This window comes from Oryza sativa, chromosome 3, assembly GCF_034140825.1.
Source record: "Oryza sativa Japonica Group chromosome 3, ASM3414082v1".
Classification (NCBI taxonomy): domain Eukaryota; kingdom Viridiplantae; phylum Streptophyta; class Magnoliopsida; order Poales; family Poaceae; genus Oryza; species Oryza sativa.
Genome location: NC_089037.1, coordinates 12,576,163 through 12,695,238, shown reverse-complemented (window position 1 = coordinate 12,695,238; position 119,076 = coordinate 12,576,163). Strand labels below are relative to the sequence as shown.

The window sequence follows — 119,076 nt, the reverse complement described above, 5'->3', positions numbered from 1 at the left end:
AGTTTTAGTGGAGCTGAAATTGTTTGGCTGAGCTCCAGAGCTGCTGGAGCTGTGCCAAACAGGCCCTAAGTGCTATTATTATCTTTAAAGAAAAAACGTCGAAACCCATTCGTTCTGTAGGTGGAGCCTGCGAAAGCGCCGTTCCGCATCGGAGACAGCAAAACACCTCGCCCCGGATAGCCGGAGAACCACCAGTGCGGTCCGCTCCGGTCATCGGCATCGCCATGAAGCGGCTCCTCGTGCCTCCGAAGAGCCTCGTATGATCGTATCATACCTTTTCCAGCTGCTCCAGTGTACTCCGTCCCTCGTAGCACCGCGCGACGGCACACGACAGCGACCGCGCGCGCGCGGCTCAATATCTTCCCCTCCACGGAAACATCGGAGATTTTTCTTCTCCCACCCCGTTTAATTTCGTCCTTCCGAGGAGAAACGCCACAGCGCCCCCCGGTCGACCGCGACGCGCCCACCCCACCCCGCCACCAGCCGCACGCCCGCACCCGCGACGCGCGCATACGCCGATACGAAACGCCAAGCTGCAGCTGCAACTGCAAGCCGCTCGATCGCGTGCCCGCGCGCCCGCCCGTCGAGAGCAGCGTCGCTGTCGAGCTGAAAAAATCTCGGACGCCGAACGCTCACGCGCCCGCGGCCTGCCCGGGGTTAATTTGATGCGGACGTGTTACGTATGTGTATTGGGTTTACTCCCGTGTCACCGCGCGCGCTTTTTTTTATCGAACAATTCCCTTTCTTTTATACCACTAGATAATAGATAATAAAAGTGGATTATATCTTAACCGATGATCACACAGCCAATAAGTCTCATCTCAGAAGTAAAAAAAAATGTAACTTCCACTTATAAAAGAATCAACTGAAATAGTAACGTTTTTAAAATTACGTAGAATCTTGGCATGAAATTCTGCACGTACTACTCATCCAAACTATTCGGCGTACAGCTTTCGCCATCTTTTTCCCTTCTTTTCGTGGAGCCGTGGCAGGCAGAGGCACCGTACGTGCGTCACTCTGCAGCTCTGCTTATCGTGATCGCCTTCCTCCGTTTCGCGTGTCTATCGTCGTCCACGCCAACGGGATGGGCTATGGCTTATCTCGTCAGATCATCTCTATCCGTTCGGTGCACGCCCGTACAAAAATCAGCACTGCTTTTGTACAAGTACATACAGCATATTCTATCACGAGCATATAGGACTAGGAGTATATAGACTTTTTATTTTTGCGAGTTAAACTCGTTAATGATTGTTTCCTCGTATAAGTACGCTGATTGATCCGGCATGCCAGTACAGTTCTGAAAGGAACCGATCAATCGATTGGTTGATTAAGCTCTAGGCAACGAATTAAAGCTAGAGTTTTTGCTAGGTAACCAAGAAGCAGTTCCTTGATGGGAACATGTAATAGTATTGCTGATGCGGACTACTCGATGGCCCATGCTCACAGCAGACGCTTTAGCGTTTATTGTTGTCATGCAGTGGTGCGCAGATGCAGGAAGAAACTGGGGTGTGTGTGCTCTGTTGGAGCATTCATTGCCACGTCACTGGCCGCAGATATTTACAAAGTATCCCACTTTAATAGCTGCAGATATTTACGACGTGTCCCGCTTTAATAAAGAGACACCCAATTTATGTGGAACCGTACTTAAATATGATACAAATGCATACTATTATTGGTGAGAAACCTCAATACGAAATGTTTTATGGGACGAAGGAAGTACATTTATAATATGTGCATACTCACTCTATCAGCTAGGTTGATTACCAATGAAATAATAATTAGTTATAAATATGTATAGATGTTTTCAATAATCATCCCGTTCGACGTGAGTGTATTTATGATACGAATCTGCACATTCGATATACATAACAGTGTTTATAGAATATTTCATATACTTATATACTATATGTTTTTCCATGATGTTGGAAGAAATTACATTAGAAAAAAAATGAATAATCGAAGTATATATTTGACCAGACTAATCCTGTGACATTTTTCTTATATTGTCTGCATACTCTAAAATGTCCAAAGCAATATCGTCGTTGATATTTATGGGAATACTTTGATTTTTTTTCTTAAAAAAGATAAAGCTTCGTAGATCCTGACGAACAAATAGTTATGTTGTAAGTACATTTGACATATAAAAATACACGATAAAAATTGCTATAAGACACTTAAGACTTGTGTTATTTACTACAGGACGCCAATAACGTATTTCTGTTGGAGAATACTACAAAAAGTAGCAATCGAATGTTGGATATCCGCGATACTATTTTATTATGGATTATAGACGGATCCTTCACTATAGACAAGTTTGCATATGGATCAATTGCTTTTAACCCGAAATGGTTAGAGATTAGCTGTCATGTGTGTGGGTTATTCAGAGATGTGGATTTAACTGTAATCATTAACCGATGGAGACAAAGACAAATTCGTATTTTTACCACTATTTCTCTCTCCATTTCTTCCGGATATAGTAAAATAATACCGTGGATGTCCAATGGCTAATTGTCATTTCTTTTTGAGTTAATTTCACTTTAGGCCATGTTTTATTGCTAAAGTTTCACTTTAGACTACCCTTTGTACAATCTTTTCACTTTGGACTAGGCAATTTTACCTTTGTTGCACAATGAACCACCCCAAACTACATCTTCTGTTTTTCGATGACTTCAAGCAAATTGTTAACGACATGCCAGCAAATTTTCATACCTAAATGCTTGCCATACCTTTGTCAAAAGAGACGCTAGACATCACTAGCGAAAAGAGTTAGGGTGGTCTGTCGGTGACATGGGACCGGGAGTATCATGACTAGAGGCTTGGGCAGCCGCGATCACCCACGTGGCCCGACCCCCTCGGGGGGGTCGGGCCCGAGGGTGATGTGGCCGCCCCTCCCTTTGTCTCCCCGAGGGGTCGGACTGCTCCCGTTTCGACCCCGAGGGCCGGGGCGCCCCGACCCCCTGTGGGTTTGGCGCCACGTATATGGGTTAGGTGAGCACAGCGGGGCTCACCTAACCGCATTTATTGCGGGTTGGACGAGCGCGTCACGCCGCATGTAATGCAGCGCAGCGCGCTCGTTTATCCGGTCCGTGACCGGGCGCAGCGTGTGACCGGTCACAGACCGGTCAGATCGCGGGTTAGGTGGTGGCAGGTGGCCTGTTACACGCCTCGCCCCGTCCCGTCGGATTGATGAGAGCCTCCAGGCACTTGTCCCTAGCCGGAGACGGCGTGCCAGCTCCTGAAGATGGCACGTCGGTCCCGGTCAGATATATGCCAGGCTTCATCCCAACCATTGCAAGGAAGTCATTGTATGAAGAAGGGCAGACATGCAGCTTGCTAAACTGACGCGTGGTGGACGAGAGTGACCGGTCTGTGACTGGTCTGACGCCTGTCATGTCATCGGCAAACAACCGTGCTTCCACGTTGCACCTGCTTCCGACGGAGTGGAGGTTGGTATGACCCATCCCATCGGAGGGTCATTCAAACAGCAGCCATTGCAAATCTCCGCCCATTAATGAGGGAGGACAGGGCTATCCCGGTGTCAGGTAAAAGTACGAGCCAAATCTTGTTCAAAGTAGGATGGGTCCCCACCCAAAAGAAGGGTAGGTAGAAATGGTATATGTGGTATCCCCTTGAGATATAAAAGGAGGACCATGCCTACCAAGAAAAGGGAAGAAAAAAAGAGAAAGAAGGAGAGAGGGGAGCTCATAGAAAGGACGGGGAAAAAGAGTAGGGAGAGGGTCTCTAGAGTTGAAAGGCTCTTGCTCTTCAGCTCTTTGTAACTCCTTCAGAGACAGATCCGCCAGAACACAGGAGTAGGGTATTACGCTTCTCAGCGGCCCGAACCTGTCTACATCGCCCGTGTCTTGCGCGTTTGCTCTCTCGCGAACCATTCCACAGATCAAGGGCTTAGAACCTCACTTAGCGCCCCCGGCCGAACCGGCAAAGGGGGACCCGCGCGGTCTCCCGGTGAGGAGCCCCACGCTCCGTTCCATTATGCAACAAAGGTAAAGCTATCTAGTCTAAAGTGAAAAAAACGTGTACAGGGTGGTCCAAAGTGAAACTTTAGCGATAAAACATGGCCTAAAATGCAATTCACTCTTTTTTTCAAATGCTGAAACACGTCTTGAAGTCCTATCCAGCAAAAAAGGTAAACTTTGGATGTCCAATAGCATTTTTTGCCAAAATACTTTTACTAGATTTATATTTGAAATACGTTTTACGAGCAAATAATTGTTAAAATATAATCTTATGTTATATTTTAAACAAGTGATATCATTATTCAATCTATTTTTAAAAAGTTCATGTCGTTTAGAGTAACGAACAATGACCAACGTTTAGTTTGCCGAACGAATCTGATGGTATTGTACTTAACGATGGAGCTTGTTTCACAGTTATAGCATGCAAGATCTGAATATCTGATAGATTCAGCTTTCATTTGCGGCGGGCTGGAGGCACCACCCAAAAATATCCTGGAGCATTCTGCACAGCCGGCAGCAGCTAGTGGGCAGATCCATGAGCTGTTGCTGCAAATCCTCGCTATTCTTTCCGAAAGAACGGATATTGCAGGCAGCGCCACTAGAATAGTGGAAAATGGAACCAAACCCAAAGCAGGTTGAGGCCGTGTTTAGTTCCCCAAATTTCTAACTTTCCATCACATCGAAAATTTACCTATACACATAAAATACCAACTTTTTTTTCAAACTACTAACTTTCTCTCAACTTCGTAACTTTTCCACCATAAATACAGCCTGAATTGTTTATTTCGCCCGCACTGGACTGCACGCTAACTCTCTAGTTTGTTTGTCACTAGCCCGCCTGTTGTGGGGCCCACATGTCTGGTACACTGTGAGAGCAGTCTCGTTGGTGGCAAGATCCCATCGGCTCTCGGCGCCTATAAATTGCACCTCCTCGGCTGGAGAGCATCGTTTTTGGTGGCTCCTGATTCGTTTCCTCCGTCTCACTCCTACTCCTCGGCTGCCCCCATTCTTCTCTGGATATTTTTCTTTTTCATCTTCTTTGAGTTGGAGGGCTTGATTTTAGGGGGGACTGCTCGATCGGCAGGGTTAATTCCGATCTCTTTAACCTTCCCGGATCAGAGCCGGGATCAGGTACCGATTCTGCCACTCACATCCGAGTTCTTCTTCGTTTTGATCTGTTTCTTTTTTACTCGTATGAAGATGGAAGATTTACTACCCTAGGAAGAACTGTGGTTTAGTGAGCAGTTAATTAGGAATCTAATCCTTGGTCATGATGTAGAACACGGTTACACGGGTGTGCTCTGTTACTCTGTAGTAGCAGTTCTTTCTTAGACTTATTAAAAGGTTTAGTGGCATGGGTTCGTCAGTAACCTTTCTTTAGAGGGTTATTAAACATGTATTTTGCTTGTCCTTGGGCATATGATTTGAGGACTTTGTTGATTTCTATCTTCTGCCGGAGTGAGTGGTGTTTAGTTGGTCCCGTCATGATTCTGAACTGACCTAGCGCTAATATCCTTTCATTTCATTTATAGGATTGTTATACTGTTCCTTTTTAGAATTTTCTTAGGAAGAATTTCGTTGATTTTTTTTTTGTAGAATGTAGACATAGTGACTTTTGTAGAATCTGGCTAGCACCAGACGAAGAGAATCATACTATGTGGGACTCTGGAAGAATTTATCCAAATGTTTCCTTTTGCTTTGGAAGGAAACAGATTTGCTCTTTACATTCTCGTGAAAACAACAAAATATTAACATACATGGAAAGATTTCTTTTGTTAGTTATAATGCAGTACTATTAATTCACTATTCAGTAATGTGTACCTTACCATTTATTTCATTTTATTGGCAGTATTAGGCTTTTTGCTAGAAGCACAAAACAAAAGGAATGCTGGAAGATGTGCTTCTATGATAGAGAGCTACCTTGTGTGGGAATTGGAAAGGTAGCTCAAAATATTTATGCTTTGTGTGCTCTTGATGATAGTGAAGTACGGGTTTATGCACAGCAAGTGCTCCTTGTGCATTTGCACGATGGGGCTAGATGTGGCAGTTCAACCATCATGTTAGATTACCATCTTGTTGGGGACGGTTGAAATTATTTTTCATTTATTGCCTCTCTCATCTGATACTCCCTCATCAATCATCATCACTAAGTTACATGATTAGTGCTTTCTGAATACATAAGGCATTTGATAAGATGGTAGAACAAAAGGGGAATATTTTGATGAAGAGATATGAGATAGGAAAATTACTTGGGCAAGGAAGTTTCGCTAAAGTTTACCATGGCCGTAATATTAAGAATTCACAAAGTGTTGCAATCAAGGTGATTGACAAAGAAAAGATATTGAAATGTGAGCTTATGGATCAAATAAGAAGAGAGATTTCAGTGATGAACCTAGTAAGACATCCGTGCATTGTTCAATTGTATGAGGTGATGGCTACCAAAACTAAGATATATTTTATCCTAGAGTATGTGAAAGGGGGAGAGTTATTCAACAAGGTTCGACGTGGAAGACTAAAGGAAGAAGTTGCACGGAAGTACTTTCAGCAGTTAATTAGTGCTATTGACTTTTGTCATAGCAGAGGGGTTTATCATCGTGATCTAAAGCCAGAAAACCTTCTTCTTGATGAAAATCGAAATTTGAAAATCTCAGACTTTGGTTTGAGTGCACTTGCAGAATGTAAGAGACAAGATGGGTTGCTCCACACAACTTGTGGAACTCCTGCATATGTTGCTCCAGAAGTGATTAACAGAAAAGGATATGATGGTGCAAAGGCTGACGTATGGGCTTGTGGAGTGATTCTTTATGTACTATTGGCTGGTTATCTCCCATTTCAAGATAAAAATGTGATAAACATGTATAAGAAGATATGCAAAGCGGAATTCAAATGGCCAAGTTGGTTTTCTTCTGATATCCGAAAGCTTTTGCGACGTATTCTTGATCCAAACCCTGCGACACGGATCTCAGTTTCAGAAATTATGGAAGATCCTTGGTTTAGAGTAGGTCTTAATTCAGATCTACTTAACAAGACCATACCAACAGATAAAGTTGATAAAGTTGTGCATGTTGACATGGATTCAACATTTGGTAATTTAAGCAACAATATAAATGAAGGAAAACAAGAAGCAGAAAATCTTACTAGCTTGAATGCTTTTGATATTATTTCTCTTTCATCAGGATTTGATCTTTCTGCTATGTTTGAAGATGAAAACAGCAAAGAGGAATCAAAATTTACATCCACTAACACAGCTACGACAATCACCAAAAAGCTTGAGGATGTTGCGAAGAATTTACGATTAAAATTCTTGAAGAAAAATGGTGGTTTGTTAAAGATGGAAGGATCAAAACCTGGAAGGAAAGGTGTAATGTCCATCAATGCTGAAATATTTCAGATCACACCAGATTTTCATTTAGTGGAATTTACGAAGATAAATGGTGATACACTTGAGTATCAAAAGGTCAAACAAGAGATGAGACCAGCACTAAAGGATATTGTATGGGCTTGGCAAGGTGAGCAGCCACAACCACAATCATTGAACGAACAGTCTTAATGTTAAATATTTTGACAAGTGAAATGACAGTAGAGATTGTGGCAATGTGTTGATGTGTTGTATGTGCTATTAGTAATCAATAATGTACTTTTCTAAAAAAGTTTGTCATTTGATTTTTCATTATCATGTGTTCAGTATGAAACGATAATTGTATTGACCATTTAATTGAAAACATGTTTTATTCACTTTGCCATGTGTTCTAAAATAAGTATGGAAGTCACTAAAATAAAAGCTTGAGTATTTAGAGTTTGGGTTATATAGAAATCATAGGTGAACTTTTGTATCAGTACAAATTGTATTCTTTTTGTTTGAGTCTAATCTCTTTGCTACAATATTAGCTATAGCTGTAATGACACTGACAAATATCATAGTCCGTTCAGTAATCATATTTTGAGGAAATTTTTATAAATCTCCTTTGGATGGCTAAAGATGACCTATGGTTTTTTTTCCTTGGGATATTTCTTTTCCATTACTTACATTAGAATAAACCTAGACAGTATGTCTATATTCCAAATAATATATGTATGGGACAAGTTATTAACCTTGGTGCTGAAATAATTAGAATGGTGCTAAATTATTGATAATCCACATTTTGCTATGGTTGCTTTTAAATTCAAGCTGGCAAGCATAATTCATGCTGCAAATATATTTATCCCGAAATAGGTGATATAATATAATACTACACTACGCTATACACAAAATCTAGTTGTCAGATTGGACAATCACCAACATAACCAATGATTTGTATGTTTCATTTTGTTCCCCCTCTTTCAATCGATGTTGTGGCCAGCCGTTTGTTCCAATCTTACAAACTGATGCTGCATTTAACTATTGATTTCACTGAGCTAAACTGATGCAAGGCTAGACCCATAGGCAAGGAATGACTATTGAAATGTGATTGATTCATATGCAAGGTTGAAGCTTCATCGAAATGCCAAACAAATACTGAATGCCAAACAATGGGCGATTCAAGCAGTCTGATGTACTACCTCCGTCCTAAAATAAGTGCAGTCGTAGATATTTGTGCTCAACGTTTGACCGTCCGTCTTATTTAAAAAATTTGTGAAAAATTTGAAAATATTTAGTCACACATAAAGTACTATTCATGTTTTATCATCTAATAGCAATAAAAATACTAATTATAAAAAAAAATAAATAAGACGAACGGTCAAACGTTGAACGTGAATAGTGCAAAACTGTACTTATTTTGGGACGGAGGGAGTATTACGGTACACCATTTGTTTCAGCATTTCATTCTGCTAGCGACGAGGAACACTCTAGAAGTATCTAGAATTTTACAGCTTGCTGAAATTACAAGCTACTAATTCCTTCGAATCCCGGATCCATCTGTGTGTTACAGCCACTCGCCACCTTGATTAGTGGCGGGGGCAGAATGATTTGGGGGATTTAATGATATGCAAGTCAGCTGAAAATATCAAGCTTTTGATGGTGGTGGTTGCTGCTTAGCTAATTGACAATACATTTGTTGGTGCTCAAAAGTTGCAGCAAAAGCCAAGAAGAGGCATGTGTTGATGGGTGCTGCACTGGCCCAGGTCAGGTGAGCTACAGCAATCGGAAAATCCTCGGTTGCTGGCTGGAAAGATTTTTGTTGAGCTCGCCCTGTTGTCCATGGCTAAAAAGATGGTTGCAATTTCGGTTGGCTGGAGCAACTTGCTTCCTGATGTATGCCTCATAGTATAACCTTTGCTTCTCCGGTTTGTACCCAAAGATATTGTGTGCAGGCAAAAGCAAATGAGAGTAGCTGGTTAGAGTGTGTATGGTTTATCTTAACTGAATGGTCATTTTTCGTCGAGAAACTTAACCACTTGAAACCTTTCATTAACGAGACTGAACTCGACGTTTTCGGGCTTGACCGGGAATTGTCATGAGGTGGGAGAAAAAGGGGAAATTGAGAAAAAAAAAAGAACCCATAAAAATCTTGATTTATGAGATTGGACTCGATGGTTTCGGGATTGACCGGGCATTGGCATGAGGCGAAAAAAAAAATCGGGAAAAAGAAAAAACAACGTCGACAGCAGGGTTCGAACCTGCGCGGGCGTAGCCCAACAGATTTCAAGTCTGTCTCCTTAACTACTCGGACATATCGACAACTTGTATTTTTGCTAAGGACCACAAAATATAACCAATAGTAACTAGCACAAACCCAGTACACACACATCCTGAATGCCAATTTAATTTACACCATTGATTCCACGGAAAATTAGGTCAAGCTATAATACAGAAAGACATTAGAAAGGTTCTCAACATGGAAAGGTTTAAGAGGCACAGTGGAAATGATGGATAATTAAATCCATCGATTTAGATTACGAAATGATACAAGTACCACAACTAAAACTTGACTCTATAGTCCCTAATCAGCAGAGCGAACTGCAGCATAATACATCATACTAACCTAAACAGAACGTTGTACTACATAGGATTGAAAGGGGTCCGACAATTAGCTACTTGTCTGAACGGCAGATTGAACTGCAGCTAGCCAGCTACATAAATACAGCTAAAGTACAACTAAGATCGATCTCTTGTAGCAGATCAGAGGGATTCCCTCTTCTTCTTGTTCTTGGCTTGCTTCGCCAATAGAACTGAGAGCCCAGTCAATGCGAATTTCTTCCTCTTCCCTGAGACCCTCTTGCGAACAGCCGTCTCTTCTCTGGACAAAACTCTACCCCTGTTCAGAATCTGACCAAGGGAAACGTTCGGCATCTCGCTCGTTTTGTCGTCCCAGATGGTTTTGTCATACCCTTCAGGCCCCATCAGCTTCATGCTTAGTATCTGCCCAATTGACAACGTTTGCTTGCAGGAATTAGTTGAAGCATCAGAGATGATATCCATGCTGTGTGAATCTTTACGACGTTGAGCTGCATTCTTAAACTTTGGAGAGCCACCGATGGAGCGCCTCTTGTGCCCATTCTCAGATTTCCATCTGCGAAGAATCTCATCAACTGCAAGTTTCCCACGGTTTGCAGCTTCCACCCTCTTCAGGGCCTCTTGCAGTGCCCTCTTGCATTCCTCAACCTCTAATCGGGCATCATCTAACTTTTTAACTGAGTCAGTCTCTGAGCTGTTAGCTACATCTACCTGCAGCATGGCCTCTTCTACTTTCTTCCTCGAGTTTTCATCAGCCTCTTGAGCCTTCGAGCACAGTGTGAAATATTCTTCCGCTGAAAGAGTCACTCCATCACAAACAGAGCTGCCACATTCAGAAGAACTTTCACTGCTCAACAGAGCTTTGATCTCAGCAAGTGCAAGTGCTTCTGCTGCTCTAGCTGCTTCTTCCATCTTCTTGGCTGCAATGCATCTGATCTCTGCTGTGCCAATGCTAGCCTTCGTCTGCTCGATTTCTGCAGCCAGCATCATAGCCTCAGACTTTGAAGCATTAGCCATGCCCCTGAGCTGCTGTACCTCAGATGCCATTTTCTTGATCTCAATGAAAATGTCAGAGGGATCTTCACGTCTTGCCTGCAGATCTTTCAGGGTTTGCAACTTTTGTGTTGTCTGATCCAGCTCATCTTCCAAAGAAGAAGCCAGTGCAGTATTGGAAGAAAGCTTTTCCCGGCTTCTCTCAAGCAAAAGTTTCTCCTTTGCTATGCTATTGTGCAGTAATTCAATTGCAGCTCGTACTGCAGCCAGGTCACCTGTAGTTCTGTTTAGGTTTGCTTTTGCCTGCTCAAGTTCTAACAGTACTGAACCTGAAAGCGGTTGTGGATGTTCATCTAGGCCTTCCATATCCATATCAATGTTAACATTTTCAGGTTTCTGCTCTTCAGATTCTGTAATAGGAATTTCACTTTGGTCATCAGACTTCACAGCTGAAGGAGATGTTTCATTTGATTCCTTCTGTATTCTCTGTTTTAAGTCTGCTATGATTTTCTTGGTAGATTCCAATTCCTTTAACACATCAAGTGTCTCCTTTTCTTTGATGATAAGATCATGTTCTAGTTGTGCAGCCTGCTCTTTGATATCGACAGGCTGTTTACTTTCTTCAGATTGCTCCTGCAGGTGAGAATATATCGTCAATGGAAAGACAAATATTGAAGATTCAATAAGCTGCATACTACATCGGTCCCCAAATTACATGACACCAAGATAATAATAGAGGAATAAGTGTAACTAGAATCATATAAATGGGGAAAACAAATCTAACACTCAGGTTAAATTCTGACATGCCAAATGTGAACTCAAGTACTATAGTGTCACATAATTTGAAACTATTTCGAAGCAAAAACTACAGCTAGTTGATGTTTCTTTTTGCAACTTTTTATTTGTTCTCTCTGGACAATCGTTGCTGCTTTCAGCGCTTGCTTGCTTTACCAAAGCGGCTAGGCAGCTCTGAACTTTTACTTTGTCCAATTGTCCTACCATATGCTTCAAAGTTCAAAGTTACTAGGTTTAGCACGGATCAGTTTCGGTATGATGCAACATGCTTACCACTCAACCACTCATGCTTTGGCAAAGCAGGTGATAAAGACTCAATGCAAAGATCACTTTGAGCAGCCAGTTCGTAAGTGCTACTCCATTGGCTCCTTTACAAGAACAAAAACAGCAGCTATCCCAAACTATCCGTATCTACCATTTCAAATGAAACTAATTATCCAGTAATGAACCTATGAACATATTGACAAGATGATGCAAATGTACAGGCACGTGTATAGTAGAGCAGATCCATCATCCATGCTTGCCTTTAACTACTTGGGAGGCGTATAAATGGCAGGTGAGTTCAGGAGTAGCAATAATCAAGCAGCAATGCAGCTAGCATTAATCCAGCCATGAGCTATCCGCCTACCCTACCAATCCAGACACTGCTGCTGCTACTCAACTGTACGAAATTACGAATGCGAAGCTAAAATAGGGGTGGCAATCTACCAACATCCACCACCACCAACAACACTGCGGGCCACAGCGGAGCCATCAACGGGGACCATAGTCGCCATGGCTGGTCGAACGGAAGAAGAAGAAGAAGAAGAAGAAGAAAGAATGCGCGTGGTGACGTCACCTTGGGGTTGGGAGGGGCGAACATGCGCCTGATGAGGTGGGAGCTCCAGGCGGCGCTGCCGCCGAAGCGGTCGACGGCCTCCCGCACCGACTCGAACGGCGCCGACGTGTCGATCTCCGCCCTCCCGCCGCCGCCCACCGCCGCCGCGGCGCATTCCGCCTCGGCGCTCGCCATGGATGGAGGAGAGGGGAAGTGGGGGGGAATCCTCCGATCAAAAGACGGGGGATTTTTTCCCTGGGATTCTGCGCGGAGTGGAGTGGAGAGCGGAGAGTGTGGGTGTGGGTGGAGGCATGGGGACGAGGGAAAAAAAAAGAAGGCCGCGGCTTTAATAGCGAGGCGCGCGAGGGCGAGGCATTGACCCGTGGTCGGCTCATCAAGGAGCCGTTACATTTTGCAGTTCGCCGTTGAATCCTCACCCTTTTTTTTCCTTGGAAAAATACTGTAGTTTTGCAGTGCTTTATCAGAGTCTCACACTCTCTCGCAGTCTCGCTCCTTCCTACACATGCACATGTAGTACTCATGTTTCATCTGCATGACTGCATTACTACTTTCCTCCCAAAATAAATTTATTTTCCACATATCACAGCATGGATACAAAAATAAGGAGCCCATCGTTTGGCTTTTTTCGTAATAAGCCAAAACGGCTTATTAGAGAATAAAAATGAATTTATAGGTAAAACTTTTATATATGTGTTCTCGGTGACTTAAAAGCCAATGTTGAAAAAAAAAACTACGTTAAAAATATCTCAAAATCAATGTCAAATTTTAGTTTGAAAATTCAAAATTTGGCTTTTTCTTTAGCTGAATAGACCATCCGATGGGAGCCTAAAGTACTAAAATACCAATGTTGATAAAAAAATAAAATACTAGAATATCCTTTTGCTTTGTTTGTTTAATCTCTCTCACAATGGAGTTGAGAGGATTTACAACAATAGGTGTGTAATAAATCTTCTCCATTCCTCGTTTCTTGGAGATTAATCGAACAAGATCTTACTTTATCAAATCCTAATATAATTATTTATCATTTTATCTATTTCCAATATAATTAGCCTTTATTTTTACAAACTTAACTTTCATGTAACGATTACTTTTAAAATAAATTTATTTTAGGATGTATGGAAGAAGCTAAGAAAACTAAGGCCCTCTTTGTTTAGCCTTATAAGCCAACTTATAAGCAAAAAAGTTTAAGCCTAAACAAACAAACAGCTTTTTCGTTTGGCTTTTTTTGAAGCCATAAGTCACTCAAACACTATTAAGTCAAAAGCTAGGTTGGGGAAGTTTTTTTTGGCTTATATAAGATAGATGTATAACTCCACTATTAAACTTAGAACATTAAATCAATTAGCTTATAAATCATATAAGCGAATAAACTGACTTAAAAGTCTGAGCCAATAAGCCTAAAGTCCCATAAATATGAAACTCAAAATGGCTAACGGGCGGAGTGGGAAATTGCATCATCAACGGTCGAGGGAGGTTTGGTGGGGGCGGTGATGAGTGGCCGCAGTGACCGTGCGACGTTTCTGCTCCGCGAAGGCGCGCTGGGAAGGAATCCGAGAAAACGGCCGTTGCATTTGCGCAGCGCACGCACGAACGCACGCACGCAGGCGCGCGACACCCGCTGCAGAGGGCTGCGGGTGGAGCAAGCAAAGCGACCGGCTCCCATTATTATACGCGAATCACGAGGATCCAACCGGTCAGATCGATGGATGGCTGGATGCAGGCGCTGTTTGGTCCTGTCACTGTCTTTCTCCTCCCTTTGGCTGGCTATGCAGCGAGAGCGTACTACTACTACTACTGGATTACTGTCAGCGGCAGATGAGGTGAACGTTGCCGAGAGGAAGAGGACGGCGTGCTTGGTTGACACAGGTGGTGGGTGAGCGGGATAAAGAGCAATGTCGATCCCGAGGCTTTTTTTTTTTGTGTTGGATTTGATTAGCGTTGATGATGCTGTTGCAAACAAGGGATGGTCCAAACGCACAAGTGCTTCCTGAATCATGCTGAGGGTGTATTCTTCGCAACGGACAGAAGCAGGTTTTACGAGTAGCTACTGTGATTGTCTCCAAGCTAAATTTTAACCACCCTAGAAAAAATAAACTCCTCCAACAGCTTCTCTAACTAGTGGCCAAGCTATCCGATTGGCCAAAATACTCTCTCCCCTAGCCAAACTTTACCAGCCGAAGTTGCTGGCTAATAGTGGGCTCCACGTGCTTTTGCCACTACCTCTGCTTTCTTTCATGCTTCTCTCTCACGTATCCGCCGTCGCTGTTCGCTGCTGCTCGCCAGCCCGATGCCACTGCCGCCGCCATCGCCCGTATCCGCCGTCGTCATTCGTTGCTGCTCACCGGTCCGATGCCACTGCCGTTGTCGCCGTCCCTGCCAGCCATCGCCTCCCATGCCGACCGCCGTTGCCTTCCTTCTTCAGCGCAGCTCGACAACGAGGGCGACGGGGCGGCTCGACAATGTGGCGACGGCAAGGGAGGAGGGAAGGTGCCGCCAGCCGCCGTTGTGCGTCGTCGTCTGCAAGGGAGAGCCGGTGTGCACCATCGTCTGCGGGGGAGAGCCGGTGTGCGCATTCGATGGCGAGGAAGGAAGGGCACGATGGTGAGGGATGGAGGGCATGGCGGGGAGGGAGGAGCAAGGAAGGTCGACGATGAGCAAATCCCAACGTCGCCTCATGCTCCCATCATCATCGTCGTCTGGAGCTGGCCATCATCGCGTGAAACGGCGGCGCCGCCGCCGGCTCCCTATCCACGCGCCCCCTCGCCTCAAAGCCGCCGCCTCATCATCCACCGATTGGGAAGAGGGCCGCCGACGCCAAGTGGGTGGAGATGGGAAGGGGAAAGATGTGGACTGTAGAGGAAGAGAGGGAAGAAGGTAGAGAATGACGTGGGACCAATTGTTAGATTGGAGAAGATGATAGAGAAGCTGTTGGAGTGAAAGGCAAATTTGACTCTCCAACTTTTTTTTGTAAGATGGCTAAATGAGTATTTAGAGGGTGAGATTTGGAGATGCTCTTACTGATGATATGTTTGTAAAAGTTTCTTGCGGCTGTAGTTTTTACCAGAATCAAAAGTTTTCGAAACAGCTCAGTTTTTTTTATATTTTAAAAAATAGTAGTTGTAGAATTTAAATAATAAACTAGAAATAATAAACTAGAAGCTGAGAAAGTTCCTCCAAACAGTCATTTTTTAAAAATAAAAAACTCATGCATTTATTTAAAGATCAAAGATAGGACTATTACACGAGTGATTAGAGTGCTAAGAGCAAAGGAAACTAGAACACAACCAGTTTTACAGACAAGCCCCTCAAGACTGGACAAACTACACTTTTAGACCATTATTTTGCAGAAAGGAACTTAACAAAATGAGAAAACGCAATTGGGTCCTTCTGGTATGGTTGCTTGAGAAGTTAACGACGGTAGCATGTAACTGGGCTCCGGCAGAGGAAGAAACCATATGAGCTGCAACAGATTGAGACTGCGCGCAATCGCCAAAGGGTTTCGCACAGGAGGTCAGGGCGATGGCGTTGGATGCAAAACCACGACAACAATACAACATTTTCGCTAGAGGCAGAGAAACCAAAGAGGGAACCACACCATCCACGAAGATCTAAAGAAAATCATGATGAACTATGGATGAAAACCACGACAACAATACCCGAATGGAGCTCCAAGGGAGGTTGAAACCAACTTGGAAAATCTTAAAACCTTCATCTGCCCAAACATCGGAGGAACCAACACACCGGATCGAGACATGCTGGAGCCGATGACCACCTCGAGCATCCATCAACCAACTAAAGGGCATGCCCGACACAACAGAAGATCCCAGGAACGGGAAAACTGGAAACTAATTAAACTATACTCCTTTCGTACTCGTAAAGAAAGACGTTTAGTATAATGTTTAAGTCAAACCTTGGAAATATAAATCATGAATAACTCTCAAATTGTTGAGTTTAAAAATAGAAAAAATATATGAATAGATTTGTCTTGAAAAATACTTTCATGAAAGTATACATATATCACTTTTTAATAAATATTTTTATAGAAATAAAAAGTTAAAGTTGTGTTTTGAAGACCGTATCGTTGTCCAAAACGATTTCCTTTACAAATTACAAATACGGAGAGGAGTAGGGTCAGGGTGGGAAATTTACTGTAGCGTTCGCAAATGGGAGTTCCAGAAAAGCCCCAAAACTCGGGTTCGGAAAGATGGAAACAGTCCTGGGGTGATTGAGACTATGAAAATACAAGGGAAGGCCGAATTTACAGTGGTTATGGCAAGAGCCCATATACCGGCCCACATAGGCTAGCTAGAGCCCAAAGTGGCTATTATGTGGGCTTACAATATAATCAGGCCAATTGCTGCTGCTGTTGAGCCAGATACGAGATGATCAAGGCTGTCTCCAGTAGCCTCCTTTGGTTGAGTCAGCAACAGGACCGACACCAAAATATAAGCTTTTTTTTTCTTTATCAATATTCAAAAACTGTCAAGTTAAAATTACCATTTGATACATACTTCCTTCATCCATAAAAATCAATGATGTGACACATTTAGAATACCCATACTAGGTTTATTTTTTAAGACGAAGAGGGCACTTAATTAATTAAAGTTATAAATTGTTTTTTTAATGCCACACATTTATGTTCCTAAAAAAATGTCATGTATTTGTGAACTTCAGTAGCAGGGTGTATCAACAGGGTGAAAACCATGGGCAAACCACAACCAGCTAGAATCTGTAAGCTTGAAAATTAGTTCAACCACACCTCCAAATAAGAGCACCGGATAATTAATCAGTTGAGCTGCTCTGCATCACTGCATGCATCGGCACATGTTCGTTTCTTTATTATTTGAAAACAAACGATTCAAGACAATTCTGGAACACCAAATGAACAGAAATACTAATAGTAATATAGCTAGACGATGATGTGGTAGTACGGAAAACATATCTTCTTTAACAGCGCAGTACATCAACATCTAGCATGGTACCCATGGTACTTCCTTCGGTTTTTAATATATCACATCTCGATCATTCAACTCATTTGAAAACTTGGTGCAAGACATAAAAAAAATAAGTTATGTCCAAAATACATTTAATAAAACAAATCAAATAGATTATAATTATATAACTTTTTGATAAGATGAAAAATCATACATATATAAAAAAATCAAGTACGTTGTAAACTAAAAACCAAAAAAAGAGCACACTATTTAGCAATTCGGGAAATGTGCGCGTAAAAAACAGGTTGAGTTAGAAACTCACAATGCCAAACGCAGCCGTAAATATTTGCTCCACCTGCTTCCTGCTCACTGATTAATATATATATTGTATATATTACTGCTATAGTAAACACACCATTAGGATGTGAAACATCCAAAATTGTATCGGTTTGGCCAACTAGAAAATGCCTCAATCCAACGCAACGAAAAAACTAATTGAAATTTCGAAAAATTTCAAAATTTATCTGAAAATATATATCGATTTTTGGGGCATTTCAGTTTCCAGTACAACCTGCAGATTACTGCTTAACCGATACCAGTAAACTTTATAGTAAGACCTCGTTTGAATTGGAGATGATGTTTAAGTAAGAACATACAAAACGAGCGAGAAACCATTAACATATAATTAATTAAATTTTAATTATAATAGTTAGAAAAATAAATTCATTTGATAGTTTAGAGTAACTTCTATATAAAAAGTTTTTACACGAAACATAAGGGCATGTACAATAGTGTCTAATAACGGGCTCTCTTCGTTGTTCATGCAAGTAAATTTGGTGACGTGGAGGAAAGAGAGGGAAGAAATGAGAAACATCGTTGCTACGCATGACAATGGCTCAGAGTCAACTCTTAGCATTTATTAACGGAAAGTTTGTTGCATGAGGATATAGAAAAGGAAAGAAGTATAATAAAAAAATATTTAGTGCATTAATGGTTTAGAAATCTTATTGTCTCTACTATTATAGGAGGATAGTGTCTAGTGATATTAATTAATACATAGAGCTTATATTAGACTCTACCTTTTTACATGCACTTAGTAATTTGAAAACATGCTTACCAGTTTCAAACGGAAACCTAAGTAGTAAAACTAAATACTTAGTACAACACTACGCTGGGTAGGGCTACCTGTGACGGGCCCAAAGTGTCACCTCAGACGGATATAGCTCTAGTCAGAGATTAGTGGTCACTGATAACTCTCCTCACCTTTAACGGGTGTAGACCCGTCAGTGGTGAAGGCTACTTGTGACGGACCACATATAAAACCCGTCACAGGTGACTGTTATCTCAAACGACCCATTATTTTGTGGCCCGTCACTGATGTCTTTAACCCAGCAAAAAAAAAAAAGAAGCAGCGTGCAACCCGTCACTGGTGTGAAAAACAAACAAAAAAAAATGGTGCACGCTGCTGTGGTGGTGCTCGTTGTCACAGGCTCAGAGCTGCTTTGCTCACATTCATCATCACACAAAAAATTCAAACCGATAGATCTCATATAGAAGTATTCACACAAAGTGGATGGCAAGAATTTCTCAATGCACAGACAACAATATCATATCAATGCAAAAGTATAGGGGGCGAGAGGGGCACACCGCACACCGGCGACAGATCTGGCGACCGGCGGGCGAGGGATGGCAGCCATGGCGACCGACCACATCGGCGGGGAAGAAAGGGTGGAGGCGCTGGCGGCCGGGAGGTGGGGGAGGCGTCGATGGCCAGATCCGTGTCCTATAGGCCAGATCCATATCCCGGAGGCAGACTCGGTGGTTGTCGTCGGTGGTCATCGTCGTCGTCGCTCGAGCTTGGCGCCGGTGACCCCGAGCTTCTGGAGGCCGGCGGTCGGGGATGGAGATGGCCCCCGCCGGTCGGGGATGGAGGCCGCGGCGCCGCCGCCCACTTCCTCCTTGCCTCCGCACGCCGTCGAGCCCTCCTCACCGCTGCCACGCATCGCTGAGCCACACACCAGATCGGAAATAAGAGAAGGGGGAGGAGGGGAGAAAGAAGGGGGAGGAGGATGTGGGTACCGCCACCGCCGCTCGCCGCCTAGCGCCGCCGCCTCTCTCGGGGGCCGTCGGGTCCTCCGCCACCCCGCAAGAGCCTCCCCTCTTGTTTCTGTGAGTGTGGATAAGGGAGAGAGAGATCTTTTGTTTATGTGGATAAGAGAGTGTGTGAGAGACATAGTGGATAAGGGAGTACATATTAGTATACTCCGCCCCCCTCCCCACCTGTAACGGGCTCCAGTGATGGGTCCGTTTAAGGTGAGTTAACCTCACCTTTGACGGTTTATAAGGATGCAACCCGTTACTTGTACCTGTGACGGGCCGGATGTAGAAGCCGTCAGAGGTGAGATTTACCTCACCTTGACGGTTTCTACTGTGGGACCGTCACAGGTGACTAGTTAACTGTGACGGGTTGCAGAAGGATGCCTCACCGATGACGGCGTCCCGTAGGACCCGTCAAAGGTGACCCTCATTACTGACCAATACTAAAGCCCGTCACAGATATGCCGTCAAAGATGTAAGGATCTGGTGTAGTGCAAAGTACTGATAAAGAGCGCTCCAGCTGGCTAGGTTTGAGTTAGTTTGTGGTTGGTCACCGTCGTTTCAAGCTCGCTGAGCAAATCAGGGCGGCAGGTCGCGCGATAATTAGTTGCCCGCTTTCGTCATGCATTACATAGCAAACCACATCGATCCGTCGCTTTTAGCAGTTGTTAAAATCCCTTTCGTATAGCAAAAAGCCCCACCTCGATCACTCCAGGATCTCCATATGCATGCATATATCTATCGAATTCCACTTTGGTTTTCCTACCTACCATTTTGAAACCGTGATTAATTAACTGAACTAAATTCATCTCAATTGCTTTCTCTTACACTTTATGGCTTCACGTAGCCGAGTCGTCGAGTCAACTCGGTTGAGCTATATAAGCTCTCCATTTGCCTTGCTCTGCTTCCACGCACTCGATCGAGCTTAACTAATTAACCATCAGTAGCAAATTAAGCCTCGACCAGCTAATCAATTAATTGAGCTTGTGCTGTTAGCCGTGTCATCTATAGCTCGCTAGCTTGCCATGGTGTCCTCTGCTATGGCGGCGGTGGCGGTGGCGTTTGCTGTAGTGGTGGCCGCGACGATGAGCAGCGCGCAACTTGACCCGCACTTCTACGACGGCTTGTGCCCGGCGGCGCTGCCCACCATCAAGCGGATCGTCGAGGAGGCCGTCGCGGCGGAGCCCCGCATGGGCGCCTCGCTCCTGCGCCTGCACTTCCACGACTGCTTCGTCAACGTAAGTAAATCAAATCGGCATCGATCAGCATGGCATGAACACGTTAAGATCTTGTTGATTGTTTTCTTGATCGATCGATCTGTCGATATGCTTGTGATGATCGGTAATGGATGGACATATGCGTGATCAGGGTTGCGACGGGTCCATCCTGCTGGACGACACGCCATTCTTCACGGGGGAGAAGAACGCGGCGCCCAACATGAACTCCGTCCGCGGCTTCGACGTCATCGACCGCATCAAGGACGCCGTCAACGCCGCCTGCCGCCGCAACGTCGTCTCCTGCGCCGACATCGTCGCCGTCGCCGCGCGCGACTCCATCGTCACCGTGCGTACCATACCTGAAACCTAGCTTTGGCAATGGCATCGCTCACTGAACTGAATGCATTCATGCATGTGTGTGTGCGCGCGCAGCTGGGAGGGCCGTCGTACCACGTGCCGCTGGGCCGGAGGGACGCGCGGACGGCGAGCCAGGCGGCGGCGAACAGCAGCATCCCGGCGCCGACGCTCAACCTCGACGGCCTCGTCTCCAGCTTCGCCGCGCAGGGCCTCTCCGTGCAGGACCTCGTCCTCCTCTCCGGCGCCCACACGCTGGGCTTCTCCCGCTGCACCAACTTCCGCGACCGCCTCTACAACGAGACGGCCACGCTCGACGCCTCCCTCGCCGCGTCGCTCGGGGGGACCTGCCCGCGTACCGCCGGCGCCGGCGACGACAACCTCGCGCCGCTCGACCCGACGCCGGCGAGGTTCGACGCCGCGTACTACGCCTCGCTGCTGCGCGCCAGGGGGCTCCTGCACTCGGACCAGCAGCTGTTCGCCGGCGGCGGCCTCGGCGCCACCGACGGGCTCGTCAGGTTCTACGCCGCCAACCCGGACGCGTTCCGGCGAGACTTCGCCGAGTCCATGGTGAGGATGGCCAGCCTGAGCCCGCTCGTCGGGAGCCAAGGCGAGGTCCGCGTCAACTGCAGGAAGGTGAACTACTACTAGCAAGAACGCGAGATGGCCTAAATTAAATGAGTTCCGAATGAATTAATAGTGCTTAAGTATGTTAATTAATTACCTTCTCCTGTGGATGAGAGTTCTTCATTGTGGTTTAATTAGCTCATTTAATTCAGTTTGTGTGAGTGAAGTGAATATTGTTTAAACGTTCTGGTGTTCTTTGATTTTCATTTCCTCTTGTAATAGTGATGAGTTCAAAAGTTAAATGCACTGAGTTTTTGTACGCAGTCGCGGGCAGTTGACATTTCTGATGAAAGCCACTATTTGAGAGTGAAAACTCCGAGAAGATGTTAATTTGATCACCAAATCAACATTGATTTTCAGTGAGCACACAACCACTTCTTGGGAAAAATGACACCACTACACGTTCAGTTTTGCAGGCCCTTATCTTCTGCATTCTCATTCCGATCAGCAATGGATTATCAATGCCATTATGACCAAATAATGCATTTTCGTACTCCTACTTAGCAACAATAAGAATTTGTACATATTGTCTGCAGGTGTATTTGTCTTGTATATTGTTCTGTACTCCTATAAAACCATAAATAGGTGTTCTAACTCTGAAGGTGAGCTCCCCACAAAAAAAGGAATAAAAGAAAAAAAAGAAGAAAGAAAAAGAAAAAGAAACATCTGAAGGTGAGCAGAGCGTTTAGTAGGTGGACCTACTGATTAATTAGTAGTATTTGCTATCAGTATGTATGACTTTGATCCAGTAGCTGTAACTGATAGCCTGATACTCTTACTCCACTTTCATGTCTGATGACTTAAAAAGTTCAGGACTCAGAAAAAGAGTTCATACTCTGACAGTTTGACTTGATCAGAAAAAAGTTAATTAACCATGTTTATCAATTAATCACAAAGCATTCAACGAGATGCATATGGTTGGTCGGCGCTTCACTTGGTAGGCACAACTACACGAAGCCACAAAATGGCCAATATATGAACAGAAAGTCAGAGAGGAATTAAACCCTGCATATCTGAAGCTGAGAGGTGCACGATTTGTAGACTTACTGATATTATTTTTATTTTTATGAGACGAGATTTTTTAAAATGCCAAATTTTAGTAAGATGGCAATGACAAGAGTCTAGATTAATTTTGGTAGTGTTTAAATTTTTGAAAATACCAAATGATAGTAGGCAGCAATGACAAGAGTACGTTTATTCTACCAAAATTTAATAATAATATTAAAAGTCGATAGTGTTGAAAATGGCAATAAACCGGACAAGCCCTTACATAAATTCAATATCACGTTGCGCACTTATACATATCGCGATATCGCTAATCACTTATTAGCTTATTAATAGTCTAGTCTTATTCGATTCGATTCTATCCACGTAGGTACAGTAGATCGACGCATTTCGTAGAGATATACAGATCAGTTGACCCTGGAGCAGTTGAGCCTGATCTCGCCCTGCGTGCCGGTGAGCGGCCTGATGGCGCCCATGCGCACCATGGCGGCGGCGAAGTCGGCGTTGAAGCGGGCGGGGTTGGCGGCGTAGACGCGGACGAGGGCGTCGGTGCCGGAGCCGTCGCCGCGGTAGAGCTCCTGGTCGGAGTGGAGGAGGCCGCGGCCGGCGATGAGGTCGGTGAAGAAGGCGTTGTCGAAGGCGTTGGGGGTGGAGTCCAGCGGCGCCAGGTTGGTGTCGCCGCCGGCCTGCGGGCAGCTCGCCCGGAGCGACGCCGCGAACGGCGCGTTGATGTTGGACTCGCCGTAGAGCCGCGACCGGAAGTTGGTGCACTGCGCCACGCCCACCGTGTGCGCTCCTGCATGTGTAGTTACAGTAGTAGCCAGAAGATCCACTTAATTGTGTCAGACGTTTGCAGAAATGTTCCTTCATTAAAATCGTCGCAAGCTTTTTTATTGAAAAACTTTTAAATGTAACTATATAATATAATTTCACCATAATTATACTATAACACTATAATATTATAACTTGTATATATAAAATAAATACAGTCTTTTATACCTAAATTATATAGGAGGAATATCCGGTGAAAACCATCAAATAAATGAAAACCCGTGAAAACTATATCTAAAAGTTTGTGAATTCATGAAAAAATTATTAGAGATAGGTATAGGCATGAAATACATTCATACAAAATCTCAAGTCCAAACTCAACTTCATTTGAGAGAAAAAAAAAACAAATTTCGAGTGAATGAATAGTGTCCTGTTACTGTTCACCAGAAATTTGTCTTTTTGTTTCTCTCAAATGAAGTTGAGTTTGGACTGAGTTTTGGTATGAATGTATTTCATGCCTATACCTATCTCTAATAATTTTTTCATGAATTCACGAACTTTTAGATATAGTTTTTACGGGTTTTAACTTATTTGATGTTTTTCACCGGATATGTCCCCATTATATAGAAGTTATAATGTAGTTACGGTGTAGTAACTAACTGTAACTAACTTATATGTAAATAGTATAGCACGAATCTTAACACAACATCTTATGGCTGGAAATTCGAAAGCTAGAAAAAGTTCTTCTAGTAAATCCGTTAAAAAAAAGCTACTCCTACTAATTGATATGTTCGGGCATTGAAACATGACCATACCATTGAAAATAGGCTAGGGCATAAAATGTGAATCTAAGTATAAAACAAGATATTATTTATCCAACCGCTTTTCTTTTTCTTTTTCTTTTTCTTTTGGGTTTTTTTCAATTCTAGTGATTTTTTTAGCATGTAGCAACAGTTTGTATCTAGCGATTTTTTTTAATGCGCTACACGCGACTACGCGAGTGAGGGGAAAGGGATGAGGAGTGTTTTTAATAGTTGTAGAGAAGAGAAAAAAAACCATTTCCCCAGTGGTTTTATTAAAAACTGTGATAACTGAGTGGTTATTATCTAAAACCGGTCAAATTCCGATAAAAACATGCTTACACAATTGAATTTTAGTTTAATATTTCTTAAAAAAAACTTTAATTTACGGTTGTAAATAAATAGGAACCAACTCGATAAGGCCAATAATCGTATTTTAACACTACATGCACCGACATTTGATGAGGAGCAAAGGCGGTGGTTGACTTAAGCATATCCCAGTTTCGCACAGAAGATTAGCGATATGAGGGGATAATTGAGTGTAGGGTACCTGAGTTAGTTACTTGGTCACATTCAGTGAACAAATCCTATCAACGAAAAGGACTTATAAGAAACACTATGCAACGAATGCGTCACATTCTACAGGACATATATGTTGTTTTCTTGATTATGAAAGGGGACTGATTTATTTTTGAAAACCTATTTCTACTATACTTTAAATCAACCTTTTTTGGACTCACTTTAATCAATATTGATTCAACATCCAACATTTACACCTATATATAGTACTTCCAACCAACATTAACAAGTATCCATAAACACAGGAAAGTTTGACAAATCTAATTAAAAAATAATCACGTTTCCAACGTATAGACAATTACGTGGACAGTTTCAAGCAAAATTAGTTAATGATCTCCGTCATAGAAATCATCATCATAATATGAACGTAGAATGTTTATTCCCTCTGTCATTGTGCCACATATACAACATTATATTAGCCATTGGATTAAGGAAGGACGGCTTGGATTGATCAAAAGCTAAGAGGCACGAGAAGGATCCAGAAGAGTGTGATCGTTTCTCCAGTTCCCAACACATTTTCAGTGCACGAAAAACGGAGCAGTTTATTAGCACGTGATTAATTAAGTATTAATATTTTTTTAAAAAAAATGGATCAATATGATTTTTTAAACAACTTTCATATAGAAATTTTATAAAAGAACTCACCATTATGATTTTTTAAACAAATTTCATATAGAAATTTTATAAAAGAACTCACCATTTTGCAGTTTGAAAAGCGTGCGCGCGGAATACGAGGGAAACTAGGCAGAAGAGGTTGGGAATACAGAGCAATAGACACAGACACGTGACAACAATGTGGCGGTGGTACTCACCTGACCACCATCTCCAAGGAAGAAAGTGGCAGCCTCCTGCTGTTGCACTACTGCTGATTTATTTTTCCAACTAACGATAAAGAAAACCGTTGCTTTCACCAGCTAATTAACCAGTTTGATGTGGCATCTACACACGTATATTAAAGCTGAAACAACTCAAATTAACCCTTCGTAAATTGACCTTAGGTATAAATCGAATTTGACCTTACATATTTGTTTGTGAAGTGATATATTTTATTTTAAATTTTTTAATAACTATTTAGATTATATACAAGCAACGAGAGGATATCCCCTCGAGAGATAAAAATCCACGTCCTTTCTAATTTTAATTAGCTAGTATACGTTGGTCTAGCTGTTTGATATCGATCAGCTTGGATCTACTGAACACAAAAAAAAGCCGCTGCAGATAACCGTGGGCCGTAGCTATCTAATCCACGCAACAAGAGGCCTACTTATGTAGTAGGAGAGCTTATATACTACATCCTTCATTTTAAAATGTTTGACACCATTGATTTTTTAGCACATGTTTGATTGTTCGTCTTATTCAAAAACTTTTATGAAATATGTAAAATTATATGCCTACATAAAAATATATTTAACAATGAATCAAATGATAGGAAAAGAATTAATAATTACTTAATTTTTTTGAATAAGACGAATGGTCAAACATGTGCTAAAAAGTCAATGACGTCAAACATTTCGAAACGGAGGGAGTATATGTTACTGCAGATCGAATTCGCTATATATCTATCTCGTGTGAATTTTTTTTCCTTAAAAATCGCATGGTTCGTACCTCTGATTTTTCCTTAGATTTGATATTTCTTTAAAAAACCGATGAAGCTGTTAGGTTGGACCTAGTTTCATCGCTCACTCATCCACTACATTACGGTCAAGCTTCACATATGCATGGTTGGTTTTACTGTAAAAAAATAGTGATTACATTCGTGCGATTTTAAAAAAAGAACACTTGAGTGACATATAGCTTGCCCCATGCAGCTTAGTACTTAGGGTGCATTCGAATATGCTTATGAACTGAGCTTTTTAGCCTCACGCAAAACATAACAAGTTATTACCGTATAATTAATTAATTAATTAAGTATTAACTATTATAAATTTAAAAATAAAATTATTTGATTTCTTTTATTAAAATATGTATATATAATACTTACAAAATGTAGTTTAGGAAATCGTACTCAGGGAAACGAGTAAGTAATTAATTAACCAGAAATGGGAGCCTTAATTACCAGTGAGTACAACCAGGTCGGTGGGGCTGAGCCCTTTCCCGGCGAAGCTAGTGACGAAGTTACCCAGGTCGGTGGTCGGTGGATGGAGGTTGGTGTTCGCCATGGTTTGGTTCGTCGTCATCCCGTCCCTCCTCCCGAGCTCCACCGGGTACGATGGACCTCCTAGCTGCATCCATGTCGTACAATGTTAATGGCTGCTCTCTTCGTCTAAAAAAAATAAATCTACTATCTTATATCCAGATTCGTAGTATTAGAATGTGTCACATCTCATTTGAGATTTGTCTTTTACAGGACGGAGAGAGTTGTTGCGTTCAATTAATTTGAGACAAGCTAGCAAGCTTGGGATCGACGTACGGCGACGACGGAGTCGCGGGCGGCGACAGCAAGGATGTCGGCGCAGGAGACGGTCTGCCTGCAAGATGCCTCGAGTTGCATCTTAATGCTAGAGATGACCTCGAATCCCCTCAGCGAGTTGACATTAGGGAACGCACCCTGCTCCCCCCGGAAGGTGGCATTGTCGGCCAGCAGTATCGACGCGTCGCATCCCTATGAAATTGGTAAGAAAATTAAGTCTATGACATAAGAGACATGCTATTGAAAAAAATGTGAATAAGCCATAACGGTTACACTGAACAAAGTATAAAGTATATGTCTAATAAACTGTGACAACAAAAAAATGTGGTGTGGTAAAGTGTTATCGTGAACCAAACACCCTGGCCTGTAAATCACAACATCCTACCTAGCCAATTCATGTTAGTAGTATATCCCAATAGAATTTCACTGAGATCAAGAATATATCTCTTTAAGCGTGTGTTATGAGGACACATTCGTGGATATATAAGTATAGTGTTACGTGTGTAGTGGCATGTGTCTATCATGTAATCGGAAAAAAAATCATATAAAGCAATAGAGAATTAAGTAAAAAAATCATATAAAGCAATAGAGAATTAAGTATAGGGGCAGGAGTAATAATTAAGATTTTAAGACTAATGGATGAGACTTGCTTGGACAAAGCAGTCGTGGAAGTGGAGCCTGAGCAGGGAGGCGCCCATGCGGGGCTCCCTGGCCACCGCCGCGTTCACGGCGCTCCTGATCGTCGACAGCGCGGTCGGGCACGACGAGGCGTAGAACGTCGTCGACAGCTGGCCCGACGCCGCCGCCGCCAACGCCACCACCAAAACGCTCACCGCCACGGCGGCGGAAGAGTAGGAGTAACCCATATGGTCAAAATGAAATATCACAACTTCACAAGCTCTCTCTCGTTGCTGTGGCTTTGCTTAATTGGTGCTGTACTGCTTAATTACCTGCATTGGCAATGCACACCCACAGTCACGTATATATATAGCCACAGAGTCACTTGACAAAGCCCTCGAGAGCTCAGCTTATAGCTAGCTACTCCCTTCGTCCCTAAATGTTTAACGCTGTTGACTTTTTTAAACATGTTTGACCGTTCGTCTTATTAAAAAAATTAAATAATTATTAATGATTTTTTTATCATTTAATTCATTGTTAAAAGTATATATACATATAGTTTTATATATTTCGTAAAAGTTTTTAAATAAGACGAACAGTAAAACATATTTAAAAAAGTTAACGCCGTCAAACATTTAAGATGGAGGTAGTATTAAGCACTTGTCTTTACATGCTAATTATTGTACGGCTCGTGAACAGAAAACCCCAAGGCTCTGTGGCCCTCGGGCTCTGTGGCAGCAACTGGTTAGTTAGCTTGTCCTGCTGCATGCATGCATGTTCTCCTTCTGCAGTGCAGTGCTGAGGGACTGGAATTCTGGAAAGATGTAGTATATATACGGAACGACATCAATATTACTATCGTGGTCTCAATCAATGACGACCTGTAATAACTAATCATGCACGCACGTATGTTTCCATAACAACACAGGTACGCATAATCTTTGGCCCTAATTACCTGAATTAGTAGCACAAACTGTATTGATCGATGCCTCTAAGTATCTTCAGAATAAGCCGTGTTAATCAACTGGGACTCCTGAAGTGACCGAGGTTAATTGATCTTAGTGGTGTTGGAGAGCGCTATGTACCTGCTTGACTGTTTAATTAACGTATACATACGAACATATGCGATAAATCATGATATCAAATAATTCAGCCGAAATCATGATATCAAATAATTCAGCCGAGATAATTAAACGCCAATGATATTATTGTTGGAGCGGATATATTTATGATTTCAACACGGCTTTTCTTATCTGTTTACGAACAAAACGAAAGAGTGTAGTGTGCTCTGGTCCTGTCATACTTGGATAAATTACTCACAAAGTTTGATCATGGGAACAAAATGTACACTGTAGCAGGGAAACTAATCATCTTCTAGCGGTTGTGGTCAGCCAGCTCAGTGTTAGCCTGTATCGACTAACAACGAACAAATTAATAAGACAGCTTAACAAGAAACAATATTCATACCCATCAGCATAGGGACATCCTTTGCGGCACATGCATTTGCATGGATGCATCCATCGCTGTAGGCCTCAAGACCAAGAGAAATTAAATTAGGTTACAAGGCTGAAATTAGATAGCTCTTGTTTGCCTCTAATCATCAATCAATAACTCCCCTAACCCCACCGTTTTTCTCATTTTCTTGATTTTTTTTGGCTATCTGGATGGTTTACCCATCGCTCCTCCTCATTCCGGCTCCTCGTGCACGCCTGCATGACCGCTCGTAAGCGGTCACTGGTCCAACGATTTTTTTGGGCGCTATGGGGGCGTGCGCACGCGCCGGTCTCGACGGCGGGTTGGAACCTGTTTGATTAAAAGGATATTTTGCAAAAAAATTCCTTGTGTTTCCACGAAATATCGTATACGTCCTTGGACAGGTTCACACCCGTTGTGTTTGTTGCGAAAAAACCCTCCTATTTCACAAATATACAATGTGAAGAAGAGAAAATTCCGTTTTAGGGGTAACGCTGTAAATATTAAAAACTAAGGTGTTTTTTCGAAAAAACCACCACATATACCCTAAACCCTAACCAGGGCTGTTCCCCACTCCCTCACCACGCGGCCGCCGCCCCACCCACGCCCCGTGCTCGGCGCCGGCGCCGGCGCGGGACTCCCCTCGCCTCCGTCCGCTCTCCCCGAGTCACCTCCGTCGTCGTACGCCCTCCACCCGCCGCCGCCGACGTCGTCCGTCCTCCCCCCGCTCTCCGTTGCCTCTCCTTGCAGGCCGTGCGACGGCGCGGCTCGTGGCCTCGTCTCCGGTGCCACCGTAGCTAGATCTGGCCCTCCCACGGCTGGATCTAGCTCCGCCGCCGCTGGATCTAGCGGCCGGAGGAGACGGCGCGACGGAGGAGGATGGCCGCGATAGCTTCGGACGACGAAGCGGCGGAGGCCGACAGGTGCGGCACCATCGTCCGCCTTCCCCGCGAGGGGTTCCGCTGCCGCCACCGTCACCCGTCGCCTCCGCATGCCCACACACACCACGATCTGCCGCCGGTGCCTCCTCCCTCCTTACCCCTCCCCTTGTGGTGACGTCAACGGGACGGAAGGCGGACGCGTCCATCAAGGCTTGAGGTGGCGGCGGAGCTGACCACGCGACCGCCGCCCGTCGGAGCCGGTACTCCCTAGCCCCTTCTTCATGCGCCACCGCCGCCTCCTCGTTCTTCCCTAGCCGTCGTCACCGCCCGTACTCTTCATCTCCCCAATGCCGCCGCTTCCTCTCTTTTGCCCTGTCGTATAGCAGGCCAAACGGGCGGCCCGGCCCAGCACGGCATGGCACACTGACGGCACGGCCCACTAGGGCACGGCCCGTTAGGCACGGCTCCTATAGCGGGCCGTGCCGTGCTGGCCCACGTGCCAAGGCCTCGGCCCAAGCACGGCCCAAGGAGGTGCTGGGTCGTGCCGGGCCGGCACGGCTACTGTAGTGGACCGTGGGCTGGTAGCCGGCCCACTAGTACATGTGGCCCATAAAAATTGAAATTTGAGGGGAAAAAAGAAAAAAAAGACAGAAAAAACATTATAAATATAGGATAAATGTGAGGAAAATTTAGGAAATATATCATAAAATATATGGTACAAATAGGATAAAATGTGGAAAAAAATAAAAAATATGAGAAATATATGGGAAAAATTAGAAAATCGTAGGAAAAATAAATGGGTCGGTGGGCCGTGCCATTCCGGCACGCTAAAGTAAACGTGCCGTGCCGTGCTGGCCTACGGGCTGAGGCGTCGGCCCAAACACGGCACGGGATAACGGGCCGTGCTGGCACGGCCCACAGGCTGGCGTGCCGTGCCGGGCCTTGGCCGGCTACAGTACTGCCGTGCTCGGGCCGGCCCGGCTTGGCACGGCCCATTTGGCCAGGTATACCCTCTCGCCTCGCTCGGTGGGGTGTCGGATTTGACGAGCAAGGTCAGCGGCGAGGAGCAGGGCCAGCGGATGTGGCAAGGTGGCGAAGGCCTCAGCAGCCGGCGGTGGGCGCTCAAAGCGGACGAAAGCGAGGCCGCCGGCGGCCCCATCAACCGCCCTACCCACCACCCCTAACCCCCCGCGCCATGTCGTCCTCCCGCTCCGGTGCCTATTTCCACCCCCCCCCCCCCCCAACACCCGTGCCTCCTGCCGCCGTCGCTCCCACCCCACCACCGGCGGTCCTCTTCCTCCCGGTCGACGTTGCTAGCCGATGCCCCTTCTACCTGACGACCCTATGGCTGCAGTCTGTACCGTCCCATATTCTTCCAGCCAAGGTGGCACCCATCCTCCGCGCCGACGCTGAGCCGTCCTCGGGGAATGCCGGATCTGGCACCTTGTCGCCGGATTGGCCCCGGTCTAGGGCCGGACGATTGCAACTCGCTGTGGCTCAAGTTTTGTTGTCGGCTCTTCCTCCTTCCGAACCGACGGACGCATTGGTTGGATGACAGCAGACATCAGCCCATGATTAAGCGTTGCGGGCGGCGACGACGACCTTGCTGTATCTGTGTAAGTGATGAGTTTTATGGAGTCTTTATTCTTCAGACTACTGGAAGTTTCTTTTTGTCCAACCAGGTTCTTGCGATGTACTGGAAGTTCCTAAACCTTTTTTTTTTTCCTGAACGTGTTCCTAAGTACACTTGAGGCTGTTATTTTGGTCGATTGCAAAGCAATTTGAATTAACAAATCCCAAAGCAAAGCGGTAGTGACGAGTTTTTTATGTGCATGTTTTACTGCCTCGGCGGTGATGCAATCATTCAGGTTTTTTATTCGACTGCATCTTACCTATTCAAACTGCAGGAAAGTATTGAATTATTGTGGGTTCTGGTGGTTTTTATGCTGACTTGTTCAGTTGTTCTCGGTGGTGGTCTTTTTTTTATTATTAGACCACTGTATGTGCCTCGTGTTAGTCTGTTTCTTGTTAAAAAAAATTGCATGGCTCATTATAGTATCCTACTAGGCTTTTCATGCTCTAGGTTCATTGATATACAACTTTTCTGAATGTGAATGAGCTCCTTGAACCTGGATTTTGGTTAGGCAGATTATCTGCATTATCTTTTACACTATTGTATTTGGTTAAGTGGGTTATCTATGTGAGGCCAGATGTAGTGATTGGTCTTACTTGTGATGCTAACAAGCATGCTTTCAAACTTACAGAATTGTTCTTTTGGAAAAATGGAACATGAACTGTGATCTAACGCTCTTATCAGTCAATAGCCATCCTTTTAATTGTAATTTTCATATTAGAGCAGAACTACCTAGCATTTCCCTGATGCTATCATAACACATGAAACTGACAGCGAAAATTGAAGGGCCTAATATTTATTGTCCTACAATGTTGCACTTTGTAAAACTATAAATAAAATTATAACTCATTGAGCCGCATCCTTTCAGAACATGTTAAAGTCTATAAGGCTCTCATGCCTAGCTTGACAGTTAAAGCTCAATTGGAACTGAAGATCTATTACCATCTAACGTTCATTGCATACTGAAAATTGGATTAGGTTCTTTTAGAGCTTAATAGGGCCTGTTTTTTTTATAGGTTATGGTGTTTTGCCACACTTGACTTTATTATTAACCAGATCTACAGTCCTTGACAATACTCCTACTTCGAAGCATTCATTGGATGATCGCAGACCCTTGATCAGTAAGCAACCGATTTATGGCTTGTGGTTGCTGCTTGATCTCCTCACCTCTCTTGCAGGGGTAAGAAAAAGCAATGTACGAAGCACCATAAAAGGTAATTAATTTTCTCATCATAATATCGCAGATAGAAGCTTAGAAAATACCTACTTTTGGTTGCTAGGGCGAATTACCAAAAGTGGTGTACAATCAAATGGTTTGCTGCAATCCTTTTGCTTACCTACATGCCCTAATATATTAGATCGATCCCAAATTGCTTTATGTATCGTGTACCTTATTATATTATATGTGCATAGGTCCTAAAAGAGTTGTTGAAAAATACATCTCTGTTGTCCCACATAGAATACATGATCTCTGTTGTTCCATGGCTTGCATGGATTACCTAGCTAATATATTCTACTCCTATCCTCCTTTATTTATTTTTAATAATTTATCTTATTTACTTCTGCAAATTATTCCCATACCAAACTAATTCAGTTGTGTGCCTTCTTGCTTGCAGGTAAGGAGGTGCTCCATGTAAGGACTTTGGAGTTGCTGGCATAGCAGAGAATTGAATGACTCTGCTTTTCTAAGTGCAAGCAATTGTGTTCTTTGGGTTTTATACTAATTCTCAAACTTGATGATATTGGGCTGGTCGCCTCTATATTTGCTAACTCAATAGAGCCCTTTTCCGTTATAGCATCTTTACTTTCCAAATTTTTTAATTTGTAATTTCTTTTTATATGAGCAATTGGTACTATGAATGTACGAGACATATGGTCCTACATCCTGTATGTCTGGGGAACGGGAATTGGTTGGGAAAAAAAGTTACCATGTGGACTTATTTTTTGTTAGGCTCATGTTGTTCAACTAGCCCTGATAGTTTCCTAAAACTTTGTTTAATTTAAGAAGCTATGTAATGATTCTATTTTTGGTGTACAAGATATTGGCATTATGTTACACATAGATGTGTTTTGAAAGCTAAATAAAATTACATAGCAACATTTGGTCAACAATAGCTATATGTTTAACAGTAGCTTTGCTTAAGCTGTTAATCATATCCTTGTGTGCGCAGCTGCGCGCGGCGTGGCGCCGCGCTTATACTTCTAGTTCCATCCATGCCCATGACAGGAGCCACTTATCCGACCAATTCAAGACCAGCACATAATTTAACTCGCCTGCTTATGTGGACAACCATGAATTGATTGATAATCCCTGTCAAATTCAGGACTTGACCCGCCTGTAATTCAAGTGGAATAATCGAGTCTATTGGCATGACAATTTTGCTCCCAGGTATAGAAACACCATATAGGAGTATTGAGCATAAATTTTAAGAGTAACTTTACAGGATGCCGCACTAAAATTTGAAGAGTAACTTTACTGAAACATACAATACATGACCGGCAGGAGTTCTGGTGTCGCCGCTCCACATGTCAACGCACGTGCAAGTCACGTGCTGATTAAAGCCCTATAGGGGCTTTACATCCAACGATAGGATTATATTATCCGGAAGCTATGTGAATGCAATGCCCTCTCCAAAAAAAAATGAAAAGAAAAGAATAGAAAGAAAAATGCAATGCTGTGCCACAACTATGGGCAAACCCAGATATGTTCGCCAAGAGGAAACTCTTCTAATATATGAAAACTTCTTACAGTCAATATTCTGTTCGGTAGATAAGGAGGATTTGCGAAGCACGGCAAAATTCAGACAGGTCCATTCCATGGCGATGCATGGAATCCCTAGTGTGATTCAACCAATTTGAATTTAGCATAAACACTACAACAACATAGGTATTTAGGGAGTTAAAAGTACCCTGTCTGAAATTAGATGCACCAGGTGTCTGATCAGTATCTTCTGATGTCCTTTGGAGGCTTGAAATTGATAGGATGGGTCTCTGGAGTGGCTGACAAATCTTCCTTCCACATTTTTATTGTCTTGTCAGCTTCACATGTCACCAGCCGTGATCCACTAACATCGTATGAAAGGGCATATATGCATGCCTCACTCTCCAATGATCCTATAATTGGAAATAAGATCAATCAAGATGATCGATTTAGTGACTTAAAGAAACATAATAACAGCCCATACATGATGCAAATCAATACTTACCAGGTTGTACTATAGTCTGATCTTGTTGAAAGTTATGGCCACTCTTCCAATCCCAAAACCAGAGACTCCCATTATCCCCTGCACAAGATATTACTACTTTTAATAATATGATCTGCAAAAAATTTTATTGAATCGGTTGCGGCCAGCAAGTATAGCATAGAAAATACAGCATTACTAAATACATTAAACCATCTTTTTCTTTAATAAAATAAATAGGAAGGAGGCAAAAACTCGATGTTTTCAACAATGCATACCTCCAGTTGCCAAGACACCATCTTCATTTACAGCCATTGAGTTTATGATGGTTTTCTGCTGGGACCTGAAAGGTGACAATCGGTGACAAGTTTAAGTTATATGATCCTAGCTATTGTTCGTTTACAAGTTACAACAGTAAGCAAAGCCCTTGAAATCACATTGCTAAGGCATCTGAATATGATTTTCTTTTCCTTAGATCAACCTCGAAATACCTCCAATCAAACCCTATTTCTGTTTCAAAATATATCTCCAGCCTGCAGCTTCATGTTAAGTATAAAAAAGGGTGCACGATTTAAGAGTTTAAACTGAAGCCAAGGAAACACACCAAAGATGGAAAGGCAACAAACAATATGCTTCATTACTCAGTAAAAAGTAAAATTTAAACAGGACTACAGCTAAATGTAAGTATAGGGTAATTGATACTTTTCCATAGTCTAGCTTACTAGAGAGGCTCAGTTCAAATATCCTAACTCTTTCAGGTTAACTAGCTTAGAGGTTAAAAGAAGAAAGTGAGTTCAAGGTTATTGGACTCCTAAGCAGATCTTACATATAAGCTACATGAGCTTCAAATCCAGTATCCAAGCATTTTACAATGCACAATATAATATGCCAGTGCTATTTACATAAAAAAAAATATCACAAACACTGTTAACAAAAAACAATGTGAAAAGAATGCTCACAGCATATTGTGTAGAAATTCGCCTTTGGGCAGGCTAAACTTCTTTATATTGTCTGCTGATGCAGATGCAAACGATTTCCTGCACAAGAAAAAAAATTATAATTATTTCCAGCAGGGTAGATACTAGATAGTATGAAAATTTAATGGCATTGAAACTAACTCTTTTGGATGCAGCGCCATAGCCCGAACTGATTTCTTATGATGTGTAAGAGTACACATAGTCCTTCCTATAGGAAAAATAACTGTAAAGGGACAGATACAAGAAAACACTCAAGAAACACAGTAGTAAAATTCTAAAGTAAATACCAGCTACAAGGTCCCAGAACTTGATAGTTGAATCATGTGAGCCCGTGACAACTTGTGGATCCTGAGACAAATAAACATAAGATTAACTTTTCAAAGAATGAAGCCAGTATGTACTTCAGTTGTCAAGAAACTATCCAGCACAAGGAACAACCTCAAAAGTGTAAGATAACTGTGCTCAAGATCATTGTTGCGTAGTTTTGTCATTGAATTTTTAAAAGGAAAACTCAGCTGATCTACATGGCTATGAACAAGAAAGCCTCCAACTAAAGAATAACATTAAGTCGCAAAACTAGATATTGCAGTAATAAGCTGCAAAAGATTCAAAAGCTTTCTTACCGTAGGACGAGCAAACACTGAGCATACGGTGTTATCATGACCAGTTAAAGCAGAAACATGAGCTTTCGTTCGGATGTCCCAGACCTGTGTATGAAGGTCAGCAAAAACCCAAACCTACCTTAGTACAATGTATGCTAATGATTATGCATAAGATATAAATAAAAGAGGTGATTATATACCCTACAAACTGAATCGCGACCACCAGTCAGCAAGATATCGATTGTTGGATGTAGAGCAAGGCAGTACACCCCACTCAAATGGCCATGATAAGACCTAATAACCTTAAAAATGAAAAGAAACAAAATGTTACGATAATGCCAATATGCCCTGTATACTGCAATCTACATCGAACTATAAGCTAACCTTGTTTTGTTCAAGATCCCAACACTTTACTTGTTTGTCATCACCAGCAGAAAATAAATATGTGTGCCGTTGGCTCACAGCAAGCCCTACAATGCACATTGAATTTATCAGTAAATGAACTTATAACTTATAGAGTAAAACAAGTAGCAGTGGAAGGCTGCTATACAGATCCTAATAACCAATGCCAAGAAAAACGTACCACGAATTTGTTCAATATGGCCAGTCAATGTAAGCTTCAATGTTCCTGATGCAAGGTCCCAGATCTACAACAAGACAGAATCACATGATGAATGAGCTAACAGCATTTAGAAATTATAGTAGTGTTGCTTGTTGGGGAAGTCGGTTTGTTGACTTAATGTACTAGTAAATGTGAGGAGGGAAAGAGAGAAAAGAGATAGCCTCGTTTTTCTATCAGAACCATAAGATCATCCAAAAGAAACAGCTAGTAAAAACTTAATGGCCAAATAAACCCTGATAATAGGACTTCACGAACAACTAATAAGCACTCAGTATTTTTCTGAATCCTCCAGGGGTCATCCACAGAGTAACAGAACATATACACTGTTAGGAGTAACAAGATTGCTAGACTTGAAGAAATTGCAACAAACAAACAGAAAAATTTTAATAGAATTAAAAAAAAAACAGACATCTGTTGTCGAGCTCAAAACTAGCCCTTAAACGAATAAAAGTGCTATATACGAGATGAAATAAAGTTGTGGTATGCTGATACCCTATGATCAGTGCCCATACTGGATATGTATATCAACAGAAATTAGTGTAAAGAAGAAAGGGGAGTTTGTATTCATATAAAGAGTGCAAGTCTCAGAAAACAACACTTTGTTGTGTCAAATGGCCCTAGCCTCACTTGCCATTATCATACCACGTGGTCTTTTGTTGAAGAAAATTTGTAAGGGATGTATAGCAATCCAGCAAAAAATTAAATCTATGAAGATTTCAGATGTATGCCACAAAACGTTCACAAACAGCTTAGAATAATAAAAAGCAACATAAACAAACTAAATCTATACTCCTCTAAAAGACCCCAATGGTGGTGGTGAGTGGTGAATCTGCCACCACCCACCACCACCCACCAAACAGTGAGATATGTGGACTTTCCCTTCCCCAACCTTACGCCATCAAACAAGGAAAGTTTATTTTAAATTGAGATAAAAATGATGACGAATAATATGACCTAAAGAGTTTTACAATTAGAATAATTTTATTTTAATTTTTGAGGCTTTAAAGTGTATGGCGGGGTTCTCTTTTTTAATTCCTGTCGCAAAGCACGGGCATTCAGCTAGTAACATGTAAAAATCCCAGAGCATATTGGAACACTACTGCAGAAGAAGAGAGCAAGCTCACCTTAATCGTCCTGTCGGCAGAACCCGTACAGAACCATTCGTTACTTGGATCAAATGCAATTGACCGCACCCATCCCAAGTGACCACTGATCACCTGCACACATTTTGAGAAACCATTAGTGCAAATCATAGGCAAAACTAGAAAATCCAGCACTAATGAGGAAAAAGTTACCCTATAATTCTTCCAAGGAGCATGCCAGACAGGCCGTGGCCATCTACTTGGTATCCTTTCCATCAGTGCAGATGTAGAGAATCTGAAATGAGATATAAGCCATCAGAAATTCATATTTCAGTTAAACTAGAAAATTTTCAACCTGTTCTATCATAAAGGATGGAATATATACGCTTGCTAGTGTTTCTAGCATGAGAGGAGTTTGGTTTTCCACCTCACTGCCACATCTAACAGGAGCTAGAGTCTAAATTCTTGCAATGCGTAGCCACACTGGTGATCCTGTTAGACCCCATCATCGACTTAAAGCAATTAATAATCTATTGAGTGGCTTAGCCTCTCTCCCTCCAGTTTACTAGTTCCAGGTTAGGGAGGCTAAATTTCTTAGCCTCTCTTCTTGGCATCAAAACACACATGCCATTAGGAGCCTAAGAAGCACCTATACACAATGATGGTATTGCAACTCAGTGGAACAACATTTTCTTTAACAACTACTACTTCAAGTTATCAAGGCTGCCCACATTCTAAAGACGAAAAAGGTTAGCTGATACCCATTCCTGAGCACCAAGACCCACCCATATCCTAATTCACCTAAGCACTAGAGCCACTCAAAGGTGGTGTTCATAAAGGGCTAAGGGGAAACGCCATGAGCTAGTTCAAAGTTTCAATTGAAGGCATTTCTGTTTTTGGATTAGCCACATTGGGGCAACATCAAGTGTTTGAGCTGCATATCAACGATTAAAGCAAAGATAAGTGAACAAACCTGTCAGATGAACCAGGAATTGTTATAGTTGTATTCTTGCCTGGTATCGTTGAATCCCTAAAAAATCAAAAAAAGGAAGTTCTCAGTGCCTACAATTAAGAAAAGAGTAAACAAGTTACAGGCAAGCGAACTATGAATGGACTTACGGTGCTTTGGGGAGCATATGTGGTGCAGGAACAATAGCAGTACTGCTGCCTTTGTTATCAGCATCTTTGACATCTTGTGTTCCTGAAAAGATATTTGTGAGCTCAATGTAAAAGTAAAATCAGTTTTAAACGGAAGCTTGCTATGCTTGTGTCAGGTGTCTCGATTTTTGCAGCACAAACAATCTACATCAATGTGCATTTGCGTAATACTGTAATTGTTCAAGAATACCATGAGATTTTACCTACGGAAAACAAAAGATGCAATTATACAAAATAAAAGGGCACCATATTTTACCTGGAAGCGCCAATGCAGTTGAAGGTGCCGCAGCACTCTTGACCTGTCCTCGGCCCTGATCTGTTGGTAGGTTCTTCACCGCGCTGTACTCTGCATTCACCTGAAAGATCCGACAACGCCATCAATTATTTTCGGGGCTTCATCAACCAAGCAAATAAAGGACGGAATCTTAACAAGTAGAGAACAGAGACGTGCGAACAGACCTTGCAGCCGACACGAACCTGCTTACTGCCGTCCGCCACAACAACCAAACCAAAGGGGGGAAACAGTTTAGCAAACAGCGCCGTTAGGGTTCTAGGGTGAACGATGGGGGCAGAGAGGGGAGCGCGCAGGATTTACCTCTCCGGATCGGGAGTGAAGAGGAGGGAGTGGGTGGGCGCGAAGAGGTCGTGCGAGCGCTTGAGCGACTTGAGGCTCAGCTTCTTCAGCGACTGCGGCTCCACCGGCTCCGCCGTCGCCATGACGACTTCCTGCTGCTGTGGAGGGAGTGAGAAGAAAAAAAACCAGCAGTCAGGCAGCCATCGCCATGAATTCCGATGAACAAAACGCACGCACACACGACAGATTTCAGCTAAAGCTCGACCTAGATGGTACTAGATGCTTAGGGTTTGTCGCCTCTCACCGATGAACGCCGCCGGAGATACGGCTTCCCCTGCTCTTACGCCGCGTGAGCCCTGCAGATCCAAGCCCGCCTACCTCCTCCCCGTCGGGCCCCGCCCGTCGCCGCCGGCCGCCCTGCTCCGGTGGTGTCGCTGCTCGCCGAGGCGGAAGAGAGAGGGGGAAGCAGCCGCTGTGACGGCGCTTCGCGAACCGCGAGTAAGCAAAGAGATTAGGAGAGGCGGCGCGTTCAAGTGGGCCGCCCGCGGAGCACCCGGCCCATCAGTGAGACGGGCACGAGTTGGGCCTTCTGAATCGTCTACTATAGGAACAAGTTCACCGGAAGTCCCTCAACTTAACAGCGAGATTTTTTTGAGATCCCTAAACCACAAAACCAGAAATGTGTACCCCTAAACTCTCACAAACAGTTCAAAGGAGGTCCCATGGCAGTATATGTGGACGGATTCGCTAACGTGACATCCTAATCAGCAAAAAAAAAAAAAAAAGTACATGGGGCCCACAAGTCAGTTGCACATCGTTTTTTTCTTTTCTTTTCTTCTCCTCCTCTTCTCTCTCTTCTTCACAGAGTGAGCGCGATGGGAGGGCGGCGGGCGAGCGCGACGGTTGGTCCGCGCAGTAGCCGAGCGGCGGTAGGTGAGCGCAGCTGTGGGCGGAACGACGGCGGGCGGAGCGGCGTCGGGATGCGGGCAGAGCAGCGATGGGCGATGGTGGGCGAGCGGAAGGCAAGCGCGACGGGCTGCGAGCAGAGCGGACGGCGGGCGAGCGGACGAGCACGGGGGGCGGAGGAGGGGGGCGCAACGGCGGAGGTGGCCGAAGCAGGAACGTGGCGGCAGTGGGCGAGCTCCGCGCGGCTTACTCTGCCAGTCGCGTCGGCGGCGGCGGCGAGAGTGGCGCGCAGAGCGGACAGAGCGAACGAGCATGTCGTTCTTGCCGCTAGTTCCCCCCGCCAAGTACACCCTCTTTCGCGTCCCCACCCGCATCCTCACGCTCTCTGTCTCTGCCCCCGATGTCCCGCTCGGCCCCGCCATCGACGAGTCCTACACGCTCTCCGTGTTCCTGGACTCCGGATCGGCCGATATCTCCACCACCACGCCATGGGGCATGGGGCGCCATCCGTTCTACCCACCGTCGTGCTCGTTCGCTCGCCTGCTGTCGTGCTCGTCCGCTTGCCCGCCGTCGTGCTCATCCGCTCTACCCGCTGCTGCCCTCGCCCGCCGCCCGCCCATCGCCGCTTTGCCCGCCAGCCGCGCTTGCCTGCCGCCGCCCGCCGCTGCTCGGCTGCCGCGCTGACCAGCCGTCGCGCTCCTCTGCTCGCCCGCCGTCGTGCTCGCCCGCTCGCCCGTAGGCCACGCTCGCCTGCCGCTGCCCGCCGCCACTCGGCAGCCGCGCTCGCCCGCCGCCCGCCCATCGTGCTCACTTAGTGAAGAAGAAGAGAAAGAGAAGAGAAGGAGAAGAAAAGAAAAGAAAAAACGATGTTAACTGACATGTGGGTCCCACATACTTTAAAAAAATTTGCTAACTAGGATGCCACGTCAGTTTAACCACCCACATATACTGCCATGGGACCTCTTTTGAACAGTTTGTGTGAGTTTAGGGGTACACATATTTGGTTTTGTGGTTTAGGGACCTCTAAAAATCTCGCTGTTAAGTTAAGAGACCTCTGGTGAACTTATTTCTCTACTATATCCACGCGGAAAAGCCCATACAGCTTGTTTGGCAACTCGAGGGAAGGGGATTGGGAGTTTACACGAGGGAATTGATGGTGAGACTAAGATGGGAATTTGAATTTTAATCCCAATATCCTGTTTAGTAGAGGTGGTGGAAATTGATAGGGAGTTTAGTTAGAGATTAAGCCATTAATAAACGGATGGCTGAGATTTGTTTAGGCAAAGTAAAGGAGAAATTCCCTCCCAATTATCACCCCCTACCCAGATATTGAAAAGGAGGGAGTTCCTTCCTCAATTACTCATCCCCATCCTACCAAAATTCCTATGCATCCCAACCAAACAAAGTAGTTAATAGCCTCATCCTCTAAACTCCCAATCCTTTCTAAAAAGGAAAAAGTACACCGAAGGTCCCTCAACTTGTCATCGAGTTACAAAATCGTCCCCCAACCGCAAAACCAGATACCGGACATCCCTCAACTAACAAAACCATTCACTTTAGGTCATTCGGTGGTTTTGACCCTGGTTTTATCCAACGTGGCGGCTGAGTCAGCATGGGACCCACGTAGGGCCCACATGTCAGCGTGGCCACGTCAGCTCCTCTCTCTCCCCTCTTCTCTATCACTCTTCTTCTCCTCTATGGCTTGGGCAGGCCGACCGACGGGTCACGGCGTCACGCCACGCACGAGACGCTGGCGTCACGCGAGACGGGCGGGTGCGCTACGAGGAGGGAGGGGACGAGGCCCACGAGGCGCCAACGGGAGAATGCGCTGCGGGCGGCGGGGGAGGCGAAGAGTGCGGGTGGCAGGGGGAAGCGCAGTGCGCGGGCGGCGGGGGGAGGAGCGGCGCGCGGGCGGCGAAGGAGCGACTGCCGACGGCGGAGGAGCAGCGCGCCGGGCGGCGGCAGACGACGCCCGAGTCAGGGTTCGTCGACCCGCGCCGCCGCCGCCGCCGTGGCCGCGGACGACGTCGACGTCGACCTCAGCATCCTCGGCGGCGGAATGAACTACATCAGCTAGCTCACCGGCTGGCGTCCGGCATCCATGGCCGTGACGGCACAGCCGCCCACGCGTGCCGAGGGCGACGTCGTCCGCAGTCACGGCGACGGCAGCCCGGGTCGATGAACCCCGCCTCGGCGTCGTCCGCGTTGCTGTACCGACGCTGGACTACGAGCAAAGAATAGCGCTGCGGTGGAGCAGCCTGTACCGGCGCATCGTGGTGGGGCACGGTGGCCGGCCAGTGAGGCGCACACTGAGGACCTGGGATGAGGGCGAGCGTTGCCTCGGCAAGTAGGAGCTCGCCCGCCGCCGCTCAATCTGACAATGGATAATCAGAGAAACAATCAACAATTAGGACTGATATGTAGACGTGAATTGAAATTGCCAACTTGTAGTGATTCCTGGTACGTCACAAGCAAAGCATGTGCAGGATGGCCGGAGTGGCAGGAGACGCTGCAGCCGGCGCCGGGGATGCCATCGCTGCACGCCTGCACATGTCGCTTTTGTCGTGGAACAACTCTGGCGCGGCGGAACGGTAGCACATCATCTTCGATCTCGCCCTGGTTCGAGTCAATTCATCACTAGAGAGAGCCAGAGGAGCACGAGCCCCTAGCCCCGCCGCGGATGGTGCTTGCGGAGGCGGCGTTGTGGTCGTGGCTGGCGGCGGAACCACGGGAGCTGAGGGTGGAGCTGGGCCGGCTCTGCTCCCGCGTCGTCGCGCGCAGAGTGGAGCTCGACAGCGCGGGTGATGCCGTGCTGGTCCTTCCTGGCCGTTGTCGACCGCGTGGCCGTCGCCGAGGTCGAGCTTGTCGCCTCGCCACGGTCTGCTCCCGGGCTCGACGCTTCGCCTCCCCTGCCGCCCGCAGCTCCTCCCCCTGCCGGCCCCTCGTGGGCCTCGTCTCCTCCCTCCTCGTCGCGCACCCGCCCGTCTCACGCGACGCTAGCGTCGCCGTCGTGCGTGGCGTGACCCGTCAGCTGGTCTGCCCAAATCACAGAGCGAAGAAGAAGAGTGATAGAGATGAGGAAGGAGAGAAGAGGTTAGAGAGAGAGGAGCTGACGTGGCCAAGCTGACATGTGGGGCCTACGTGGGTCCCATGCTGACTCAGCCGCCACGTCGGACAAAACTGGGGTCAAAACCACCGAAGGACCTAAAGTAAATGGTTTTGTTAGTTCAAGGACGTCCGGTATCTGGTTTTGCGGTTGGGGGACGATTTTATAACTCGATGACAAGTTGAGGGACCTTCGGTGTACTTTTTCCTTCTAAAAACTACCTCCAACCAAACGGGCCGATATAGTTTCAGCCCATTACAGTGCTTGGGCCGACGAGGCTGTAATTGGAGTATTTCCATTTCCTCTCTCTTCGCGGAGACTTATCGTCTCTCTTCCATTCTGCTTGAACTACCGCCCGCGCCGCCGATGGCCGCCGCCGCCGCGGCGACGTGGCGCCTCTGGAGGCCCTACTCCTCCGCTCTCCTCTCTCGCCGGGTGAACCCGAGGTTCCTCCGTACTACGCCGTGCGTCTCCTACCCCGGCGGCGCCGCGGCTTCTGCGGCGCCACCCTCGCCTCCGCTTGCCACCACCTGCTCCGACGATTGGGGCGGCGGGATGAGGTGGGAGTCCGCGCGGAAGAAGAGGGTCGTGCTCCGCGTAGGCTACGTCGGCACGGAGTACCGAGGTTTGGTTTGTACGGCCGGATGAGATGTTTTTACTGCTCCGATTCTTTGGAGTTGGCTGTGCTTATTCAGTGTGCTATGGCCTCCTTTTGTCCTTGTAGGTCTTCAGAAGCAGCGGGAGCTCAGCGCGGACTCGAGTAAGCTCTGATTTGTATGATGTTGATGCTAGGTGCTGCTGCTTCGTTCAGGTGTTGAGAAGTTGAGTTGCAATGTTGCGATCAATAAATAGAAATAAAAACAGTTGCATTGCAAAAGTCTGTGTGGTAGAACTAGAATATTGGTATTTAGTTTCATCCTAGCTGCATCGAATTGTTAATCACTTGTTCTATGCATAGACGTATAGTGCCTTGATTGTTCTATGTATAGACATATAATGCTTGCTTTGGGCGTGTCCTTTGCCATCAACTAAAGGACAATCTAGGTCGAAGTATTCTACCGTTAACACTTTTTATGAAAGATCCAGATTGATATTTTCATATGTTATTATGACAAGTTGATTGTGAGCATTAACACTATATAAGACATGCATGGAGCATCTCATCTATGAGATCGGTGGTGTAAGCATTGCATCTCTGTAAATGTTGAATGGGTTTTCTGATCTCTTTCCGCAGCAATTGAGTCAGTCTTGGAAACAGCCATCTTCAAGGCTGGGGGCATTCTTGAGAGTAATTATGGGAAGCTGCAAAAAGTTGGCTGGGAAAGGAGTAGTAGAACTGATAAAGGGGTAGGATTTTACATTTTGACCTATAGAGTTGCACAAATGATTCTAATGTGTTCTTTCTGCTTCTTTTTGTCTAACAAATGCTTGTATGCATGCTTAGAACGAACTAATTTCAGGTACATTCACTGGCCACAATGATCTCTCTGAAAATGGAAATCCCTGATCGAGCATGGGAGAATGATCCTGATGGCATTGCTCTTTCAAACTTCATTAACTCAAATTTGCCAGACAATGTTAGAGTTTTCAGTGTTTTGCCTGCTCAAAGGTTAGAGACTGAAAATCATTGATATGGAGTGATTGATTGAGTTATGCATGGAAAAACAACTTTTTTATTCATGGTACCACATGCATTCAATCTCAGGAGTTTCGATGTGAGGAGGGAATGCTTGTATCGGGAATACTTGTATCTTCTTCCTGCTGAAATAATTGGAATTAAAGGTGGTTGTAGCTCTGAAGAAGTAATGGAACACCTGTCAGAATTCAATAGCATTCTGAAAGGTTTTGAGGTATGTGTATGATCAAGTATATCGCCTGCATTCTGTGCTTAGACTGTGCAAAAGAACATGACATATGATCTCTTTGATAAATTGTTTGATAGCAGATGTGTTTATGGAGACACCCAGATACTGCCACATAGTTAAATAAGAATAAAACATGAGTTTGTATGACCAGTAAATACACCAGAGGTTATAAATATATCCTGTCAATCCATTGTGGACCTTGACTTTGAATTTTACTCTTGCGTGTTCCTGGATTTGCTTAGATCCAGCTGCAATTCGTGAGATGGAAAAAATGAAGTGGAAAAACTTATTTGGCACATTTTAGCATGCTTGGAATCCAAGAGGGAAGGTCAAGCAGGCCCAGTAGCATCACTGTGTCCTACCTTGTCGATTTCCAATTATTTGATGATGGATGTACTTCAGTGAAGAGTTTAACAAGTTCATCTAAATACTAGACTAAATTTAAGTTTAGGAACCATGTAGGGGTGGTATAACTAAATAGATGAAGGACTCCTGGTTCATTACACTCTTGCATAACAGTTGCTGGAGTATTGGACCCAATGTGAATTGTGAATTTGCAAAAAGGCCAGCCCAGTTTGATCCTGGTAATAATTTCACCTTTTGACATCTGGGCTTTTTCCCCAAGAAACATCTGATTGGTACATAGCCCAGGTGAGTTGTTTTGCTGAACCATCTGAATTGTTTGTTATGCATTTCCTTTTTACTCAATACAGTAATTATAGACATTGTCAGAGTATTTTTATCTCTCATTTTACAGTTTATTCTGCATGTGCACAGTTTCATTAAATTGGTTATACATGTAGGGAAACCATCCATTTCATAATTACACTGCTCGTGCCAAGTATAGGAAAGTTCTAGCAGGAAGGCATCGTAAGGTAAAAGGGGCAAGCTCAGCTGTAAATTCCATGCCCACTGAAATGAGTTTGGACCAAAGCTCCTCTGATGACGGAACTACTTCAGACCATGATGAAGAAGACTTGAACTCTTCGTCGATAATTGGTTCTAGTGTACCAGAAGACAGTTATAAGGATAATCCCGAATTTTCTGAGAAGCAGGTTCAGATTCGAGCTAGGTGGCTTCATGAGCCTGATGAAAATGATCGACTGAATGCTTCACATTTCAGAGATATCCTCACATTCTCCTGTGGAGAGCTCCAGATTTCATCAGGAATTCAATTTGTGGAATTGACTATATCAGGAGTATCTTTCATGCTGCATCAGGTATGCACAAGAAGTGACCCCACTCATCAATGAAAACTAAAATTCTGCAATATTACTATGCTATGTTCGAAACTCTTTGTAGGCTAATTAATAGTGATGTTCTTTGTTGTCAAGGGAATTGCACACTTGATACCAAAAATACCACTCTCAAGTCTCAACAAACTAGTAGTTTAAGCTGTTTGACTGCTTCTAAAATCCAAACTGTAGTGTTTTGTTTTCACTGTTAAATGTTTAATTCCTTCTGAAACTATGCATAATCAGCAAAACGTTTGGTTTGGGTTCATGGTGATCTATTCACTGGTTATATGCCTTAGTATGAACTGCAGAACGAATATTTGCTGTAACAGTATTAAGTATTATGCATGCATGGAACTAGTATGAATATGCCGTGATGTTTTTTTTTTTTTTGACCTCAGATCCGGAAGATGGTTGGTACTTCGGTGGCGGTTAAGCGTGGATTACTACCCAAAGATATTATAGCACTGTCTCTTGCAAAGTTTTCTCGCATTGTGTTACCAATTGCCCCTTCTGAAGTTTTGGTGCTTAGAGATAACAGTTTCTGCCTGAGGAACAAGCAAGGGACTATAGTTCGCCCTGGGATCCAATCAATGAATGAATCTGAAGAAGTCAAGAAGGGGGTAATGGAATTCTACAGGGCAGCTCTTGTTCCAGAGCTAGCAAACTTCCTGGATGCATCCATGCCTCCATGGAAAGAATGGGTGGAGAACTTGGACCGATTCACGAGCATACCAGATCCACAGCTGGAGGAAGTTAGGAGCGCTTATAGGGTGTGGAAAGCGGACTACGACCGAGTAAAAATGGCCAGAAAGAGTGCCAGCAGCGACTAATTTGTTGCCAAGCCCATCGCACAGTGAATGATGGGCTAAATAAAATTCTTAGCTGAAGAGAACCCCATGATTCTATCTCGGATATTTCTTCATACAGGAGCAGGAGCAGCCTGACTGTCGGGCAGAGCCTTGTTTTGATCATGGCCAGTGAGCCATTGAGACTGAGCTATTGGTTGATCGGACTACTACAACCTTCAGATTTGGTTCAATTGAATGTTTTTGCTTACCGTTTTGCCTAAGCCAATGTTATGTTGTATCCCGGCCACTGCAAAATCTTTGCAGAGCAATACTCTGATCAGTTGTTAAAGGAAAACCGAAGGTAGAAACATCGTTAATTATCTGACGATATTCAGGCACTGCAAAATCCGCAAGCATCATAATCATCTGGTGATCTCGTAGGGGCATGGATGATATGTTCCTGGCATGGACGCGCGTCTCGTCAGTCACGCGCTCACGCGTCAAGGCAGCGTGACCTCTGGAGAGCTTCAGTGCCCTAATTGTCGCCTTCCGAGCAGCAGCAGCAGCCAAATCCCGTCGTCCGAGCTGGAAAAGATGATGGAAGCTAGTATATCAGCTGCTATTACTACGCTACGCTCCACAATTATACACATCATCTGGGCGCCAGAGCTAGGACCCCCCCAGCCCCCAGGCTCGTCCGTGCCCCCGGCCCGACGACGACGACCGACTGCCTCGCGCCGCGCGCGCGGCAGCAGCAGCTCTCGTGAGCCGCATCGGCGACGTAACGTGTGCGTACGTTTTCCCTGGCCATCCTGGCCCCCCCTCCCCCTCGCAGCTGGAGCACCACGACGACGACGACGCGGCTTGTCGCTTCGCCCGGGCACGGCTGTTTGTGCGACGACAACGACAAAGCCACGCCGTGTACGCGCGCGCGCTGATCGATCGGTGGTCTCTCTGCCTTCGCTCGGAGCGCGGGCGACTGTTACGCCCATGAAGAAACTGCGACCGCCGGCAAGGACGACGCGCTCTCGTCTCGCTCGCTCGCTCGCGCGCGCGCGCGGGTGGGGGTGGGGGTGTCTCGTCGATACGTCCACGTACGCGCTTTGTTGTTTTGCACACGGGGAGGGAGGGAGGGAGACGCGTCAGTGCGTGTGAGGCCGCGGCCCGCTCACAGGAGAGGAGTCACAGGCGGGCGCGGGAAGAGGAGGGGCAAAACCGACGGGGGATCACGCGGCGGCACGCATCGATCGAGTCCGTCCGCGGGAGGGGCGTCACGGGGGCATAGTGGGTGTGTCCGGTGTCGTCGAGCCGCCCCTCGTCACCCGTGTCCCCTAAACAAACGGCACGGCAGCCCGCTGCTTCCCCTCTCTCCCTCCCACGCGCGCGCACGCACGCACGAATCTATATGTAATGTAACACCGTCAAGATATTTGTTACTATGAGGTAGGAGATGAATTTATAGTCATTATCTTTTTTTTGAAAAAATTAATTAGATACTCCATATATCTCTATGAGATACATCACTCTATAAACATAAAATGAAAAAAAAAACTATTTTTAGAGGTTAGATTTATTTTTCTTCAAACGTTTATGAGTTAAATTTAAATTTGCATATTTATGAAGTGAAATATCTTAGGCATATCTTATTAATTTTAAAATATTTTTTATGATTATTTAGATGGTGTGTAAAAATTAACTAGTGTTACATTCCCCTAAGTAATGAAAACAGTTTACCTACTAGGTGATTGATGATTGCAACCGATCACTCCACTTTGCTCCATGCATATCCAGTATGTCACAGTATGTCACTCGCTCGATCTTGGGAATGGATATAAATGTTATCAACAAACACACACAGTGATATGATCCGGGAGGTCTAAGGCTAGCTTCCTTTCTCATTGATTGGCCGCCATCTGCATGCATGGCTCCATGAATTTTGGAACCGGAGCGATACACCTTTTTTTTCCATCTGGTGGTACGCTGGTATATCTACAGTGTCAATGAACAGTGCTACTCATGAATGGGAGAGAGGTCTCGCCTATCCAGCTACACGATGCTCACCCACTGGGCTCCATGCTTGCTCTCTGCTCCAGCCACTGTTTCAGAACACAGAGCCACAGATGCATGCATGCATGCACCAAATGCCATCAATCAGGAGCTTCAAATTAACTTTCAAAGATCTTTCCATCAAAAAAAAAACTTTCAAAGAGATCAGGGTTTCAATGTTGTGATGCATGCTGGTCGTAGCACTGTTCAGTGAGTCAGTAATATTTAGAGCTACGTACTGAAGTACAGAACGTATGCCTCTGAATCCCATCTCATATGTTACATGATCTTATTTGCCATAGACTACATATACATATATCAATAATTATGATGATATGCTCCCCCTAATTAACAGTAGTCCTATTACACAGGAAATGCTTCGGTGTACTTCGTTTCACCGAATTATAGGAGCCTATCATGCATGCATGCGCCGCCATGTAGACGGCGGAGACGACAGATCAGACAGGAGAAAAGAGAAGAAATTAATGCCGGGGGAAAATGGAGAAAGAAAGAATAGGACAGACTAATCATTCGAGCAATTGCTGCGATCGATCGGCCATGCTCGCCGCCGGCCGGCGAGGAGGAGGAGATCGAAATTAACAGAGCTCGATCGATCCGCTTCTGTGCTTACTCGTCGTCGTCGTCGTCGTCGTCGTCGTGGTGATCGCCGCCGCTGCCGGAGCAGCTCCTGATCGCCCGCAGCACGGCCTGCTTCACGACGTGCTCGTCCACCTTCTCCATCAGGTTCTTCAGTTCAGGGGAGAGCATATACAGAGACAAAGCAAAGAAAAAGAAAAAAGGCATGTCAAACTCTTGTCCCAGAATGTATGCCGGCCTACAGTGTTTCTTGGTACTGAATCAATCGAAACATCTGCCTTTACCTCTCGAAAGGGCTCAATGAATTCTACCCAAATTGACTTGGGCTTAATTTGAATTTTGGCCGCTAATGATATAATTTGTTAGCTGATTAATATAATTACCTCGCTACCGATGGCTTCTAGGCGGAAGGTGTCGGTGCAGGAGGCCGTGGCCTCGAGGACGCTGAGGCCGAGCTCGTCGAAGGCCTCGAGGATGGAGACGAGGAGCCCCGGGCAGCTCTTGCCGGAGAAGACGTTGACGAGGAACCCGTGTCTTAGGGTTTCCACGGTCACCTGCATGCCAGACACCATTAATCACAGCAGCTCGATCAGCTCATCACTGATGAGACCAGATAGTTAATTTTCAGACACAAATTAATCATGCGTGTAGATGCAGACATGGGAGCATTGATTAATGAACTGTGTGTGCTCTGTCTGCGCAACAGTGTGCATGCGTGTACGTACTGGAGTAGTACTAGCTACTGACCAATCCAAACTCCATTAACTGGCTCATCAGCTATAGCCGCTATAGCATTACAAGTATCTCGTGCATGTGAACTTCGCTAGAGCCACTCGCAGGTTGGCATCTAGCTAGCGCGCGCTGTCCTCTCTCTGCTCGTAGTACGAAATTAACAGAAGAAGAAGAGAGAGAGAGAGAGAGAGAGAGAGGAAAAAAAAAAGCAAAGCACTGTGCAATGGTGTCTGTGCAGTCTCTCTCTCTCTCTCTCAGAGGGAGTTTAAGCTAGGTGTGTGATGTGTGTGTGTACCCGATTTTGTCTGAGAGCGTCTTGCGCGCAAGCGATCTCCTGGTTCAGCCTCACGACCTTCTGCTTCAGCTCCTTGATGTACTTGGACGCGTCCATTAAGATGGACGTGTTGCTCAGCTGCACATATATATATACCATTAATGTTAATAATTAACCTTGATCGACTTAAGAGAGCATGCATATTCATATGTGCAGCTGAGAGAGACCAAGAGTAGTGCTCTCAGACGGCTATATCATTTTAATGCAATTAGTTAAGTATGATAAAACTTCTATTTTTTAAACAAAAAACTATATAGCTGGATATTTACAGAGATACTACAAGGTGCAGGTAATATATGAGTGATAAATATCGAATTTGACATGATGGGGACTGCAGAACTGACGCACGGTCGTGTCGTTTTTTTTCGATCAGTGATGACATGCATGCACATGAAAAGTTTAGCAGAGAGAAAAACTTAATAAGAAAGGAGAGGGTGTGATTAATTACAGCGTGGGAGTGAGTGATGGAGCGGAGGATTTGCAGCTTCTCCTGTAGCGCCGCCGCTTTCTTGCGTTCCCTCGACGACATCATCTTCGTCCTCTGTAAGTCTGTATAGCAGCAGCTCTCTCTCTCTCTCGCTCTTCTTAATTTCTTCGCCTCTCTCTCTCACACACACAACACAAACACAATCACAGACACACAGCTGAAGCTGGATTACGATGAAGGCCTGATAACCCAATCGAATTAGCGAGAGAGATATTGGCTTGAGAAAGATAGAGAGGAGAGAAAGAGAGGTGTATAGCTTGCTGCTAGCTGGTGAGCAAGAGCTGCTGCTATAGTACAGCAGCTTAGCTAGCTCAAATGGGGAACACCGAGATGAAGGCCACTACTACTCCATATGTATATAGTGGCTTCTCTCCCCGGCCGTGGCCACTCACGTGACCATATTGTTGTATCCTTCTGATCATTTCTCTCATCTAAATATCAATTGAAGGGAAAAAAAAGGAAATGTGTATGCATGAGAATTCAGTGAAGGAGATAAAGAAGAAAAGAAAGGAAATATTGGACGTATGCATAATGCATGTCTGCCATATATGTTTACTAGTATAAACCTCTGAATCTATATGAGAAGGGACAAAATAAGATCGACTAACCTATACATCGTGCTGCATACGACGTCGAAGCAAGTGGACGATAGGGTTCGGCAAATATTATTGATTGCTTTTGTGTTCCGTTCTAGCTTTAATTTTGCTACTAATACTTAATCTAGATGTGAAATATGAAACTGGCATTTCGAGACATGGTTTTATTACTTCCTGGGAGCACACATGCACATGCATGATATGTATGCATGCTACTAGCTAATTTAAACAATATAATATATATCATCACGCGTTATATACAGTGGATACTGAAATTCCGTAATTTGAAGCTGTAGGCTGGGCTGTTCGAAGAAATGGATGATCGATACAAAAGTTGAATTAGGCGACAAATTGATCCATGTAGCTAGATGGACGTACGGATATGGTTTGGTTCCAGCAATGTGCATCACCAGCTAGAAGGAATCTGCTTGACAAGATGCAGTGCATCCTCCATCCCGTGTGGATTAAACAACTGACCATTATCATTTTTTTTATGAAAACTGACCATTAGTTATCCGAGGACTAGTATATGAACAACTTGCTGTACGTAGTGTGAAATATATATTTATATATCGGATCATCGAATACATAGGATGCCCCCATAATGGAACACAAATATCCAAGGTCCAAACATCACTGTTACTACATATAGTACTTAGCATGGTTGGTAGTAGTCCTCCGGCCGGTAAACTGAATAAATTTCTTTCCCCCTTTTGACAGGGCCAGGGAGAACGATGCGTGTAGCTAGGGTAGCCATGAGATCACCAACCAAATGAAACATTCTGATATGAGGTGCATGTATCATGTATGGCAGCCACGCATGTGCTGGGCTGGTGACCATTCCCAACGAGAGCAAAAGGAATGGAAGACCACGGCACTAGCTAAGCTAGCTAGAGCTAGGCGTCCTCGCTCAATTATTTTACTGCTCCCTTTATATTAAAAAAAATAAGAGTTGCTCATTGAACATAACTCAAGTAGTTAGCTTGTGTTTGATTATGGGACGTACTAGCTAGGTAAGATGAAACGATATTATCCCTAATTTTGGGATGGGATGATTCTACTCGTACGTTTGATCCATAGGATGGGACGATCCCAGTTTCTTAATTGATAGAAGGAGGGAGAGATGGGATGAATGTTGTTTGCAGTTACCGTCAGCCCACGCCCAATCCCGACAACATGCTTGAACTCGACGGCGATAGACTGCCGAGCGGAGGAGGAGCAGTATGGCCCGCGAGCGGGTGGAAGGAGGAGCGGAGCAAGCAGGCGGAGGAGTGGTGACCGACGGGCTAGCAAACGGTCGGGCGAGCGAGCTGCCAGCAAGCAGGCAGGCGCAGGTGGTGACTGACAGCTAGCGGTCAGGCAAGCAAGCCGTCATGCAAGCGAGCAAGAGGGCGGATGTGGGTGATCACACGAAGGAGAAGCAATGTGGCTCATGCCGTGCGCCCAACCCGTTGAGTTCGTCCGCTTATTTTTATCGGATGGCCTGGACCCGGATCTAAGGGGAATACTCCTCTAATGGGACTAAGGTTAAAGGAAGGGGGAAATGTGGGTGTTTAGCAGGCTTAAGAGGATGGCTAGAATAGTAATACTTGGCCGGGTTGAGCAGTGGGAGGAAGGAAACAATCAGGGGTTAGAAGGCAGTAGCCAAATGAAACAGGGAGGAACGGCCAGGTGGGGGAGGCAGGTATTCGTTTTTCCCTCACAAGCTATTCCCAACAGTATTTTCTTTCTTGACGAGATTTTATTTTGTCCTGAACTTGTATTTTTCCTTAATTAGATCTAATCCGGTTTCTGATAGTGAGATGCATGAGTTCAATATTTCACATGGCTCAAGATACCGCCACTTGATCTTGATCCAACAACCCAAAATACAAAGTGTGTATTTTATCTGCTTTTTTTAATAATATAAAAGAAGATCATTTAGACTAGATTTGAGAGAAGAAGAAACAAGAGTACATGTTCCCGAAGGGCTTAAAATCATATCATAACAAACTGTGTACTGCACATATTGACACACATACTATGACTACATATTCCCCTTGTTTGCTGCCCTGCAACTAGCTAGGAGAGCTTGGCAGCTGGGCTCGACAGAAGAGGGCAGCAGATACGTTCGTACGAGGCGATAAGTTTTTAATCTATTTCTCTTCGAGAGAATGACGACGCGACGGCCTGGATATATATAACTAGTTTAACTACAGCGTGACCACCGCGTGCGCATGCACTGTATACATACGCGCATACGGCCGGGATACCACCATGTGAGATCGATCACATATATATGGATGCATTCATGTATACCAAACCATATAAATCTAGCTATCTAGCCATTAAATTAACACCTACATGTACATGTAAAACGTTACGAAATGATCGTATCCATGCTGGCGATCGACTTCACATGCGTGGCGATCGATAGAGAGAACGAGATCGATCGATCACTATACAGTACTACCGACGCCGTTGACTTTTCGTCCAACGTTTAACCATTCGTCTTATTAAAAAAATTACGTAATATTATTTATTTTATTGTGACTTGATACATCATCAAATGTTCTTTATGCATGACATAAATATTTTGATATTTTCACAAAAAAATTGAATAAAAAAATAGTCAAATATTGGTTAAAAAGTCAACGGCGTCATATATTAAAATACGGAGAGAGTATATATATATATACCCAAAATAAACGTAGTAGTAGTACATCCGTGACGGTACGTACTTACGTGCTAAGCTAGTGTGGTGTTGTTGAGTTGTGGATGGTTGGGTGTGGGTGTGGGGGCCGAGAGGCCGACGTTAACCAGCGAGGCATGCATGCAGATGCAGCTAGCTGCTGCTGCAATGTGCTGCATGGAGCAGCTGGGGAGGAGCTGAGCTGAGCTAGCTTTGGCGCGGGCAGGAGAGGAGAGGAGAGGAGAGGGGTGGGGGAATCTGCTCGTGATCGAGGTGGGAGGGGGGAAGCTAGCGGCCACAGCACACAGGCGCAGAGGCTGCAGGCAGGCACCTGCAGCAGGGGCGCCCGCGACGGCGCCGCGCGCGCGCACGTCGTCGTTTCGAAGTGGGCTCAGTTATTAGCAATGCAAGCCACCACGACGACGGCGGGCAGTTTAGCTTTCCTAGGCTCCTAGCTACTCAGCTAGCGGCACATCATGCAATTGCATGCATGATGAATTTGTTTTCTTTACGCCAATTGCATGACGGATTTGTTTTTTTAGGTATGTAAAAGACAACTTATAGAGATGAATACAAATGTTTATCCAGGTTTATCCCTAGAAGTTAGTTTTTTATGGGACGGAGAGAGTATAGGTGCGCTCACAATCATATTTAAATTTAATTGTTTATGGAGCAATATATTATTAATAATATATTTCTTTAATAACCATTTAGATGACAAACTGGGTATCATGAATGATCAATTTGTGACAGAGATCAGTTGCCCATCGTAGAGACAATCATGCAATTGCGAGGAGACATCTCTATTTGTGATATCCTGGTCCCATTAGAACGAGACATGTGTGGCCCATGACAACTGTATACATGTGTGCATATCTAGTACCACATTAATTATTAGTTGAGCAAGAATGGAACCAACTTATAAAAGCTTGTTCATCTATATCACTCTCGGGTTAACATATTAATACGAAGCAAATGACGAAAGTGTAAGTGGGCCAGCCCATCGAAAGGGTTGGGCTACCGCGGTTCATGTAGATTGATTGATGTTTGTATATACAAAACACAATTTTATCGTGAAAATTAGAGGTTAACAGTTGTATATCAAATTCAACTTTGATTTAAAATGTATTTAAAACAATTGTATCGCGAAAATAGGTGTGAAGAAATCAAACCGAATTCTATTTTTAAATTTAGCTCCACACAAAACTGCATGAAATTAAAATCCCGTAATTTATATTGCTCCAAGAGAGGTTTCAAACCGAAAAATCCCTACACAACGAAATAATGGTGTTGTTGATTCAAAAATTTAAAACTAATGGTTTATTTAGATTGATGCCATTTCAAACCATACCATTCTTTTTTAAATTATCAAATATGTGCATCCATTCGTTTCTTGCCAAACTTTAATAAATACATAAGAAATCCTGCCAAAATTTTGGCATTGTCAAAATTTGGTAAAATTTATTTTGGCTACAATCTGAACAGCCTCTAAACTACAAAATACGATCTTCAAATTAAATATTCCTGTGAGATCTAACTAACCTTTAAATTTAACTATATTATGACAACTTGAGGTCATGCATATACGCAACTGCATACAGCTGATAAATTAACCTCTAGCTCTAGACATATAAAGACACGAGCAATTAATATAATACTGGTGCAAGAATAGTGCATACGTGAATTATTTGCCCCGTATATATACTTTTCTCTGAATAGCTATGGTCTATTTTCTAGAGCATTCCATGCCGCCTGGCTAGCTCGATCGCTCACTAGCTTGCCTGCTCGCTAGCTGGAGCTTTTGTCATTCCATGCAACAGCGTGCATGGGAGAGAGCTGATGAGCACGCATAAGTACATAACGTGATAACAATTTATACTAGACACTGGAGCTATTTTGTTTTTGGAAGCGATGAGAGATGTGCCGCATGCCAAACTAGTATATATGCAAGCAATGCAAGGGTCCAAGGAGAAATGCTCTCACGGGGCGGAGAGATTAATTTCTGCCGCCGTGCGTTGTCCGGTTTCCCCCTCGTGTTGGCGCCAGCCAGCCCACACGTGCCGATCGCAACAAATCGTTGGCAGAGCAATACGAACAAATGGGCCTTTGTTCATGAGTTAGCACCCAGTTTGTTGCCTTGCGATGGGGGACAACGATCGAAGTAGTCTAATCAGATTGCGCGCGCTCGTCCTCTGTGTGGACAAGATCGATCGAGCTAGCGGCAGCATGAATGTTTGCTAGAGTATATAATACTATGAATCTGAATAGAAATAGAATAAATATTTAGTAAGTCAGTAATTAAGTGAAAGTGGGAGGGGTCGAGTAGTTCACCAAGAACAATAAATTTTTAGTACTAATAACACTAAGACGAGGCAAAAATACCTTTCCGACGAATCTAGGCTAAAACAACGATTATGGCATCAACAGGCAACATCTATCCACAAAATTAATAGCTTGATCTTTCTAGTTACTTCCTCGGTCCTAAAATATAAGTGATTTTGGATGGATATGACATATTCTATTATAATGAATTTACACAGACTCTATGTCCAAGTTTATTGTAATAACACCTAAAATCCCTTATATCTTTGAGCCGTAAGGAGTAATTTTACAGCTCTCTTAATAAAGTGTCCAATTAGCTATAAATAGACAGTTGCTTAAGAGTCACCCGGCCCGTAAAAACTTTTAAATATCTGACCGTCAAATCACATCGAGATTCGTGCGTGCATGGGAAAGGAAATAATCAAGAGTGTAACAGGATGAGGACTTGAACTCTCAGTTTCAGCCGTAAGGGTGCACGCCGCTAGCCACATACGAGCTTAAAAGGTTATATATAAAATTATATTGCAATTACAGTTTAATGACGATATAATTATGCTATTACGTACTCGTATTATACTCCCTCCGTTTCTAAATAGTTGACACGGTTGATTTTTTAAAAACATGTTTGACTGTTCGTCTTATTTAAAAACTTTTGAGAAATATATAAAATTATATGTATACATATAAGTATATTGAATAATGAATCAAATGGTTAAATTTTTTTTAATAAGATGAATGGTCAAACATATTAAAAAAAGTTAACGGCGTTAAATATTTTGAAACGGAGAGAGAGTATTACATTTGAAAAAAAAAATTAAAAAAGGGCCTAATAATATAACTATACCCCCGACCGTTAGCTTACAGCAAGACTGATTATATTACACATACATGACATCTGGAAAGCGACATGCCAAAAGTTGATGTTGGAATTAATGAATGGGCCTTAGCCCACTCGAAGATTAATTCTTTGGAAAATCACAAAAGCCCACCTCATGGGATGGCATGCATGTGGAGTTTAGTACCACCTTGCTTATTCTAGGAAAGGGGGACCTCCTTAAAAGGGAGGATGCCCTCCTAGCCACTTGAAGCATGTGTGGTGGAGAGAAGAGGGGGAACACGTGCGCGCTCGCTCGCCAGGCCGGGCCCGCGCACAACGTACGACGTACGTAGAATGGTCCGTCAAAATTGGTTCCTCACCTTGCTGCAGATGCAGCCTCCTTTTGCAGTTTTGTTTTGCTGCAAATTCAGATTCGTTTTTGTTTTGGAAACGCAGTTTTGTTTTGCTGCAAATTCAGATTCGTTTTTGTTTTGGAAACGTTCCGAAAAATCCGGTGTGTGCAAACGGTGTGGAGTCCGGATAAGTTACGCGCGACTTATTCGGTTCGGTTACGCGCAGTGGAGATGGTGCGGGCGCCCTGATCAAGCGACCCTTCTCTATATAAACCGAGCCGCCGCCTTCACGCAACACACGCGAAATCAATCTAGGGTTTGCCTCCTACTCTGTGTTGCGCCGTCGCTCGTAGGTTACTCCATCCCGCTCGCCGGCGTGCACCTGCGATCGGGAGAGCAGGTCTCCGGAACCTCTGCCTTCGATGTCCTGCACCGGGAGAAGGCGGCAATAAGGTTTTTTGGAAGCGCGTTGCGCGACTGCTCCCTGTTCGTCCGCGACGGCTCGTCTTCCTCTTCGCTCGCGTGCTGCGTGCCTTCGTAGACGCCTACGAAAAGTTTCGACCGAGCAGCCGGCCTTTACGCCACCTCAGTACGTGTTCAATATGTTGCGCATGTTTGATCTATTCATGTTATACTGTGTAGTTTACATGTGTAGATCTAATGATGCGTTCGTGCTAGTTTTCATCTGTAATGTCATGATTTATTTATGAAATAGATTAAATCATTATATGCCTATAATCTCAACAGTTGACGCGATGCACCGTGGATTCGTAGCTAGAGACTACAACCAGTACCGTAGCGGTACAATATAACTAATCTCTACCTATATATGCATACGAACGACAACCCCATCCCGGGAAGGCATCATACACACACAAACGTCGTACGAATCGACTGGACCCGCGCGCGTCCATCGATCGATCGATCGATCACGACGACGACACAGCACGGCCCCAATTTTCAAATCGCCCACGTACGGTCGCTCGCTGTACACGTTCGAACATACTCCACACTCCGTCCAGTGGCGGTGGTGGCTGGCCGGCGCGCGACCCCAGCGCCTGCACGCGCGCGTATACTACGCCCGTTACCATATATACATGCATCCAACCGGCCGCGACCGTGGCCATCTCGTACAGTCGCCCGGCGGCGCTTCTCTCGATCGATCGTGAGACGATCGAGCAGGCTAAATCGACCGCGCGCGCGACGACGTGACCCACCGATCGCCGATCGGCGACGGCCGCATGCCTCGCTAGCTAGCCACCTCAGCGCCTGATCGACGAGGTAACGCGTGTATTGCCGCGTGCCGCCCGGGCGGACTTGCATTGCCATGCATCGATATGACGATATCCTCCTCGCGATCGACTCGATCGCGAACGAGCAGTACGCGCGCGGTTGAGTAAACGGCATGCAGTCTCGACAGTTTTTAACTCTCGATCGGTCGGGCTACTATTACATACTCCCTCCGTTTCAAAATGTTTAACACCGTTGACTTTTTAGCACATGTTTGACCGTTCGTCTTATTCAAAATAATTTGTGAAATATGTAAAACTATATGTGTACATGAAAGTATATTTAACAATGAATCAAATGATATGAAAAGAGTAAATAATTACTTAAAATTTTAAAATAAGACAAATGGTCAAATACGTACTAAAAAGTCAACGATATCAAACATTTTAAAATAGGGGGAGTACTCTACTATATACTTACATGCAGTACCGTCATGCACCGAGAACCAAGCTACAGGCGGTTTTTTATTAACCAGCTAAACCTAAGCTATCTGCCGGCCAGTAATTAAGTTGCCACATATGGTAGGAGTAATAAGTTCCTGTTCTTTTCTCCAACAAAAGTTGGATGAAGATTAAGATTTTTGTGGCACGTTTTTAAATTTTCAAACGGTGTGTTTCGTGCGAAAACTTTCTATATGAAAGTTACTCTAAAATATCATATTAATATATTTTTTAAGTTTGTAATAATTAAAACTCAATCAATCATACGTTAATACCATATCGTTTTGCGTAAAAAACTTAATCTTTATCTTCATCTTTAGAAGAAAAAAACACCACCTAAGTAAGCTTAAGTAAGTAAGATTCTATTATGCCTGATACGATCGATCCTGGATCGATAGATTTGACTGTTGCCCGGTCCGGCCAGATCGGCCACCAAGAGGGGAAGGGTCGTGTAGGTTTTCCAAAAAAACAAATAATAAAAAAATGAAAAGAGGGGTCGTGTAAGCTGGCTGAAAAGCTGTTTGTGTAGGCCGCCGGAGAGAATCGAATGTGACGCATATGCCTCCGCCATCCCCCTTCCCTCCTTTCCTACACGGCTACACATATCTAATGTGATGTTTGGATTTAGGGACTAAACTCCCTGTCACATCGGATGTTTGACACTAATTTAAAGTATTAAATATAAACTATACTTACAAAACTAATTATATAAATGAAAGCTAATTCGTGAGATAAATTTTTTAAGCCTAATTAATTAATCTATAATTAGAGAATGTTTATTGTAGCATAAAATAGGCTAATCATAGATTAATTAGGCTCAATAGATTCGTCTCGCGAATTAGTCCAGAATTATGAAATGAATTTTATCATTAGTTTACATTTAATACTTTTAATTAGTGTCTAAATATTCGATATGACAGACCCATCCAAACACCCCCTAACTATACCTCTTGTGTGCACAGAAAAATTTTCACATCCATCGTCTATCAACCTGAGGTGACCTAAGCTAGCTTTGTATCACTGTCTTTGATGGCATATGCGCAGCAACATTCCACATACACATTCCCCTATTTTATTGGGCAAACAACCCTTTTCATCGATCTCTCTCTCGCCCGTGTTAGGGTGCATGCAGGGAATATGTTGCTGAGCTGTACATGGTTTTGGGCCACACTAGGCATAGCCCTCCTAGTCTTCACTTAAAATCAAGACTTAATTAATTACTCCAAGTCGTAATCGTACGTCCGTTAATGAATCTTATCGCCTCAGATCACAACACGTACGTAGTCTCTACAATAATAGCAACTATATATTAGTACGCAAATGTGCCAATGTGCATGCATGTTCAGAACTACTCCTAGCTAAGCTAGATCATTGATCATATATCGTCGTACATATAATGTACTTTTCCTGCTGGTTTACGTCATTTTCTAACTGGATTAATTATTATTCCACACATATGTTCTAACTTCAGCTAGAACGTGTTGGACCAGCTACATACTCCAGCATCTTGTATGTGGGGCTAGCTTACTACCAATATGATGATAAGCTATTGGTGATAACCATCGATCTCTCTTCTAACTCTCAGGCAGAATTGAAGCTCTCTCGATTGGTAGTGTGGTGTGTAACCATATTAATGTAGAGAGAAGGTACAGTAAGGGGGACTGATTTGGGGGAGAGAGAGAGAGAGAGAGAGCTGGCAGCAGGGAGTTGCAGAGTACTCTTGTGCAGTTGGGTTTGGCTGCATATATGGGGCTTTGACAAACATCTCGTGAACTCCGACTGTTGTTGAGGTTTGTTGCGTATAGATAGATGGAGTGGCAACAAAGTAACAGTACTCATCACGCGGTCACGCGTACGTTATTAGCTGTAGGCCCCCATGTATATATCCTTGCAGAGGGCTTGACCTTTTGTCCTGCATGCCTTGCATGCATGCTCTTGTTGCTTGCTGCATGAAAATAACTCTTTTAATTGGGTGAGGGGTACCTACTTGTCTTATTTTCCATTTCTTGATTTCTAGTATTAGAAAAATGGACCCCTTAATTTGTTGTTTCTTTTATACGACAAAGATATATGATGTCCGTTCAGAAATATAAGACATATTTTAACTATCCAATTTTAAGATTTAATCAACTATTAATCTAATAGTATCTAGATTTTACCATAAAATAATACTGTTAGTACTTTCTTATGACTATAATTTTGTAATCATAAGGAAAATATATAGTACTGTTAGTATCAAATTTACGGTCATATAGCTTATTTTTGGACGGTCAAAATATATCCTGTATTTTTGAACAGATGTACTAGTATATACATGATTGTCTGTAAATTAAATACCATGGAAATAGAGCAATTTCCATATTTGTCTCTGATGGAGCCCCACTAACATGTAGTAGGCCTGTACTGTTGGCACTTAGCTAGATACCATTGTAGTAAGAATAAATAAGAGGCAAATGAAGAAACCAGTAAACTTTAGGGGAGAAAAGGAAATTTATATGATGAAAATTAATAACCATGCATGCACCATAACTTGCTAATTTGCTTGTTCTTTGTTTGTTTTTTCCAGGGTAACAACTTAAACATGGCCTTAATTAGTGAACAACTGCTCTCGGTCATATGCACGTACGTAGACAAGCATGTACATATAACAATAATACTAGTTAAGCATGAAAAGCCAACATGGAACTCCTACATATATGAAAAATTCAAATGGGTACTCAAGACAGATCTGGAATGGTCGAAATATATGCTGGTTTTGTTTGCGACATACATGAACTTATTGTGTTCCTTGAATCCTCCTCATATATTCTAAGACAGGGGCAAATATCTTTCACACAAGTAGCTACTCCTAGCTAGTAGAGAACTAGAGATAGCTAGCTAGCGGTTCCCACCAATTATTGCAAGCACAAACACAAATCAAGGTGAAAGACGAAGAATGCCAAATGCAACTTGCAAGAAAGAGATGCGCGTGGCTTGTCGTAATATAGTTTTTTGTTACAGCAAATATCTGTCCTTACTAATTAAGTCCAAACATGTACGTACGCAGCTATATATATATAGGAGTAGATCATACTATGTATCGATCAGTACATATACAATTATTATTATTATTATTATTATTATTATTATTATTATTATTATTATTATTATTATTATTATTATTATTATTATTATTATTATTATTATTATTATTATTATTTTCAGCTTGCTGGACGTAAGTATATATATGAATCGGAGTATATATATTCTGTTCTTGCAATCTAGCTACCTAGCTAGCTACCTCCATTTCAGAAGGTAAGATGTTTTGGTTTTATCTCAAGTCGGACTTCTATAAGTTTAATCAAAGAAAATGTAATAACATCTATGATGTCAAATGAATTTTATTAAGAGATTGTTCACTTTGTTTCATTTTTAATCTTACCAAGTTTTCGTATTGCTAAATTTTAGAAGGGCAACAAACTAAACACATTCTTGCCATTGCTACTATACCAAATTTTGAAAAAAAACGGAAGCTTCCACTCAAAAAAAAAACTTTACCAAAATTTAGTCACACTAAAACATCCAAAATTTGATAATGACAAATATTGGTAGGGTTGAAAATGGTAACAAAGTGAACTAAATCCACCATTGAATATATTAATACTCCTATATTTGCTTGGTGTTAAAAATATTGCTATGTTTGTTTTTTTAAAAAAAAATTGATCAATCTTATAGAAGGTTAATTTATAGCAAAATATAGCCATCGTCTTACATTCTTAAATGGAGGGAGCTAGGTGTTTTGATTTAAAGAAAAAGATTATTCTCGAAAGCAATTAATATTCCTTTTAGGTATTCAACTAGGGAATGGAGCAATTAATTTCTTGCACAACATATGTATTACTATTAGAGTACACGACGCTGATGTAATGGATCAACACTAGCGTCTTAATTATATGGGGAAAAATACGTAAATTAAACCATGGAAGGATAATTAAACCATGGATGACGCCTACGGTACCGCTCAGGCATGGCAACAGAAATACAGAACAAACAATATTTAATATGCAGCTTATAGCTATCACACAAGTCGAGCAAGCACGCACGCATGGCACGATATGGATCGAGACGCCGTCACGTGGGTCACCATGGGGCATGCATGCAATGCATGATCAGTTTGTGACGAAGACTGACGGTCACTACTACAAAAGTGATTTTTCTATACGAGACCCCATGATTTTTGCAAACGGACCATAACTAGTGGCGCCTGCAAAAATCACGCGGCATTTTCGCAAACGGCTCCTTAAGAAGCCCGTATAGAAAAATCGATTTTCCCATACGGGTCTCTTAAGAGGTCCGCATGCAAAAATAATGTTATTTTTGCATGCGGCTCACTTAAGCGCCCGCATGAAAAAATCGATTTTTCCATGCGGCTCACTTAAGCGCCCGCATGCGAAAATAAAATTTGAAAAATTTGAAAATTTGAAACTAGTGTATCTCACTCATACGAACTCCAAATTGGATGATTCTTTTTCCTAAATGTTTCTAAAATCATGCTCTATCATGTTATTGTGTTGTTACTGTTATTATTTAGGCCATTTTTTCTTGTAACTTTGTTTTATCAATTTAAAATTTAAATTTCAAATCTTCAAATAATATTATGAAGCAATAAACGATTTCAGCTGAAAAAGTCAACAACAACAAAGTTGTATAACTCATCGATATCTATAATTTCTATTTTGGTCATTTCTTCATTTGACAAAGTGATACTAACATTTTCACAAAATTTACATCTCTCTCTTATAGTTATAAAACTATATAATAGATATGTACATTTTGTGAATAATCTTACAAATCACTTTGTCGGATGAATAAATGACCAAAATAAAAGTTATAGATATTAATGAGTTACACCAATTTGTTATTGACGACTTTTTCAGTTGAAATCATTTAGTATCTGAAAATGTTGTTTGAAGTTGTTATAATTTGAAATTCAAATTCAGACTGTTCAAACAAAGTCATATAGAAAAATGACCAATACAAAAGTTGTAGATCTTGATAAGTTATACAACTTTGTTTTTGATAACTTTTCCATTTGAAATCATTTACTACCTAAAAAACTATTTGAATTTCTTATATTTTAAAATTTAAATTTTATATAGTTCAATCAAACTCGGATAGAGAAATGACCAAAAGAAAATTGGTAGATCTCAACGACTTCTACAACTTTATTTTTGGCAACTTTTTCATATGAGTTTATTTAAGACCATAAAATTTTATTCGAAGTTCTCACATTTTTAATTAATTTTTTAATGCTTATTTTTACATGCGGACCACTTAAGGAGCCGCATGCAAAAATTGGTCCACATGCAAAAATATCAACAGTTTTTTCAGTTTTTTCCCTCCTCACCACTTCAAAAATTTTCATCTCCCCTCCTCTCCTCTCTCTCTGTCTCCTCTCTCTGATATCCTCACCCCTCTCTTTTTCTTTCTCTTCCTCTCACTCTCTTTCTCTTCCTCTCTCTCTCTTTCTCTCCTTTGCGCGTGGCCAACGAGGGGGCGCCGAGCAGCGGGCGGTAGGCGGCGTCGAGCAGCGGGCGGTGGGCGGCAGCGGCTCGGCGGCCGACAACGACGACGGCCGCGGTGGGAGCGGCGACGGCGGGCGGCGGGAGCGGCTACGGCGGCGGCGGCGGCTCGGCGGCCGACAACGATGACGGCCGCGGCGGGGGCGACGGATCCGATGCTGCCGCCGACGGATCCGGCACCGGTGACGACGATGGGTGGCGGGGGCGATGGATCCGCCGCCGGCGACGACGCTGGGCGGCGGGGGCGACGGATCCGCCGCCGCCGACGACGGCCGCGGTGGGAGCAGCGACGGCGGGCGGCGGGAGCGGCTACGGCGGCGGCGGGCTCGCAGCGGGGTCGCGGCGGCGGCTTGGCAACCTCGGCTCGGTGGCCGACAACGACGACGGCCGCGGCGGGGGCGACGGATCCGATGCCGCCGCCGACGGATCCGGCACCGGTGATGACGATGGGTGGCGGGGGCGATGGATCCGCCGCCGGCGACGACGCTGGGCGACAGGGGCGACGGATCCACCGCCGACGACGACGCCGAGCGGTGGGGGTGACGGATCCGGTGCCGCCGCCGACGGATCCGGCGCCGGCGACGGCGGGGGGTGGCGGGAGCGATGGATCCGCTGCCGGCGACGGCGTGCGGCGTGGATACGGCGCTCCGGTGGCGGGCTAGGGTTTGGTTTGGGGTTTTTTCGATTTTATTTTTTTTGTTTGCTTAATTTATTTTCGCATGCGGCCGGTATAAGCAACTGCATGCGAAAATAGGATTTTCGCATGCGGTTGCGCCGGCCGCATGCAAAAAGGGTGATTTTTACAGACGATTTCGTCCATGCGGTTGGCACAACCGCATGGAAAGTTGGTTCTCAGCTGTATGGAAAAACCATATCTGTAGTAGTGGGTGTCAGACGAGTTAGCGTGACAACGTACGTACGGCTGATCCATACACATATAGGCAGCCTGTGAGCCTGGTATATATGAGTTTAAATATCCATTATTCCTTACCTAGCTTATAATCCGATCTTTAATCAGCAATACTGCAATATAGCTAGTATTCCCTCCGTTTCAGGATATAAGACGGTCAAAATCAAATTGTTTTAAGTTTAACCAAGTTTGTAGACAAATATAATAATATTTATAATACTAAATTAGTTTCATATCAAATCAATAATTGAATATTTTTTAATAAATTTGTCTTGGGTTGAAAATATTTTTATTTTTCTCTACCAACTTAGTCAAACTTAAAGCAGTTTGACTTTAACCAAAATCAAAACGTTTTATACCTGAAACGGAGATAGTACGGTATAACTTCAATTCGATCCTATACCATACACGTCCGTGTGTGTCTCTAATTAATTTCTTTATGCGAAATGCTTTCAAATTAATTTCGACGTACATTTGGCGCATGCAGCGCGTGACGTAGGTGCAAATCGTACTCAGGTAGTCAGGTATAGGTACGTGGTGTATCGATCTGACCCATCAGGGGGGCGTCGGTCACATGCGTACATACGTACATGCGCCATTGTTCGTATATGCAGGCTCTGTGTGTACAAAACGGTGTCTAGGATTCTCGGGGGCGGTAAACTAGCTCCCAAGGCTCACGTGACGGCGGCGAGGGCGCGATCGATATGAATATGATCGAGCGGTCGATCGGGAGAGAGCCGAGCGCTTTGGAAAGTACACTCACATGCCATTGGCAGAATGTACCCCCTGCAGGCTGCAGCCATACTACTGGTAGCTAGCTCCCCTGAGCATACCGATCAGATATGGACTTTCATCTCTAGAGAAAATATCATCTAAATAGTTATCAAAATATTTGATATTCCCTCCGTCCTATTTTAAATGCAATCATAAGTTTTTCGTACCCAACTTTAATTGTTCGTCTTATTTGAATTATTTTTATAATTAGTATTTTTATTGCTATAAGATGATAAAATCTGATTAGTACTTTATGCGTGACTTATGTTCTCGAATTTTTTTAAAACATTTTTAAATAAGATGAACGGTCAAAATTTGGCACAGAAAATCATGGCAGCACTTACAATGGGACGGAGGGAGTAATAAAGAGTAATACATAGTGTGAAATACCACAAACCGCTATACCAAATTCGATTTCTACAAATTGCAACAGAAAAATAAATTAAACTGAAAAAAGTAATCGTACATTTATAATTATATTTGTTATTTTTGTTACAACTTGTATAAGTTGAATTTTAACTTGCATGTTTATAGAGTAATATATTTTATATTAATTTATCTTGCTAATTTTTTAATAATTTAGACTAGTAATATACCCGTGCTAAACGCTACGGTACAATATCATTGTCTTTAATAACTTTTAAATTTCATTTTAGAAATTTTCTATGATCTATGCATCGTATCGATTCACCTTTCTATGTTTTCCCCTCCATGTCCATTCACCTTTCAATTTTTTTTTCTTCCTAATATTTTTCTCTCTATCTGTTCAGCTTCCATTTTTTCCCCGGTATATTTAGGTTGTGTTCCCTAAAAGAAACCACTCCCTCCACTCGTAAAATGGAACGATGAATTAACACGTGATTAATTAAGTATTAGCTAAAAATACTTTTAAAAGGATTAATATGGTTTTTTTAAAGCAACTTCTGTATATAATTGTTTTTATGAAAAATAACACGCTTAATGATTAGGGAAGCATGCGTACGGGAAACGAGGCAGTGGAGGTTGGAAACCTCAATAAACAAACGCAGCCTTATTGATATTTGACCTCAAATAAAATTTATAAATAAAACACAATACAGTACTACCTCAGAAAGAAAATAATAACATCGATTTTCATTATTCATACGTGCCATCATCTCTCACAAGTACAATACATAGATCAGATCAGAAAACAGGTACTGCATAGATCTCAGCACCTTCAGTTTGTTCTCAGCACATCATCCAGCATGTTTTACTGAAGGCCAACATTTTTTAAAAGCACTGAAAAGCATAATCATGTATTAATCCCTTGAGACTTCTCTTCATACCATCAAGTTTTGGCAATAAAGTTGTGTAGATTAACCGAGGAGATAAAGTAATTAACCATGCATTTATGCATAAGTGTGATTTAGCTTGCACAGAAACATGTATCTTCCATGCCACAGTACCTATCTTTAGAGGTAGGAATGAAATGAAAAATTGAACACCAGTTAGCCCCTAATGTAAATCAGTAAGATATAGTCCAAACGTAGACACCAAACGCGGCGAGTTACGGAATATAGAACCTGCAATACAAGAAAAGATGATATCAAAATACAGCTATATTTCTTTTTCTTGAAAAATAATGTTCTGTAAAGGTCAAAGCAATCCAACACAATCATGGTACCCCCTATAGTTACAGGCCCTTCCCGTCAATATCATATATATGCAAGCCATCGAGATGACATTGCAAAAAGTTATTGGAAATGCCATACATAATAAGATGTTGGAGGAGAAAAGCTCATATATGAAACCAAACAAGGACAGGCCGATGACCATATAAAAAACAATACATTTCGAGCCGCATCTTATATTTTTATACAAAGAAAAGAGGAAGGAAGATTTAAAAAAATAAGGGCCAAAAAATAACCCCACATATACGGTGCTTGAAGCACCATTCAAGATAAAAATTGGATCTATCACTATGCTGGAGGTAAATATATAATAAACATGGTGTGCATAAGAGTAGCAGTCCCGTATAAGAGTAGTTGAAAATCATATGGCCGCTGTATCTCTTCTCACGCACAAAAAGGATCCAAAATATCTTGTTAATAAAAAACACCACTCATGCAAGATACAAGGTTGCAATAAAAAACCTAAACTCAATTTATTCATCCATGGTAGTGCAGACATATTATGATTATAGAGCAATATATCAGAATTATCTGTTGTTTCGCATGAGTATATTTCAGGAAAGTAAGGCAAAAACAGACAAACAACAGGCACACTACTTACTCCGTTGATATAAGAAATTTCAGCATCGTTATCACTATAATATGAAATTTTAGTTATCCTGAGCAGGAATATTTCTGTTATCATCTAATTAAATTTTGCATCCAAAATGGTTGAACTGTAATGCCATTATTTTGACTCACAAGCAATGAGAAGATATTTTCAGACAGCTAGGTCAAAGTTCTCATTCCACCAAAAAATACAGAAGAAAATCCACCAACTTTCTTTAAATAGTTGTGAAATAAACAAAAACAATCATGTACTGGTACGACATGTTTCCCTTTTACAGAGTTCCAGGAAGTGCATCGAACTATCTAAGTACACCAGCAAGACAATGCGGCTATTTTGATCATTTTGCCTGAAGAAATGAAGTTTTATACTCCACTAAACAAATCTAAAACTCATGAATTAGAACCTGATGGGCTGCAGACGAGATCGAGCTGCAAACTTCTAGAGCCCCTGCTGGAATTAAACTGCTCTCAAGAAAGAAAAGAAAAGACAAACCTTTGTTCCCCTTCTGTAGTTCTCAACAACAATGTTGATAATCAATCACCAGATAAACAAAAATAATGGAGTACAGTGTAACAGTGAAAATACTGTAAATATATACATGTTGAATTATCTGATCCCATACTTCCCCTTTTGACATACATGTGGCCAATGTAAAATAATAATCAGCAAGAATAGATTCATTCTTATTTTCAACTCTCTCTTTCAGTCACTTTCGAACAAATTCTCTGTGATTTCTGAGGGAAGGAATGTTTCCTACTTGACATTTTCAGAAAAACGTATTGAAGTACAACATACTGAAACATAAATTGTCTAGAACAGCATCATTTAGTACTTGTAGTTATAAACTGAAACATGTAACTGGTAAACATAAATTCGCTGCGAGGGAGACTTTCCTGGATGGTCGTCAGTGACAGGCGGAGGTCGAGGACGGAGATGCAGTGTGGTCGTGGATGACAACATGGGCAGCGCAGGTGAAATAGACGTTCTACGGTATCAACGGCGCCGCAAGATCGGCGAGGTGGAAATTGATGTCCCTGCCTTATCCAATTTAGCTTGTTGTCCCAGACAACTAAGCATTCTGTATACCAAGCCAAAAAAAAAAAAGATAGTAGCATGCAGATTAGTTCGTAGCCTTTTAAATTCATTCATGCACAGAAAGCATCAAATACCCCTCACAATCTAATTTCAGCCGACAATATATCTGATAATGCAACTACAATTTGAAAATTTCTACCTTGTGCACAGATAGAGTACAAAACCACACATTGAGGACAAAATTGTTTGATGAACTGAATGTAAGACTGTTTATACTGCATTTAATCGAGCACCTCCCGGACATGGAAATTTGAAACCACACATTCAGTGAAACACAGAGAAAGAAAATGATTGAATGCTGCAACGATGAATCCTAGGCACGCAGCGGCGGACCCCGTCGCGCTGTAAATGAAAGATCGGTGGCGGGGTGACTGATTGGGTGAGAGGAGACTTACATATTAGGGATGGGGGAGAGAGAGAGAAGGGAGAGGGGGATGGGGGACGAGGGGCTCTGTACCTTCCAACGACAAAGGGACCGCGTGAGTGCGATTCGGAGAGACGGCGGGTGGTGCTTGAGGCGGCCGCGCGTTGCCGGAGGAGATCAGCAAGGCGGAGGGACGGCGGCGCGACTGCACGCCTCGGCCGGAGAAGAAGGTGCGCACGGCTCACTGGCGGCGGTGGGTTGAGGGATCGGGTGGCGGCGGTGGGCTGAGGGATCGGGAGGAATCGGCAGCGACGGCTTATCGCGAGCGGCGGCGGCGGTGAGGTGCGGTCCTGGGAGGGCGAGAGGGGGAGGGATGCGCGAGATCGTGGGCGGAGGCGCCGCCGTCGGAGAAAATTTCGGGCGGACCGCGGACGGAGAGAGGACGCGGGTCTGGGAGCGCGAGAGAGAGGTGGGTCGGGGGTGGATTTGGCAACCGTACGTGAGGAGGGCGGTGGAGTCCATCAGATCCGTTGGTTCAAGCGCGGATGATACAAGTCGTTGGATTTGATGAATGAAGTATGAAGAATGTAGAACTGTGTTGGTGAATTATAGGGTAGAAGATGACATACACGAAACGAGGTATATCCCTTCAAGGAATGAAACACTTTCCCAATAGTATGCAACAAAAGAGTCAATCAAACCGCAGCGTAGAGTAACGTAATGCAATAGTATGCGTGTGCCCGCATCTGCTCCGTAGCGAGCCGGCCTATCGATCGCGCCATCGCCCGCCTCAGAATCATTTCCCATGTGATTGATATACAATTTAACTAGGGCTGTAAAAAAAAGGTTTGGGGGCTCAGCTCATAAGCTGCTCGATCTGACTCACTCTATGCTTGATACGAGCTCAGCTCGAGCTCCAGATGAGCTGAGCTCGAGCCTATATATATCAAAACTTGCTAGCTTTGTCGAGCCGAGCTCTTGACCTCCTGTCAAGCCTAACATGTATATTTTATTTATTATTTATCAAATCATATTTACATGTTCTTTAGTGACATATTTTGAATAATAATTTATTACATGCTATGTTTTCAATGAATATGAAATTAGCATCACATGAAAGTACTTCAAAACATAAATCTAGTGATATAACGTGCATAATACCTTTTTTAGATAATACACATGCACAATATTTAGCATAGATATTAATATGATCACTAGTAAAAATTATCGAGTTCGATTTAAGAAAATGAGGCGTCTATAATTTAGGAACGAGAGAGTACCATTTATATGTATCCATGCAATGAAATAGTTTATATTGGTATCATGTATTTATCTTTTTGTACTTATTCATTAATATGATTGAATTAAATGAGTTATTTTTTTTATTGAGAATCATCCTCAAAATATAAGTGCACCACTTATTATGAGCTAATTAGGCTTGATGATATTCAAGCTTGAACTGAGTCTGCTTGGAAGCTCGGATTTTTCACGGACTCTCGATTCGTTGATAATCCTACAGATAACGAGAGGATGTTAATTTCAAGAGTTTAGAATATATATCGTCGCGTCCCCGGCCCGCGCGACGATCGGCGCCCGCGCCTGCATGGCTGCGTTCAACGCGCGCGCGTCCCGACCCGATCACATGCATGCAAGCTCCGACGCGCGCGAGGGGCCTCGCGTCGCCGGCCGGAGGAGGCGCTGGCGCGATGCAATGCTGCCGTAGTCGTAGCGGTGTGTGCGGCGCTGCTGCGCTCGGGGGGAGAGGGAGGGGGGGGGGGGGGGGTTGATCCATTTTGGCTCTGGCTGCTGATGAGTGATGATGCATGCGCCTGCTGCTGCGCCGTACTAGCGGCGAGCGATTTGGCGTCTTCGTCGTAGGGATGATGATGATGTGTGGACTGGTATAGTACACTGCTGAGGGCTAGTACTGCCATGCAAGTTAGGTACTCCGTCGTCTAGCACTCTAGCACAGGTGTATAATCCCTCCGTAAAAAAAATAAATATATAATTAAATATAACATATTTTAGTACGACGAATTTGTATAAATATATATCTAGATTCATAATACTAGTATGTGTCATATCTAGTACTAGATTGATTTTTTATGGGACGAAAGAGAGTATATACATGAAGCTAATTAATTTCTCCGTTAGTTTAACTACCTCTTCAAAAATATTTAACATTAAGATGCACTTGATAGTGTTGTGGCAAGGCGTGTGTCATTTCAACCCGAGGTTCCGTGTTTAATCCCTAAAACACTCACAATTTCTCTCTCTCCAATTTTTGTTTCTTTTAAAAAAAATTTAACATCTACTAGTATTAGAATAAGTCGATAGCTTATTTTAAGCATAGTAAAAACGCAGGCCTTCATATAAACAAGTACTCCCTCTGTCCCATAATATAAGGGATTTTGGTGAATGTGACATATTCTAGTACAATGAATCTGGTCAGACAGTCTATCCAGATTCATTGTACTCCATCCGTCCTATAATATAAGAGATTTTGGGTGGATGTGACATATCCTAGTAAGCGATATGGCACAAAGCCCACCTATATCAAAATTACTTGCATGATAATAGAGAGAAACCACTAATAAAAACCGTTGTACATGTCCTTATAGTCAGAATGTTAAATATTTGATTAGATCTTATCCTAGTAATCAAATATTTTTTACTGGAAGTTTAAAAAACATTACATGGAAGATATGTAGCCACACGCACGTAAAATTAATTTCAAATGTTATTTATGGAGTTCAAATATTATAAGATAATATTGTGATCAAAGATGTTCACTCGTAACCAACTGAAAATCGTAAAGCTTTTGTTGCGATATGGCACAAAGCCCACCATTCGCAATTTCGGTCCATTAATATTTTGGGAGGATCAGAGCAGCTCATCAGGCCCACGCCCACCACACCGGCTCATCTGCGTGTCTTTCCTTCTCTCCTTTTCCTATGACGTGAGGCGTTCTTTTCTTCGTGTCGCATTTCGGGCTCCTTGTGCCAAGATAAAAGGAAAAGTTCAATGGGCTTTCAAATTTCATTTCAAACCTTACGAATGTGGCCGAAAAGAAAAAAGAACTAACGAAACGTACGTGAGGGCTTGCTTTTCTTCGTGTTGCATTTCAGGCTCGTTGCGAAGATAAAAGGAAAAGTGGCAACGATTTCAATGGGCTTTCAAATTTCATCTCAAACCTTACGAAATGTGGCCGAAAAGAAAAAATAACTAACAAAATGTGACGAAAAAAAGAAGTGCAAAATTGATGCGCATCCGGGGAATCGAACCCCGGTCAGTACCGTGGGAGGGTACTATGATACCACTACACCAGATGCGCTTGACGCTTGAAATTAAACGATTATTTATATATTCTTTACAATACTCACTTCAAATGACATCAACTAAAGGCACACTTCATTGAATTTTATATATTCTTCTGGGGAAACAAGCTTGATTTCATATCGGTTTAATTTCTGACTGTTGCATAGCACTGTCGACGAATTTACACATCCAAATTCCCCTAATTCCCTCTTTAAAAATAATTTGGGAAATCAACAAGCTCGCACTGATTGCCCTCTGCACAGGCCGGCGTGTTGTGTGGACATCCCCGTCAACAGTCACCCTCCTAGCTGCTAAATGAATTGCTTCCAATAATGATTTCTTTCATCATCCTGGCCTACCTAATCAGCAATCAATCCGGATCCCATCTGATGTGCTCCATCGAGGCATCGACTCACCGCGCGCAGAAAGCGAAGCGCATGACACCATCGACCTATCCCCTGTCACTCTTTCAGTACTGACGATCTCTCATCCGATTCGCCAAGCACCAACCAAGCAGTTCGGCCAGCCGAGAATGCAAATTTAACCAACACAACATTAAGCATTTGCACATCATCATCACGCACGCAGTTTATTATACTCGTATATATATATATATATATATATTATAAGTGCTCCTTTGGAACATTGAGAAGTGGAGAGAATCTATGAGGCTGAAATCCTATGAAAAATAATCCTAATCAGTTCTTTGCAACAAATGATTGTGTGGCTTCCACAAAATTCTTTAGAACTTATATGGAATGACCCGTTTCGATATAATTTTGGAGGAAAACTAGTAAGGGCGTGTTCTTTCTGTTTGATTTTGGCTTATTATTTGCACGTAAAACGAGATACATTATTAGCATATAATTAAATTGTGTACTATATATTTAAAACTTAAAAAATGGATTTATTTAATTTTGAAAGCACCTTTATATAACATATCGTTAGCAATTTGAAAAACGTACTAACGAAAAACGTGGAGTAGCTAAGCTCAATTAGCTCTTTAGAGTATGCCCTAACGGCCTGTTTGGTTGGTGGGAGTTTTTTTTTGAGGGATTGGAAGTTTAGAGGGATGAGGCTATTAGGTGTTTTGTTTAGTTGGGAGATATGGGAATTTTGGTGGGATGAGGATGGGGAATTGAGGAAGGAACTCCCTCCTTTTCAATACCTAGGTAGGGGCAGGTAATTGGGAGGGAATTACTCCTTTACTTTGTCTAATTAAATCTCAGCCATCCGATTTTATTAATGGCCTAATCTCCAACTAAACTCCCTATCAATTTCCATCACCTCTACCAAACAAGATATTAGGATTAAAATCAAATTCCCATCTTAATCTCATCATCAATTCCTTTGTGTAAACTCCCAATCTCCTTCCCTCGAGTTACCGAACAAGCCGTAAGATGCCTAGCCTCATGTTTTTTTTTTGCCACAACATTCCTTACGAATTCGGGTGGATCAAATAATTATTGTAATATCCCCGTACAAAAAATAATTCCTGTAATATACTCTCTCCGTCCTAGAGTATGAGGGATTTTGCTTATTGTTCATATTTATATTCACCTAAAATCTCTTATATTTTGGGACGAAAGTAATTAAGTTCCAACGACATGATATATCGTTCTTTTTAAAGTCATGAATTTCAAATGAGCCTTTATTTTTCTTTGTCAATCGGAGGAGACGATCGATGCTACATTGTCATATGCGCAGTTGCACAAACATCAATTCTTTTATACCTACCTGTCGCTAATCGCGTCTCGATCGCTTCGGCTAATTAAAATTAACTATGGTGTGATGGTGCTTATTGCCATGGATGGCACAAGACAATCATTGTATGTCAGCTTAGTGTTAGCTCTACTCTAGTGTTCTGAACTCTGAAGAAAGGGAGATGAGGAGACAAGGAAGCTTTTGGCTGATCTGATCATGATGCTCTGCTGCCGTTCCTTGCCGGAAAGCCACACCGCTTTATTAGGTGTTGGGTCTTGCTTAAGGCAGTATAAGACATCACTCTTAATCTAGTAGTGCTTAATTAAACTATACATGGGGATGCTATCGATGTATTGCGTCCACATTCAATGGATCAATCCACTTAATTTGGCTGTGTACAATAACTATATATGGCGTAATTTATCTTCAGTAAAGAAACCAACTACTAGCATGGCTGCATACTTACTTTAAAAACAAACATATACTTCTTCCATAGTTCCTACCACTTTGAAACAGAGCATATGTGCACAAGCACTGAAGCATGCAGTTCCCACTTTAAATTATCACTAAGTAGGTGACTTTCTAATCGATAACTTTTAGGAAGTGCTTACTGATAAGTTACATGGCACATAATTTATTTTCATGTTAAGATTCAGTGATGCTCACTCATATATATACGATGATGCAAATGGCAGACGAGTTAGCTAGATAAGGGTTGGTGTCTTAGTGATGTCCGAGCAAGCATCAGGTTGGTTTGTTTCCTTATCACACCTCATCTGGTATCAAAAGCTTTTTTTTAAAAAAAGATCTAATCAACAACTCTGCATTCTGCAATAAGATGTGTGGGCTAACCGGCTAAGTGTGGCTCCATTTGGATCCAACTAGATGTTACGGGTGCACAAACTGCTGCTACTGAACCAATAATGCTCTACTCATGAGCCAATGGCATGCAATCTGTCGTCATAATTCATAACAAGAGTTGGTACACTAATATAATATACAAACAAGAGTTGGTACACTCATGTAATATATAAAAAGCGATGTATCCAGTGAGGGTGCTGGGGGACTCAAGTTTTTCCTAACCCACTGGATCACAATTGAGAGAATGGGAGATGGGAGGAGGAAGAAGAGGAGGAGGAGGAAGAAGAGGAGGAGCCCCTCTCTGTTCATTTCATGGATCCGTCCCTGCATACGAAATATTAGAGATAAAGAGAATTACAGCGAAACATTACTTTTTATAGGTGTGTTCGATACTGCTTGCTGCTGCGACAGCTGAAAAACGGCTGCAAGCCGCAACAGCTAAACACGACCACAGCCGCAGCGCTGCAGCAGCTAGTGTTTCCGATCAGCCCCTATAAAGTTTAAGTGTATGTTCAATGCAAACCATCATAGCAACCAAGAAAATAAAATAGGGTTGAAAACCTACTTGCGAACTTAGACCGTGTATCCTATGTATTCACTATAGTGGGAGATACAACACCTATATGCTCGAGCATGCCATAGCAACAAAAATATTATAAAATAAGGTGTTGTAATTGTGCTCTCTTTTCTTTTCTTTTATTTTTTTTTACCCTTTTCTATTCGAGATTAGGAAGATGTAAGGAACTTCTCATAAGGAGCTACCACGGAGGAACAAGGGGTTGCAAGTTTGTTCGATAGCATGGAAGAACCATATATACACAAAGCACATAAACACACCATGCATCACACATGTACATACAGATGACTCCACTTACATACATGTAATTTGTGAGCAACATAATTTGAACTCACCCTTATGGTTCAGTCCTCACCCCCTCCATAGGCACACATGTTTATACCAGGGGTCAGCGAGTGATTTTTTTTAAAAAAGACTTGAAATTTGCTCCCGTGGAAAATCGAAACTAGGACCTGGAGGTGCTACTTGAGCACTATAACCACTAGGCTACAGGCAGGGCCTACATATCTCTCTATTTTTTGTGTGCATTTTTATTCAATCTGTTGTATAATGTGTGTTTTATAAGTTGAATGTGTATATTTGGTCTTCACTTGTCTAGATTCAATCTTGCGTATAAATTAATTTATAGAACATCAATATCAATATCATTGTCACATAACAAATTCATTACATCTGATTAGACCAAGACATTTTCCTATGATATGTTATCATTTTTCATTACATCTCACAGAACAGTTTCATTATATCAATATCATATTGTTTGTTCCCTAATCACCATCATATATACCATATTGGCTTGATTGATATCCATCAAGTTGTTTAAGGAGTTGTTACTTGCCTTTGAGATTGTTTCATTACTAGACAACAGAGCGCGTCCTCGTCCTTGTCCTTAACAAGAGTGCATGTACACAACTACACGCTAAGAAGTACTACCTCCGTCCCAAAATAAATACAGTTATAAAAATTCGTGTTCAACGTTTGACTGTCCGTCTTATTTGAAAATTTTATAATTTTTTTTAAAAAATTAGTCACACATAAAGTACTATTCATATTTTATCATCTAATAGCAATAAAAATAGTAATCATATTTTTTTTTCAAATAAAACGAACGGTTAAACGTTGGAGATGAATAGTACAAAACTATATTTATTTTGTGACGGAGGAAGTAAGAACAAAAGGACTCAACCAATATACAAGTCTACTCTCATGAGCTGTCTAGTTAACTTGTTTTAAATAATCAAATAATACATCCAAGTGAAAAGATCTATTATGTGCAAATATAGAAAAAAATATCCCTTCTTATATTAGAGTACGTACAAGTTGTTACTGTTGAATACAAGTCTTTTGTGGACATAGGGGTGGGCATTCAGTCTGACCAAAAAATTTGGTATCAGTCTTCGGTTCGGTCTTTGAAAAGTGAAGACCGAATTTCAACGCAAAAATGCTAGGACCGACAAATTCGGTCTCGGTCCTGATCGGAATTCAACAACATTTTCATATATGAAAAAAATAATAGAAATTTTCAACACAAAAATCAAAAAAAAATTCATAAGCACTACGAGGTATATGCTTTTTTTAAGTGTTTAATTATAAAGGACCGTAAAAGTATAACCTTACGACGCTTTTTGGGTAATTGGTCTGGCTAGACCCTTAAGTGTTGTACTATCTCATCAATGAAATATCGATATGGGACAACTGAACAAGCTAACAATACTTATACACTGTTCACAACACTTATCAAAACAGTCCGAGTTATCAACCAAACCTCACGGTTGCATCACCCAGGATGTGTACATCTGGGTTTGGATATGAGGGAAAATATGTAGTGTAAAACATATATATGTATATAAAGTGAAAACTTAGAAACTACCGTTTGATCAAAAATGGACGTCCGAAATTCGTCCGCGTCACCATAAGTAAAAATTTTACTCCCAGTTCACTCATGAGTAAAAATTTTACTGAAGTGACGTGAACGAATCTCAGATTTTTAATTTTCGATCCAATGGTAATTTTCAGGTTTCTATTTCCACCACATATTTTAGTTTTAATCCATCTTTTTTTTTTAAAAAAAAAGGCACTCACCCATTTACTTGCCAATGTGTGGGGGCCGGGTTAGGTATATTGGGCTAGTCTGGTGTACCTTTTCTTTCCATTTACCCCTTTACTTGCCATAGCACGTCTAGGTTCAATGAACCTGTGATGGTCTCACCCGGTTCACAGGTTAAACTTAGGCCCTCAACCCCAAACACTAACTAATCGCAAAGGTAACCCATGAAAGGAAGCAGGTCCAGATTCATGGGAGAGCAGCGCTGTGTGTGCTGCTGCCTGCCTAATTATGATTTATTCCCACACACCCTGTACGTAGATGATGCAAAAATTTACGGGATTTGAGCGGGATATGATACACTCGTCGCAACGTTCGAATTCTCCGTTGATAGTGTCAATCACCGGCCGGCGAAATCTCTTTGCCGGTTGCATGCACCCCTCGCCTTACATATAAACCCACACACCTGCGTCCCTGATCACACCCACACACCCACACACCTGAGTACCTGACCTGTTAATTTCTCCTCTTCCTCCGGCGTCGTCGTCGAGGAGATCGTTCGATCGACTGATCAGCGATTAGGCGTGAGATAGAGGAGGAGGAACGGATTGTGGTTTTCTTGAATTGTTAGGTTGGGTTGTGGTTATGATGATGCAGGGGGGTAGGATTGCGAGGAGAGGGTTGTCGAGGCTCGCAGCGGCGGTGGAGACGGCCGCCGTCGCGCCGCCGAGAATGGCGGACTTCAACCACGTCCCGCTCCCCTACGACGGCCCGTCCGCCGCCGAGATCGCACGGAAGCGCGCCGAGTTCCTCAGCCCGTCCCTCTTCCACTTTTATTCCAAACCAGTATGTGCATTTCTAATTTGTTGCTGAAATTAATTTTTCGTGCTCTTTTGAAATTTCCCTGAATTTTGGTATAGTATTCTTGGCAATCAAACTATTCCGTAATTTGTGGGATTCAGTTACGATGGGGCTCGCTGCAGTGTGTTCATTAACGATAAATCGCCGTGGTTTTTTTTGTTTTTGTTTCGTGCAGCTGAACATCGTGGAGGGTAAGATGCAGTACCTGTTCGACGAGCGCGGGCGGCGCTACCTGGACGCGTTCGCCGGCATCGCCACCGTGTGCTGCGGCCACTGCCACCCGGACGTCGTCGGCGCGATCGCCGCGCAGGCCGGCCGCCTGCAGCACTCCACCGTGCTCTACCTCAACCACGCCATCGCCGACTTCGCCGAGGCGCTCGCCTCCAAGATGCCCGGCGACCTCAAGGTATACTGTCGCGGCCGGCATTTGCCAGTTGCCGATTCTTGTGACGCTTGCTCTGACCGGATCGATGGCGCGCGCGCGCGCGAGCGTTGCGTGTAGGTTGTGTTCTTCACCAACTCCGGCACGGAGGCGAACGAGCTCGCCATCATGATGGCGCGGCTGTACACCGGCTCCCACGACATCATATCGCTCCGGAACTCCTACCACGGCAACGCCGCTGGCACCATGGGCGCCACCGCGCAGAAGAACTGGAAGTTCAGCGTCGTCCAGGTCAGTACATACAAAATGCCATCACCGATCGATGAAAACACTCTCGATTCTGATCACCTGTTCGTCCGTGTGCTTGAAGAGCGGCGTGCACCACGCCGTGAACCCGGACCCGTACAGGGGCGCGTTCGGCTCCGACGCCGAAAAGTACGCGCGCGACGTGCAGGAGATCATCGAGTTCGGCACCACCGGGCAGGTCGCCGGCTTCATATCGGAGGCGATACAGGGCGTCGGTGGGATCGTGGAGCTGTCGCCGGGGTACCTGCCGCTGGCGTACGAGGCGGTCCGGAGCGCCGGCGGGCTGTGCATCGCCGACGAGGTCCAGGCCGGCTTCGCGCGCGTCGGCAGCCACTTCTGGGGGTTCGAGACCCACGGCGTCGTCCCCGACATAGTCACCATGGCCAAGGTATAATCCGTTCCGCTTCGCTCGCCACCATGCATGATGACTCGATCGAACATCAAGCCTGACGGTGCATGGCGTGCAGGGCATCGGCAACGGCATCCCGCTGGGCGCGGTGGTGACGACGCCGGAGATCGCGCAGGTGCTGACAAGGCGGTGCTACTTCAACACGTTCGGTGGCAACCCGCTGTGCACCGCCGGCGGGCTCGCCGTGCTCCGGGTGCTCGAGAAGGAGGGCCTCCAGGCGAACGCCCACGCCGTCGGCTCCTACCTCAAGGACCGCCTCCGCGCTCTCCAGGACAAGCACGAAAGTAAGTAGTTGCCGGCCGCCATGGCCACGACAGCATGGCTGCTTGTGGTTGATTCATTCTTGCCGTCTCCCATGGATGAATGCAGTTATCGGCGACGTGAGGGGGACGGGTTTCATGCTCGGCGTCGAGCTGGTGACGGACAGGCAGCTCAAGACGCCGGCGAAAGACGAGATTTGCCGCGCCATGGAGCACATGAAAGGTAAGCTTTTCATGGACACATTTTCTTGTGGTTTCTGATCGAGTTGTGGCTTGATGAGATTGATCGCCATGGATTTTGCACGCGTACATGCAGAGATGGGCGTCTTGGTCGGCAAAGGCGGCTTCTACGGGAACGTCTTCAGGATCACTCCCCCTCTGTGCTTCACCAAGGAGGATGCCGGTAGGCCGTTACACTCCATCAAGATCAAATATTTCGATCAAGTTCATATTCTATCACTGTCGTATACCAGGTACCAGCTCACCGGTTATACTAACACAATCATTGGTTTTGTTTTTTTTTTTTCTGTTTGGTGCAGATTTCTTCGTCGCCGTGATGGACTCTGCACTGTCCAAGCTCTGAAACCTGCTCTGCACGGATGCTAGAAGAGTAGAAGGCCATCAAAGATGTTTCACAATCTTCATCAGAGATGCATGGTTTCATGAACAGTTCAGGAAAATTGTTCACTCCTTGATGCTTCGATGCATTTCTTATTTGTCAGAAACTTGTAGAGAGAATCTTGGAAATCTCAATCAGTCTTGGTTGAGTCTTGTATATATAGATATAATAAATATACGTGTGGTATCCTATATTTAAGTATACCGATACCAATTAATTTACGGTTCAAAACTTGCACGCATTTTGTGTTTGTCAACTTGAAATGTTTCTTGGTAGGGCTCGGAGATTGATTTTTTTTCCCTTCGAGGAGATGTTCCATTGTTTATATCATTCAAAGGGTTATACAATTTTTTCAACAATATATATTAACACACGATATATATCACTTTACAAATATGTAAGATCAAATTCTACCTCTATAAGTTAATAAAAGGAAATCAATTTAGTCTAATTAGTAAAGTGATTTTTGGGTTAATTCAATCCATGCCATTATAAATTTTACTTTTTTAAAATATATCATTAATATTTGTTAAATTAGAATGAAGCCTATTGAAGTTGAAGATATATCCTGTACATCCCTTGGCTGCATTTTCTATTTTTCTTGGACCAAATAGCCCCTTGTCTTCTACCTCCATCCTCTGCTCTCCACTCTTCCTTCAACGGTGGAGCGCTGCTACGCTTCTGGTGGCAACACGGGACAACGGTGAAGGTCGAGCGGGGCAGTGTGGTTGGCAGCGACGCTTCTAGCGGCAATAGAGCTCAAGCAGGGTGAAACGACCGAAGTGAAAAGGATGACAGGAGAGAGATGATGGGATCAGGATCCAGTGCAGTTGCTAAGATAACTGCAACATAACTACATAAGCATCATTGCATCACATTAGCACCATTTCACTGTTGCAAAAAATATTATTTATATATCTTATGCAATGAATATGAAAGGTAGCTCGCTCGGACATCTTGTTTAATGTTGTTTGAATTTTTACTGCGAATGTTTATATGTGGATGATATTTTTAAATATTCTTTGACTCTATTTTAAATATGTTTTCGTTAATAACTGGTTTGGGTATATCACTTGAAACCGTATACATTGAATTTATGAGAAAAAATATGTCATAATAATAATAGAGTTTGTTCATATATATGTTTGTACTTCATGCGATTCTTTTTTGGCATATTTACCATATCTTATTTTTGGAGTTTCTAAATTTTAAGTGATATTTTTTTTCTTGTATGCTATAGATGACTTTCTAGATTTTTATGATATATTAATGAAAAAATATATTTTGTTAAAAATATAGCTAATAGGTATACTATATCTAAATAAATATAGACTTATATTACTTATACACCCTCAGTGGCATAAATCCAAGGAGTCAAATTTTGTCCAAAACAACACGGAATTTACATGTAATCCGGACAAAGTGATTTTTTTTAATATGATCCTATAATCTAAGATGGATGCACACAATTTATAATAAAAAGGGAATTTATATTTTTTATTATAATAAATTCATGATAAATTTAGTAATTTATCAAGGTTATGGATAAGGCATATTTCCTATTCTTTGGGTTACAGAGTATATGAATATGGTATACCCTCAAATATGCGGGAATGCTACCTTAGTCTTAAGGAATTTGGCCAATGGGAAAGAAAACTGACTATTCGGAAGGTGTTAGAGTCCTATTCGGAGGGGATTTGGGCCTTGTGATCTAGTGTGTGCAAGATTCTTCGAGTTCTACTTGGAAGCCAAGGCAGTTTGAGGTATAAATACAAGGCTCCCTAAGGGTATAGGATTATCGAATCATAGCATTGCCATCGGTCATAGCAGAAATAATCCGGAGAACTCGAAACCAACTCGCTGATTGATCTTGTCGGGTTGTTCTCAAGAAAGGTCTAATCGGTAACTCATCGGTTCTGTTATTCTCTACTGTAATCTCTATAGTTCTCTTTATGAGGGGTCTGAACCAATATAAATCTTGTCAATGTGGTTCTCTTCATAATCCCATAATCTTGTTTTTGTAGGTTTTGGTCTGAATTTGGGTGATCTGGTTAAAAAAATTTCTGATAGCACGTATCAACAGTCACTCAAGCGGTTCGTAGTAGTGATTTATGTAGTATTACTACATATGTAGTAGTGACAATTTTCAAGCAAGACAATGTCTGAGGAGGTAAATGACCATGATGCAAAATATTGCTGAAAAAATGCTAATTGGTTTAAGATGAGGTAAATGTTTCCAACTCTCAAGTCTCTTGTTCGTGCATCATTCGATTCCGACATCCCCCTTTCTATTTGATGTAGTTGTTGTAAGTTTTTCTTTAAAACTTTCAGATATAAATATAATACAATAGTAATATTATATTTTTATTGGCATGTCATGTAATTATGCTCTGCAAGGTTGTCAGTATCCCGATTCGTATCCTAGTATCTTACGATACTACGATCCTACCAAGCCGAAACGATACCGATCCCACCTAGTATCCTAATTTTCATAGTATATCGATCCTACTATTCATTACTACATGATCCTACGAAATCTTAGGTGGTATCCCGATTCTACGATCTCTACGATACTATAAAATATTATTTAAAATAGCATGGTTTGAAAATAATATAAATAAATATGCTCAAATTTATATAAAAATCAGTTAAATATATCAAAACCAACATGTTTCTTTTGATAAATGTCTTTATTTGCATGACATATATCATTACTACATTTTTTATATAGAATGACTATATATAATTAATATAAATATTAATTAAACTTAAAAAAAGAAAATCTCATGGTATCCCGATACTATGATACGATATTACTTTAAGCAAAATGACACTACCTAGTATCCCGATCCTGACAATCTTGATGCTCTGTAAACTTACTGTAAGTAAAGTGTAGTCACAATATAACTACAAAACACACTCGCAGCCCAAAAGTGGAATAACACCTGCGTGGGCCGTTTGATTTTTTAATTCTTCATCCGTGCACAAATCTTAAAGCAAATTGGATGGCCAAGAATTCGAAAGTTTTTCTCTTTGTTTTCTGTCACAAGCAGTATGTCAAATCCGTTCTATTTTCAATAAAAGAGATTCTTTCCTTTTTTTTTCTTATTAGAAAGAAGAGTATTGCACAGTTTACTAATTAACAAATTATGGCAATGCAAAATTCTGAGAAACAGAATTCAATTGTGATATTCGTACCAACAACTGAAAGAAGGGATAAGTTCAAAAATATTTTTTTCATTCCAGGGAAAAATCAGTTCAGTTTTTGTTCTCCCAACCTAACATCTCCTCACGTCATTAAAAGAGAAACCACTGCAAAAAAAAAAAAAAGCTCTCCGGCTACCTTCACTTATTCACAAGTCGCTTTACCGGTGCCATTACGGTCTGTTGTTGCCTTGTTGGGTACCTCGTGATAGGGGCATATTCACTTATTGTTAATAGAAACTTAATTTTAATTTAATGAACTGGATGCCCCTGTTTTTCTTGCCTCGTGAGTGGAAAATTGGCCGGGCAGAGAGTGTACTATTTTCAACAGTCAGAAAAAAAAGTATCCAGTCGATTTTTTTATTTAGGTAATGAAAACAACGCATTCAATTGATACCGACCATGTTGCATCGCCGTGAAATCGACTTGTGGTCAATGTAGAAACGAACTTGTATGATTGTATGAACATCATCCTAGACTGAAAATATTTTTTTAATTAATAAAAAAAGACACCTTCGGTGTGGCCGCAGAACAATGAGCACATCACTTTCATCAAAGTTGGTTGAAAGCTTGTACTCCGATTTATACACACGCATACTCCCTCCATCATAAAAAAAAAAGACAATATAGGAGGGGTCATACTTCATCTTCCAAAAAAAAAAAGTAACCTATAAGGGGTTACAACGAATCTGGATAACCCTCCGTCCAGATTCATTGTATTAGGAGGGGTCACGTGTTATCTTTTTTTAGACAGAGGGAGCACGTATTTCAGTACGAGTTTTTTTTTAATATAGAGGGAGTACGTATTTCAGTACGATGCTCGCTCACCTTTGAGGGAAGTGTTCTGTTCAGGCGGTCAGGAGGAGTGGGGCCAGAAATCAAGACTACGGTTAAGCTAGGGTTAAATTAATGTGTTAAATGGTTTTCTAAAAATTACGTGGTGATTTAAGAAAATTAAACATAACTGTGGAGAGAAGTCTAGAGCTCAGAGTCCTCAGACACAGACAAAAATTAGACATAATTGAACATCTGTATGGCCACTCAGACAAACAAGCCGTGGGCTGTGAGCTAGACCCCGCAGCCTCTCTCCATCAACCTATAAAAACAAGAAATAAGTTCACATTAGGCCTCTCATCTTGACGAGGAGTTTAAATTTCATCATCAAATTCCAATACTATATATAAAGTGTCCATCAATTTATTGTCAGCGGCGATCTCATGCTGGCTACCGTGCGGCCACCTGTACCACTCTAATTCCCTTCACCCGTCCCCCACCGGCTACCTCTGTCCCTTCCCCACCGTTGATGGGGAATAGAGGAGAGAGAGAGAGAGAGAGGGGATGTTGGAGGAAGAAGAAATGGGCCTGATATGTGGGGCCATATAAGTTTCCACTCGACACGTCAAGTAAAACCGAGTACTATATTACTTGGACCTCAAGTACACTGGTTTTAAAGTTAAGGGACGCGTTATATGGTTCGAGAACGAAAAATTAGAACCTGGCGTCAAAATGAGGGACCTTTAATAAACTTATTTCCTAAAAAGCAAACCGATATACTGAGCTATCCGGCACAATCAAAATGGGCCGCACGCTCGTGCCGGCCTACATGAGTTGGGTGTGCAGTAAGAATGGGCCGTAAGTAGCAGTACTAAAGTCGCAACGCGTTCTCTTCCTCCCCCCTCCGTCGTCCACCAACCTGCCTGCCTTTCTCTCTCTGACTTCTCTCCCCACATTCGCCAGCCGCCGCTTCCCTCGCCGCCGTACGACACCTCCTAGTAGGAGGGAGAGAGAGAGAGGCGGCGCACGAGATGGCGATGGTCCTGCGGCGCCTCGCGGGCGCGTCCGCCGGTGGCGCCCCGTCGCCGGCGGCGGCAGCGGCCGCGGCCGCGCTGCTGCTCCGCCCGGCGCTGGCTCGCCCGATCTCCACCGGCTTCCGCGAGGAGCGCGACACCTTCGGCCCCATCCGAGTCCCCAACGACAAGTGCGTGTGGTTTCGGTTTCTCTCTCCTCCCGCATGGATTGCTAGGAGGTGTTTCGATCTGTTCGTGACGGATGCCGTGGTTGGTTTTGATTGATCTGTTGATGGGGGGTGCTTTTCGTGGTTGTATGTATGTATCCTGTAGGCTGTGGGGCGCGCAGACGCAGAGGTCGCTGCAGAACTTCGACATCGGCGGCGAGCGCGAGCGGATGCCGGTGCCCATCATCCGCGCCTTTGGGGTGCTCAAAAAGTGCGCCGCTAAGGTATTAAGCGAGACTATACCATTTTAGTGCCTGCGTGTGTGGGGGCGAGTAGATGAATTTGATGGCCTTATTTTGTTGTCCTGTGGAGCACAAGGCTGGAAAGCGATTTTTATGTGCTGTGGATAGTTTCTGTAAACAAATGCGTGATGTTAACATATGTAAACAAATGCGTGATGTGCACATATTTAATAAACAATGGAGCTCACGTTTTTTGGGGTAAAAAACCACGTTGGTTCCCTGTTACATCTCGTTGTTGCAAAATTGTTTCAGTTTTCTGCTAATATTTTACATCAGTTGACAGCTAATCGAATGTCACATTGCCATGCTTTGAATTTTAGTTTAACTAAATTTCAGATTGTGCTGTTGATGATATTGCTTAGGTGATTTATACTTGTGTTATGTATATCTCACTTGTTCATTCGGTTTTTAAAGGTGAATATGGAGTATGGCCTTGATCCAACAATCGGGAAGGCAATAATGCAGGCTGCTCAGGAGGTTGCTGAAGGACAGTTAGATGACCACTTTCCACTTGTTATCTGGCAAACTGGGAGTGGCACACAAAGCAACATGAACGCCAATGAGGTTTTTTTTTCCCATTATGCACTACTATTGTATGAATTGTCTATACTGTTTGTTACTAATAATTAAATGTGGTACCTGCCAATGTGCGTTAAAGCTTTGATGTCTGAATAGAAGGGCAAACTAAATCTCTCTGTTCTTTATTGAATTATTTTATCATGTTTAATTCTCATGTTAACATTACTGTGAGCTAAGTTTGTGTTATTATACTGTAATATCTTACCATTTCTGATCTGCTTTTGCAATTTAGGTTATTGCAAATAGGGCCGCTGAGATTCTTGGACATAAGCGTGGCGAGAAGTTTGTACACCCTAATGATCATGTGAACAGATCACAGTCCTCAAATGATACATTTCCCACTGTAAGATTTCACTATTTTTTTGGCCGTCATTTTAATGTGCATTTACCTTTGCTGATGTTATGATTTATGTTGCTGACATTTTCAGGTCATGCACATAGCAGCAGCCACAGAGATCAATTCAAGGTTTGTCCCAAGCTTGCAACAGTTGCATAAGTCACTTGATTCAAAGGTATTTTTTTTTGTCTCTTGTTTCCCAACATTAAAATCCATTCTTGTCTTGTGCCTTTTATATTTATGGGTGCGTGTTTCACCTATTGGCTTAATTCCAATTTGCAGCAATCTTCTTAAGTTACCTCTGCTATTAACTGTGCATTTGAATCTATTTCTAAGATACTCAAATCAAGTGCATCACAAGTTGATATTATATCTATTTTTTTCCTTGTGCTACATTGGATCACATTACTTGGGCACATGTCTTTGGCTGCTAGACAGACAACTGCAGCCCAATAATGCATGGATATCACATCATCCTATTTCTTATTGATTTATATTTTGTTTTTCTATCCATTTCAAGGCCTTCTATTATTAATATTTTGTCCATTCTCCATGAAGTCTCTCAATTGAACCTCATATTGTTTACGACGTATCCGTGTATGGCTGGGGCAGACTTTTGTTTTACTTGTTACCTCAAGATCTCAGCACTTAGACACAACCTACTTTAATTTGTCTTCATAATGAGCAAGAAATTGCAACATATGAATGCTTTCGTGCAAATTAATTGGTAAGATTAAACGGTTCACTTACTTATCAGTGAAGGCAATAAAATAAATCCACAGAAAATGTATGCTGGCCATTCAGCTGATTATTGTTTTCCCTTATTTTAGCACTTCTGGTTGGCAACACCAGAAGATAGATGATATGCAGTGTGTTCCTTCATATAGCATCTATGCTGTTCTAACAAAAGTTTCAACTTGGTGTAACAGTCTGTTGAATTTCAAGACATAATTAAAATTGGGCGTACACATACCCAAGATGCCACCCCATTGACCCTTGGCCAAGAGTTCAGCGGTTACGCCACACAAGTAGGAAATTTTCCAGTAATTTGTTATTATTTTATTAATTGCTATGCGTTTATGATTGACAGAAATACTTATAAGTTATAAGCTATTTTGAACTCCATGTATAGGTGAAATATGGAATTGATAGAATTGTTTGTACCTTACCACGGATGTATCAGGTACTACACTAATGTTCAATATTTGTTTTTAGAATGATATGCAAAAGTTGAATGATTTCTGATCATATTTTTTGCTGAGCAGCTTGCTCAAGGTGGAACTGCAGTTGGAACGGGCTTGAACACTAAGAAAGGGTAATCTTTAAATTTCTTCGGAGTTAATGTGTTTACAGTGTCGCAGTGATACTCTCTGCCATTTACTTTATCTTTGTCCTGGTACTTTCTGTACGCCCTCTCCCCCCTTAATAAAACAAAGGAAGACTAACAATAAAAAAAGGGAAATCCAAGAATCATTATAAAGTTGAGACCAGATTATATCCTTGGCTAGAGAGAGTTCATGTAACCCTGTTATCCAGAGTGCTGTGTCCCTAATCTAGACGAATCTTTAAATGCAAAATAGTGTTCCTTTTGTCAAATGCTACTTTAATATAGTGCAGATAAACAACTTATATTGTTCCTCTAGATATCTGGCCTAAACTCAATGAGATGGCTGATTTAAAGAATACCGTCTCAGATTTGACATGGTTCTTTCTAATTGTTTACCCATAACTACATGTTTGATTCTCGCCAAAACAATTCTATGTTCCGTGTTTAGCCAGAACTTTAGCTCCTTGCATTTGCTGAGTTCTTTGTTCATACTAATTAATCATACTTAGTTAAAACTTATACCTGCTGTTTCAGATTTGATGTCAAAATGCTGCTGCAGTTGCTAAAATTTATACCTGCTGTTTCAGATTTGATGTCAAAATTGCTGCTGCAGTAGCTGAGGAAACGGAACTACCTTTCGTGACAGCTGAGAACAAGTTCGAAGCTTTGGTTGGTGGTTATGCTCACACTCAACACTTACAATCATTAATAACAATTGGTGGTTCTGCAAATTCTTTTTCTTTTATTTTAGATGGCATAACTCTGTAATTGCAATTGCATTGTTGACCACGGGTTATGTCCACAAAACAATTTGCAATATTTACAGATAAAATTCGACCAATTGTTAGTAAATATCAGTAATACATTTTGTTGACATATTTTTACCCACAACATTATTAACTTTGGAAATGTTTTTATTGATGCTAGTTGTTGGGGTTTGTTCTTTCTAATACTAAGACAATCCTTTTCTTCTTTCAATTGAGTAGGCAGCGCATGATGCTTTTGTTGAGAGCAGTGGTGCTGTAAACACAATTTCTGCATCTCTTATGAAGATAGCAAATGACATACGCTTGTTAGGAAGGTTAGTATTCCAGTCTTTTAGCCTTTTGAGAGCACAAATATTTCTCTATTCTTCTGGGGAGATATAGTCAATATATCTAATATGATCACAGCGGCCCCCGATGTGGACTTGGTGAACTTATCCTACCTGAAAATGAGCCTGGGAGCAGCATTATGCCTGTAAGACTGTATTGCATTTGATTGTTTCAGTTTCTCAATTAGCACTGTGCTATCAAGCATTGGTTTTAACTACTTCCATCTTACAGGGAAAAGTTAACCCTACCCAGTGTGAGGCCTTGACCATGGTTTGTGCTCAGGTGTGAATGTGTGATAATACCCAATTTTACTTGACTTAATTTGTCCAATACTCTTATGCACTTATATTGTACTGTTTGTACAAACAGTTCTCTACTTTGTTCTGTCTTATTAATCTGCAACCTGTATTCCTTGTCAATATTACATTTTCATCTTGCACCTTTATTGCATTTGCTCCCTTGCTTTCCTAGTTACAGATGAGTAGCTTGCTTGGTAGGACCTTTACAACATTGTTTATACAATACCCTTTTTTCCTGCTTTATTTAAGAACTTAATTTGTATGAGGAATCTGATCATCTAAATACGGATTGGTGACATACAATTATGAGTTATATGCAAATGGATGCTACTACAGCTCCTTGATTTCCAAAAACAACTCATGCAATTGATACCTGACTCTGACATGGATTGATTTCTACTATGTCTTATTACTTCTCGTTTTCGTATGGTCCTTTCGTTGAAATATGCAATTTACTTCCACTGAAATTTGTGATTTACTTTTGTGCTGATTGGAAGATTGGAAATTCCAAATAATGGTTGTTTTTGCAGGTTATGGGTAATCATGTTGGTGTCACAGTAGGTGGTTCGAATGGACATTTTGAGTTGAATGTCTTTAAGCCAATGATTGCAGCTGGATTACTTAGAGTATGATCTCTCTATTATACATGCCTCAATATGCTAATATGTATCCTTTACAAAATTTTCTTTAAACAACTACATAAACCCTCATGCATCTGTATCCTGTTACACTGAGTTGCTAATACCTCTATACCTCTGCTTACTTTCTTTCTAATACTGTTCGTGGGCACCAGTTTGAGTGATGTTCTATACCTCTTCTTCTACAGTCACTGAGATTGCTAGGGGATGCCTCTGTGTCCTTTGAGAAAAACTGTGTCAGGGGAATTCAAGCAAACCATAAGAGAATTTCACAATTATTGCACGAGGTAAAGTATCTGTGACTGAACTGTAGGAAAAAAATGCATATACAATTTTTCAACAAATTTGCTTGATTAATTTGTGTATCCTTTTTTTTCCAGTCTTTGATGTTGGTGACATCTTTGAACCCTGTAAGTGAAATTCATCCATTTTGTAGCCTTACATTTATCTTTTCTATTACATCTGCTTTCGTGAGTGCATACTTAATTCTATTTAATAAATGCAGAAAATTGGCTATGACAATGCTGCAGCTGTTGCTAAGAAAGCACACAAAGAAGGAAGCACATTGAAGGTGATTATTCCATTTATTTTAGTTGTTTTGATTCGAAACTGATGTGCAATGGTCTGCGTTAGCCTTAAGGTGATATGTGCAAACATAATTTCATATTTTGGCTTGATTGTCAGAACCATCAATATTCTAAGGCATAAATCCATGCTATTGGGATAAGGTGCTACATATAGAGATTTAGGACAACCATCATTTCCCCCCTTGCGCTGATCTTTTTGGTCGCCATTCATATTAGTGTATCAACATAAATTGCAATATGTTGATGTTGTGCGCTTTTAATCTTTTTGTGATTTACTGTTGTGGATCATATCTCTTTTTCATCTTTTATCTCTTTTTCATCTTTCCAGGAAGCTGCTCTAGACCTCGGAGTATTGACAGAATCAGAATTCCATGAGCTTGTTGTTCCAGAGAAAATGATTGGTCCTTCTGATTGATAGCGACTAATGTATTCCTGTCCTGTGGATTTCCTAGCTCTAGCTCACCCGTAAATAAAGCAAGCCAGACATTTACATCTTCAGTTCCTTATCGTATTGAAGAGTTTGTTTTTGCACTGCAAATGGTGCCGGAGAAAACAAGATTCCATTCCTGTTACTGAAATAGTAAACAGTATATTTTGATTCATTGAAGTAGATGCTTTTTATTTCTAGGGCATGCCATCCTTTTCCCAATGGCGAATCTGCATGTAATAAGTTAATGTAGCAACCATGCCCGTGGAAATATTATCACATTTGACTTGAGAACAAATGAATGAAATATATTTGGATTATGTTTATTTTTTAAGAAAATAGATTAAACCTGCCTCTACAACCATAGTGGATGTACACAACCAAGGATTATATGTTTCTATGTCTGTCGTTTCACTTTTCTGAATATAAGCTAGTATAAAATGCAGGTGTGGTTCAATGTGTAGTAAAATGCACCTGAGGTACCAAAACTTATGCTGCCGATTAGTTACTAATCCTGCAAACAATTTAGAGTTTAGATGAGTTACAGGCATGGGCAGAAAATGACATACTGGTCTACTACTACATCGATATCACCTTGACTAATCTACGCTCACTTCTAAATGCTCCCTCCGATTCATGTTAAGACGTTATAACTTTCAAAAGTTAAACTTATTTAAGATTACGAGAAATATAGCAACCTTTTTAATACAAAACAAATAAAAACATGTTATCAACTTCTACTTTCTTATTTTTCACGTGCACACTTTTCAAACTGTTAAATATTATAATTTTTTTTAGGGACAACGCAGACACTCACAACACGCGCACGCTAACCAAAGGCACACGCTAACCTTCTAAGAGCACATTCAGAAGACTAGATATATCTATGAGCACATCCGAAAGGCTAGGCATATCTTAAGATTAATGAAGTTACCACGGACGTCTCGTTGTCGATGATTGTATTGTCTATCACTGAAAAAAAATTAGCCGTAAATGTGAATACCCGTGCTAAATTTAGAATTTTGAAGGCCCACTTCGCAGTGTCACAGTTTTAAAAACATATTAATCAATTTTTAAGTTTTTATAACTAATACTTAATTACTGATCTGTTAATGAGCCATTCGTTTTAATGTGCACGTTAGAGAAGTTTCTAATCTTCGCTTCTGAACCCACACTGATCCTGATACTGTAATGCAAAAGAGAGAGTACATTTTAAGTATCTCTTTTCATTTTTTTTTTCAGAAAAAACTTTTAAGTATCTCACAGAAATTGGAGCCATCAAATCATCAATATAGTTTACTCATTTATGAAAGCTTCAAATGTCCGGCGTCCAGAGTTTCAGAAAATTCACTCAGGAGTATGCTAGACTATTCTCTTCTCCATGATTCCGCAAAAAGCTTTTTCGTTAAAACCTAAATAAACCTCGTCAAAAAAAAAAAGCCGGCGACAAATCCAAGTCCTCCACGTCATCCCATCCCCGACAGCGACACGCTCCACTCACTCGAGCCTTCTGGGCGGTGGAACCTACACCAACCACTGATGGGCCGACGGCCCAGCCCAGCCAGCTCGCGCTGAAACCCTAGCCCCATCACAGGAGGGGGGCTATATAAGCCCTCCGCGCCGCCCCTCGCCAACCCTTGCACCCCCTCGCGCCTCCACCACACACTCCCACCCAGGTAAGGAGAGGGAGGAGGAAGGGAACCTCGAAGGCGGCGGCGGCGGCGGCGGAGATGGTTTCCCTCAAGCTGCAGAAGCGGCTCGCCGCCAGCGTGCTCAAGTGCGGCAAGGGCAAGGTCTGGCTCGACCCCAATGAGGTCAACGAGATCTCCATGGCCAACTCCCGTAAGAACTCCCCTCAACTCCCGTTTGATATCATCTTTGTGTGCGATTGGTAGTTTGTGTTGCGCGTGATTTCCTTTAGATCTGGAGCTATAGTGCTAGTCTGCGGCGCGAAACTGTTGCCGTGGCGATTCCGATGTGGAGTTTCGTTTGGTTCGCTTAGTCGGAGTAGTTTTGATGTGTTCTAGGTAGTGTGTTGTTTAATTTAGTTGCGGAGGAAGTTGCTTCATGGGACTTAAACCGTTGCCTGTTGCAGTTTTTCTAGGTTCGTTTTTGTGATGGATGCATAGAGGTAGAAAAGTTTCGAGAAATGATTTATACATGGAACTTAGGGTTAGGGTTTAGATTGATCTTAGGGGTTCTGTCAAATCCACGGTGCTGTTCTGGGGATGTGTGTGCTTATTATCCTCCATTAGATGAAAAATAGACATGATATAGACATGATATGTGATGCTTGATGTATTACTTATTCTTGTTCGTCACCTATGCCAGGTAGGATGAAGACTGCAATTCATGCACACAGGATTATTAATAGGGAATGCCCACACGGTTATCAATAGGGGAACATTCCTTTGTCTGTTGAAATTACAATTCTATAACATCTAAGTTCATTCGGTTCATTTCGATTGTTCATCACCATTTGTAGAACTGCAGTATGATACTGTGTAAATGTATGCATTGTGGTTTGTTTACTTGCAAGTTTTGTTGTGCTAATTATAAGATATATTGTTTGCTATGCTATGTTGGGTATCGTGCATACTTTCATAAACAAAGTCTATGTTCTGTTCTGTTTGGAGTATAAATACTCATTTCCGATGGTCTAGTAATTATTTACTATCGTCTTGAAAAGCTGTTCTAGATACTTGGTTTTATTTCCCTGTGACTTGTATATGTGCTTGCATGGTGATGAACTTTGATTTCTATAACACGTTCCTGAAATGCTGGGAAAGCTATCTGATGTTCTGTTCCTTCCTACTTGCAGGTCAGAACATCCGTAAGTTGGTCAAGGATGGATTCATCATCAAGAAGCCCCAGAAGATTCACTCCAGGTCCCGAGCACGGAGAGCCCATGAGGCTAAGCAGAAGGGACGTCACTCTGGCTATGGTGCGTTGGGTCCATTTAAGTTTGCTGTTATCTTAGTGCAAACATGTGTGTCTGCATATTCCTTATTCTTCCTATTTTGCAGGTAAGCGTAGGGGTACAAGGGAGGCTAGGCTCCCCACCAAGATCCTGTGGATGAGGAGGATGCGTGTGCTCAGGCGTTTGCTGCGCAAGTATCGTGAGGCCAAGAAGATTGACAAGCACATGTATCATGACATGTACATGAAGGTCAAGGGTAACATGTTCAAGAACAAGCGTGTTCTTATGGAAAGTATCCACAAGTCTAAGGCTGAGAAGGCAAGAGAGAAGACACTCTCTGACCAGTTTGAGGCTAAGCGTGCCAAGAGCAAGGCAAGCCGTGAGAGGAAGATTGCCAGGAGGGAGGAGAGGTTGGCTCAGGTGAGATTTTTTTTGCCTATGGTTCTATAGTTTAATTTTCTTCAGTTAGTAACACTCATGATTCAATATTGAAATATGTTAATTGATGTTTTCCTCACATCATACTGACACATTTCAATTTTACAATATGTTTTCTGTCAAATCTTAAGTAATTTTTTCATTGTCAAAGTATATTTTCCTGGCTATTAATATTTGATTATTTGCTGATCATGTGATTTAATACTTCTCTGAATGCAAACAGGGCCCAAGAGAGCCAGCAGCTCCTGCAGCGGCAGCTCCTGCTCAAACTGCAGCGTAAGTATCATGACACCTTCCATTTCAACCCGTGTTTGCTTATTTTCAGAAGTTTTATGGTCCACAACTTCCTAATGATGCAGGGCACCTAAGAAGGCAAAGAAGTGAACACCTGGCTTGAAGTGTGGTCGTCTTAGTGAAACCAGTGGAGGTGTTAGCTGAATTTTGAAATACGAACCGTTTGGCCTAGTATTTAAGTATCTTCCAAAGTCTGATACCTTGAACATTATGTTTCATGCTGCTGGATGTAGTAGATGCTTATGCAAAGTTGTTTTTTCAAAGGTTGATGGTGATCTTAACCTTATAATTTGTTTGCTTCAATTTCTTCATGCCTGATCAGAAATTAACGTCTTTACCATCCGGTAGTGTACCAATGCTAAGTGATTGCATTAGTGGCCGTAAAATTCCGGACAGACGTTGCTTGGCATGGGGTGTTTGATTGGTCGTCATGTTCTTAACCTGAATCTTTCTGGAGCCTTGGGGAAAGTGTATCCAGGAACACGTTGGCTATGTTGAGGTGTCGAAATGTGCTCCTGGATGTGGTGAACTGTTTTCACCGTTGGTGGCGGCGGAAGCTGTCCGTGGAAGGCTGGAGGTGGCAGCCATTACACGGCCAATTCTATGGCGACAGAGAGGAAGGGAGAAAGTAAGGCGAAGGCAAGGCTAGTAGTGAGAGGAATCGGTGAAATGTGGTGGCGTTTACAGGGCTGCTATGTGCCTATTAGTAGTTAGTGGATCCAATTTTATGTGATCGCGTTTGGGAAGGCTAGTGTGATATCGGGGTACATGCAACAACATGATGGCAAAATTATGTTGGCCAGGCGACTCACTGATGGCGCTTCAGTTCGAGACGGGCCTAGCTATTGCGTGCAGGGAGCGCCGGACGGCGCTCGGGGTCCCGACTCCCATGGAGGACGACGACGCCGACCTATGCTGCAATTTGCTTAGGGCAAACGACTTCATCGGTTTTGATCTATGCTGCAATTTGAAACGACTTCACGAGCGTTATCATTGGAAATCCGTTAATAAAATGACGATGAAAACGGATGAAATCCGGATAATTTTTTGTCAAAAAAAATCACAATATTGCACATTATCACAAATGAGTTGCTAGCGAGGTAAAGTTTCGTCATGTTAGAACTTGGAAGAGGTTGCAATAGGATAGCTTGTATTCAAGGTCTTGTTCTCAACTATTGTAATAACTTTGTTTCTCATCAGTAAAACATCATCTTTCTTGCAAAAAAAAAATCAGTTTGAAATTGTTTTTGGACATGACTGAAAAGCCGAGCAATTTGTGTCCTTCAAAAAGTCCCGACTTCATAAAATCCGAATCGAATTCAACTGTGAACCCTATAGCTGAGTTAAGCTATGCTAGAAGCGTGATAGGGCGAGGGAGGTGGTCTAGTGGGCTAGGGGTAAACGGGGGAATTTAACTATTTGCCACTTTTAAGTTTGGCAATTATCCAAATGCCCTTCTTAGTTTTGCACTTAATTTTGTGTCCCTCTTAAGAGGTGGTCTTTTAACTATTTGCCACTTTTGCCTATGTGGCATGCCAACGTGGTAAACTCGGGTGAAAAATGGTGTGGGACTCACTCGTCAGTCTCTCCCCGTTCTTTCTCTTCCCCATAAACGCTGGCATCGCCTCTCTTCTCCATCGTGCCTCTACCTGTCAACGCCAGTGAGCAGTGACGGAGGAGGCGGAACCGCCGAACAGACTCCTCATGGTGGGTGGAGGACGCAGAGTGGCAGCGGAGGTAGAGTGGCAACGAATGAGGCAGAGCAGCGACGATGGAGGAGGTGGAGCGGCGACGGCGGTGGCGGAGGAGGAGGCAAGGTGGCGATAGAGGAGGCAGAGCAATGGCGCTGGTGGAGGAAGTGGAGCAGTGGCGGCGGGGGAGGCAGAGCTTCGACGGAGAAGGCGGAGCCGCCGGAAGGACTCCTCGTGGCGGTGGAAGAAGCGAAGAGGCGACAACGACGAAGGAGGAGGGCGGCGGCGGAGGTAGAGCGGCAGAGGAGGCGGAGCGGCGCCGAGCCGCCAATGTTGACGGGTGCAGGCGCAGTGGAGAAACAATGATGCCGACGTCAATGGGGAAGAGGAAGAGCGGGGGAGACTGACGAGTGGATCTCACTATTTTTCACCCGAGTATGCCACGTTGGCAAAAGTGGCAAATAGTTAAGAGACTACCTCTTAAGAGGGGAAAAAAGTGGCAAATAGTTAAGAGACTATCTCTTAAAAGGAAAAAATTAAGTGCAAACCTAATAAGGATATTTGGATAATTATCGAATCTAAAAGTGGCAAATATTTAAATTTCCCGGAAAACGGGCTGCTGGTGTCCATCATACCCAGCGCTCGCCATCCAACGGTCGAGCGCTGCAGATGTTCAGACCCAACGGCGCTCAAGCCTGCACGCCAGTATCGAGCAACTTCTGTTCGCTCCATTGCATGTGCCTCCATCACAAGGCCGCCGCAAGCACCAAAACCCAGATGACGCTGTGCTCGCCGCCGCCATCTCCTCCGCCTTCTAACCCGCGCCGCGCGCTTCCTCCTCCTCCTCCTCCAGAGCAACTACCTCCTCCCCCGCCTCTCCCCTCTCTAAAACCCTAGTCCTTCTCGCCCGCCATGGGGTACGCGCAGCTCGTCATCGGCCCCGCCGGGAGCGGCAAGGTGAATGGGTCTATCCGACTCCCCCATCCCATCCGCTTCGTTTCATGCTTTTAGGTTTTTCGGTTTTGGAGGGGGTTTGATATGATGGTGGGATTTCCTCGGCGATGGTTAGGATATTCGGGGCGAGTCTTGGGATTGTCTCCGTGCTGTTTTAGTGGGGAATGATTCCTGTCGATTGTATTTGAGTTTATTCTTATTTCACTAGGGTTTGGTTAGTGTAATACTAGTTGTTGGGATGCCTACCACCTCCGGTAAAATTTGGGAGTATTAAGTTTGGCACATGATAACATTATCAGAGAATTTACAAGCATGTATTGCAAGTTTTCCTAGTGACTAAAATGAGATGCTGGTAATTGTTTTTTCCCCCTAATCTGTTGTATATGCTGTGCAGTCGACATATTGCTCCAGTTTGTATCAACATTGTGAGACTGTGGGTAGGACAATTCATATGGTCAATCTCGATCCTGCTGCAGAGCACTTCAGCTATCCTGTATCTACGGGTAAGAATCTTGTGCTTCTTCTGCTCACATGTAAATGCCACCCGGCTCGCTTATACTTGGCTTCTTTTTAAAATTTTGTAGATATTAGGGAGCTCATATCATTGGATGATGTCATGGAGGAACTTGGGATGGGACCAAATGGCGGGCTTATCTATTGCATGGAGTATCCTGTTTTGAGTCTTTTAATTTTATTGCCCTTTTCTTTCCAAGCTATTTAAGTTCTTAACTGATCCTTGTGGTAAATTATTTGCAATGTGCTGTTGTTGTGTTTCGAAAGCTAATTGGGTTGCAGGGGCAACATCAGGCCATTGTGGGTAGAAACTTTTCTTTTAGCACAATTTTTCCGCAATTGCTCTGCAACTAGCTTTTGGGGCTCTCTCCGCTCTTGAGATTTAGTACATATTGGTCTCAAAAGCATTATTTGCTTGGCCATTATAACTGGAGTGCCATACTTTCCTCTCAACTATGGCCATGCATTTTTTGTTTTGAGCAATCAACGGTAGGATGAGACAGCTCACCTGAAATATATTAAACTCGGAATCAGAACTGGATTATATATCTCTATGGCCATGCAATCATCAGATCTGTATCTGTATGCTGATGAATGTTGGTGAGATGGACTGCTCATGCTTATTAACTCTATAATTTACTAACTTCTTTCTCTATTTCGCCATTCATTAGCAGTAGTTTTATATAGATGTCCCAAGAGTAAGTAGTTTTGCTATATGCATATGATACTTTAGAAACTATGTCATTGCTATCATATGTTCAATTTGCTACTCCATCTGTCGGGAGACATTTGCACAGACACCACCTTTTAATTCTCCATACTATGTTAGTTAAAACACTGCAAACTTGATTAGTCTTGTTTAGTTCACCCATTCACATTACTTGCAGGCTAGCAGTGTACAATTTATGCTGACTCTTCATTTGTTTGAACGTTCTGTAGAGTTATATGTGTACTAGGATCCAATAAAAAACCCTTGGTATTAATATCATGTCAATCTAAAGAGGATGTTATGGGTATATTTTTTATTTAATAGGATTTTATGCTGTCAGTTGTTCCTTAAGAAAACCATAGGCACCTTGAAGACAATTTGGATGATTGGTTGGATGAGCAACTGGATGGTTATTTGGATGATGACTATCTTGTGTTTGATTGCCCAGGTAACTTTCTTTATTTCATGATTGTGTGCTTTAAATGTAGTTGGAGGTTACGTAGAGCTTGACTACTATTCTTACCATACATGGCCTTGAAAAAACCAACGATTAATCAATATCTCTATCTAACGAATTATACTTGTGCGATAAGCTTGTACAAGGACCTATTGCTCATGTTATTCTCTAGCAATACAGATATTATGTCCTTCCCCTGTAGTTGCATGGGAATTCTGAAATATTTTAGATTGTTTAACTTCACCTAAAATCATGACAATGAGAGACCACATCTTGTTTCTCCAGGCCAGATTGAACTCTTCACTCATGTCCCAGTTCTGCGTAACTTTGTTGAACATTTGAAACGAAAAAATTTCAACGTTTGTGCCGTGTACTTTCTTGATTCACAGGTTTGGACTCTTGGATCACTAACCAAATATATTTATCCTTGAAAAAAGATACTGGCCCCAAACACAAGTAGACAAGTCTGACTTGAGTTTTGTTTTTCTTGGTTAAGTTTGTTAGTGATGTGACAAAATACATCAGTGGTTGCATGGCTTCTCTTTCTGCCATGATTCAGCTTGAACTTCCTCATATCAACATTCTTTCAAAGATGGACCTGGTCGCCAACAAAAAGGATGTGGAAGAGTATGTTTATTTCATTTCTCCTTTATTTAAAGATTCAACCATCCTGCTTTGTATTAATCTCTTGATGTTTTCTAGGTATCTGAATCCAGAGGCGCAGGTTCTCTTGTCACAGCTGAACCGACAGATGGCACCCAAGTTTGGCAAGTTAAACAAATCGTTAGCTGAACTGGTACGCATGACATGAACCTGTAAATTCTTCTGTATATTGTTACTCCTTTATAAAAGCCTATATTTGTCAAAATATGTGGTTGCCAGCCTGTTGTCAGAACCTGTGACTGACCCGGTCAGGTCTCAGGTCATTGGTCACTGGTTGAAGTTGAACTGCAGGTTTTTCTTTATACATTCAGGCAGCACATGTATTTCAAATGTCTATGCTTTCACTGCTGTTCCCAGCCAAGAGCATGGCCTGGTGGCCACTACGTGCGTTTATTTCAGTAGGGTAGGGAGGCCTTGTGCTCAAAGCCTAACGATCATGCTATTTTTCCTATTTATTCTGATTAGTTGGTTCTCACTGGGCTTGGTTCTCTCACCAGGCCACAAAAAAAAACAGCTGATTTGATAGGTTTTTGCTGTCCAGAGTGGCTTGGCTGCAGAAATGATCAAATAGCCTTGACCAGACTGGGGAAAGCACTGGGTTCCTTTTTTTTCCGATTCAAACCGCCAGTCCAGTCTGAATCTAATAACACTGGTCATGAGTGCCTCAAGGATGTCACAGACTCACAAATTCATAAATGCCGGACATATAGCATTATTTTTTTAAAAAAATCGTTATTCCTTTGAAGCAAATTACCTACATTATTAAGGTTTGCTATAATGTACTGTAGCCTATTCTAAGTATCAAGAAACATACCATTTTCATGAAATACTTGTTTTTTTCAACAACAAAATAAACTTAAATATTGATTAAACATTTGTTGGTGTTTCAAGTTCTATCACACACTTGTTTTGTGATACGAGGTACCATGAGCAGCTCTTCTTTTCTTTAGCCATATTGATGATTTGGAAGGGAGATACCACCAAGTTTAGCTGTGGTGAATCAAACATGACAGTATCTTAACAATTTTTGGTGCATTCGTTTTACCCATATTCCCCTTTTACCTTAGGGATAATTGCATCTATACCCCCACTTTAAATGCCAATTGCTGTTTTACCCCCACTTTTTAGGGTTTGCAGTTTTACCTCCACTTTTTGAATCTGAACCAGCTGTCTACCCTCAGTTGTGACAGCCATTTGGTGGGTCCCGCGTTTTGAGTTAAAGAAATACAAAAGAAAATTAAAAAAAGGTTTTAGGAAATATGAAATTACCTATGTACCCCTGAGGGAATGGATAGGATGGTGAGTCTGTCCTCCCACCCCCTGCATCGGTTTCGGGCAAAACCCTAGCGCTGGGCGTGCGCGTGGGGTGACGCCTGCGACGACGAGGGCGCGCGCGGAGGCGGCGGCTGCGGGCGAGCGCAAGGCGAGGGATGAAAACGGAGCGGATAGTTTCCGTCCGCTCTGGATAAAAACGAATACGGATACCTTTCGGATCGGATAATTCTCGGATAGTTCGGATACGGATACGAATACGGATATTTTCTCTCGGATACGAATACGAATATGGTATCAGGGTTTCCGTCGGATACGGATAATAATTCGGATATCCGGTGAACAGTGCTATTCGGATATCCGCAGAAGCCACAAGACATACCCCATTTCTTTATAACTCTATGACCTTCAATATACTTTTTTAGATTTTAATAGTAGTTCATCTCTTAACACTAGTCCACATTATTAATATTATTTAAAATTTTAAAAATATTTATAAATTATACTATATTTTATATAAAATGAGCTAATTATATATGTTGATATTTGTTTCTATTAGAAGTTGAATTGGTTTTCGTGTTCCGAGAAAAATTTGTTTCCGTATTCGTGTCCGATCATATTCGATTCTTATTCGTATTCGAGATAGTCCGTATTTGTTTCCGTATTCGAGCTATCCGTATTTGTTTCCGTATCCGGCAAAAAATATGAAAACGAATATGGTATGAGCATTATCCGTCCGTATCCGCTCCGTTTTCATCCCTAGCGGCCGCGCGCGAGGCGGCGGCAGCGCCCGTGGGCAGGTGAGGAAGACGCTGAGCCGCTACGGCCTCGCCGAGTTCGAGCTATGCACCAGCGACGAGGCCTCCGCACTCGTCCCCTCCCTCCGTTCCGGCGGCAGGTTCATCGGCGACCCCGGAAAAAAGAAGATCGACAAGATGCTCTGTCTAATTTCTGCGTTATCTCCTACCTATCCATGAAAACCTTGTTAATTATCTTCTGGAGAGAAGGTGAATCATAATTAGGGCTCATTTGATTTGAATGCTCGTTGAGGTTTGTTCGATATCAAATCGATCTAATGTTTTGCTATGTATCAGTGTATAACCTTCAGGAGGAATGTACTGATTCATATAAACATTGAGTAGTGAGATCATGAAAACCTTGAAATTAAGTCAATATCTATCTAGTGACTTTTGAAAAGAAAAAGGAGGTGAATTGGAGTACTGATTCATATAATCACTTTTTATCTAGGGACAATTGCACCAAGGGTATAAATGTCATTTTCTCTATAACTAACACCATTAAAACCGGCTGTTAGAAGTGAGGGTAGACGGCTGTTTCAGATTCAAAAAATGGGGGTAAAACTGCAAACCCTAAAAAATGGGGGTAAAACAGCAATTGGCATCAAAAGTGGGGGCACAGATGCAATTGCCCCTTTACCTTAATGCTATTACCATTTTAGTTTCTGATCTATTGAGTTTTCCGACACTTTCATGAGATTATCTCCACCACCATCTGTAGTGTTCCTTTTTTTTTTTTGTGCGTGTGTGGCTCCTAACAGGAGGCTTAGAACCATCGATTTGTTGTGTGAGCATTTTGAATAAAAGGGTATACTCATGCTGTTTATCTTTTGTACATATCTGAAATTCTGAATCAACTACTATTAGATAATATATGCCTGACTGTCTGAGCTGATTGTTACGAAGTTATAGTAACCCCATATTCTATCTTCCCATTACCTTATTTAGAATGTATTCTTTTGTTCAAAGATATTTTGCTCTAATGCAGTGCTATCAGTAATCATTATTAATCTTAATACTATCATGTAGGTTGATGATTACAGCATGGTGAATTTCATCCCACTTGATTTAAGAAAAGAGAGCAGGTAATGCCGTTTTCCTTTAGAATCTCAGTACTTCACATTCTGAATTTCAGGCCTATGGATGCCTAAATTTTATCATATTTTGTTGCAAAACTCTTTTGGACTTGACTGATCGTGAGCCTTTACCCTATAAGTCCTACACATGCTACTAGCATGCATGCCAACTTTTCATGTATCGCATCTCTTGAAGACACATGTCCATCCTACTCCATAAAAATAATATGGTAGTGTCTGTGCTGTATATATCCTGGCTTCAAGAACTGCTATTTCGACTCCCTACTCTGGGTGGGGATTAGGCATTCCATCAGTGAACATTTTGTTTTATAAGTCAACGGTCGAACTTATAGCGCAAGTCTCAAGCAAAATATTTTAGTGAAATAAAAACTTAACATCAAGTTTGTAAATGTACAGATACCTGTTTGTACCGTGTGCTCCTCTTTTCATCTCTCTAACTGGCCCTGATTTCTTTTTCCAGCATTCAGTATGTGCTGTCGCACATCGACAACTGCATCCAGTATGGGGTAGACGCAGATGTGAAGGTTAGGGACTTCGATCCCGAGGACTAATCATTTGATCGCGTATGAACTAGTGAAAAATACTATAGCAGCATTATGTAGTGAACAGTAGTGATAGGACTACATAGTATTCAAGTAGGAGTATGCAGAAAGCATCGCAGGATTACAATGCTGTTTCCGTATGAGTCCTATCGGTTGATCAACAAGATAGAATATCTGCAACCTCCTGTATATCAAGCCGTACGTTTTCTGTGTAATCGGTTGACTGGTTGGCATTAACAAGCTGCTGCTTGCCAAAAAAAAAAAAATCTGAATGATTTCATACACGGTACCCGGATGTCTGTTTTCTCTGCCCGGGGATAAAACGGATAATATGCCACTTCATACTCAAGGTTTCAACAAGATGTCACCCACTAGAATAAACCAGATAAAATGCCACTTGATACAATGTTTTCAGGATAAAATGCTACTTGATATGTTGTTTTCAGGATACCTTGCATTCGCTGTTAAACGCTCTATTGTTTCGTTCGTTCCTTGCAAATCACCCGAGCTACTAGAATGGCAATGGTGTCAAACTGAAATGACAATAGCTACACATTTTTGTTGGTATTATGGATAGCGATGCATCGAATTTCTTTTCTTTTGGATTGAACAAGCCGGCATTGATTCACATACTGCAAATTCATTTTTATATGCTCTAATCAAGGACTGGATCTCTAACATACAACTGAATGGCTTTTGCATGCACTATCCCTGAGAAGGCACATTTTAGGAAGAGGGCCTTTTAATTGTAGCGTACATCGGAGTAGGATGTGAAGAAAAAATGCAACTGATTCAGCAAGAACTCATCTTGGAAGGCAGAACTAGTATCAGCAAGGCCAGAAGCTGGAGAATTGTTAGGCAGAGGAAGATTTGGTCCAAGCTGTGATACATCTTGTTAGTTTTTTTTCCCCTTCACAACCGATTGTTGCCAACTTCTCTTACTGCGGTTTGCTAATTGCTCCCAACTTGCGAAACAGATGTTTCACCTGCATCTCCGCATCACCAAAGTAAAGCTCAAAATAAGTTGAGCACTGAGCAGCATTAGGCTAAGCATGAATCGATGAACAATATAATTCAACTAGTTGTCAATCGTAGTGATGGAAAATCGATAGGCCTTTGTGTTGGACAATTTGAACTACAGAGCAAATGAAAGGCAATGGAAGAAAATGGAAACTGCATGGAGTACTATGTTAATCAAGTCAATGGTATAGACCTTAAACTTCACGAGCTAACAATAATATTTTTATCAAGGGAAATTCGACAGATAAAAAAGTAGCCAGAAGAACGAAAACAAGAAAAGAAGGTAACATTACATCCTGCTTCTTTTTTAGGAAAAAAAACATTTTCAAATACAATATTTATTTCTTACCGATACAAATTGATAATCTCGGGGTTACAGATTTGATTAGAATATATACTTGCTATAAACAAGTAGGAACTTTCTTACACCTCAAGTGATAACCTTACAAGACTAACAATAAAATAAAAATTTGATCGCAAAACACAGAAATCGCAAAAGATGTGCTCTTCAGGTATTCTACGCTAGACATGGCTTCCTGCATCTATCCTCAAGCAGCAGAATCTACAACTTCTGCCGGTGGGGACTAGGGAGAAAGGAATGCATCGAATAGCCTAGGTATTTCAGTATCTGATCCCTTTTGCAACCTCAAAGAAATGGGCAACATTTTCCTCAGGAGTGCCTACCTTAATGCCATGACCAAGGTTCAATACATGCCCACTATTACCAGCTTTCTGCACAGTGTCAAAAATCCGCTTGCTTATGAACTCTTTTGACCCAAAAAGAACGCCAGGGTCAACATTCCCTTGAACCGCTATGTTAGATCCCAATCTTTTCCTCCCCTCAGCCATATCAACCGTCCAGTCCAAGCTAACAACATCAACACCTGTCAGTGGAAGCCTCTCCAGCAGTCCACCAGATCCACTTGCATATAGTATCAGAGGCAATTCAGGATGTGTTTCTTTGACACTATCCACAATCTGCTTCAGATAAGGCAAGCTAAACTCCTCAAAATCAACTGGGCTGAGTTCTGTAGCCCATGAGTCAAAAATTTGGACAGCTTGTGCTCCGTTGTCAGCTTGGTATTTAATGTAGTTAGCCATGGACGTAGTAAATTTCTGTAGCAAATTATGCAGAATCTACAAGAATATAGATATTAAGGTCAAATTTGCCCACATGAACAGATAAATGAAGGGAAATTAATCTAAATATGACTCCCAAAATTTCGTTCATACCAAACAATAAGCAAGCCAACAATGATAGTGAACCTCATATGCATCACGTTAACAAAATATAATAACGCCATTTCATCATTTGCAATACTTTATCAGACAAAGTCAAGTATAATATTTTAAAATCCATGCTAATTACCTAGGACTGTCAGCAGGCTGCATAACCTTTTTTTTTTCAGGGAAGGTTGATTAATATTCAGTATTCTATGTGCTCACAATCAGCGCCATTATAAAAGAAGCAACAGGCAGTTGTCTATAATGGAAGAGAACTCATGTACTCTTTTTATCAGCAATAGGATTGTGTCAATACCTCTGGTTCTGAGAAGGCCATTTTCTTAATCTTTGAAAAGTTTTTTGATGAACCTCCTTCAACACAATAGGATGCCAATGTAAAGGGAGCTCCAACAAAGCCCAACACGGCAGCTTCATTGTTAACCTGAGGAAGGAAACAGTGGGTGTCACTCCAATGAAATAATTAGTACACAAAACAAAGCACAAAAAATGATCATAGATTCTAGTTAACTATATATTTGCAGAATTCTGCAAGTTTAACTAAATAACTTAGTATACAATTGTGCTCGCAAGCAACTGTTCACTTTGCATACACAGGCCACCAAATCCAACAGTAGTACAATGGGAGTGTTTTGAAAAAGCATTGCAACGTCAACTGCTGATGTCATCCCTCTCCAGCACAACCTCCCCAAATTGTAGTTCATATCTCATAAAACAAATATGGAAGAACACTATTGCCATAGAGGCATGGAATTTCATCTGTGCTATACGATCTGCACTCTCCAATCTCCAGAATATATCAGCCCTGAATCTAAAAGTCAGTAATGGACTAATTGTTTGATGCTAAACAAGGATCAGAATAATTTATAGTTTTTCAATAAAATGCCAAATTCCAAGTAACAGTGGAGCCATGAAGCCAATCCAAAAGAATGGAAATGAGCTTCCAAGTTTTAGTGATTACATTTCCATCTTTTAATTAATCTAAAATATTGACTTGACAAACTCCAAGTAATGCCATTTTGAGAAAACAGCACAAAAAATCAGCATTATAAGGTAATTGATCAATTAGAGTGTAACAGTTCAAAGATTGTAGGCTGACAAAGGAAGTGAAAATAAATGATCAGCTACTTTTTATGATGTAATGCTCTCCAATAGGCCATCTATTTCCAATCTCCGAAGTTGGATTCTGAAAGTCAATACTAACCTCTTCCCGCAAAATGTTTAAAGCCTGCCCAACATATGGGACCCACTCCTCTGGAACAAATTCTCTGACCTCATTCACAGCAGCTGCTGTTCTCAAGGGATCAAATATCACTGGACCTTTTCCTTTCACAATGTCAAAAGGTATGTTCATCCCAGGAAGCGGTGTAAGGATATCTGAGAACAGGATAACCTGGCAAAATCAAATTAAAAACAACAGCATCAGAGGAGATAGCATCAATAACAGAGCATTAGATATTATAGGCAAACAACATCTCAAATCCACGTAAGCTTCTTTTCTCATTTTTTTTCATGCAAAAGCTTCTTAGATAGCCACAAAAGAGGAATTACAAACAACATACAGAAAGGGCCAAAATCTGCAGCTTACTCCATCGGGCTTGAAAACCTTCCATGGTTGTAGAGAGATCTCAACAACAAGGTCAACATTTTCTGATCTTTCACGGAATGAAGGATGTCGCTCGCAGAGCAATTGATAGCTCTGTTAAAAAAAAGAACGGCAAGAAGTTGGTAAGGAAAAAGGGTCCTGATTGTAAGGATTGTTGCAACACGAAAATAAAGTATTACTTCAAAGAATGGGCATTTGTCACGATTCAAACAACTGGAGCTTGCTATTAAGTATTGTATACCATGGAATAAACTGTTTCATGTTTACCGATGCCTGCATTAATGTTCTATTGATTCATTTGTTTTCTGTAAACTTACCCCACTTTAATGAATCCGACGACTGTACAAGAAAAAGAGAAAATTGTGCATAAGGGAGGTTCCAGTAATAGGATAGTTTATGAGTGGTCACTAAGTTTGAAAAAAAAATCAGGAAGTTGATGTTTGTCAATTTCTAGCAGTTACCGAGATATGGTCCACATCTTACTTGAAACGCGATAACAATTGCAAGCAAATTGGAACATCTTCCTCTAGTTGCACATTTGGATGCAAATTACTCTGCAATGCAGGAGAAAAAAAACGAATTAGAGTAAACCTGCCTTCATGTACCTCCCGGCCTGCCTCATGAGCCAGACCGGCGGTCTCTCGACCTTCCTCCCCTTGATCGCGCTCACCAGCAGCGGCTCCTCCGCCGTCCCGACCGCCGCCGTCTCCGCCATAACCTCTGAAAAACACAACCACCCCCCGGAACGAGACCATCCCCAAACCCATCACCAATCAAACTCCGCCTCAATCTGGTGTAAACAAACAAACGATACAGTGGATTTACGGCAGGCGCTGACCTCCGACGGCGCTGCAGCGGACGGCGGGCGGCGGGCGGCGCGCGCGCGCGGACCTCCCCGAGAGGTAGGCCGGCTGCAGCGAGAGCGGCGGGCACGCGGTCGCCATTGCAGGAGGGATCCGAGCTGCTTCTGCTGCTGCTGTGCTGCCGGATTGGGGTGGGCAGCGTCTCGGCGAGAGACGACCTGGCAAAGCAAAGCTAAATGGAAATCGGAAATGGATGGGTAGGTGGGGCCCACTTGGATTTCAGGATCAGGTGAGCCGCGGCCGCAGATGTGCGGACGAGATCGACGATGGTTATGGGCCCTCGTGGTCCCCGCATCGGCCCACGTATGGACTGGGCCGAGGAATTTCTCATGCAGGCCGCCAGGCCGGCGAATTTCTCAGAAATTTGGCAAAAATTGAGCACTTTCTCGTCGGATGCGGTCGAATTTACAGCAAAAGGATGACCAAACATGTAAACCTACACAGCAGCTTTGAGTTGAGCACCTACTGTACTTCTGTATCACACAATTCAGACGAGGAAAAAAAAGGAAAAGAAAAGAAAAGAAAAGGAAGTAATTAAACACGTTGTTTTGGGTGACCATATCATAGCACGTAGACCATGCCGACCTCGAGCAGCGACGCCGGCGGGACGCGGAGGGCGACGTCGGGGCCGCGGCAGTTGCGGCGGAGGAAGTTGTAGCCGACGTCGACGGCGAGCCTCTTGAGCAGCGACGACCCGGGCTTGCACTGCACGTGGGAGTGGCCCAGGATGAAGGCCGTGCCGGCGTCCCTCGCCGCCGCCAGCGCCTCCAGCTCCTCCGCCACCTGCTTGTTGTCCGCCGCCTCCGGGCTCGCCACGTGGCTGTCGATGAAGAACCGCACCTGCTTCGCCCGCCCGCCGCCGCCGCCGGGGCTCCCGTCGTCGTCGCCGCCGCCGCTTCGTCGGCGCGTCGTCGTCGTCTCCACGGACGCCGCCGACGAGTGCTGGACGCTGTCCTGGATGTCGTAGCTGGCGTGGCTGCTCCCGATCACGGCGAGCCGCGTCCCCCGCTCCTCCTCCGGTTCGTGATCGCCGCCGCCGCCGCTCGCGTCGCTGCACCGGTACGAGGCGTCGAGCTTGATGAAGGTGGCGAGGCTCTCGACGAGCTCCGTCTCGAACGAGTCCACGTCCTGGTGCACGTCGCGGTAGCCGTAGCGCACGATGCACCGGTAGGAGCGGTGGCCCGGCGGGCCGACGCGGCCGATGAGGTAGCGCTCGGCGGGGAACACGTACGGCACCGGCACCGACTTGACGCAGACGAACACCAGCACCTGGTGGAACGCCGGGAGGTTGGTGACGAAGCGGGAGAAGTTGGCCGGCACGCCGGAGGTGAGGTCGGTGTAGACGAGGCCGATGCCGGGGACGCGCACCATGCCGAGCTTGTCGCCGAGGGCGAGCAGCCACTCCAGGGTGACCTTGTTGTGCAGGTCGAACTCGTACTTCTTGATGGTGGTGTAGTGCCACACCAGCATGACGGCCATGAGGAAGAGCGCCAGCAGGATGGGCAGCCACGCGCCCTCCAGGAACTTGATGAGCGACGCCGAGAAGTAGAGCGCCTCCACGGAGCCGAAGAAGAGGAGGAAGCACAGCGCCAGCACCGGCGGCCTGCGCCAGCACAGCATGATCACCAGGGACGTCAGGCAGGTGGTCACCAGCATCACTGTGATCACAGCCAACCCTGCAGGAAAAACAAACTTGTCACAGTAATCTGATACCCCTTTTTTTTTTATAATACCAGTATGTATTTCTGTTCTTTTTCTGGATGACAATGTTGCAGTGTGCAGTGTTGCATTTGCTCTGCAGCTAAAAAGGGTTGCATGATTTGCACTGCAAATTTTCTACAGCTAAAAGAGTAGAGACCCAAAAAAGCAACTAAAAATATGGTATTTTTGTGCATAACACCCTAGCTGTCAAGTGATCAATTCAGAAATATTTCAAAAGAATTCAAGGAATTTCAGTCAAATAATTACTCTAGCCATCAGATTGTAAAATTTTGATGCATGGGACTTTCACTAGTGCTGGTATTGACAACAAGTATGAAACTACAAAGTAATTGTGAGTAGTTTTTTCTTACCAGAGGCGTTCCCCATGTGCTTTGTGTCTCTAAATCCAACAGTCACAGCAATGCAGAGGATCATGAGCAACCAATTAATCTCAGGGATATATATTTGGCCATGAATTTTATCAGACGTGTGTACGACTTTCACTCGAGGGAAACAACTTAAGGACTGGCTCTGGTTGATGATTGAGAATGTTCCGCTGATGATCGCTTGGCTTCCGACCACTGAAGCTAAAATCGCCAGTACAAGCACAGGCCATCTCACCTTATCTGTAGTTTGATTATAAATATATGCAAGTTTATTTTTTTTCCAAAGGAATAGAATGTTCTAACATTAAAGTTGTTAACACTAGTTCCATCATAGCTTACAAGTATCATGATCTGCAAAGCCAAGATATACCTGGAACTGCGATGTAAAATCCAACTTGGGAGTTCGAGTAAAAGTCATGATGCTTTGATAAGTAAGCCGCTTGACCCATGTATGCCAGAATGAGAGCGGGGTACACTAAAGAAGTGAAAGCAAGCTGTGATAAATTAAATGATTAGCAGTTTAGTGCATAAGGTTACTACAGAATGTGTTATGGAGAGATTTTCTTGCAGGATCACCAAATTACCTGGATCGCACTATATGAGAAGTGTCCAAGATCAGCAAACATTGCTTCCGATCCTGCATCGTCAGTCGAGCTAGATAGTTAGCTGAATTTCCTTTATTCAACATTTCAAAGGAAAGACAACTTATTTTCTTTTCAAAAAGAAAAAAAGAAATAAACTTCTAAATTATGTTTACATTATACAACTCAGATTTTTAGAAGCATATTGTAGCTCACCTGTCATGCAGAGTAAAATCCCACCAAGTGACATCCAACCATATTTTCTTGTCTTTTTTAAGAACTTGAACATGTAACAGGGATTTAGAGCTTGGTAGACATGAGGATTCCAATGTATAATATTATAAAGTCCAAGAGCACTCATACAGATTAGCCAGGCTAGAACTATCGGGGCAAAGAGAAATCCAACCCGATGAGTACCGTAATGCTGCAGAGCAAACAGGAATGCTAATATGACGCAGGTAATCGGAATAACAGCATCTGCATGACAAGGGGATCAATTATCAGGGCCAAACAGGAGGTTTGAACTGGAAAAAGAAGGCCAAATGTCATTGCAGAATAAATAGAAGTGTTTTTGGCCCAACAGCAGGATACTGGCTTCCATTTGTCAATAAGAACTTGTGATTCAGTAGTTGGTTTTGTTATGATCTAGATGCTGGCCATTTTATCAACATTCTCGGCTCGATATTAAGTTGCTGTCAGCTGAGCTTACCAAACGGGCATAGAAAAGACCAAGTTTCTAAAATTTGGTAGCTTGTGGTCACTCAGTCACCTCGGTACCTCAACTATAGAGACTTTCTATCTACTAAAGCGTGGATGTACACAGTACACCACTCATTAAATTAGAGTCATTTTGAACTCGAATTTGAGGGCCTCAGGTAACTGCTAGAAACTAGAGTTGCTCATATGTTTTTTAAGCTTTTGCACTTCACCTAAAAAATTAGATATGAATATACAAGCATGTAACACATACAGTTTTTATGTATATAGGCTCGAGAACTAAGCAAATAATGTTCCTTGCTTTAGAGTAGCTACATTGTCCGTATGAACTTAAATGAGCTGAGCCTAGTGCCAACATGCTTTTCTCTGCCACCAATAAACTTAATCGGGGACATGGGAACTAGATTAATCCTTTTTGCTTGCAATCAGTGTCTTTTGTTGATCATAAACTAAATCCAAACATCTAGCAACGATAGGGAAAATGACTTTTTACAAGAAAATAACTTGGAAACTTACATTCACGGTGGTCTTTGGACAAGGAGAATTCAAGACCTGAAACTGCCGAGAACACTGAGAGATATGAAAGATTGAGGGGAAAGTGAGCATCCGGTCATCAAATCTGTGGAAAACAGACAAGCAGCCCTAAGAAAAGAAGCTGAGGATACCGGATATAGCTGGCGTGAGAACACCGTCCCCAATCACCATGCATGTACCAATCAAAACCATGATCAGCAGGGCGGTATGCAGCTTCTTGTGCTTCTCAAGCCAGACCTTGATGCAGGACTTATCGGTTCTCTCAGAAGAGCATTCCAATTTGTAAGTGGAAAGCTCCTCATCAGCAATTTGCCTATTAGGAAGAAGGCTCACATTGGCATGCCGGCAAATTAGCGAGTACAGAGCAAAAGTTCCTCCTGCAAGAACGCGAAACTTGCAAACTTAAACGCTTCGCGAGCAAAGCAAGCACAATTGGTCATGCCTACTAGAGTTATCCATACCCTCGCCATTGTCGTCAGCTCGTAGGACAATGGAGACATACTTGATTAGAGGGATCAAGGTGAGTGTCCAGAACACGAAAGAGAGCACACCAAAGATCTCCTCGTTCGTCTCGGAGTGCTGGATGTCCTCAGCAAAAGTGCTCTTGAACACGTAGAGAGGAGATATGCTCAAGTCTCCATAAACCACCCCCAAGCTCTGGTACGCCAGGAGCAAGGTTGTCTTCCATGAGTCCCTCTGCAAGAACCCACAGGCTAATCAATAAATTCAACAAGCATTGCTCCTCCATCTCACAAACAGTGTTCAGAGCTACTAGAAATTCAACAGTTAGCAAAACAAACAAACAAACAAACAAACCTGTGGGGATCTCATGCCTCTCCCAAACTCAAGATCCATTGCTCGGCCAAGAACCTATCCTGTGTAGTACATAAGACCCAGCTCTCCTACTCCAAGAAACACACAATCTTACATAAACTGTCACTCCAAAAACCGGAACCAAAACAGAAGAGAAAAAAAAAAGGGCACCTAAAAACCCGGGAAAAACGCAGCCAGAATCGAGCTAGGAGCTCGGCTCAAGAGGCCGAACAGAAGATGAGGATAGGGCTAAGACCAGCCGACCAGACAAAAGCAAAACTGCAAAAAGACGTACACATGCAATGGTGAAAAGATGGTGGAGCCCCCTCCTCCATGGCCGGGACTAGGAGCAACCGATGGCGAGACGCGAGGGAAGGAAAGCCACGTGTTCCGGACGGAGTCGCAGACCCATCACTAGTAGGAGCAGTAACTAGCTACCACTCTTATTAGCTCATTCACTCGCTGAGACTGACCACCAAGAAGAGGCAAGAAAACAGATGGAGTACTATACACATACAGTGGCAATAATACTCGCAAAGTACAAAAGCAAAAACAAAAGCGAAGAAAAGGAGGATGGGCCAAGAACTAAAACTACTCTCCTTACCGAGTCACATCCACTGATCTACAAATCCATGGATGTAATGGAAATGGAAATGTGAAGCCGGTGAAGTGTGCAGAGGAGCAAGTAGCAAACCATGTGAAACCACGGACAGATGCATGTGGTCTCCGTCTCCCGACTTTAAGGCAGCTACTGGAGCAAAGCAGGGCCATGAAAATTGCCTGCTACTACGTCAGTAATTCTGTACCGTGCCCTGATCCAGGAGAAACAAAAGTTGGAATTTTTCTGCTCTTTTCCTTCCCCCCACCCCCATTGTGTAGTATTTGTGGTGTGAATGAGTGTGACCTTCTCCTAATAATCCAGCGATGCTACCACAAGTTAATGTAAGGGGCAAGTGGTCATCAGTGCTCTAATCTGAGCTCCGAGAGGTCCTTCTCCCGGGATTTCTGTCTGTTTCTTGGGGGAGGCCTACAGGAACGCAATCTGCGTGGGTATCTTCTTGACAAGGCAAGGATTGGATGGGCCAACGAGGTCTACGTCGACAATGAACCAATGCTAAGCTAACAGATCAATCACACAACTCATGGCAGATTAGGAAGCAAAAAGAGTTGCTCGGGCATCTTCCTACTTAATCCAAAACTAGCATATATGAAACTAAAAAACGCAATCTTTTTCCTCACCTAGACTAAACAAGACAAAAATGTCATCTCTTGATTCTTCTCCTCACCTAGACTAAGCAAGATAACTGAAGTAACAGCACAAGAGCTCCAATCCGAATACAGTGGAGACAAAAAAACTGAAGAGACTCTTCTAGACCGCGTCCTTGTGTTATTATTGCCACCACTAACGCACAAGCGTTTTGTAAGAAGAAATAAAGCAGGAAAAATTATGCAGAGCGGTTCAGGACAGGCAAAGACTTATCAGCCACCCACCCAACCCCCCGAGTATTAACTCCAGATACGGAGTCGGCATTAATCTCGATCAATAAATTCCAAGAAAAAAATAACCAATCTAATTCTGTACCGGGAACTCCAGGGAAGAAGAAGAAGACGAGATTTTGCTGCATTTGCACGCCTAAAGAATGCCGCTCTCCGGTTCTCTCCAACTCCAACCAGAGTAGAATAGAGAGCGAGAGATCGAAACGTATAGGATTCTACTACATTTGTAAGGTAAACGGCGCATCTGCATCAAGAAATCCATGAAAGTTGGGAGAGGCATTTTGTACCTGCAGCACAAAACACGGCGAAGCAGGATTAGTAGCAGATCGAAGCAGGGCCGGCCGGCCACTCCTGCCTATCTCCTCGTGGACGCCGTCGCAATGCCGTGGCGGACAGCAGCAGCAGCAGCGTCCATGGGGCGCTCCAGCTGAACAGGAGAAGAAGAAGAAGAAGAGGACACTGGCTTGGCTCCTGTGGCCCTCGCTCTACCAGTGGGGCCGTGACATCACCGTCGTCGAGTAGACGACAATGCCACCGAGTCCAGCTCCAGCATACGACTAGTCGACCTTGCGAGTGGACTCACAGTGTGACAGGGTCGCTGCAGCTAGCTGGTGAGGAAAAAGGCCGAGCAGATACCGAGGGAGGTGTCGTGTCGGGGAGCGCGGCGAGCGTTTTGTTTAATCCGTTTTGATGGGGGAGCCGGGCCGGGGTGGTCACTTTCTCGTGATGGCTTGGGCACCGGAAAAACCAGAGTTGGTGCGGCCGGTCGCGACGCCATGCCAACCAGCCGGCGGGCGCGTTAGGCCGGAAAACCAGCGGACGAACGATTTGTAGCTTTGGACGGTTAGCCATCTTGCCGGTTATTCCTTTTTGGAGAAGGGCTAAAAAAAGTTGTGCCCAATCGCCTTTTGTAAGAAATCCACTTGTGGTATCGTGAATTCCTTCCTAACCCTGCCTACCCATCAACTCTTCTCGTCTTCTTTTCTACTCCTATAGTAGTACTTGGAGCTACTGGATTAGTACTATTTTTTATTGAGGGAAAACAGGATTACTATTTAGGGATGGAAGTCATGGTAAAATTCATTGACAGCTCCTATAATTGAAATAAGGTCGACAGCGACAACTAACTAGTGGTGCATATCACCATGGTTGAGAAAGGAAGAACACATTTTTAGCGCTCAGGCATATATTAAGAAACAATAAATATAGTAGAAATCGTCCATAAAAGAAAGAACTCATGCTCGGTGTCTAAAGTTATTTTGGAAGATGACAATTGTAGCGAAAAAATCTATAAAAGAAAGAATGGGTGCATAGTATCTAGCCATATCATGAAATGATAACCGGGACAAATATCGGTTATGAAAGGAAGAGAGCATGTTTAGCACCTACAACCATGTTAGGAAGTAAGAAAAGAAATAATGGTAGTGGAAATTAGCTATTTTGTGGAACATGTGAAAGTGGGTGAGAAAGTCGACTAGGAAGGATGGAGAGAAAAGAGGAAATTATTTATTTCTTTACATGAGAAGACGAAATTCCAAGACTAAGAGGTTGGGGCTTTCATAGGAAAAAATATGAATTACCCCCTATCCCCGAACTATATCGGTCGACCAAATTATCCCCCCTAAATCTGAAAACCGGACATTATTCACCTCCAACTATGCAAACCGGACGAATTACCCCCTCGACCCAATCCGCGGTGGTTTTGGTCTACGTGGCAGTTCAGTCAGCAATTCTTTTATAAAAAGCAGGTGGACCCCACATGTCAGTCTCTCTCTCTTCTATCTCTTTCCCAATCTCTCTCTCTCTCTTCTCTCCAACATGGGCGACGCAGAGGCAACGGTGAGGTGAGGTGAGCGCGGCGGCAGCGACGGCGAGGCAGGGCGGCATAGGGGGTGGGCGCGAGCAGCGTCTGAGTGGCGAGCGGCGACAGCAAGGCGAGCACGACGGTGGAGGAGGCGAGGCAGGGCGGTGCAGGGGCGCGGGCGCGAGCGG

General features: G+C 43.1%; 13 protein-coding genes, 2 long non-coding RNA genes and 2 other non-coding genes across 25 annotated transcripts; 8 read left to right on the top strand and 9 right to left on the bottom strand.

Moving 5' to 3' along the window:
• The first annotated feature begins 4,921 nt into the window (after nucleotides 1-4,921).
• LOC4332786 (CBL-interacting protein kinase 10-like) lies at nucleotides 4,922-9,344 on the top strand. Of its 2 annotated transcripts, NM_001402151.1 has the most exons (3): nucleotides 4,922-5,108; nucleotides 5,827-7,486; nucleotides 8,442-9,344. In NM_001402151.1, the coding sequence occupies exons 2-3, from the start codon at nucleotides 6,172-6,174 to the stop codon at nucleotides 8,444-8,446; spliced, it is 1,320 nt and encodes a 439-aa protein (NP_001389080.1). In that variant the 5' UTR covers nucleotides 4,922-5,108; nucleotides 5,827-6,171; the 3' UTR covers nucleotides 8,447-9,344. The 2 variants fall into 2 exon arrangements, with proteins under 2 accessions (NP_001389080.1, NP_001389079.1); NM_001402150.1 differs by lacking the exon at nucleotides 8,442-9,344 and having other exon boundaries at nucleotides 5,827-7,728.
• A 210-nt stretch (nucleotides 9,345-9,554) lies between these two features.
• Nucleotides 9,555-9,636, bottom strand: TRNAS-UGA (transfer RNA serine (anticodon UGA)). The gene has a single exon. It is a non-coding gene; the product is annotated as a tRNA-Ser (tRNA).
• A 180-nt stretch (nucleotides 9,637-9,816) lies between these two features.
• On the bottom strand, nucleotides 9,817-12,836 carry LOC4332784 (WEB family protein At2g38370). Its single transcript, XM_015773524.3, has 2 exons — nucleotides 12,539-12,836; nucleotides 9,817-11,538 (listed from the first exon to the last, which is right to left on the bottom strand). The coding sequence occupies exons 1-2, from the start codon at nucleotides 12,710-12,712 to the stop codon at nucleotides 10,078-10,080; spliced, it is 1,635 nt and encodes a 544-aa protein (XP_015629010.1). The 5' UTR covers nucleotides 12,713-12,836; the 3' UTR covers nucleotides 9,817-10,077.
• Nucleotides 12,837-20,414: 7,578 nt separating this feature from the next.
• On the top strand, nucleotides 20,415-22,030 carry LOC9272450 (peroxidase P7). Its single transcript, XM_015773599.3, has 3 exons — nucleotides 20,415-20,807; nucleotides 20,938-21,132; nucleotides 21,219-22,030. The coding sequence occupies exons 1-3, from the start codon at nucleotides 20,595-20,597 to the stop codon at nucleotides 21,789-21,791; spliced, it is 981 nt and encodes a 326-aa protein (XP_015629085.1). The 5' UTR covers nucleotides 20,415-20,594; the 3' UTR covers nucleotides 21,792-22,030.
• Nucleotides 22,031-22,960: 930 nt separating this feature from the next.
• LOC4332782 (peroxidase 70) lies at nucleotides 22,961-28,314 on the bottom strand. The gene is made up of 4 exons (XM_015773716.2): nucleotides 27,983-28,314; nucleotides 27,333-27,524; nucleotides 26,979-27,144; nucleotides 22,961-23,568 (listed from the first exon to the last, which is right to left on the bottom strand). The coding sequence occupies exons 1-4, from the start codon at nucleotides 28,196-28,198 to the stop codon at nucleotides 23,180-23,182; spliced, it is 963 nt and encodes a 320-aa protein (XP_015629202.1). The 5' UTR covers nucleotides 28,199-28,314; the 3' UTR covers nucleotides 22,961-23,179.
• A 2,049-nt stretch (nucleotides 28,315-30,363) lies between these two features.
• LOC9272395 (uncharacterized) lies at nucleotides 30,364-34,049 on the top strand. Its single transcript, XR_001544694.3, has 3 exons — nucleotides 30,364-31,920; nucleotides 32,954-33,151; nucleotides 33,554-34,049. It is a non-coding gene; the product is annotated as an uncharacterized lncRNA (long non-coding RNA).
• Nucleotides 34,050-34,642: 593 nt separating this feature from the next.
• On the bottom strand, nucleotides 34,643-40,621 carry LOC4332781 (protein pleiotropic regulatory locus 1). 4 transcript variants are annotated; one of them, XM_015776406.3, is made up of 18 exons: nucleotides 40,400-40,621; nucleotides 40,156-40,292; nucleotides 40,020-40,044; nucleotides 39,817-39,916; nucleotides 39,522-39,603; nucleotides 39,376-39,432; nucleotides 38,616-38,697; nucleotides 38,445-38,537; nucleotides 37,282-37,345; nucleotides 37,083-37,168; nucleotides 36,899-37,000; nucleotides 36,720-36,803; nucleotides 36,384-36,444; nucleotides 36,238-36,304; nucleotides 36,079-36,156; nucleotides 35,398-35,462; nucleotides 35,144-35,221; nucleotides 34,643-35,051 (listed from the first exon to the last, which is right to left on the bottom strand). In XM_015776406.3, the coding sequence occupies exons 2-18, from the start codon at nucleotides 40,275-40,277 to the stop codon at nucleotides 34,879-34,881; spliced, it is 1,419 nt and encodes a 472-aa protein (XP_015631892.1). In that variant the 5' UTR covers nucleotides 40,278-40,292; nucleotides 40,400-40,621; the 3' UTR covers nucleotides 34,643-34,878. The 4 variants fall into 4 exon arrangements, with proteins under 4 accessions (XP_015631892.1, XP_066164660.1, XP_015631891.1 ...); XM_066308563.1 differs by having other exon boundaries at nucleotides 40,156-40,289; XM_015776405.3 differs by having other exon boundaries at nucleotides 40,439-40,621.
• Nucleotides 40,622-44,468: 3,847 nt separating this feature from the next.
• On the top strand, nucleotides 44,469-48,443 carry LOC4332779 (putative tRNA pseudouridine synthase). The gene is made up of 7 exons (XM_015772398.3): nucleotides 44,469-44,771; nucleotides 44,871-44,906; nucleotides 45,381-45,493; nucleotides 45,607-45,755; nucleotides 45,852-45,996; nucleotides 46,815-47,231; nucleotides 47,648-48,443. Exons 1-7 carry the CDS (start codon nucleotides 44,513-44,515, stop codon nucleotides 48,077-48,079), a joined length of 1,551 nt encoding a protein of 516 aa, XP_015627884.1. The 5' UTR covers nucleotides 44,469-44,512; the 3' UTR covers nucleotides 48,080-48,443.
• Nucleotides 48,444-50,338: 1,895 nt separating this feature from the next.
• On the bottom strand, nucleotides 50,339-52,595 carry LOC4332778 (transcription factor SCREAM2). The gene is made up of 4 exons (XM_015773558.3): nucleotides 52,195-52,595; nucleotides 51,708-51,824; nucleotides 51,064-51,234; nucleotides 50,339-50,830 (listed from the first exon to the last, which is right to left on the bottom strand). The coding sequence occupies exons 1-4, from the start codon at nucleotides 52,276-52,278 to the stop codon at nucleotides 50,711-50,713; spliced, it is 492 nt and encodes a 163-aa protein (XP_015629044.1). The 5' UTR covers nucleotides 52,279-52,595; the 3' UTR covers nucleotides 50,339-50,710.
• A 16,722-nt stretch (nucleotides 52,596-69,317) lies between these two features.
• On the bottom strand, nucleotides 69,318-72,148 carry LOC4332777 (uncharacterized). The gene is made up of 2 exons (XR_001544033.3): nucleotides 71,782-72,148; nucleotides 69,318-71,307 (listed from the first exon to the last, which is right to left on the bottom strand). It is a non-coding gene; the product is annotated as an uncharacterized lncRNA (long non-coding RNA).
• A 2,803-nt stretch (nucleotides 72,149-74,951) lies between these two features.
• TRNAG-CCC (transfer RNA glycine (anticodon CCC)) lies at nucleotides 74,952-75,022 on the bottom strand. Its single transcript has one exon. It is a non-coding gene; the product is annotated as a tRNA-Gly (tRNA).
• A 5,333-nt stretch (nucleotides 75,023-80,355) lies between these two features.
• LOC4332775 (alanine--glyoxylate aminotransferase 2 homolog 3, mitochondrial) lies at nucleotides 80,356-83,270 on the top strand. The gene is made up of 8 exons (XM_015773181.3): nucleotides 80,356-81,038; nucleotides 81,229-81,459; nucleotides 81,556-81,726; nucleotides 81,806-82,129; nucleotides 82,209-82,434; nucleotides 82,520-82,633; nucleotides 82,727-82,813; nucleotides 82,950-83,270. Exons 1-8 carry the CDS (start codon nucleotides 80,838-80,840, stop codon nucleotides 82,991-82,993), a joined length of 1,398 nt encoding a protein of 465 aa, XP_015628667.1. The 5' UTR covers nucleotides 80,356-80,837; the 3' UTR covers nucleotides 82,994-83,270.
• Nucleotides 83,271-87,913: 4,643 nt separating this feature from the next.
• On the top strand, nucleotides 87,914-94,097 carry LOC4332774 (fumarate hydratase 1, mitochondrial). The gene is made up of 17 exons (XM_015777653.3): nucleotides 87,914-88,211; nucleotides 88,354-88,471; nucleotides 88,904-89,053; nucleotides 89,301-89,411; nucleotides 89,497-89,580; nucleotides 90,335-90,433; nucleotides 90,538-90,588; nucleotides 90,671-90,720; nucleotides 91,320-91,401; nucleotides 91,719-91,813; nucleotides 91,905-91,971; nucleotides 92,058-92,108; nucleotides 92,656-92,751; nucleotides 92,952-93,050; nucleotides 93,144-93,173; nucleotides 93,269-93,334; nucleotides 93,679-94,097. Exons 1-17 carry the CDS (start codon nucleotides 88,039-88,041, stop codon nucleotides 93,763-93,765), a joined length of 1,509 nt encoding a protein of 502 aa, XP_015633139.1. The 5' UTR covers nucleotides 87,914-88,038; the 3' UTR covers nucleotides 93,766-94,097.
• Nucleotides 94,098-95,416: 1,319 nt separating this feature from the next.
• On the top strand, nucleotides 95,417-97,732 carry LOC4332773 (large ribosomal subunit protein eL19x). Of its 2 annotated transcripts, none has more exons than XM_015777118.3 (5): nucleotides 95,417-95,619; nucleotides 96,599-96,721; nucleotides 96,804-97,117; nucleotides 97,359-97,411; nucleotides 97,495-97,732. In XM_015777118.3, exons 1-5 carry the CDS (start codon nucleotides 95,508-95,510, stop codon nucleotides 97,517-97,519), a joined length of 627 nt encoding a protein of 208 aa, XP_015632604.1. In that variant the 5' UTR covers nucleotides 95,417-95,507; the 3' UTR covers nucleotides 97,520-97,732. The 2 variants fall into 2 exon arrangements, with proteins under 2 accessions (XP_015632604.1, XP_066164659.1); XM_066308562.1 differs by having other exon boundaries at nucleotides 95,417-95,641.
• A 2,156-nt stretch (nucleotides 97,733-99,888) lies between these two features.
• LOC4332772 (GPN-loop GTPase 3) lies at nucleotides 99,889-106,404 on the top strand. Its single transcript, NM_001417668.1, has 9 exons — nucleotides 99,889-100,077; nucleotides 100,469-100,577; nucleotides 100,659-100,740; nucleotides 101,659-101,744; nucleotides 102,039-102,142; nucleotides 102,250-102,380; nucleotides 102,456-102,549; nucleotides 105,515-105,570; nucleotides 106,043-106,404. Exons 1-9 carry the CDS (start codon nucleotides 100,033-100,035, stop codon nucleotides 106,131-106,133), a joined length of 798 nt encoding a protein of 265 aa, NP_001404597.1. The 5' UTR covers nucleotides 99,889-100,032; the 3' UTR covers nucleotides 106,134-106,404.
• A 1,002-nt stretch (nucleotides 106,405-107,406) lies between these two features.
• Nucleotides 107,407-111,038, bottom strand: LOC4332771 (uroporphyrinogen decarboxylase 2, chloroplastic-like). The gene is made up of 6 exons (NM_001417667.1): nucleotides 110,831-111,038; nucleotides 110,588-110,712; nucleotides 109,975-110,085; nucleotides 109,591-109,779; nucleotides 108,685-108,810; nucleotides 107,407-108,281 (listed from the first exon to the last, which is right to left on the bottom strand). Exons 1-6 carry the CDS (start codon nucleotides 110,934-110,936, stop codon nucleotides 107,766-107,768), a joined length of 1,173 nt encoding a protein of 390 aa, NP_001404596.1. The 5' UTR covers nucleotides 110,937-111,038; the 3' UTR covers nucleotides 107,407-107,765.
• A 180-nt stretch (nucleotides 111,039-111,218) lies between these two features.
• Nucleotides 111,219-117,718, bottom strand: LOC9271735 (putative potassium transporter 8). Of its 4 annotated transcripts, XM_015774976.3 has the most exons (11): nucleotides 116,192-116,293; nucleotides 115,883-116,055; nucleotides 115,591-115,676; nucleotides 115,236-115,470; nucleotides 114,906-115,151; nucleotides 114,757-114,810; nucleotides 113,740-114,000; nucleotides 113,527-113,579; nucleotides 113,313-113,436; nucleotides 112,928-113,182; nucleotides 111,219-112,531 (listed from the first exon to the last, which is right to left on the bottom strand). In XM_015774976.3, exons 3-11 carry the CDS (start codon nucleotides 115,627-115,629, stop codon nucleotides 111,417-111,419), a joined length of 2,382 nt encoding a protein of 793 aa, XP_015630462.1. In that variant the 5' UTR covers nucleotides 115,630-115,676; nucleotides 115,883-116,055; nucleotides 116,192-116,293; the 3' UTR covers nucleotides 111,219-111,416. The 4 variants fall into 4 exon arrangements, with proteins under 4 accessions (XP_015630462.1, XP_015630463.1, XP_015630464.1 ...); XM_015774977.3 differs by lacking the exons at nucleotides 115,883-116,055; nucleotides 116,192-116,293 and adding an exon at nucleotides 117,372-117,718; XM_015774978.3 differs by lacking the exons at nucleotides 115,883-116,055; nucleotides 116,192-116,293 and adding an exon at nucleotides 115,759-115,868.
• Between the last annotated feature and the right edge of the window lie 1,358 nt (nucleotides 117,719-119,076).

Coding starts and splice junctions, on each gene's coding strand:
- LOC4332786 (NM_001402150.1), top strand. CDS start 6,172: ATGGTAGAACAAAAGGGGAATATTTTGATGAAGAGATATGAGATAGGA.
- LOC4332784 (XM_015773524.3), bottom strand. CDS start 12,712: ATGGCGAGCGCCGAGGCGGAATGCGCCGCGGCGGCGGTGGGCGGCGGC. Junction 11,539..12,538: donor TCGCCCCTCCCAACCCCAAG/GTGACGTCACCA, acceptor TCTCACCTGCAG/GAGCAATCTGAAGAAAGTAA.
- LOC9272450 (XM_015773599.3), top strand. CDS start 20,595: ATGGTGTCCTCTGCTATGGCGGCGGTGGCGGTGGCGTTTGCTGTAGTG. Junction 20,808..20,937: donor TCCACGACTGCTTCGTCAAC/GTAAGTAAATCA, acceptor ATGCGTGATCAG/GGTTGCGACGGGTCCATCCT. Junction 21,133..21,218: donor CGCGCGACTCCATCGTCACC/GTGCGTACCATA, acceptor GTGCGCGCGCAG/CTGGGAGGGCCGTCGTACCA.
- LOC4332782 (XM_015773716.2), bottom strand. CDS start 28,198: ATGGGTTACTCCTACTCTTCCGCCGCCGTGGCGGTGAGCGTTTTGGTG. Junction 27,145..27,332: donor CCCGCGACTCCGTCGTCGCC/GTACGTCGATCC, acceptor ACATGGATGCAG/CTAGGAGGTCCATCGTACCC. Junction 23,569..26,978: donor CGACCTGGTTGTACTCACTG/GTAATTAAGGCT, acceptor CTACACATGCAG/GAGCGCACACGGTGGGCGTG.
- LOC4332781 (XM_015776406.3), bottom strand. CDS start 40,277: ATGGCGACGGCGGAGCCGGTGGAGCCGCAGTCGCTGAAGAAGCTGAGC. Junction 40,045..40,155: donor TTCACTCCCGATCCGGAGAG/GTAAATCCTGCG, acceptor GGCGGACGGCAG/TAAGCAGGTTCGTGTCGGCT. Junction 39,604..39,816: donor AACTGCATTGGCGCTTCCAG/GTAAAATATGGT, acceptor ATATCTTTTCAG/GAACACAAGATGTCAAAGAT.
- LOC4332779 (XM_015772398.3), top strand. CDS start 44,513: ATGGCCGCCGCCGCCGCGGCGACGTGGCGCCTCTGGAGGCCCTACTCC. Junction 44,907..45,380: donor GGAGCTCAGCGCGGACTCGA/GTAAGCTCTGAT, acceptor CTCTTTCCGCAG/CAATTGAGTCAGTCTTGGAA. Junction 45,997..46,814: donor GCATTCTGAAAGGTTTTGAG/GTATGTGTATGA, acceptor TTATACATGTAG/GGAAACCATCCATTTCATAA.
- LOC4332778 (XM_015773558.3), bottom strand. CDS start 52,278: ATGATGTCGTCGAGGGAACGCAAGAAAGCGGCGGCGCTACAGGAGAAG. Junction 51,235..51,707: donor ACGCTCTCAGACAAAATCGG/GTACACACACAC, acceptor TCTGGCATGCAG/GTGACCGTGGAAACCCTAAG. Junction 50,831..51,063: donor TAGAAGCCATCGGTAGCGAG/GTAATTATATTA, acceptor CCTGAACTGAAG/AACCTGATGGAGAAGGTGGA.
- LOC4332775 (XM_015773181.3), top strand. CDS start 80,838: ATGATGATGCAGGGGGGTAGGATTGCGAGGAGAGGGTTGTCGAGGCTC. Junction 81,460..81,555: donor AGATGCCCGGCGACCTCAAG/GTATACTGTCGC, acceptor CGTTGCGTGTAG/GTTGTGTTCTTCACCAACTC. Junction 82,435..82,519: donor TCTCCAGGACAAGCACGAAA/GTAAGTAGTTGC, acceptor GGATGAATGCAG/TTATCGGCGACGTGAGGGGG.
- LOC4332774 (XM_015777653.3), top strand. CDS start 88,039: ATGGCGATGGTCCTGCGGCGCCTCGCGGGCGCGTCCGCCGGTGGCGCC. Junction 90,434..90,537: donor TCAGCGGTTACGCCACACAA/GTAGGAAATTTT, acceptor CTCCATGTATAG/GTGAAATATGGAATTGATAG. Junction 92,109..92,655: donor TGACCATGGTTTGTGCTCAG/GTGTGAATGTGT, acceptor TTGTTTTTGCAG/GTTATGGGTAATCATGTTGG.
- LOC4332773 (XM_015777118.3), top strand. CDS start 95,508: ATGGTTTCCCTCAAGCTGCAGAAGCGGCTCGCCGCCAGCGTGCTCAAG. Junction 95,620..96,598: donor GATCTCCATGGCCAACTCCC/GTAAGAACTCCC, acceptor TCCTACTTGCAG/GTCAGAACATCCGTAAGTTG. Junction 96,722..96,803: donor GGGACGTCACTCTGGCTATG/GTGCGTTGGGTC, acceptor CCTATTTTGCAG/GTAAGCGTAGGGGTACAAGG.
- LOC4332772 (NM_001417668.1), top strand. CDS start 100,033: ATGGGGTACGCGCAGCTCGTCATCGGCCCCGCCGGGAGCGGCAAG. Junction 100,578..100,658: donor CAGCTATCCTGTATCTACGG/GTAAGAATCTTG, acceptor AAAATTTTGTAG/ATATTAGGGAGCTCATATCA. Junction 100,741..101,658: donor GGGCTTATCTATTGCATGGA/GTATCCTGTTTT, acceptor AGAAAACCATAG/GCACCTTGAAGACAATTTGG.
- LOC4332771 (NM_001417667.1), bottom strand. CDS start 110,936: ATGGCGACCGCGTGCCCGCCGCTCTCGCTGCAGCCGGCCTACCTCTCG. Junction 110,086..110,587: donor AGGCCGGGAGGTACATGAAG/GCAGGTTTACTC, acceptor TTTTTTTAACAG/AGCTATCAATTGCTCTGCGA. Junction 109,780..109,974: donor AGGTTTTCAAGCCCGATGGA/GTAAGCTGCAGA, acceptor TGATTTTGCCAG/GTTATCCTGTTCTCAGATAT.
- LOC9271735 (XM_015774977.3), bottom strand. CDS start 115,629: ATGGATCTTGAGTTTGGGAGAGGCATGAGATCCCCACAG. Junction 115,471..115,590: donor GAGGCATGAGATCCCCACAG/GTTTGTTTGTTT, acceptor GGGTTCTTGCAG/AGGGACTCATGGAAGACAAC. Junction 114,811..114,905: donor TCTCACGCCAGCTATATCCG/GTATCCTCAGCT, acceptor CATATCTCTCAG/TGTTCTCGGCAGTTTCAGGT.